Source organism: Anastrepha obliqua, chromosome 4 (genome assembly GCF_027943255.1).
Source record: "Anastrepha obliqua isolate idAnaObli1 chromosome 4, idAnaObli1_1.0, whole genome shotgun sequence".
NCBI classification, from domain to species: Eukaryota; Metazoa; Arthropoda; class Insecta; order Diptera; family Tephritidae; genus Anastrepha; species Anastrepha obliqua.
Window position 1 is genome coordinate 125,311,086 of NC_072895.1, and position 144,179 is coordinate 125,455,264.

At 36.4% G+C, this 144,179-nt stretch overlaps 2 protein-coding genes across 2 annotated transcripts in view; both read right to left on the reverse strand.

Annotated features, from left to right (window-relative positions):
* Positions 1 to 2,525: 2,525 nt before the first annotated feature.
* On the reverse strand, positions 2,526 to 77,458 carry LOC129244412 (mitogen-activated protein kinase kinase kinase kinase 5). Its single transcript, XM_054882033.1, has 14 exons — positions 77,366 to 77,458; positions 53,750 to 54,170; positions 36,345 to 36,443; positions 29,005 to 29,303; positions 24,846 to 24,933; positions 24,372 to 24,435; positions 17,231 to 17,269; positions 6,907 to 8,020; positions 6,697 to 6,820; positions 6,274 to 6,627; positions 5,750 to 6,193; positions 5,461 to 5,682; positions 4,819 to 4,945; positions 2,526 to 4,746 (listed from the first exon to the last, which is right to left on the reverse strand). Exons 1-14 carry the CDS (start codon positions 77,456 to 77,458, stop codon positions 4,647 to 4,649), a joined length of 3,588 nt encoding a protein of 1,195 aa, XP_054738008.1. The 3' UTR covers positions 2,526 to 4,646.
* Positions 77,459 to 101,441: 23,983 nt separating this feature from the next.
* LOC129246145 (mitogen-activated protein kinase kinase kinase kinase 1-like) overlaps positions 101,442 to 144,179 on the reverse strand; it is a 61,891-nt gene continuing 19,153 nt past the window's right edge. Inside the window, exon 2 of the mRNA XM_054884715.1 lies at positions 101,442 to 101,519. Coding sequence (XP_054740690.1) covers positions 101,442 to 101,519 — 78 coding nt within the window. The remainder of the gene's footprint in view (positions 101,520 to 144,179) is intronic.

Sequence of the window (144,179 nt, forward strand, 5' to 3'; positions counted from 1 at the left end):
CCGTTACAAAACTGGTATCATTGCAGTTCACGTTGAGGTGTTTCCTCACTTAACTATTCATGATGGGCTGAACGAGAGATATTGTAATTTTGGACTCAGAACACAAAACAGTTGTTGCATTTTCTAATGGCTTGAGCAAATTTGAAACCTCACTTAACTTAAGCCACTCGTCCTCGAAATTTTCTATTTTTTGGGCCGTACGACCATCAAAAATTTCTCGATCTGCGAGCACTGCCACCAATGAGGGTCTCAGCCTTAATAGACGCTCGACCATATAAAAACTGGAGTTCCATCTTGTCGTGCAACTTTGTATCAGCGACAGTATGGGTTTTTCAAGTTGCTGAAGGTGTTTCTCCAGTGCTGTTGTTCTTTTTGCGGAATGATTGAAGGAACTTACTACATTTGATGACTTTTTTAATAAATATCTGCAGTCTTCCACCTCCATGCCCTTTTTTATGCTTAATTGCAGTGTATGTGCTGCACAAGCAACGCTGTCTATGTTGTCCAAATTCCTAACGGCGTTTGTAATATTTTTTGCATTATCGTGGACTATAGCTGAAGCTCTTGCGGAAATTGCCCACTCCTCTATAGAGTCCAGAATGAAGCTTTGCAAGTTTTCCGAAGTGTGGCTTGTACTCAATTCTTCTGTTTTCAGGTTCATTGAATGAAGGGCCGAGTCGGAATCAAAATAATGCGCTGCAAAGAAATTTGTTAGCAAAAAAGTACTTGTGTAATACAATTTTTTATTTTTATGTAATGGTAAATAAAGGCGATATTTCGGCTGTGTAAGAAACGAAACTTTTTTCGCCTTAACTCTTACAAAATATCGCCCGAAAACTGGTCGCAATCAAACTATAAATATATTTTATGTAAACAACTTACCTGTTATTGTGACATAGGAATCCAATGCCCTTGAAGTCCAACCATCTGTGGTCAGAACTATATGTGCCTCAACCTTCCCAATGATACTTAACGCCTGGGTAATTAGTTCTTGGCGGTCTTGGGTAATACTTGTGGAACTGCTGGTTGAAGTACTAACCCGTGACTGCCGCTTCCGGTTTGGAGGCAAAATTTCTCCTGAATCATCTGTAGCACGGCTGCTCGAAGGTTCCGGTTGATTATCAACTCCATAATTGAGTTTATGCTTAAAGTTATAATGTTTCCATAAACAAGTGGTGGATCCCATACGTTTCAGCATATCACCACAATAATTGCAGGAGGCCTCACCGGTATTTTCCACGATTGTAAAATGTTGCCAAACTTTGCTTCTGGGCATTATTATTATTTTTTTTATTTGTCTTGATTGATGATTAGATTGGCTGAACGTTCTTGCTTGAGGTTCTTGATTGTTAATGAGTGATCTAAGCGCGGGATTTAAACAAATACAAAGGAAATATGTATACATAAGCGATCGAAATTCCCCCAACTAAACTCAACCCAAAGGAAAGTTTGCCTGAAATGTCCATCTATATATTTCTCATTGCCAGTTACCTAAGAAAAAAGAAAATAATTTCACGCCTCAAGCAAGAGTAGTCCGCTAATCTAAGTAAATATTTACCAAAATATGAAACAAAAACAAAGCGCCGACACAATAAAAAGTAGGTAGTTTTTTCATTTAATATAAGCCTTTGCGTGGGTTTTGAATTTGCATACATAGGTACATGCACTTGTACAGAAACCGATTAGTAGTCCGCTAATCTAAGTAAATATTTACCAAAAATATTCGAATAGTGAAGTATTCGAATAGTAAGGTATTTGAATAGTGAGGTGGTATTCGAATAGTAAGGTATTCGAATAGTAAGGTATTCGAATAGTGAGTAATAGCATTATTCGAATAAACGAATAAAATTTAATAAATATTATTCGAATTACGAATACCTCTCGAATAAAAGATTTTATTATTCGAATAATTTTTATTCGAATAGTCCCACCACTAATACAAATTAAAAATCAGCATTTTATCTTTTTCTCAATTGTATTTTATTTTTCACTTTTTCTTTCTCGTGCGTTGTAACCAACTTTGACTGTTCCATTACTTATGCATTGCATTTCCTCATACTGCGGCTACGAAAGTATTTTTTATTTTTATTTTTATTTTATACATACACATAATTAGTATTTTATTTCTTTTCAACGAACTATAGTGTTTTTATTCTTCATACTAGTTTTTAAATTATTTTATGTCTAATACCCCATAGAAATCGCTGCTCTCCTTATACACACATACTCGTGCATATCTTTACAGTCTACGCTACCTTACGTTACATTACTTGTTTACCAAAAAATTCTCTATTTGCTTGTGTACAAATTTCTGAATTAAACTTCAACTTCAGTACTTCGCCGTTTACGTCTAACATCGCACTTCAGTTTGATTTTCGAATTTACCATTTTATTTTATTGTTGTCCATTTTTTTCTTCTTCAAAATACATTTCTTTCTCAACATTAAAATCTAACATTTTCAATAGCGTATAGTAACTCTATTTTAATAATTGTATTTTTGCTTAAAATAATGAGAAAATTAATATACATGTATATATATATATTTATATTTTTTTTTTTATTAAATCGTTCGCTTGCTGTACTTCTACAACTACATTCCTGCTAATTTCAGCTTAAAATATTGATTCATGTATTTTTCCTTTCGTCAAAATAAATATCTAATTATCGATTTCTAATTGTATCACTAAAATTCACTAAAATTCACTACGATTCCTTCATTGTCTTCGCCTATCGGCACTCTGACATTCCGCGACCGCTTTAATTTTTGAATCCATGTAGTTGTTGTAAGTCTTCTCTGTTTAAACCAACTTTTTAATTTAATATATACGTTTTTATCCATATATATAACAATACCATATTTTCATACATATTTTCCTACTATGAAAATTAATTTTACATTTTTCATTTTTCTTCATTAATTAAAGTTGTATTTAATAAATTTGTTAATTTATTGTACGGGGGTGTGGGAGGATCGAAGTGGGGTTTCGTTTGTTCGTTAAATATATGAAATATATTTTCAAGGTGGTGCGATCTATCGGGTTTCCGAAACCACCAAAATTGCAATAAAAGTTATAAAAAATATATATAAAAAAGTGGCGTTTCATGTTATTGCTGCTGTTACCGAGGAGTTTAGACGAGCAGTATTGGAGCGCACCACTACGGAAGGCCTACCTCACCGAACGACTGCCGCATTCGGCCGTGGACTGCCATTCCAGCAGCATACGTCCAAAAACTGTTTATGAATTATTTTAGGCAATTACAACAACGACATTATTTGAAGAAAAACCTAGCTAAATCGCACACACCTTCCATTGTTTTATGTGTTTTAATACATCATTCGCGGATTACAGTGGAGTGTATGCGCCCATATATGTATATATATATTTAAAAATATACTTTCTTAAGCTTAACATTCACATTTATCATTCTACTTAATTTAATCTAAAATCCAATCATCTACTTTATCAAATAACATGTTCGGGGTTTATTTGTTGACTATTTATTTAATTTTAGTTTTAAATAGTTTTTTGTTTTTGTTTGTAATTTCGTGTCCATTTTTTCAATATTCTATTAATGTGCTCTGGAAAATGGGGCTAAGCGCATAATTTATGTAAACGTTTTAAAATTAGTGGATCACAATGTGAATATAAATTTATTGTGATTTTGAAACTGTTTTGAACGATGACTGATCGCACAGCCCTAGCTAAAATATATGTATTGTATTACTAAATCGGTTTGCTTGTTGTGAGTTTATTTTAAATATTTTATGTGCTTGTGTTCATAAAAATAGAAATCAGTTTTTTATCGTTTTTTATTTAGTTTTATTTACTATAATGTTCAAGCAATACGTTATTGGCTTTATAATTTTTAACCCACTTCTCGCAGTGTTTTATTTTTCATACTTTCATAATATTCCAATCACTTTGTTGTTTACATAATCATTTGCCCTTTTTCGTTTCTAATACATACCTTGTATTCAAATAGCGTGAAAAGTTACAAAATAGATTCTTAAATTAAGTTTATATGTATATGTAGTATTTATAGTAGATAGTATCGACCGAACAGAGCATTTATCGCAGCTAAGAAATGCTATTAAACTAAAATTTTTTGCAAACATGTCAAAGTAACTATGCGATTGCAGTATAAACGTTTACATTTTAACAATTCTTTTGCTCCTTATTCTATTTTTAATAGACCTTGCTTAATTTCCATTGCTCGAACTATACTGTACAATAAAAAAATGCATGCCAACAAAATTCAATGTTGGACTGCTTCCATTTAATCTCAAAATGCTTTGGCATTAGCGCAGCGTAACATTTCATAATTTCTGGAAATGTAAAAACTCTAAAAATTATGTGTGCAATTTTACAACGAAAAAGGACGCTAGAGAATACTTATAAATTATTTGTTATGTTTTTACTAGAAATTTAATAATTTTTGCTTTATAATTTTAATGATACCGTGCTTTTATATTTTCCGATCATCATTTACTTAATTTCACATTCTCATTTTCCTTTTATATTTACTCGTATATGTAAGTCATTTTGTTCAATTTCTTTGAGTGGTAAGAATAATATTTTGTTTCACTTGCTTTACATAGTTAATTGCATTTTTACAGCTACAACTATAGTTATTTACTAGTTAATTAATAACTGGCCTCATGACCAGCTAGAATGTAAAGATCATGTCCCTCCTCGCTGCCCAGCGAACCGGTGCGCAGCAATTGACTTTCCAAAGCGACGACTCTGTAATATAAGAATAAAAGAGTAGTGAGTATTGAAAGAAATTGGTGCAATGCCAATGACGATGCTAATTACTTATCACAGCCGAGCAGTCGATATGTCCGACTCATATCCTTGATTTCCTGCGTTATTTCTCCGTTGCGTAACGACTTGCCTTGCATGCCGTGCTTATGGAATGCTAGTACGCTGTCCGGTAGACAAACTGGTGAAAAGAAAAACGAAAGACTGAATGTAATAATTTTTCATTTATTTTTTTATATTTTGTCTATAGGAATACAACACATAAATCTTTTGACTAAACTTTATCAAAATAAAGAGCTGACGAGCACTTGCTTTCGACTTCAGTCCGATCTGTGTCACCGGAGCGGCCTGGATCCAAACACCAGCAGCATTCCTCAACAATTTCTTACAACAACAACTGGCCTTAAAAAACCATCAATACGTATCAGTAGTGACAGTCGCAAAATTTTCCACTACACTAATTGTGAGTCCATCATCAGCATAAATTCCTAGATGCGACAACGAGTGTGATCGGGAGTATTTTATAGGCTCCTATATATGTACCTCGAACCCAATCCTTGTATTGTGCTTTAACCAACCATCTCTTCTTACCTAAGCAACTTAATATTGATTTTTATTTGAAGCTTCACTACCGATTAAGCTCTGGTGAGAAGGCCACCATAAATCTGTATAATCTGACATAGTGGCCCGACTTACCTATGCTATCCACACTGAAATCGAAATTGAGTTGTGACACCATTTTCTTGTGTTGCTTCGGATTGCCTTGGAGCGTGACAACTTGTATGATGTTGCCATAGCAGACAAGTATCGCATCCTTTTCGATCTGATGCACTTTCACCACCTTCAGCAGATCGCGCCGCGGCACCATTGTTGCCATAGCATCAAAATCCAGATCGTCGGAATGGAACCAGCTTGCGCCTAGAGAGAAATAGTAACAACGTAAATATTGCAAATCCATTAATCAGCCTCAAAATCTTGGTCTCACTGTTCATATTGATCAACTCTAGCTTGAGGCATCCGTTGAGCGCTTTTCGTACGCCCGTGCACACGATTGGATACTCCAGCTCTGGGGTAATGATCATCTCGAAAACGGGTGTGTGACCATTTAGAACGCAGCCATGCCCCCCGCCCAGTATGCTCGTTGCCGGCCATTCGCACTGTTTGAGCAGCATGAATTTGTTCAGCGGATCGTACCACTGCATGAGGAAGATGCCGCTAGGCGTAGCGCCGCACAAATATTTGTAGCCATTGTAGGGATTGCGTGTGACGCAGCACTGAGTGCAGCCTTTGGTGTCGGGAACTTTGGTGGTGAGCGCGAATTTACGCGGTACCAGTCTTTCGGGTATTTTGTTCATGTGCAGCGAGAAGCGATGCGTTTGTTTGGAATGTAACGCGATCAGATCGTGTCGATACAACTGGCAGGATTTGCCTATAAAAAGGACATATTTAAAATATATTCGAAAAAAACTCTCAGGCTCCTTTGATTATTTAGTTTTGATGCTCGCTTACCTGATAGACTCATAAGCACGTCCTTGATCACATACAGCCAGGTGGTGCGCCGCGGAAACAGCTGATCGATAACCGCATCGTGAAGCTCGTTCATGTTTAGATTGAAGATGCCTTCATCGGCGCCAATAAGCAGATGCTGATCCCGTGTCTCTGGATGTATCCACGAGGCGGTGCAGTGTATGCGTAGCGGACAACCGTTGAAGATCTTGGAGAAGCAGGCGCCCATGTGCACCTTGGGCGTCGGCGGTAGACCGTTAGAAATAGGGCGTGGCGGGGTGTGACGACGACGATGGGAACGTTTAGGAGGCACGGGAGGCGTATTATTGAGCAGATCCGGCTGCGCTTCTTTCTCCACTGCAAAATCAGATTGTACGGAAATGAATAGGTTTACATTTGTATTAAATTTTATTTATTTTTTCTTACTTTCATCCTCTTGTGTGCCACCATCGCTGAGGCTACGAGTTCTCGAAGACTTTCCCATCTCATTCAGTAGGCCAATTAGTTGGTCCATTGAGCTATGGCGACGTGGTGAGTCCTCCAAACCATTCTGTGTTAAAGAAGAAAAAGTATGAAGTGTAAAACGCTTGGGTGGACTATGCGCCACAATGTAAGGTTATTCACATACACACACACCTGGTTACTTTCATGTCTATAATCACAATTTTTGTCGTTGTTGCCGCCAATCGCCTGAGTAGATGTGGGTGTGCATTCGCCAGAGGTCAATTCTGTCGAGGTGGACGTTGCCGATGACAATGCCGACGTCACTGTTGCAGCCGTTGCGCCAATGGTTGTTGCCGAATCGGTAGCTGAAGTGTTGCTATTAAAATAATTGGTGCCATTATTACGCAGCAAATTTGTGAACAAATGCGACGTAGAAGCAGAGGAATGCATGAGTACATCACGAGCAAACGCAGACGTGGATGAAGAAGGTGAGGGGGAGGCACCAATACCGCCGACACTACCACCAACATCACCAAAACCACCAGCACCACCAACACCACTAACGCCATTCCTATCAACACCTAACACACCGCCTGTTATACCACCCCTGACACCGCCACCATTAGTACCACTAACAATACCATCTAAAACACCGTCACCACCACCACTGCCATCGCAACTAAAACTATCAAATGGATTATACGATGATGACGTTAATGATGTGTGTTGCGATTGGCCATTCATTGTCGTTGTTGTTGCAATTGTTGTTTCGTTAGTCATGCTAGAGGAAGAAGCCGAGAGGCCGATGGCGCTAGTTGAGCGTGAATGCATATTGTTGCCAGCGTGGCTCCCATTGCTGTTGCTGCTACTGTTACTGTTGTTGGTGTAGTGCATGTAATGATGATGATGGCGGTGATAATGTGGCTGCTGTTGGTGTAGCTGTATCTGCTGATGCCGAGCGCCGCTTTCGTGATTGACATTATTGTCCACCGCATCAACTGAAGTTGTGCGTAAATTGGAAAAGCCAATACCTAATCCCAAGTAGGCGGACATAGAATGCCCCAAACCGACAGCTCCGCCGCCACCATTCACTGTTGTGGTTGCTGCTGATGAAGTCGCGGATGTCGTAGAGGAGCTGCTGATATCGTCTGGCGCTGATGGCGCCGAGGTTTCGTTGATACCACCACCTCCATCTCCGCTTCCACTTCCATCTCCACCTCCATTGCCGTTGCCATTTCCACCATTGAAAGAGCAGTGGCACTCGGTGCTAAGCAAATCTTTGGTATCGGTTAATGGCAGCGTGGCTCTGTAATTATGTGGTCAGTAGTCAGTAGTCAGTGATCAGCATACACGCGAATTGGAAAAAGTGATGAGCGGCGATTTGGGTTGAGCGGTGATGCAAACACAAAAGGGTGAAGAACATAAGAGTGAGAGCGAGGGAGAGAAAGAAAATAGAGAAAAGCGACAAATGAACGGCTATTATCATCGATTGCTTCGAGAACGGTATTGATTTTTTTAGCGCCTAAAAGAGTAGTACATATTTTTAGCTGTTTTTATTTTATTTTTTGGCTATAATGTTGTTGCTTATTTGCTGGAAACAGCAAACCATAACCAAACAAAATATTTTTTTAAATAAGTATGCAAAAATGACCGCCAGCCTTTATGTTACGGTGAGTAAAAATTTTATGGGGTTATCTATCTCATTGGATGCAAAGTTTTTTGTACTTTTACTTAAGGAGACAAAGAAACTTGGAAACTTTCATCGAATTCTTTGATTTTTTGGAGTTACGGCGTTCTTCCAGCAAACGAGCTTCATGCACTTGTTTATAAATATGAATTAAATGGAATGAGGCGAGTTTGATGAGGTGTGCTGAGGATGGGTGTCATTGTATGCATTTGTTTTACTAAAAATTCACTTATTTATGGTGAATCTCTATATATTGTTGGTGTTGTTGTTTTTTTATTTGTTTTTAGTTCGGTTAGTGGGCAATGAAATTGTGGTAATGCACTCTACTAATTTAATTAATTGTATTTATTAGTACACTAATGAGCGCAAAATATTAGTAATGTTATTCTTCTTGTTCTTGTTAATTAAAACTAGTTTATTAAACGAAATAACAACTTATTCAATTATGAAATTATGCTCCGACAACAATGCGAAATTATTAGCATACGTTAATTAAAAATATTATATAATTACGTAAGGAACAAGCACACATAGACACAAATGTTGAGAAGACATGCGAAGGCTTTCAAACTATTCCGACGATGAATATTGTTGGTTGCTGTGTGGAGTTTGGTGATTTTGGTTGTGTCGTTTGGTTGTTACTGTACCGATTTTAAAATCCTCTTTTATTTGTTTTATCAATATGCAGATAAACTTATTTCATGAAAATATGTATGTATGTATTCCGGCAAAATTTAAAAAAAATTAGGAAAAAACTAAACAAAGGCAAGCGTATGAAAATAAATATTGATAAGCCCTTTGATATGTTGCCCAAAATTCAGATAGTCCGAGAAGTATGTATACTAAGTTTCAAAAAATTTGAGATTTTTTTTAACATACTCGTACATATGTATGCACACCGAAAGCATTATTTTCGAACAGAAATAATGGAAAAGTTTGCAAAAAATAGATTGACTTGCCATTTCAATTCCCAGAGGGAAATTAACAAACACTACATGAATATGTGTGTGTAGGTAAATGAGAGTGGTGAGTTAATAAGATTCCCCCCAGCACTCACATTGCTTTTATTTGCCATTTAATATTCTGATTGCACACATGGCAAACAAATTTTCATATTTTACACATTGTTGCTTGTGGCGTAAAGTGCAATGAATAATAAAACAAGAATAAAAAACAAATAAATGTCATCTTGAAGTGAAAAAATTAGACGGAACGTTTTGATAAAAAAACAAGCGGTTTACATGCAAATTTTAAGTCAGACTGCAAAGCTTACACTTACACACATCTACATAGTGTGATAAATAATGCATACATATGCATGTGTAAATATATGTACGGGCACACACACATCCATACATACTGCGTTCGCTCCGCTAGATTTGGTCATAGCCAACGATGGAAGAACAGCCACCTTTCAAAGAGATAGTAAGGAGTCCATAATAGACATCACTTTTACTAGTGGCTCCTTGGCTAGATGCGTCAAATGGAAGGTCAGCGAGCATTATACCCACAGCGACCATCAAGCCCTAATTATAGACATCCCGGAAGGAAAAGAAGACAACAAGTATATCTCTGCTAGTAATTCTCTGCACCAAGCATGGAGGCTGACAACTCTGGATAAACCTCTATTCAACCTTGTATTAAACGAGGTCATAGAGCGCGTACAAGAAGAGAATTCAGCAGCAAGGGCAGCAAATAGGCTTGTGCAAGACATTATAGTAGCCTGCGAAGCATCGATGGCCCGGAAAGTAAAAGGCTGTCATCGGAAGCAAGTATACTGGTGGAATGACACAATCAAAGAACTAAGGGCGAAATGCTTCAGAGAGAGAAGGATCTGCCAAAGACTACGGAATACTGCGGAGCATCAAATTAGGCTGGCAAATTTTAAAAATTTTCGAAAGCAGCTAAAAAATGAGATCCGGCGAAGTAAAGCAGCCTCATTTAATCAGCTATGCAACGAGGCAGACAAAAACATATGGGGTAATGCATACAGAGTAGTAATGTCTAAAATTGTTAAAGCGCCGCAAGTAAAATGCCCTAACTTGCTAAATAATATAGTTCGGACCCTGTTTCCTCACCGCAAAACAGATCCAATGTCATACATTTCATCATCTATAAATGACATTGATGATATAACACCTGAAGAAGTTGTACAAGCAGCAAAAATGATTGGAGATCGCAAAGCTCCCGGCCCGGATGGTATTCCGAACATGGCATTAAAAACAGCCATCCTGGAAAATCCCCAGACATTTGCTAGGGTGATGCAATTGTGTCTCGAGCAAGGCGTGTTCCCGAATGTCTGGAAGAGGCAAAGACTAGTGCTGCTCCCGAAGCCAGGGAAGCCACCAGGTATACCAGGATCCTACCGTCCCCTATGCCTCCTTGACACGATGGGCAAGCTTTTAGAGCGGCTTATTAGCAACAGAATACAGCCGTACACTGAATGCGAGGCGGGACTATCCCCGTACCAGTATGGTTTCCGAAAGCGAAGGTCTACTACAGCGGCAATACAAAAGGTGGTCACGATTGCTACAGACGCGATCGCAGGCAAACGATGGAGAGGCGGTGATAAGCAATACTGCGCAGTAGTGACTTTAGATGTGAAAAACGCCTTCAACTCAGCAGACTGGGGGCACCTTCTGAAGGCACTTAAAAAGCTATCTGTCCCGGCATACATATATAATATTGTCAGAAACTATCTGAGCGACCGAGTTTTAGAATACGACACAGAAGGTGGAATAAAAAAGTATAAGATTACAGCAGGTGTGCCACAGGGCTCAGTGCTAGGCCCCACGCTTGGAATATTATGTATGATGAAGTGTTCCGACTCCCATTTCCAACAGATGTACACATCGTTGGCTTTGCGGATGACATAGCTCTCGTAATTGTAGCTAAACTGGTGAGCGATATCGAAGTCAAAGCAAACACTGCAATTGCTACCGTAACAAACTGGCTGGATAGCGTAGGTTTATCCATTGCAGCGGAGAAAACGGAAGCGGTCCTCATCAGTACCCGCAAGAAACCAGAGATAGCCTCTTTCAGCATAGGCACACATAAATTTAAATCGTCTCGTCAGCTTAAATATTTGGGTGTTATAATTGACGACCGGCTCAGTTTTGGCCCACATGCGGAATATGTAACCCACAAAGCATCAAGAATGTTCAGTGCGCTCTCTAGAATGCTCCCGAATGTGGGTGGGCCGAGAAGCAGCAAACGCAGGCTATTATCTAGCGTCATCACATGCACCCTGCTATATGCAGCACCAGTATGGGCAAAATCCCTGAAGGTAAAAGCATATAGAAGACCGTACGAAGCCATTTACAGACTTTGCGCACTGAGGGTGATAAGCGCATATAAAACCACCTCTGACGAAGCGGCAATGGTGATCGCAGGCATGATTCCGATAGATATATTGGCGGAAGAAAGAGCGAGAGTGTTCGTGCAGAAAGAACAGGACCACAGTAACATATCCGCGATCATAAAAAGAGAGAAGGCTACATCCATGCTGAAATGGCAGGAGCGTTGGGAAAACGCGACAAAGGGAAGGTGGACTTATACACTAATCCCAAAAATCGAAAAATGGCTAAATAGAAGCTATGGTGAGCCTAATTTCCAGCTAACGCAATTTTTGACAGGCCATGGTTGCTACCAGAAGTATCTACATCGCCTTAGGATACGTGATTCGCCTTTATGTCGAATATGCCATGAAGAGGAAGATGCAAGACATGTATTTTTTGTATGCCCGCGATTTGTGACTATCAGAGAGGATTTAGATTCACTATCAGATGATCCGATAGTACCAGGAAACATAGTGGACATCATGATGTCTTCAAAGTATGCGTGGGATAAGATCTCGGCCGCAATTAGCCAAATAATCTATGCATTGAAGCTCGCAGACATATCTGAGGTCAGCGGCAGATAAACAGACGATACTTGACAAAGAAACGAACTCTTAAGTCGTCGTGTGACAAGTATGGTGGGAGGGGGTGGACAGGCCCAACTGGGGTGGTTTGCTTCGGTAACAAACAAAACTGGGGGAGGATTAAAGTACATGCAACTTTTTGACGGACTGCATGTGAAGTGTAACTGACGTAGAGCCTAGAGTTCAACCGCCTTCCCGACGAATTACTTAACGGTTGTACCGGGAGGGGATCGGTACATGGACGGTAGGAGGTTTAGTTTGGGTTAAAGTCCTACACTGACGGGGTACAGGCTTTCGATGCTTCCTCCTCGTAAAAAAAAAAAAAAAAAAAAAAAAAAAAAAAAAAAAAAAAAAAAAAACATACTGCTATTGTATATGTATGTTTTTATATTCGTACACGCATGCATGGATATGAGCAAACAGGGCAGTCTGAGACATACAACAACAAAAATGCGATGGATCTAAATGAACATTATAACAATGATGGATGAGCCGAGATGATGAAGATGCAAACAAACAAATAGACAAATAAAACAGCAATATACAAAATGGGTCATAAAATATGTATGTATAAAACATCGTAGTTTGGCGTGCGCTTGTGTGCTAATGCATACATACATAAATATATATATGAATAAACAAGAGATAACTAAATTCACTAAATACTAAAAGAACAAAAACAATAAAAATATCGTATGCAAAAAAAGCAAAGATGAGAAAGTTTGAAGGAGTGCGGGAATTAGAGCGCGTGGAATATTGGATCTCTGCGATGAAGTAAGGAAAACTAAAATATGCGTATGCATTCACGTACATCAATACATTTTTGCATATGTATGCATACGAGTATGTGTGAGCATGTGTGAGTAACATACATATATATGGTATATATGTATGTATACAAGTCCAAGTTGTAAAAGGTAAAGAAAAAATCCTTTCTGGTTGAAGTCATTTGAGCGGAAAAAGCGGGTTCTTCACGAATAGAGAGGGGAGTATGTCTTAGGTTTATAGCGCAACATTTACAACCCATGGACTGGCTCTCAGGTAGCCAACTCGTTTTGAGCCTAAATATAGTGTTTTTTAAGAGCTTGAGAGCTTAAAATGATAATAAACAACAGAAATATTATTGGAATGCATTTTTTCTTATAATCGATTGTTAAGTTGCGCTGTCTTGTTGACACCAAATGTCGTCGATGTTTAGCTGATTGATTTTTGGAAACACAAATTCAGCCACCATGGCTCGATAGCGCTCGCCGTTCACCGTAATGGCAGCTTCTTCTTCATTTCGAAAGAAATAAGTTCCGATGATGCCGCCAGTGCACTATGAACTTATGATTTATTAACACGTTCGCGGACGTGAATGCTATAGCATTCAGTTTTATAGTGATGCAAAATGACGCGAATGCTACAGCATTAAAATTTTAAAGCCAAGTTTTATTCATTTAATTCCATGTAACTTTAAGTTTTTGTAATTAATATACATTTCAAAGTAATGACCACTTGATTCATTAAGTACTTTCATATAACCGTTAAAATACGATGTTCTGACTACTCTTATAATATACATACATATGTATGTATAATCAGATTTTGGATATATCAACTAGTTTCAAAAATAATTGCCTGTCTATTTTTGCAGCTCCCTGAAATTTTAAGTGTCCGCGAACGTGTTAAACTTTTTTTTGAAAGTAAATTTCCATAAGTGTTGTTCTGGCATTAAACGATTCATGACGATCTGTTAAACCTTACTGAATAGAAATGTCAACACAATTTGTTATGCACAGCTGTCAAACCATAGTTATCTATATCATAGTTATCGCAACTTTTAGGCAATCAATTCCGTGGAAGGAATTTGCATAGCCTAAGTACAATTTAGGTTTGAATAATAGGAGGAAGCGCACCAGTGCAGTGTATAGTATAAGAGTACAGCTGTTATAGTGGAACAGGCTTTCCATCGGCTGTTTAACAAAATCGCTTGTAAGGCTTCAAAGAAAAATAATTCTGTAATGTGAAAAGGGTTTCTGTACAGCGCATGGTGCTGGTAAAGCCTCCATGAAGACTTGAATGCCAACGAAGCGGATTGGGTATGGCACAGATTGAATTTAAGCGGGCATTGGGGGTTTGGTAAATATTATATTTATGCTAAATACTTTTTCCAACTACAAAAACAATTTCTATTGTGATCACAGCTATGTGCTGGTTAAATTCCATATCTATCTACATATGTATGTAGTTTCCAAAATCTACATTGATGACTCCAAAACAGGCATTGGGTCTAGATTAGCGATACGCTAAAAGAATGAATAAAATAAGTCCTACTAAAAGATGTATAGGAGAAGTCGGGGAATATATCAGTTCAACTAAAATGTATACATGCATACATACATACACACGATGCAGACGCTGTCTATATTTTTAACACACTTTTATTAGCTCGGGTTGTATGTATGTATGTATGTATGTATGTAACGGAATCTTGGAGCTTCATTTTCACTGGCTTCTAAAAATCTGATCGACTTGAAATTTTGCATACCTATCAAGGACCGATGACAATGCAATAATTTGATAAAAGTTTTCCATTATCCTTATTAGGATTGCTAGGATTAATATTTTCTTTTTTTTACTGTGGGCAAAAAGTAAGGTGAATTTGGTTGCAAAATGAAAAATCTTTATTTATTCTTGTAAAACAGTTTCTCAGGCTCCCTCCACGAAATAAGTTCTTCATCCCGATTACTTCTTTATCACGGCCGATAACTGCATAGCTTTAGACTCACAGTCGATAAGAAAGGGATTAAATATAACACGAATATATCGAATCATTTATTCACTGACTGCAATGATAACAATAATTTTCATTCATAATAAAAAATAGTTAAAAAAAAAAACTAAAAAACACGCTTTTTTGCTAATCGAACTAAAAAGTAGAAAATAAAAAATAGTTTAAAAAAACTAAAAAACACGCTTTTATTGCTAATCGAACTAAAAAGTAGAAAATAAATTTACATGACAAAGAGACCTACATATAATGAAGTAATAGCAAATCGAACGATCAGTCATAGTCAACTACCTCAGAACAGAATTATAACAAAAATTAAGATACAAATAGAGTAATACAAATTAGAGTTAAAAGCGTGGGATGCTTGATATAGTAAATATAGTAAATATAATATTACAATCATTCTATTGGCAACTACCTATGTACAGAGGGTTATGAAAGTGAAGAAAAATGCATCCCACGCTTTTAACTCTAATTTGAATGACTCTATTTGTATCTTAATTTTTGTTATAATTCTGTTCTGAGGTAGTTGACTATGACTGATCGTTCGATTTGCTATTACTTCATTATAGGTCTCTTTGTCATGTAAATTTATTTTCTACTTTTTAGTTCGATTAGCAGTAAAAGCGTGTTTTTTAGTTTTTTTAAACTATTTTTTTATTATTCACTATGCAAAATATTTATTTGCATGCGGTGTTTTCTAATGTAAAAATTTAATGTAGTGAAAATTATGATACATACATATGTACCCACGAGCGCACAATACACCATCAAAGTGAGGGATAAACAACTCCTGAACTATGAAAAAACTACTAAGTATTTACGTACATACGTGTGTATTTATGTATGTGCACAGTGAATTTCCTTGATTTAAGCGATGTGGGGAAGCAATGCAAATGCGCGAAGAAATGCTTGCATGATACAAAAACAAACTCACTATTTACATACATATGTATTTATTTTGGCTATAAAATGTATGCAAAGATAGTACATTCCTACATACTTGGATAAATATTAGTACATAGAAACCAAAAATAGATAAAAATAAATAAATATAGATGGTATAATAAAAATGATGGGTGATGGGTCAAAAGGGTAATCTTGAACCAATTTATGAACTATTGCTGAATTGATGATGCGTGCATGTATGTACATACATACATATGTATGTCTGTATTGATGTGTATGTATGTTCGTGTGCTTTGTTCTGCATATGAATTTATGAAATGTGCGTGTCAGTTTTGTTGTATTCATAAACTAATTGAGCTTAATTTTGCGAAGAACCAAATCAAAATTGTGCATTTACAGGACTGGCTAAATTTAACTGTAATATACTGTTTAAAAAAAATTTAAATCGTATTCCGGCTATGAACAAATAATACAAATCTTGAACATTAAAAACAATTATTCAATAAATATTTTACGCCTGTGGTAAAAAATTACGAAGAATCTGCCGATACTTCTAGTATACCTGATTATTAACACCTCACTGAGGATTTGATGAAATTGTGTAAAAAAAATAAATAACTGCGGAAAAATGCCGGAACGAAAACTAGTTGCATATCAAACACCAAGATTATAAACTGTAATTTAATACTAAAGAAAAGAAAAGGCAGTAGTGGTTCAAAAAGTGTATAAGCTGTCGGTCATAACCACAAAAATTAATGTGTGTCTGATTGCCAGAGTCAAGTTAGTTGTTATCATTCAGTGCACAATTTTGCGGCGGTTCTTCACTGATTGTGAACTTAAATAATTTTCTTAGATCCAATAACACTTTAAGCAATGGCTTCTGAACAGTTCGTGCTGAGCTTTTCTAAAATACCAATCAATTAGCTGCATGTAATAATCAAATAATATTAAAAAAAGAAAGCGTTAAATAATGAAGAGATTAAATTGAATGAATTTGTATGTTTTCTAGTCTATGGTCAAAGCTAAACATTTTATTTCATCAATTATAAAAATTCACTATTGTGCATGAATATGAATTTTTGTAATAAGTAACCTTTCCGTTTTCTTTAGTAGTATTTATTTATTTTGCGTTTTGCAAGATGCTATGGCTACTTCGTTGGGTTTGTAAAAAATATGCATCACTTGTATACTCGTTTTAGTAGTAGTTGTTGTTGTAAGTATTTACCTTAGCTTTAGCTCCTCATCAATATACTGTAAGAGGCTCCTACAAATAACACAAACAAAATGCAAAAAATAACATAAACAGCATAAGAATGAGAATACTTCAAATACTATCAAAATTCAAATATTTTGCTGTATCAAAAATAATATGATTATAAAAAATCAAGAAAAAAATGTGCCAAACTATAAAAAGAAGGGAAAAATTAAAACACAATGCAAAAATTTCTAAAAATGGTTATTAAGAAAATTAAAATTTTATTAGTGCAGAGAAAGAAGAGAGTGTACTGGCGTAGAATTGATTCGAACAGTTTGGGAAATAGACAACTGGTTTCGAGGATTAAAAGTTCTTCTCATGGAAAATTTAAAACAGGTATATTTTTAGAATTTAAGACAAAACTATTCTAAACGACAGCGCAGTTAAAATAAATTTCTAGATTTAGATTATATGTATAATCATTATGTAAAATAACGAATATTTTTCGGCTAAAAAAATTAATTTTCATAGTAATACAAAACTCAAATCCATAAATTTTTGTCAAATTAAATTTCAAAACTGAGAAAAGGCTAGTTTTCGGTAAACAAACAAAAAAGAAAAAGCAAACAGAGCTAAAATCTCGCATCCGTTCATTGGTTTGAGAATTTTCATTAACTCAGAACTTAGCCAAATCTAACAATTCGCATTGGACGCACGCTGTGACGCTACAGGGGAACTCATGCGAAACTGCTACAGTGAGAAAATAACATTGGTGTTCATCCTATTAAAGTGGAATATTGAGTTTCAATGCAAAAAAGTGTTTGCAGAAAAGCACGTATAAGTGAAAATAAATAAGTTTTTTTGTGCATTTTTCTACACATTTATTCAATACGTGTGGGAGTTTGAGTATTGTCTTTATTGCCGAATTATTGACAACTGCTGAGCTGAAGGTGGGAGTGCGGGTGAAAATGTACACGATATTTGTAAATATATAAGTTTGTATGTGTCTCGGAATGTTTCGCCTGTACTGAGAATGAAACAGTACAATGGCGCAGGCACAGATGCACACATACATTCGCAGAAAAAGACTAAAACACAAAAATCAAAGCAGCATTTAAGGCGCTCAAATGCTGTTTGGTCTGTTATTTTGTTGTTGTTGTTTTAGAAATTAATTCTGCCAGGTTGCCTCTATGCGTCTATGCAGCAAGCATTTGAGTTCGAAGTGGTTTTGGAAGCTATTTGAAATCCGAGGCATGAAGAGCTTTCAATAACATGAATAAAATGTGAGAGGCCTATAAATTTATTTCAATTAAGTTCCAATAAAATATGCAATTTATTATTTGCCTATTATTATGCCTGTCAAATATAGATGATTTTCAGCTCAGTTAAAATAGTTGAAAAAATATTTTATTGAACTTTAAAAAAACAAACAATTATTTGACTTCGGCGGTGTTTGCTTTTAGAGCAAAAAATTGTGAACTCAAAGAGCTAAATTAAGCGGTATTTAATAAAACGCACTAATAAGTCGCAGCTATTCTTGATTTGAAGTTTAAATAAAGCCTTGGGGGCTTGACTGGTAGAAAATGCTAAGTAAATTATAGCTGATTTTTTCCAAAGTTTACAGCATCCGTTATGTTACTTTTATTTTTCATTTCATTTTTTTCCAACTGTCTGTTGGCATTTGATTGTATGTGTATGCTGCATGAAGCTTATTTCTCGCGTGTGTGTGTGGACTGGCGTGTGCCCCATGGAGGCCTACACATTTATAAATAAATCTTCGATAAGAATATTGAAAAATAATTTTGTGGCTCAATTCTTTTTAATTTGTTTGAAATATATTTTCGGGAATGTTTATTTTGGTGAAAAGCGTAAATCAAATTATTAAAGAAATTATGATTTTGCCACAAGTCTGCCATAAATTTGACAACAACAAATATAACGTAATCAATTGCTTTGCCAAGCAAACCAGTAAAGTTTTAAATTAAAACCAAATAAGTATTTTCGTTTATTAAATTCGTTTTACACTATTTAATTAAATTTGATTCAAAACTGAAAATAAATGCATACATATACGCGTATATAACTTATATTTCATAGCAAAAACTGCCCAATTTACCAGACAGCATGTAAAACAAAAAGAAAATGAGAGTGATCCAAATAAATTTAAATCACTGCAGAGAAGCGCAAGATCTTCTAACGCAAACAATGTACGAACAGCACGCTGACGTGGCGGTAATATGTGAACAATACAACAAGCCAGACGCTGGAATGGGGGTTTCGGATGCAACAAGGAAGGCAGCCATATGGGTCCTAGGAGATAAGACTATCCAAGAGGGGCAACTTGCAGACAAAACCAGTTACACTAGAGCAAAAATTTCTGGTGTACATATATATAGTATTATATATGTACCGCCGAGCCTACCTCAAGCAGTATTTGAAAAGATTCTTGACGAACTGGTTAGAGAAGCCCTGACAACAACGCCAAACTTAATAGCTGGAGACTTCAATGCATGGGCCTTAGAATGGGGAAGTAAGTGTACAAACCAACGAAGGAAAGCACTGCTCAAAGCCTTCTCCTTACTTGACGTTGTGTTATTAAATACTGGAAGAAAGAACACTTTCGAGAAGAATGGTCGTCCGTTATTGACATAGCTTTTATAAGCCCATCTCTAGTTTTAAGGAGGAAATGGCAGATTTGCGACATTTATACCCACAGCGACCACTTGGCCATAATGATCGAAATAATGGAAGATCGAAACCATGGACGAAGAGATTTTTAAGCTTATGCTAAACGCTCATCCAACTAACATAAACGACGCGAATGAGCAAGCCCAACTACTGGTAACACGCCTGACCATGCTGCAATGTGATGAGCCTGTGATGCTGCAATGATCAGGAAAAAACACACTCTCATACGGAAACCGGCATAATGGTGGAACAGCGATATAGCGGAATTCAGAGGCGCTTGGCACTAAGCTAGACGTCAATACGTCAATACCAAAGAAGCAGAGGAACAAGTGAGAAAGAAAGGCTGCGGGAAATCTTCAAAATGAAACGCAAGGGCCTCAAAAATGCGATTAAAAAAAAGCAAGGCCTCCTGCTTCAAAGAACTTTGTGCCAAAGCTGATGAAAATCCGTGGGGAGGAGCGTATAAGTTGGTGATGTCTAAGATTAGTGGTTGCAAAGGAAAAGCGCCGACTTGTCCTGTTATCTTAAAAAAGGTTGTGGAAACCATTTTTCCAAGACAAGAAGATGAGCAAAAATACCGACTACCAGCAGACGAATCATTTAGTACAGATATACCTACTGTCGCGGAAACAGAGGTAAATACAGCCTTGGGTCGTTTTGGAAACACTAAAGCTCCAGGACTAGATGGAATACCTAACGGAGCTCTTAAACTCGCACTGAAAGAAGATGCAAAACCCTTCACGGAGACATATCAAAATTGTTTTCGATATGGTGTCTTCCCAAAAATTTGGAAACAGCAACGACTTGTCCTTTTGCCGAAACCTAATAAGACGTTGGGTCAACCAAGCTCGTATCGACCCCTCTGTATGATTGATACGATGGACAAAATTTTAGAACGGCTTATTGCTGACTATTTGGAGCAGCACCTTATTGAAAAAGAAGGCTTTGCTGACAACCAATATGGTTTCCGCAGGGGGCGCTCGACCATCGATGCAATAAAAAAGCTGACATCAATAGCGGAAAATGCCATTGAAGGAACAAGATGGATGCATGGTATCAAGGAGTATTGCGCCGTCATAACATTGGACGTAAAAAATGCATTTAACTCTGCATACTGGTCCCATATTATGCAAGCTTTAGGGAACCTGGACACGCCACCATATCTATTGCGGAAGCTACCTGTCGGATAGAATACTACTCTATGACACAGACGAAGCAGTTAAGCAATATAGAGTAACTGGGGGAGTACCGCAAGGCTCTGTACTGGGCCCTCTGTTGTGGAATGTGCTCTACGACGGAATCCTCCGCATCCCAATACCAAAAGCAGTCCAATTAATCGGATACGCGGATGATATTGCGTTGGCAATAGTGGCAAAAGAGCTTCATCAAATCAATACCATATGTAGTGCGACAGTTTGCAAACTAAAAAACTGGCTTACATCGTCAAACCTACAGCTTGCGGGCCAAAAAACTGAAGCAGTTTTGATCACAAGTAGGACAAAAATTGAGAACATTACACTAAGCATAGACGGGCATAACATCAACACCCAACCGTACCTGAAATATTTGAGAGTCATGATTGACGCTTAAACTTCAAAGTGCACATCGAAAAAGCTTGTGAGAAGGCAGCACGGGTAAACACGGCGCTATCTCAAATAATGGCTAACATAGGCGGGCCAAACCAGAACAGAAGGCTACTACTGGCAAAAGTTACCCAATCCATTGTAATGTATGCTGCACCAGTATGGGGACAAGCGCTAAAATACGAAACATACGGCAAGAGTACAAAATCTCTGTTTCGAATGGCTCTGGAAAGTAAGAGAATATATGACAAAAGCCGAAGCCTTGGCAGGTCGTTAATAGCTGAGGAGCGCAAAGAAATCAGATACGAGAGTCTATCTAAATGGCAAAGACGCTGGGATATAACAACCAAAGGGAGATGGACACACCGACTCATTAGTGATGTGCAGGCATGGGTTGATAGAAAACACAGTAATGTCGACTTTTATATGACACAATTTCTGACAGGACATGGTTGTTTTAGAGAGTACGTCCATAAATATGGCCATGATGATGGATTTATATGCCCAAGGCTAATGAAAATGCGGAGCATATTTTCTTTCACTGCCAAATATATAGTAAAGAACGAGAGTTGTTGGATAACCAAGTAGCAGAAAGAATAACACCGGATAATGTTGTTCCACATATGCTACAATCTAAAGAAGTATGGGATGGCATCAAAAATTTGTTAGCATTCGTACTCAATGATTTGAGACAAATGGAGAGAAGGCGAATAAGCGAAAGCATAACAATAGCTGAGTAGTAGTAGTAGTAGCTGAGTAGTAGATTTAGTAACTTATGGTTGTGCTGTAGGACCACTTACTAGATAAATTTATTTGGATCCAGGTAAACTGACGATACCAGACATAGAAACTTACGTTTCTGTGGTATGGACAGAGACATGGTGGGTGGGGGAGTACTGTTATGACAGGGGTGGCTCTCTCATCAGATGACCTAAACAGTGGGTGGTAACAAGCAGATGCTACTTTCGACGTATTGCATCAGGACAATAATGGACATTGAGCTTAGTGCTCAAACCGCCTCCCGACGAATACTTAACGGTGGTACCGGGGGGATCGGTATTTTGACGGTAGGAGGTTTAGTTCGGGTTAAAGTTCCACACTGACGGGGTTAGGCTTTCGATGCTTCCTCCTCGTAAAAAAAAAAAATTATATTTCATAAGAAATGAACGATCGAAAACAAATTGGTCGCAATTTAAGAAATTAGAGTGGCAACAAAAAATTCATAGCAAAAATATATCCGCTTTTCAAAAAACCAAATTTTTTTATAACCAAAACCCATGTACGACATTAGTGTAATCGCGTTTCACAATTTACCAAGCACGAAACTAAATAAAAAAGAATAAGCCGTAGATAAACGCGAAACAGCCAACTGAATTAGCAAATTGCATGAAGGAAAAACTTTTTCAAACTTTCATTCAACACGCTGCCAACGGTTGGAAAGCAGCGCAGCACAGTTTATAATAACCACAGTGCAACATTAGGGCTAAACATGCAAGAACAGTATTGCAAAAAATGGAAAATAGAATAATGACAAAAAGCAAAAACACGAAAATAGGAAAATAGGAAAACAGTAAAAGCATAAATTGAAAATAAGCAACCCAAACAACGTTAAAATCGCAGCGAGTTGCAGCCATGCAACACTTTTTTTGCGCACATAACATACACATACACGCTTGCGTTTTGCATAAACATACACATGTAGGTATGTATATATATGTGTACATATATATATTCACATAAAGGTCGGTGGCAGCAACAATCAATTTGCAAAACGGAAACATAACTTTGGCTGGGAGGTGGACGACTGGAGCGGAAAATAGTTTCATTTTTCTACTTTTTTTGTGGTTCAATTCTCCCATCCATGTCGCAAAGCTCACGCCAACAAATTTTCCTTGTGACAGCGGCAATTCGATTGCATATTGACAGATTTTTTGTTAATGTGCGTGACAGTGTCGCAAAAATGAACGGGAAACAAATTAAGTACAAAAATTGCAGTTATAGCAGCAAAGTATGTGTGAAACTAAAATAGCACGCGGGCAAAAACTCAGCGTAAAGCAAAAAACTCGCAGTGAAAATTTTAAAAATTAGAACTCCAAAAATTGTACCAAATTTGTTATGCTGTATAACACACTTTGAGCATTTGTGAGTGTGTATGTGTATGTGTGTGTGAGTATGAGCTAACCTTAAGGACATGTTCATAATCAAAGTACCGCTAAGTTTTTGACGACGCGCGGCCGCTAAAGGACTAAAGAAAAAGAAACGAAAAAGTTGGGAGAAAATTTAATATAAAAAATTATTTTAATTAAATAATGATTAAAGTGAGAAAGTAAAACTAAAGCGAAGAGGAAATTGAGAAGAAAAATTAGGATTTTTATCAGCAGAAAGTAAAAGTGAAGAGCTAAGCTTTCATTGTAATCAAAGAGAAGTGTGTTGTTGCGAAATTATGCAGAATATGACATTTTGAAAAATGAGCGTTCGTGTTTGAGTTTATGTGTATATATAATGCATGAATTGAAAATTTAGCAAGTGCTTGTGTGTGTGCATGGATTAAAAAAATGCATGTGGATATGTTTGTGCAGGAGTGGCAGTGCGAGAAATTTTCTTTTTTCTTATTTTTATGATAATGCAGGCGTATGTTGTGTCAAACTCAGGATAATATAAAGAGAAAATAATGAAAATAACCAGGAAATTGAAGTATACTGTCAGGCGCTGCACAGACACGTTTCACATAAGCATAGGAACGTACATAGATATAGTTTAACAGAGAAAAGCATTTTCGCAAATTGAAATATACACATACATATACATATTAAAGAAGATACATTTACATATATAAATCTCTAGCATATAAATACGTCAATTTCCATATGTAAGAGCTGCAATGAAACAAATGTACATACATGTCACTTGGCAACGTCTCGGGACTAGATGAGCGATCATTCCACTGCGAATTCGTCGTCATGCCTGCAATAAAAATGTGATACCATTGAGGTTACCATTACAAAGCGTTAAGTTGAGTTTCTTTTTGCGAAAATCCAATCCTTCACATAAAATCGCTTTAGTGGTGATTTTAAATGCAATAAAAAGACAAGTCGCCATAAAATAGCATTTAAAGTGGAAATAATGATAAATAAAAATTGCAAATCGTATGAAAAAGATGTTCAACTATAATTGAATTAGGCATGGACCACAAAAATGCTGTGACCGCTTCCCTTTGGGAAAACAAAGTGCAGCCACCGATTTTTGTGCTACATCGCAATGTAAATATGTATCTAAAAATATGCATTTATTCACTTACACGCACTTAATTCTTAATACATACTTATGCTTGGAGTAGATGTTCATACGATTGAGGTTAGCAGTGAAACACTTACCTGTTTTCAAAGTGTGATTTTGCGGTGAAATACCATTTGGCCTTGATGTCATTTTACTTGCTATTCGTTGTGGTACGCTGGCGACAGTCTATTTTGGAATTGTATTTGTTTATTTAAAGTGGTTGTCGGTTTTTTGTTGTTGTTGTTTGCAAATAATTATGGCCAGCACGTTTGTCACATTGTAGGCGGCGTCGTCATTAGAGCATGACAAAATTCATGGAGCGCAGCATACAAGAAGGGTAGAAGAGACGAAAACAAAAAAAAAAAAAACAAATTTTATTTCAAGGAGCGATTCTGTTTCGCCATGCGACTACAGGTCAAATAAATTACAAGTGTATTAAATTAAAAAAAAAGATACTGGTAGTAATCAGAAGCAAGTTGAATTTTTCTAATTAAAAGAAAACATTGCAAAGGGATCCTAGCACAAATGAAGGAGCTGAAAATAAAAACTAAGGATCATTTTGATACATTTTCCCAACAGAGTTAATTGAAAGAGGAATCTTTTTTCGTTAATTATATTTTCATATAACGCTTTCTAGTATTTGCTATTTTTATTATTTTTACACCTTGCTAAACGAGTTCCTTACATAATTAAAAAAATCTGCATACACTAAGGGGTAAACAATTTAGATCAGTGATTGCGCACGTCTTTCAGATTTTCGAGCCACTGAGCAGAGATGTATTTGTGAGACCCATTCACATACCAACTTACAATAGATTATAAATAAAAATTAAGGATATATAACAACAATGTATATCGGTTAGTAAAAAGAATATGTCACTGCCTTAGTCCTTGAAAAAATTGTGTTGGATGTGAAATGAGGTAAGTTAGGAGTTTCTGGAATTGTTGCTAAAAGCAAGATTTTTCAGCCTCACATTCCGAAATTGCTTCTACTAACGGAATCCAGCTCTGAACCATATCGTGGTTTAAAATATTGGTAGCGTGCAGCGTCACATTCTGGGGTGAGTAGTTAAATTACGCTGTGCGAAAAGAGCTATAAAAAACATACCCATAATTAGTGACTGAAGCTCAGAATATAATTAAGTGAAGTGTGAGCTGATATTTCACTCTGTTTTTTAGTCCGAGCGAGGGAAAAATTCCAAAATGTAACATCGACTAAGCATTTACCGTATGAAAAATCTTAAGTTAGACCGCAGAAACCATCATCTACAAATATCATAATTAGGTAAGCTTTCAAAACATTTCTGCATCAAGAAATGGTGTTGTTTACCCTTATTTGCCTAAAATTGGTGTTTCCAAATAGTTTAAACTGTTACATATAGCGATATCGACGCTAAATTTCAAACATATTTCACTTATGTTTCAATTAATATTTTTATTGTTTTTTTTTACTAATCATTCCCTAGATCGTCCTTAAAATATTGGAGAGACATTTTTTTACAAACAGTCTGGAAGCCTATACCTCCTCTGCTTTGAAAAGTGCAAGTAAAGAGAAGTTGACTGCCCTTGCGTCAGTCATTGATACCAGTTTGTATGGTAGCGTTTGACAAACATTTTTAGTTTAGCCCAAAAAAAATCAAATTGTCCGCAATTTAAAAGTCTTCATCAATTAAATAAAGTCAATGAAAATGTAAGCCATTTTTGAAACTGTTGCATACTTGCACAACACCTGGCCTAAAATGGCCAGGCACAGTCAGTGATTTGCAGTGGGAAATTGCCCTGGAAATTGGATAGAATTCATTACAATAAATAAAGCAATCAATAAAAGCTCTTAGAATTTCCCTAATGAAAGGAAATACGAAAACACAGTCAAATTTTCGTTTATACTAATTGATAAAAGAGCCCAATAACTAGCCGAATATTTAAGCTGAGTAAAATAGTACCTACACATCTGCACATGTGTGTACGTACGTAAAGGTCAGTTAGTCGGAATAGAAACTGTATGAAATTCACAAAGTAATATGCATATGAATATATTTTATTTATGCGTTCAAATATTCAATCATTAATTTTAATATGATAAACATGTCGAGAATTTCACAAATGATCAAACTCAAATCGAACTATACACATATGCACATTTGATTCCTATGTGTGAGAGCCCAAAAGAACTTTAGGTCGAAGTGCAGACCTCCAATTATTAATTCTAGGGAGAAATATATACAATTTATATTACAAATCTTCTCTCTACTTTGTTTGGATGGCTGAAGCATTTTACTGACAATTCTGATCAAAAAAGTCCATAGAAGCATAGCTTTGAAATGAATTTTAGCTTCCTTATTTGTAATTTTAATATTTTTTGTTTTGGGTTTTTGGTAATTTTTTTGGAAGAAAATATATGTGGTGTGCTTTTACTTAGGCAGTCAGAGTAAAAGGAAACATTTTCAGCTGATTATATCGAATTTTTTGAGTTATACCGTTCTTCCAGCGAACGAGCGAAATGTTTCTATATACAAAAATTCGCGTTTTATAGAAAATAATACGAAATGGCGCAGCTGCATGCAACGAAGCATTCACTTGACTTTCACCAAATTTTTGCGGCAAACAGTTGAATTTAGCGAAACGGTTACGTAACTAAAATAATAATTTTACGCCGTAGTCACCACAAACAAATCCCGAACAGCTCTTGGTTTTCTAGGGCATTTTGAAATTTTAATTTTCCTTCAACCCAGTTTGCGGCATAATCAATTTAATCTTCAGCGAAACACTTGCGCTTATTTGTTAGTATGAACACTTCATACACACACAGACAAATGCCATTGTGTGCGTTCACAAGTGTGCGCTTTTACTCGGCCTCAACATGCACATAAATCTAAAATGTTTACCTAACAATCAATAAATCTACATAATTGAATGTAGAAATGACAAGAACAAAGTGATAATAACTTAATAGGGTTTGAGTGAATTCAAAAACTCCTAGACATACATATGTACTTGCAATACATACATATTTTGCAAATGTTAAGCAGCTTTTCAGGGCAAAATTCAATTCAAAAAGTCATTTAACAAATGCGCGATATTACCATGGGCGCTCGCCTGACGCAGGCAGCAAACGAGCCGTCGCGACTAAGTGGCGCGAGTGTGTATTGGTATCTAAACGCAGAACACTAGTAATATTGGTTAAATAAAGTACTCGAGGATTACTAAAATTACGATTGACAGCTTTGTATAACTTTGAAAATATATAAGACACACACGTGTACATGTGTCTGAGTAGAATTTTGCTCGCCAAAAAAAGAATAAAAAGGAAGATCTATGTTGGCTAACAAAGGTGTATCGATTCGGGGAAATCTCTGCAGTAAACTTCCCACTAACAAGCCACATTTATCTTCTTCAAGCCATGAAGAAAAGCTCATCAAAATCCCATCTGCCTCTCGGAGGCGGCATAAAACTGTAGGTTCCTCCATTTGTGGAAGACAAGAGGAGCTTAGCCAGGCACGCAAAATTAAATTAAAGTAGGCCGGCAAAAACATTTTGAGTCATTCGCATAAGTTTGATAGCGCATGGGGACATACACTTCATACACTTCATATGTACGTCCACATCTTCAAGTAAGCATTTGCTTATATGTCAGGGACGAAGGTTGAAGACTTTACACGGTACTCAAGCTGCTCAAGCATAAGTTACTATAAACGAGTCTTAAAAAAATATTCTTCGTTCATTGTTAAGCCAATGCCCTGTTCCGTCTTTAATTAATTCTGCGTGTCAGCACTGATAAGTTTTCGCTAATTACTAATAGTTAAATATAACACGGCGGAAGGGACGGATTTCGATTTAACTCATCCAGCACATGGCACCATGGCTCTATCTCTTTTTGCTTCAGAGTGTCGATGTCTTACTGACTTGAAAGATTGTTATACTAAACGAGAGCAATATTCAATAATAATTTGAACTCTTTTGAAATCGATCAAGCCCGATTCTTTTTCGGAGATTACCTCAGCAGAACAGAATATCTGGCCATCGGAGTAAATTCTTTCTAATTTTCAGACAAGGTTATGAAAATTTCAATTAAAAAAATTCAGATCTTATACTACTTTCCTTTCAAGACTATGGTAAATGTTTGACGCATTGGCGTACTCATACAAGAAGCAAGAAGCATGCGTGAATTCTGTGAGCGGGTATGTATTCTTGCTTATCGTATTGAAATGACTATCAGTGGTATGTTACAATATTACGGAATACTTCAAATTCACTTACCTCCTCCTCTCCATCCAAATAGTAGTAGAATTGCTGATTTGGACTTAAGAATTTTTGCAGCAACTCCTTGGCCACACGCACCGACATCTCGCCCTGCACAAACGGATGCTTCAGCAGACACTCGGCGGTGGGACGCTTCTTAGGATTCTTCGTTAGTGCCGTCTTCACAAAATTATGAAAGGTGGGACTCCATTTCTCTTTGTTGTTTAATGTGGGCGGTTTGAAACCACTTTTTGACATTAGGAACAAAGCACGCATCGGATGCAAGTCGAACATTGGCGGTTGGAGTTCAGCAAGTTCTGGAAATGAGAAGAATAATACCAATGAATAGTATATACAGCAATGGTCAATTTCCCTTGTTGTCTTTTTTATATGAAAGAAAATGCGCAACAATGGCAATAATGAAATTGTCAAAACTTATAGGGACTTTTAAGCCACTTAAAACAACTTTCCCAATATTATACCAAAATTTAATGGGCTATCAAATTACATACTTACAATTTTTCTACAAACTCTGCTTAAAAATTTTGAAATTTTGTTATATTATATGTTGATATTATGAACTATATTTTTATAAAAACTATAAAAAATATGAACAATTTTAAAAAAGGAAGTTAATAATGAAAAATTTGCAATATTGCAAATTATTATTTTCACCACCACTGTATGAGATACTATTTACGAAAACGCTGTTTTGAGGAATTAAGTATTTTCTTAATCCTGTTAATTATTTTTTCCGAGTGAAAAACAATGTGTGGATTTGTTCACGCACCAAGTAGAAGAGGGTGCAATGTATTTTCGCAACCTTATTTATAGTATCAAATCTGCAAAGCAGGCACTGTTAGCTTAACGAAAAATAAAGATGGAAAAACAAATATGATAACAATATTATATGTATGTACATGCTAATTTTTGGTACGGTTACAGAGATCGGATGTTTATACTGTTATTTTAGAAGGAATGCTTGTAGGAATAATACAAAGTATTTTCTATAACTTAAACTAAATGGGGGTTTATGCAGACTCCTGCTGCATACATACTCCCCCGTTGGAAGGTGTAGGCTTTCAACCAAATCTGTTTCAACCGGAAGTGCTGCAATCTTAGTTATAGCTCGTTTTACTGGCCGATTTGCTGTTTTAATGATTGCTGCTCTAACATATCCGTCAGAGCCACTGAAGGTGTGTTCAACCCGACCCAGACTCCATTTTAAAGGCGGTTGATTGTCATCTTTTAAAAGCACCATAGCACCTTGTTGTATGTTTGCCATAGGGTTTCGCCACTTAGACCTCTCTTGCAGTAATGATAGATACGCAGTGCTCCACCTTTGCCAAAAGTTTTGCTGCATCTGACAAATTCGCTGCCACCGGCTTAGACGGTTCATATTTAGATGCGTAACAATTGGTTCTTCTATGGCTGTAAATGACCCACCAATGAGAAAGTGCGCTGTAATTGGACAAAGGGGACGAGAATTTAAAATAGCAGAAATTTCACAAATGAGAGTGCGAAGCTCATCGAAGGTTAGAGACCAAATAGTGCTTGGCTTGCCTCTAATGCTGATAAATCGTTTGAGTGCAGCAATGAACGATGACGTCGATAAATCTTGGACAAGTTCAAGATGACATGCTTTCGTTGAAAAACAAACAAAGATACATACGTAGCATTTCACGGGTGGCCGGTTGCACACGGTCTGTTGGAAGTTGACCCATAATTTGCTGCAGTACCCTGGGCTTAAGGCACCTCAAGCATTTATTAATGATTTTTGAAACTGTTTTTCGCCCACCAATAGGCCAAAACTGCTGACGAATTGATGCTAATAAGCTCTGCGGTCCTGCATGCAATAGTTTACGATGATAGAATTCAATGAGTGCGGAAGTGACTGGATGCTGCTTAGGTAGCAAAAGTGGGTGTTTTGCCTCAAATTCTAAGTTCGAATTATAGAGCCGCCCTCCAACGCGTAATGAACCAAAGTCGTCGATAAATGGATTGAGTGACAGTAAATGGTTGCAGGAAGGCAACTGTTTGTTTTCTTTCAGTATTTTGTATTCTGATGCGAAGTGCACTTGCTGGATATGCCTGATTAGCAGCAGTGTACCACCTTTGATGTCGTCGACTGTGAGAAATCCAGCTGATGGTAAAGTTCGTTTTGATGTAATGTGGCAAAATTTGTAAACGTACGCAAACACACGCTGTAATTTGCTGAATGAATTTTGGAACTTGCAACCGTAAGTTTCATCGATTTGAGTTGCAGCAATTAAAACATGGCGCCGTCTTTCTGGAAGATTAGACAAGAAATCCATATTGCTTGGCCAATGCGCTGAATCAAATTGGAGGAATGAAGGTCCATTAGCCCAAAGGGTGTTATTTAGAAGCTCTTTTGGAGTGTAGCCGCGCGAAAGAATATCCGCAGGATTCAGTTCGGTTGGAACGTGATGCCAGGTCATACCTGATGTAAGCGATTGTATTTTAGCTACGCGATTTGATACGAATATGTTAAAATTACTGGGAGCAGATCGTAGCCACGACAATACAACCATTGAATCCGACCAACAATGGCAGTCATATGATAGTTGGCTATTTTCCAAAATATTTGAAACCAATTCCGCTAACAACAACGCAGCAGACAACTCGAGTTTCGGAACCGTGATCGACTTCAAAGGTGCAACTCTGGACTTGGAACATAGAAGATATATTTTGTTGACGCCGTGCTTTTCAACGCGTGTGTAAACACAAGCACCATAAGCAGATAAACTGGCATCACAAAAGGCATGAATTTGAACGCGGGCTTGCAGTGCAAGCACGTACCGTGGAAAATGGAGATTGCTAACGAATGAAAGTTGACCACACAAGTCCAACCAAATGGACTGTAGCGATTGCGGCAGGCTTTCGTCCCAAACCAGTTTTTCCTTCCATAAGGCTTGCATGAATATCTTCAGCTTTGTGATAACTGGGCATATTAAGCCAAGTGGATCGTAGAACCGCGCTATGACTGAAAGAATAGATCGCTTTGTAATTTTCTGCGAATTCAAGATTGGTGTGAAACTGAATAGAAAGTTGTCTGAGATACGTTCCCACACAAGGCCAAGTGCCTTTGTCACATCTGTACCATCATGAAACTTTATGAATTTTTCGCAATTACTTTCGTCTTCATCTTTCAAAACATCAACTTCATTAGAACACCATTTTCGAATTGGAAAGCCTCCTCGTAGAAGTAGCTGTCTGATCTCTTGCTTCATTTGTATGACCTCCTCGATTGAATCGCCACCAGATATGAAATCATCCACGTAAAAATCTCTTCGAATGATTTTAGCGCCGAGTGGAAATGATTCCTCCTCATCAAATGTAAGCTGATGCATAGCTCGAATAGCTAGGAAAGCAGCAGGCCTCGCTCCATATGTGACCGTGTTTAACTTGTATGTCTTGATTTGCTCAGATGGGTCATCGCGCCAAAGAATGCACTGCAACTGGTCATCAGGGCTACTCATTTTAATGCAGCGATACATTTTACATATGTCGCCAAGTAGTGCAACTTTGAACAGTCTAAAGCGAAGCAAGATATTAAAAAGTTTTGGCTGAATGATTGGCCCTGGTAGCAACAAATCGTTTAGCGAATACCCTAAAGTAGTTTTAGCGGGCCCATCAAAAACCACGCGCAGTTTTGTAGTGGTACTGTCTTGCTTTTTAACGCAGTGATGCGGTAAGTAGTAAACTGGTTTGTCTGCTTGAAATGATGCCAGCGACATATGACCAAGATCCTTATACTCCTGCATAAACGCCGAATACAAAAGTTTTGTGGATTCATCCTTTTGGAGTTTTCTTTCTAGCGCCCTGAATCTACGTAAAGCAAGATAATAGGATTCACCAAGAGCATCAAGATCGGATTTAGGTGGCAGTCTAACTGAGTAGTCCCCGGAAGGCAAATGACGAAAATTTTGTACGAAATACTGCTCACAAAAAGCGTCCTCTTCCGATAATGCTGGAGTAGAATCGAAACCATTTTCGATCTCCCAAAAGCGTTTAACAATGTTTGAAAGTGTATTAATGCTATCATATGGCGGTGTTAAATTTCTAAATGCCGAAAGAGTTATTAATTTATTACTGATATGTGATACGCCTCCAGAGACTACCCAGCCCAACTTAGTTTTTTGCAGTGTTGGTAGGTGATCAGCAATTCTAAATTGTCCAACGCAAATTAAGTCGTAGAATAATTCCGCACCGATCAAAACATCAATGCGATTTGCTTTAAAGAATGACGGGTCAGCTAAGTTAATGTTGTTTGGTATGTTCCACCCCTCAATGCTGATATCAAAATTCGGCTGATATTCTGTTATTTTTTGTGTTATTAAAGCTGTGAACGATGTCGAAAACCGACCATCTTGCGCTTGGGCAAATATGTCGACGCATCTGTCTGCATTGAGACTCGATTCTCCAATGTCAGATACTGAAACTGGTGAATGATGAGACCGAAGTTGAAGTTGATTTGCTAACCGGGATGTAATGAAATTTAATTGAGACGCAGAGTCTAAAATAGCGCGACAAGGAATTAATGTACCGGCACGATTTTTTACTAAAATGATGGCCGTTGCTAACAGCACACAATTGTTAGACACATTTTTCGAGGCTAAAGGTTTGGGACTTGCAGCTAATGATGTTAATAGGGCTGATTGTGATGTTGTAACCTGGCTATTTGTTACAGGCGATGTCACAATTGGTTTTGGTACACTATCTTGCTTGCCATTTAAATGCAGTAAAGTGTTATGTTTTGCTTGGCAATACCTGCAATTGCCAGATTTGCATTGCTTGATAGTATGACCCTTGCGTAGGCAATTTAAGCACAAATGGAATTTTTTTGCTTCCTTATAACGCAAATTTGGAGAAAGATTCAAAAACGAAGTGCAACCAGTAATGAAATGCTCTTTGGAATCACAAAAAATACAGAGTGGAGTGGGCTTGCCACCACCTACAGTAACGAGTACGCTTGCTTTTGATTTTGCTTGAGATACAATATTTTTCACCTGTTTGCTAGGTGCCTGTATGACCATAGCGTTTTCCGAATTCTCCATCATGCGGCATCTTCTTTCCAAAAACGTTGACATATCAGTCCATGTAGGTAATTTGTGTGCAGATAAGTTCTCTTCCCATTTTTCGTGCGTTTGTCGATCCAGTTTGCTTGTGATGAGGTAAATGAGTAAGCCATTATATATATCTTCAGTAGTTGCTAAAGTTTGCAGCGCTCGAAGATGTGCATTTACTTGATCGCTTAATTTTCGTAACCCATCTGATGCGCCCATTTCCATACCTTGTAGCCCGAAAATTGCCTTTATGTGTGCCTGGAAATGAAGTAATTTATTATCAAAACGTACTTTTAATAAATCTAAAGCTTTGTCGTAATTCTCTTCACTGGGCTCGAGTGAGCGCACAGTGTCTAAAGCTGCATCACTGAGACTGGTGATCAAGTACTGCATTTTTTCTAATTTGGACATCTCCACGTCTTTGTCTATTGCTGAAGTAAACGTGTTGAAAAACGATGGCCAGTCGAGATAGGAGCCACTAAAAACTGGAATTTTAAGCTCAGGTAGCCTGGATCGTCGTTGTAACTGCTGCGGCGTAATGTCGTCCCAAGAGAATTGTCGTAGTGTTGAAGAGTGCGCGCCAGATGACTTATGTTTTGTATTCAGCCAACGATTAATTTTTGCCTCTAACTCAATATACACTTTGGAGAAAATTTCGTCAGCATCAGACTCAAATTCCTTGCGGTCCAATCGCCTAAGTGTTGATCGTGCATTTTCGAAGTTTGCCTGCAAACGCTCAGCATGTTTAAGTCGCGCAGAAAGTTCGGCCTCATCTAAGTTTTTTAGCTGCTCGTTCGTAAGGAAGCTATTGAGATTATCTAGCTGGCGTTGAAACGCATTCACCTGCTACACCAGGATTCTCATCAGACGATTTACACTCTTTCGGCATTTTATAAATATATTTTCTTTTGTTGAGTTCTATTTACTTTTCACTGCACTAATTGTCTTTATGTTTGTACTAATCGTTAACAGTTAATAGAAAAAACATCAAATGTCTTTATTTTAAGCGAAAAACAACCTGTTTGCCTTCGATAGCTGTACTTGTGTAAATGGGTATACAAACACTCACGGCCGCGACGAAAATGTACATATGTTTTAAACTATGTGCGTACAAATATGCGTACCGAAATTATTTCTACTTGGGATACGAAAATTCTAATACGATGCGGTTAATCGAATAATTATATATGTATATTATGATTTATTCGATCACGTCGGGGTCACCAATGTTTTGAGGAATTAAGTATTTTCTTAATCCTGTTAATTATTTTTCCGAGTGAAAAACAATGTGTGGATTTGTTCACGCACCAAGTAGAAGAGGGTGCAATGTATTTTCGCAACCTTATCTATAGTATCAAATCTGCAAAGCAGGCACTGTTAGCTTAACGAAAAATACAGATGGAAAAACAAATATGATAACAATATTATATGTATGTACATGCTAATTTTTGGTACGGTTACAGAGATCGGATGTTTCTACTGTTATTTTAGAAGGAATGCTTGTAGGAATAATACAAAGTATTTTCTATAACTTAAACTAAATGGGGGTTTATGCAGACTCCTGCTGCATACAAACGCCAATAAGTAAAAATTAGTAACCATGATTTTTATTCTGAACTAATTTTTGTTAATAAAACATGCAACTTTCTTTGTTCAAAGGATTAGTGATTCGTTATGTCAACAACTTCTGTTTTGCAATAAAAAGACTCTCTCACGGGAGTCTGCGTTGGCAAATATTACCATAAAGTTCCACACAAATTTTATTAACTTTGACAGAAATTAGCCACAATCGCCATAAAAATTAAGTAGAATTAATGGTTGGGATCCCTTGGATGACGCGCAATTCATGAAATTAAATTAATGTTGCGCCATTATGGGACACTCGAGTGGCTGGTTGTATGCCTGAGCACGCATGTTTACAACAGAAACTAAGCGCGACCATCTAAAGTACATACGCACATATTCACCATGCGATATATCAAGTCAGCATAAATAGTATTCAGCAGTGAGTGAATGAACGAGTGAGATGGTTGCGGGTTTATTGAAATTCTGTGGCGAGTGACCCCATTAAAAGTGCAATAACTTAGGTATCAACTCCTGGTAAAATCAACTAAAATAACAACAACTAAAGTTAAATATGTATTCAGCCCCAGGGATATTTATGACTAATACAATTGCTTCTACGCCCTTCAAACCACCTTATTCTTGTTGTTGTAGAACTTTATGGAATTATTTATTTCAAACGTGCCATGCTAAGTGATATAAACTTACCAATTGCCGTTATGCCCACCGCCCATATATCACATAATTGATTGTAGCCCCCTTTGCGTTCCACTGCGGCCACTTCTGGCGCCATCCAATATGGTGTACCTGCAAACAGAGTGGGAGAGAGAGAGTGAATATTAGTTAAATCAGTGAAATAATTTTCAGTTAGATTAAAAATATTGTAAAGGATTTTGTTTACAAATTACTACAAACAAGTAACTTCCATTTAATTGAATTGAACTTTCATATTCTGCCGCTCTGCTGCCACTCATCACGAATGCCGTTAGCTACCCATACGTTGTGGCTTATTTACAACATTTTAATTACAAGCTGATTTAATAATTTTGTATCTGAAACAATTCACAACAAACTTACAATTAGTACGGCTGCATAAATTATAGCCGAAGGCAGCACAGCAGTCATAACAGCACCAATGGGAAGGACACAACAGACAGTGCAAAGGCACACTACATGGCGTATGAGTGACAAAACTTGTTTGGCAAATGAATGGAGTGAATTCGACAAATTCTCTAGCACGAGCAAATGCAATTATGCAAACCGTTGAATGAGACCGATGCTACAGAGATTTCAAGTTTGTTAAAAAACATATATATATTTAAATACATTTTTATTTCATTTTTATATTGTCTTTTTAGAAATCAAAAATTTTGGAAAATCAGATTTTGATATATCCAAAGGCTATCATAATTACAATTTGTAAGAGCGAAGAAGCCTAAAGCACAACCGATCTGCAAAATAAATGAATGCAATGAAAAGTTACGCGCCTAAATTTCCAAATAAATTTGGACTCAAAACCACAAATTTCAAATAATAGATTACGACTCATTCATGCCTTAAATACATCTTCACCAAAAATGTGTCGTTTGTACCCATTTAGCGACACACAGTGGGCGTGTCGTACGAATGTGAGTTTGCACAATTTATAGATTTGATTTACAACATACATATTTGGAAGGAGCATGGAATTTGGGAAACATGTAACAGTAATATTTAACTCAATTAAATAGTTGCTAGAATGCCAGAGTGATATTCTATATATATAATAATTCTACAAATTCATCTAAAATCAACAAAAAATATTACATAAAATAAATAAATGAGTGCACAAGGAATGCCAATGTTAAACCATTTAGGTTGATTTATGCAACATTAAGTTTGTCAAGCTTTGCGATTTTCGAAGATAGACTTGTTTTGGTTTTACCGGGGAATTTTTCATCCAGCTAGAAAACTCGAAATCGATTTGAAAATATATATAGATATGTGTATTTCTGCCATGAAAAAGCTCCTCATAAAAATATCTGCCGTTCGGAGTCGGCTTGAAACTGTAGGTCCCTCCATTTGTGGAACAACATCAGGACGCACAAAACAAATAGGATATATATATAATTGGCGCGTACTCCCTTTTTGGGTGTTTGGCCGAGCTTCTCCTCCTATTTGTGGTGTGCGTCTTGATGTTGTTCCACAAATGGAAGGACCTACAGTTTCAAGCCGACTCCGAACGGCAGATATTTTTATGAGGAGCTTTTTCATGGCAGAAATACACTCGGAGATTTGCCATTGCCTGCCGAGGGGCGACCGCTATTAGAAAAATGTTTTTCTTAATTTTGGTATTTCACCGAGATTCGAACCAACGTTCTCTCTGTGAATTCCGAATGGTAGTCACGCACCAACCCATTCGGCTACGGCGGCCGCCTTATAAAATACATAAATTACATTTTAACTAAAGACATTTTGGTGGGGAAAAATTAAAGTTGTGGAAAGCCCAACAAATTTCATTTTTTTAAACACCTAATCAGTTAAATGGCATGTGTCTGCTATTTGGATGAAAAAAAAAAAACACTGCTGACTCCGTTTCGCTTGTCGGTGACAAAGCAACCGACCCATTGATAATCGTCGCTATCCTGACCAGTAATGCACACAAAAATAAATTTAGAACTTATGTAGCACCTGTTCAAAGTTTCAAATTTAGCTAAAAATGGTTAACCGACATGAAAAGAAAAACAAATCAAATCACTTTCATAAAGCTTCTAGCAGTGCAAAACACACTAAAGTTCCAACGTAGTAGAATGAATCAGCGTCAATAGAACCCACATCACTCATACGCAGTGTTGCACTGCCATGTAATATAAGAGCTCAGTCTACAGACATGTGGTTATTTGGCACATGAAAATAAGGCAACGTGACCGGGGATGATAGAAGGAATGAATCAAATACTGTCAGTTTATATAGCATTGCGGCATTTGCCATCAGCAGCGTATGAATGCAATCAAATGAGGGTGCGGTGTAAGACGAAGTGGTAGGGACAATCGTACGCTAGTAAATACGCCACTAAAACTAACACTTGAAATACCACTGAACTTTTAAGCTGCCGTAGAATACCAAATTCCAAATGCTGCATGCTGAATGCCGAGTGCATAGAAAGCGGGCGAGTGTACGATTATGGGCCAGGAAGCAGCGAATAATAGAAAATAATGCAAAGGCGGGGCGAAAATAAAAGCTGAGATACCACAACGGGTTCTTTGAACTAAGATGGCATGTCAATAAAGGTACTTAAACGCAGGCAATAGTAGATAGAACAACAACCACAGTAGCAGCAAGAAATGGCACAGAAAACCATGGGAAAAAGTCAATGAAAGGATTTAATATTGAATAACATTGCATTATACTGAATGAACACGTAATAAGAAGATGCTATGTAGACAGAATGAAAACTGCCTAAAGTAAGTGGCGAGAGGATGCAGTTTTAGTCTGTAACACATACATACTTGCACTACTACCTCTATTCTATATGGGTTGTAAACTGAAACGCGGCACACTAAACTAAAGTCAGAAATGGTGTAACGAAAATTTTCGAAAAATCCGCTTAAGCGTGCTTTGTTAACGACTTAACGCCACTTATGCGCAAAAGTAGCCTATAGCTGAATACATTTTTCATGAAATAGAAATGTTAAAGGTAAAATATTACGGTTAAAAGTTCAGCAAATCAGATGTATGTGAATTGTGAACTGTTGGTATAGCCTTCAGCTGCTTAACTTTGATAAATTAAAGTGGAGCAACAGCAGCAGAGGTTAAATAAATAAAAATGTAACTTTAAGCGAGGAATGTGAAAGACAGAAGCAAACGGAAAGCGCGATTTAAAGTTCACATTGAAGTAAGTATGTTTGGCAACAACTCACGCATTCACAACTGCAATGTACACTGTAATAATCGGGAATGATAGGTAGGCCGAGTGAATTGGGGTAGGTTAGGTTAGGATAAATGGCTGCCCGAGCGAGGGCGTACTTGAACAAAGATTAACAAAAGACAAGTCTCGCCGAATGAATACTCAACGGGCAATGCCCGGTAAAGCCACCTGTCTTAAATCCCCGCAACCGCGCGCTCTGGTTTCGCTGAAACCATGCTTTTATCTTTAATAGTGATGAAAGATACATAAAATTAATTATACCTTGATACTGTTCAATTTTTCCCTCTTATAGCGAACACTTTTTATTCAAAAATAAAAGAGTATGGTTTCTAGGCACACCAGTAACAATAATAAATATAGAAATTATTTTTTTCGCAGTGCATCGTTCACATACACGGCGCGTGGCAGGTTCTAGTTACTGATAACGAATTTTCAGTGCTGTCCGTCAGCAGGCGGCAAGTCCAGCTGTCAGCTTACAAACACGAAACGAAAAACATGCTGAGCACTCACAATTGATAAGAATGCTGATGAGCATTTTCACTCGAATATTTTTGTTACAACATCAGAGGTGCGAGTGCGGGAGGTGTGGTGACCGCGAAGTTTCTTGCTGCTTATCGTACATCTCTACGCAGCATCGTGGAGAATACTTTAAAATATGCGTACACACACACACAAAGCAAAGCAAAGCAGGCGAAGAAGCAGGTGGTTGTAGCCTCTGTTACGCTGCTTCAAAGCGATGCATTTTTGCCTTGTCACAAAGCAAAGCTGAAAGGTTACTGTTTACCTAAAACATTCGCTTCTCCTCCTGCCCCTACGGAGTTTATAAGAATTCCTCGGAAAATGCTTTGTTTCTTGTAGCATCTAGTAGTTGTGTGCGAGTATATGGGTGCATATCATGTTTGTAAACCTGTACTAACGCCGCCGTAGTCGAATGGGTTTGGGCGTGACTACCATTCGGAATTCACAGAGAGAACGTTGGTTCGAATCTCGGTGAAACACCAAAATTAAAAGAAAAAGAAAAACATTTTTTTAATAGCGGTCGCCCCTCGGCAGGCAATGGCAAACCTCCGAGTGTATTTCTGCCATGAAAAAGCTCCTCATAAAAATATCTGCCGTTCGGAGTCGGCTTAAAACTGTAGGTCTCTCCATTTGTGAAACAACATCAAGACACATACCACAAATAGGAGGAGGAGCTCGGCCAAACACCCAAAAAGGGTGTACGCTGTAGAAGATGATACACGAAGTTCCTGTAGCTGTTAATATGTATGGCAAGCAACAACAACGGACAAACGAACCCACATCATTGACACCCTACAATCGTTCGTTAAAGAGGTGCAAAATGCGGCAGAGTGCGGAATGTGGACAAGATGACAACGCAGCATGAGTGTGTAAATGAGATGACTTTCTGGCATGAAAAGAAAAATATCAACCACATACGTATGTATATAGGCCAAACATCCTGCTGGAATGGAAAATTACCGAATGAGAAATTTTAACCAACCTAAAAATGCTACACGAAAGTTAAGGGGGGACCCTCATTTAGACGGTCGAAAAATGCATCATTTTTGGGAATTTTTTCTCAGGTAAAATAACTTCAAACGTTTTGTAATTCATAAAGTACTTTAATAAATGTCTTGACTGTCTACAAAAATTTTCGGAGAAGAAAAAAAACATTTTAAGTATGGAAATATACACCTCGTCCATGGCACCTCATTCTATCTGTGTACATTCTAGCGCTCTGAATTTTTTTCTGAAATAAAAAAACCAAATTTTTTTTAAAACTTTAGGATAATACCTTCGATGTGACATTTTGATTTAAAAAAAAAATGTCGAAATTGATATTTTTTACCCAGTTTTATGTTAAAAGTGATTTTTCATGCATAAAAATTGACTTTAAAATTACAAAAAAATATGAAAATCTTTTTTTTTTAAAAAACACTTAATGTCACATTGAAAACAATTTAATTATCTTTAAAATGAGCTATTGTAAAGCCTGATTGGTTCAATACAGCGTTCTCAATTGTGTACACAAAATCGAAAAATGATGTTTCGAGAAAAACGCGTTTAAAGTTTTGGATACAGGCGATCAGGCCACCCGTCGCGTCCTGTTAAAAATTTTGTCACTCCTTCAAAAATACAGATATCGACTTGAAATTTTGAAAGTATATTCCTAAATAGTTGTAGAATAGATTAAAATTATTTCCAAAAAATCGATTTTTTTGACCCGATAAATGAGGGTCCCCCCTTAAATGTCAATGTAAAGCGATAAACACAGCGTACTTACAAACACACGCACCCACAGATGCATATGCGCAACAAAAGTCCTACACAACAGACATTTATATACATACGTACATGTTTTTGTGGGCAGATTTTTGGGTAAATGCTGGAGCCTCCCATTTATGCGCATACATGCATATGTACATACATCTACTCGTATCCATAGAAAGCGCATAGCACACGAGAGCAACGTTGCAACATTATAGCGTTTTGTGCCTTTTATGCGTGTAGTAGTTTTTACCTCATCTTTGCCTTCTATCAAATTAGCCTAATAATACTCCAAAAGGTTCAAGTGAATTAGAGACAAGGTACGGTAAAATGTGTTTATTTGCTGCCATCGCATATTCAACATCCAACATACATGTGTATACATTTGCTTCTATATTTATTTTATACGCCTATTCATATCGCACACACAAACACCAACAAATGTATGAATTTATACGCACACATAAAGCTAGGCATGCAAACAGGCACCTTGCGACAGTCACGTTACATCAAATGGAGGCATTTCCCATACTCTGTCCTAGCTGCTGACGGCAGGCGGATGGCAAATGGCGGAAGCCAGTCAACCAGAATTGATGCGTTCGTGGTTGCATTAAATGAATATTTCGTTGGCGGTGCTGTTGTACACATAGGTGTATATGTAGAGGTATGCGTGCATATAGAAACATGTTGTAACATGTTAGAATTTTAAAATAGGCTGACAGTTTGACTCTGAAATTGAACTGCATGTCTTGACATTTGCCGCCACAAATGTTACTACAAATATTATAAATCTGTATTTTGCGGCAAAACATGTCAACTCTGGGATGTCGGTTTTGGTTGGTGGTCAAAAGAGGGCGAGGAGGCCCATTTTCCATGGAACACTCAGCGTCTCCCACCTACTGTCCAAACTACCGAGAGTCGTGCCTATGAAACAGAACTAAATTTATAGACTTAAAGCACTTCAAGAATGAAATAGACAGAACATCGCCAACTCGCCAGCAAATTTCAAACCACTTCAGTCACCTCTGCATTGCATTGATTTCCTCACCATCTTCGTCGTACTCCGATGCGCACAACATTTCAATTCGAACTCACTGCTATTGCATTGTTAACATTGTTGTTGGCATTGCAAGTTTATGCAACTATTTTCGGTATTGGGACTATCACGGACGAGTTTCCGAATTTTACATGAAATACTTTCGATTAACGGTTGTTCATTTCAATTTTTTTACCGTTTTACAACTCCAGCTCGCAAAAAAGTTTTTAGTAGGTGTCCCTTAACTGTGGCTAAATGAGCTTTAGCGCGGACTAAGCATCTCAGTGCCTTAAAGCTAGGGTGGTTGCATAGATTCTAGCAGGTTCTGAGCTCGAAAGATAAGCGAGGTCTTTGAATGAGAGATAAGGATAAAAACTGAGGCGAGAAACGAGAAAAACATTAGCACAGCTAACAATACTAGCTCCAAAGTACAAGCCAACCTTACTTGCAAAGGATTTCGATAACCTTAAAGGGGGCACAATAGGGAATGTGCTAATTGTTAAACTCTTTACCAATACACAAAACTCTATCTCATATTTGCTAATGTACATTTTCGAGACCGGACTGTTCTCCTTCGTTGTTACGAAGGACACTGCGTTTCATTTTTTAATTGTGTTGTAATAGTCGAAATTGATTGCAACCGGTTATTGAAAATATGCTTTCTTGAGTTGTGTCTCTTGCGGCAACGTATTTAATAATTTCATCTTACTTAATATCGAGTTGTGTCGTTTTTTGTTGTTTGTGCTGTTCACTTAATTTACAACCTTGAATCGACAAAAGAGTCAATAAGAAATGCGTATTGTAATTGTATAAAAAAATCAGCTTAACGAACAAATTTTAACAATAATCTTCATAATCATTCTCATACGTTTTAAGGACCTTTTCTTCTCAATAAAAATCGTTTCATATTTCTAAAATATTTTATAAGCGTAAAAATACTTTTTTTCGTTTAGTCACAAATCACAAATTTTGAGTTGTGTCTTTTTTGAAGAAGATGTGCGATATGTGTGTGAGTCAGCTGTGTGGTTTTAGCTGTGTGTGAAGACCATAAAAGCGAATAATCGCACGGCATATAGTTTCAGAGGAATGAAGTGAAAGTAAATTAAAAAAAAAATAATTATTCACAAGTAAAAATCTGTCCCCTAAAAAAATATTCGGCAAATTTTACATAATCTAAAATGAAAAAACTACGGAATTAATTAAAAATATAAAATTATACTTTAAATTATTCAATCAAATTATTTTCTGCCATTCAAGGTTGAAGCTGGCCACGGCGCGGAATTAATCACCTAACAACTGCATATTACAGATAGCCACGATAACCGCTCAATTTGTATTATAGTTTATTTATTTGGGTCTCATGCATCCCGACTTCACTTTACACTGAAAACGCTGCGGTCGCCGCCACCGCTATTTGCTTCTGGTTATGCTAATTTTTATTGACCCAAATACGTATCCAAGTATGTACATACATATCTATGATATGTATTTATATATATATACTAGCAAACCCGGCCCCCTTCGCTGGGCACACTAAAATAGAATAGATATGGTTTAGAACAGAAAATATATGGTTTTCATATTATTTATTTCTTTATTCTTTATTCAAGCGCTTTGGCATAAACAATATTTTTTGTTTTTCTATTTGTTTTTGAGTAAATATAAAATATAAATAAAAGAAAGAAAGATTGTTTTTAAATTTCAAATCAACGCATATGAATAAACAATCGTCTTTTTTCCTGATCATCCATGAATTTTTCGTTTCAATTTATATGTTTTATTAAGCATTGGAGCTTTTTTAACCATTATCCATTTATGTTTTTCAAAAAAAAAAAACGAAAAAAATTGTTTTTTCCACGAACACATAATTTCATTCGGATTTCACATTAAATTCTCAAATTTCGTAAGAAATTATTCACTCTTCCAAAATCCACTCCAAAAAAATTCACAAACAATTTTTACATGTTGCACTTACGTTTTTTTCTTATGGCATCCAAATCAGAAAGAAATATTGACACATTGTAACTCACACTGTCAATTTGACAGTTCAGTTCCGCCCCAAGCGTTAAAAAAGTAAGCGACATTATGGCTGGCTCAAAAGAACGCTGTACCCGTTGCCACTGCTCCGAATTACAACCAAACTTTACGAAACCCATTTTCAATACTTACTTAACAATGTGCATAAGTTTGGTTTAATTCGGTGCAAAGACACGGCGGGTCCACGTTTTGGCATATATTTCGAGACCCTAGTCATCAATAGGTATGAAAATTACCCCGTATTAAAGCACTTATCAACAGCTTTCATTTGATACCCATATTGTACATACACAACCAAAGGTTACCCGGGTCCACGTTTTGACCTATATCTCGAGACCCCAGTCACGTAGCGGCATGAAAAATACTCTGTACTAAGGCATTCACCAACAGCTTCAATTTGATATCCATATTGTACAAACACATTCTAGGCTCCACGTTTTGGTCTCTATCTCGAGACCCTAGTCACGGAGCGGATGGAAATACTCTGAACTAAAGCATTCACCAACAGCTTCCATTTGATACCCATATTGTACATACACATCCGAAGGTTACCCGGGTCCACGTTTTAACCTATATCTCGAGACCCTATCTACCAATAGGTATCCAAACTATACGGAAATCATCTTCAATACCTCCTTAACAATGTGTGTAAGTTTGGTTTAATTCGGTGCAAAGACACGGCGGGTCCACGTTTTGGCATATATTTCGAGACCCTAGTCATCAATAGGTATGAAAATTACCCCGTATTAAAGCACTTATCAACAGCTTTCATTTGATACCCATATTGTATATTACATACACAACCAAAGGTTACCCGTGTCCACGTTTTGACCTATATCTCGAGACTCCAATCACGGAGCGGCATGAAAAATACTCTGAACTAAAGCATTCACCAACAGCTTTAATTTGATACCTATACTGTACATACACCTCCGAAGGTTACCAGGGTCCACGTTTTGACCTATATCTCGAGCCCTATCCACCAATAGGTATCCAAACTATACGGAAACCATCTTCAATACCTTCTTAACAATGTGTGTAAGTTTGGTTTAATTCGGTGCAGACACGGCCGGTTAGCGAACACACACAAAAAGTTGACTTTATTTTATATATAAAATTTTTTTCAGTTTGTGTCCGAAAAAACCAAATATCTTACGGAACCCTATTTTTTTCCAAAATAAAATGTAATTCATGTTACTCGTGGATAATGTAGTTTTCGAATGGTGAAAGAATTTTTAAAATCGGTCCAGTAGTTTTTGAGCCTATTCGTTACAAACAAACAAAGTTTTCCTCTTTATAATATTAGTATAGATACATGCATATGTGAGTATATGTGCACATAAGCAAGGCATACAGCTAGGCGCCGCGCATTAATCCATGCTGTCATGCACGTGCAGTCTGTTTACAATTTTAAGTGTTTCGATATTTTTTTCCGCTTCGTTTTTATTTTGGAGAAACCAACCACGCGTTCCGAGCGCTCATCATTACTCATGTAAGCACATGCAATACTACCCACGTTCCCAAATAAAATAGGAGAAACACACACATATGTATGCCAGGTCTTGTTACCTTGCCGTGTTTTCGTAACAACGAAAACGAAACACACAAAAAAAACGGTGAAACAAAAACAAATTGCTTTGTTCTCGTGGGACTTGCGTAATATCATATGTAGGACATTAGGATGACACAAACTATTTTTTTGTATCCTAATCCTACCCCTAACTTATACTATGGCCAAATAATTAAATACATAGCTTTTTTATTACCTTCATAAATATCGAAAAAATTAAACTGAAATACTGATTTTTTAATGTATCTGTAATTGTAAACGCACGTTCCAAAGATATTTGTTTCTACACTTTTTAACTACTTTTATTTGCTTTTCGATAAGTACTCCAACATTGCGGAACTTTTCATCAAATCGGTTACGCTCCATTTCGCCGCTGCACGTATTTATCTTCGTTAAATCTAATCCTATTTTCATTCTTTAATTTTCCCAGATCTCAAGTTGTTTTTTTTTTTTTACTTTGTTTATTGCTTCATCCCTCAGCGCGTCAAGCTGAATGCTCTTCATCGATAGCAAATTTTACAGGGTTTTGATTTCATCGGCTTCTAATTCGCCGCTTTTGCTTGTCTGTATTTGCTTATTTATTTGAAAGTGTGCAACTGTTTGTTGCTTTAAGCATTAGTCTGTATTTACAAATAATTTCAAATATTTTACTTTCCTTTCCACGCCTAATTCTCGTGCAGCAGACACGGTGTACGAACAGAGTATTTTCTTAATTTAAATTGCAAACAACTTCGCGACAATTTACAGAAGCTATTGGCCAAACAAATATAAAAATTTAAGAAGAAATATATATGTATATATGTATAAATTAAGAAAATACTCTGTTCGTACATATATATATATATGAATAATAAAATTGTATTTAAAATCATTTGAAAAAATCTGACACAGACCCAAATAACATGACATGACGTTTGAGCTACATATGTATATACAGTGAGTCAATAAATGTTAAGTACACACATCAGTCAGATAAAAAAATTCATATGTTTCATTCAATTTACATAAAAATTTATTAGAGCTTGTATATTTCACATTGTAAATAAAGTAAGGAACATAAAATCATTCTTTTCAATTCACTACATACTAGTTTTAAAAAATAATAAACAAAAAACTTTGCACTATCGTGATTTCACATAAAAAAAGTTTAAGTACACTTTATAAATAATATTAAAAAAAGAACAAAAACAAAAAACGTGGAATAAATTAATATTTTGTTGGTCCTCCACCTGCATCGATAACAGCTTGTAAGCGTCTACGCATGCTTCTCACTAACCTTTTAGTGTCATTTTCTGCGATTTTGCCCCACTCCTCTGATAACGCATTTTTAAGCGATCCCTTTGAGGTTATATTATGTTTCCGAATTCTTTTTTCTAACAAATCCCAGACATGTTCAATAGGATTTAGGTCCGGTGATTGTGGGGGAGTATGCAGTTGTTTGCAGTTGTAAAGGAGCCATTCCTTAACTAAATATGACGTGTGCTTGGGGTCGTTATCCTGCTGAAAAAGAAATGTATTTTCATCGAGCCCCAATTGCGTTGCACTTTGCTTAAGGTTGCTACGTAAAATGCTTAGATATGAATGCTTATCCATAGTAGTTTCAATAAATATGGCTGCCGCCATACACCCCCAAATCATTATGTTACCGCCACCGTGTTTGACAGTTGGTATTAAATTTTTTATCTGCATCTCCTCATTAGGCTTTCTCCATATTTTTTCGCTCCATCCGGTCCATAAATATTATATTTAGATTCATCGTTAAATAATACGTTATCCCAAAAGGAATCTGGCTTTTTTAAGTGCTCCTTTGCAAAATCCAAACGTTTTTTTATTAATAGGTGATATTAGAGGTTTTCTACGTGGAACTCTTCCATTGTAACCAGCTTTATGAAGTACATTTCTAATGGTCTGAGGATTGACGCTTGTTGCAGTTCCTTGTAGCAATTCATCACGTATTTTTGGAGCAGATTTTTTGGGTTCAGCTTTGATGGCATTCAAAATATATCTCTCTTCCCGTTCGAAAATTTTTTTTGGACGACCAGAACGTGGTTTCTTTTGCACATGTCCATTGCTGTTGTGAAAGTTAATAATATTTTGTACGCTAGAATGTGTTTTTCCAACAATTCTTCCAATTTCACGCAATGATTTTTTTTCCAAATACAATTTGATGATCAGTTTTCTTATTTTCATCGATATTTCTTTACCTTTTCCCATTTCGTCCACTTTGAACTAGCGCCTGTATACAAATGTACAAATTATCAATAATAAAATGCTAAAACCCAAACAAATTTAAATCCGTTATTTTTACAAAAACAACAACGCAACAGTACATATTTGCGTGTTGTACTTAAACCTTTTTTGCGTAATTTTAGCGCTCATTGAGGGTTATTTTACGTATGCATCTAAAATGTATAACGGGAACAACAAAAAAAAACCGGTTTTCATGACAACAATGTACTTTTTTAATGATACAAAGATATTGCATGAAGTTTTTTTAACATAACTATGATAATTCTTAGTGTTTGTAAGAAATAACAAGGTGTACTTAAACTTTATTGACTCACTGTACATATGTATGTATGTATGCATGTACATTCACTGCCAGTTCTTTCGGCGTTTGCTAACTTAATTACAAGTTTTTAAACAAATATTTCATTGTATCCACAATCTTTGCCTAAAAAATAGGCAAACCGTCAGCATTAAGGGTGCGCAAATCGACTTTCCCACAGCCTTCCCTTAATTTTACATATTTCATTTGCCATTTTCTTGCCAACAGCCACTTAAATTAAAGCATACCACTGCTCTCCTCAGGGTTCTACTTTTTTTTGCTTTTAAAGTGCTTTCAGGTGTTTGCCGCCGCGGCCATTTCTCGTCACGAATTTGAAGCATGGGCTACCAAATCAAATCAAGTCAAAATTTATGCGCTTTAACCCACCAACTGACAGCTTTATACACCAACAGCAATACCTATAGAAATACACGTGTCAACACAGGGAATAAAATAATAAGAACTACAGCAGCCAAGATGGAAATGGCAGCGATAATTTGACAAAATACAGCGGCAAATATCAAATAACGCCGCCTCTCTTCCCTCGCATACCCGCCCTACGATTAGTATCAGTTTTTCCTCTGCTCAGTTCTAAATATTAACGTTTTAGCTGAGCCTCTTTCTACTGCGCTCTACTACTTGGCCGCCGCTTTTGAAAACAGTCACTGTGTTGCTACAATTGAAGATTTTGTTGCTAGTTTAAGTTAACAATTTCGAATATATTTCGTGACCGGCATTCGATTATAATGAAATTCAGTGTAAAACCCACAATTCAATGGCAATGAAAGGATGGCAGCGATAATTAAATGAAACGCTTCGTACAGCCTTTTCGCGGGCCTATGGGCTATGGTGGCCGCCGAGAAGCTCACGGCAACTATTATTTATTTGTTAGTTTTTTTTTTATTGCTTTATTTGTCGCTGGACACTTGTGCTGATTGACATTTTAATGGAGTGTATACAATTGCACGGCGACAGTGAAGGACAGTGAAGATGGCAGATAATAAAAGACAACAGGTTAAGAAGCAATAAAGCAGAGAATATAGCGTTAAACTGTGAGAAGTAGCAGTCAGGCGTCTACTTAAGGGAATAGAGCTGATAGAAGGAATGTAATGGAACGAGAAGCTGAATTTAACTGAGTTGTGATGGCGAACGTCTAAGTTATACCCAAGATGGCGCTCAACGCCACTCGCAGCCTACATATAGTACATACCTACATATTATAAGATTAGCGGCGTGAATGTGAAAACATACAATTGTCCTTGCACCCACATTCATGAGCTCTGCACAGTTGCGCTGCGGCAACAAATAAAACATATTCACTTTAAAATTAATTAATTTAATCAACAGCACGCCACTTCACAGTTGACACTCCGCACTCGGTACGGATGGGGCAAGCAACAGTGTTGTTATTGTATTCCTCTCATTTCACTGACTGTTTGCGCATACACGCATACATATATATTTGGTTGTTTGCGATTAAAATGCAATTGAAACAATTCGATTTCAGATCCGATTTAAGGGCAGAAAACTCTCACGCCATACGTACATTCATACAAGCACATTGTGTATGTAAAATGTTGCGCATTGTTATATTGGAGAAAATACGTAACACCGAGAAAGCAAAAAAAAAAAAATTATAAAAAGTTAAGACATTTTTAAAGCAGCAAAATGTTGGTGGGCCGCTGGGTTAAGTTCATTGTTCTAAATGGAGAACGTAATTGAGAAACAACCTGCTCAGGCTTGGTACATATTATGTATTTAGTACAGACACGACCAAAAAAAATTTTCTATTCAGTTAAGAGGCTTTCAATTATATTAAATTCCACCGCGTATGTTGGTATGTTGAAAACTGAACTGGCTGAACATTCTTTCTTAACCCAAGTCATACTCCGGGTTTTGTTGATAAGTAAGTAGATATATATATATATATACATACGAATCTTCATTTATAAGTTATCTCATTTAAAAAACGTTGCCGATGCTCACATACACTAAGATAATTATTTGGCAAGAAATCAATAGCTAAATGAGCAAAGACTATTAGGGAATTTTTATTAACGATTTGTTCTATAGATAGTTCTTTCGCAACAAAATTCTTTGAAATTGTTAACTCAAATTTTGTCAACCTGTCGTGTCTACACCAGACCTGCTTGTTTGTCATTCCCAGAAGTGGATGCCCCATTCTTTAAGCGTATAAGTGAAACATTATTTTTTTCCTCTACAAAACCTTTAACTTAGTTGGCAAACAAACGGTTTTTAATTCCTACATGAAACAATTAAAGGAGGGAAATAACAACACACACTTTTACACCTTACACAATATCTCATTAAATATTGGAGAAACTTTCATAGCCCACACATTTACTGCAAGATGTGATGACGTTAATGAAATGTAAAACTATTGTTGTAAAATAGTATTTTCGGGAACTTGCGGCTCACAATACACAAGGACATGCAGGAGCTGCAGAAATGCAATATGAAGGAGAAGTGAACGCTTCTTAAATGTAATTAATTTTCATGTTAGAAAAGGTAAGCCGCAAAATCATTCAATTTTTATTTCATTATACTAAAATTTTGGTAAATGGCGGCAGAAGGGCCGCAAGGACACAGCTGTTGCTACACAAATTACTAAAGAAATAGGAAATTTCGTTTTTGTTTATTAAAAAATTTTGGAATTGGAGAAACTATTGAAATAAAAAAGAAAAAGTTAGTGAATGTAAGTGAAATAAAGAATTAAATAAAAATATGTATGTATATATATTTATATGAAGTATATAGAAGAAAACGCTATACCACAGACGGAAAGCAAAGGAAAATGCTTGGGCAAATTACGTAGATATACCATAGAAACGAGAAAGTAATCCACGGACTGTCGCCTCGTTTTCAATTTAGTGGCAAGCTTATGACAAGAAAAAATAAAATAAAATAAAGAACATTAGCAAATTGAGAAACACAAAAGAAGCAAAAACTAATAGGGAGCATAGTGAACTGCAAACGAGCCTTGAAAACAGGCTAAACCCATTTAAAGACGAAGCAATAGCAATAATAGCCTCCCGCATGGCATTTTAAAAATATTTACACTCACACAAGCTCTAACAAGCACACATACCCACTCGCATGCATGTTCTTACATGTATAGGCCAACAGAGAAACTAGTAAACAAGCAAATAGTAACGAAGCGAAAGAAATTGACAACAATAGTAACAGCAAGGCATGAAAGGAATGTAGAACAAATCCTGAACAGCAGCAGAAAAAACATAGAAAACTAAAGAGGAAAACCACAATAGAAGTTGACCAATTGAGGAAGTAGAATGTGCAAAGACATTTGCTCGCCCATGGAGGGGCAGCGCAGGACGGCAAGAGGCAGCAATGTGGGCATTCCGACTGTGGGTGTTACATGACATTTTGCTCAGTTCTTGTTTTTTCCTTTTTTTCTTGTTATTCTTCGTTTTCTATTCGCATATGATTCAGTGAATCGAAAAAAACAGAAACAATGGCTACTTTTCTCACCAACATTCGTTGCTTTCTTTCGCTTTCATTTGGCTTTCATTTCCTTTCAAATGTCATTAGACACGCGTTGATACATTTTTAGTAGCATTTTTTTACTGGTGCATTTCTCCAAGAATTGAAATGAAATGTCCTGTAGCAAGTTTTTCTTAATAAGATTTTTTTCTTATTTCTAGTCGTTCTTTGTTCTCCATAAATTTTGTTTTCTTTCTTTAATATTTTCACATGCTTAATTTAAAAAGTTTACTTATCTCTCTCGCTATCCTGTGGACGTTCATTCGCTTTTGTTTTTCTTTACTCTATCTTGGCCATCGCACGGACTTCTGTAGCAAATATTGATGCAATTTTCTTCAATTAATGGCGATCGCTATAAAAAAATGGTCTTAGGGCGTGACTATCAGTCAATTGGTCCTGGATTCGTGGCTATTACAGAGTATTTTTTAAAAGCTGTCGGCTGTCACCGAGCAATGGCCAATGGCCGTTCTTGCCGTGAAAAAATTTTCTTATAAAAGCCGAGAACGTGAAGTTGTAAAACAACATCATTCGCACATACGAATTTGGAAAAGAGCCTACCTATAAGAGCCTCTAAAATGATAAAACAGCACTTTTTTTAAACAAGATGAATGGGCACCATTAATTGTAGCTTTTTAGTAATTAAATTTGTTGTGGGAAAATATGTATAACTTTCTTGTTTTGAAGGTTATAAAAAAATTTTGATTATATTTTTTTTATTGCTTTTAATTCTATTTTTTTTTCTTCTAAAAGTTGTTCTTACTATAGCAGCGGAAATTACAGGCCTTATGCTGTTGGCATTCAAAAAATCCAATTTCGGGAGATAGTCCTTTATTGTGCTGTCATAAGCTGTAAAAAATACATGTCCAACTAATTGCCTCAATCTATAAATCTCTTGCGTGGCGCAAACGGAATGAAGAAAAGCTCCACTAGTTCAGTTATCGACTTCGGACGTCACGTCCACTCAAGTAAATTAACTAAATTTATATTTGACAGCTGAAATATTGTGATTTTATTTGAGTTTTGCAAAAACTTGGAGCAATTCAGTTTTGAAAGAAGTTTGCAATTTTACGTGCACCTCCTAGTTTACGTTTCCTCCAAGATACTTTCAGAAATTCATACTATGTCTTGCCCATGGGTGTACACAAGAGTTGAATTGTGTCGGACGGAGTAATACATATACATGTATTTCACTACATTCATACACTTATTCCAGTTTCCTACTCACCGATAAAGCTTTTCCGCTTGTTGATCGTGGCGGTTATCTGTGCCGACACCCCGAAATCCGCCAACTTGACGTCGCCCTGTTCGGTCAGCAGAATGTTGGCGCCTTTGATATCACGATGCATTTTTCCCATCGTATGCAGGTACTCGAGTCCTTTCAATGTTTCGCGGCACATATAGGCGATTTGTTGTTCGGCCAGCGGCCCAGTCACTTGGTAAATATCCTGTAGACTTCCACCACCACAATACTCCATACAGATCCATAATTTATCGCGTCGCAAATACGAACCATAGTAGGTGATAATATTTTTGTGTCGACAATCGCGCATCATAATAATCTCCTGTTGGATGATTTGTATGTCATCGGTGGGCTCGAGTTTGATGACTTTAATGGCAGCCAGTTCATTGCTCTGTATACGCTTCGCCTATGGCAGAGAGAGAGAGAGAGAGAACAAAAGAAGAAAATAGAATATTAGAACATTATTTTTTGCGGCTACGGTGATGATGTGTAGGTTATAAATGCCGAAGATAATGAATGCAAATTGCGCTTATTATTACTCAAATGATTTTTCAAACAAGGCAAAGTGACAATTGTGTTGGGCAAACACTTTCAACCGAAGAATAACACTGTGAAGCGCACACGAATGGTGGGAAGATTGCCATTTACACGCTTGATCGCCAAAGAGTTTCATTAGCTGATGGGTGGCTGATGGGTGCGCCAATTGAAAATTTCAATTCATTTCGCTTTCACTTGGCGCATAATAAGTGCAAACCGATAGAGTTTCGATGGAGGCCAAAAAAATTGATTTCCATTTTACTATAATATTATATTATGGCTCTAGCACAGGAGCCAACGTCACCCGCACACGGGCACACGCACACATACACATGCGTAGAAGAGCAAATTTACTAACTCCTTTACAATTTTCTTATATTTTTTCACAGTGCAACACCCACTACCAGCCCATATGCAGACCATGTGGCACTCACGACCCACACCCCTACTCTCTAAACTTTTCGTGTCTACTGCCATTTCATGTTGTATGCAAATATTTGAATTTTCAATAAATTTCACTGCTGCACTTGATGTTTTTTCTTTGCTGCTTCTCCCTTTATTTGTTGAAAATGGAAATGGAAAACTTGGCTAAAAAGCACGCGACGGGGACGGATTGTGGAGGACCGGCGATAGGGATCGGTGAATTCAATCTAGAAACGACACAGATGGAAGAAGGAATTGCTAAAAGCGGTAAGCAGTTAGTTTTGTTGATTGCTCTTTGGTTGAAGATAGTTGAAGTTTAAGTAAATCCATTAAATGCCATTCTGTTGGCTATTTGACTGGTATATCGAAAAGCGGGTATCGTTACCTTGGTGGCGACGTGCAGCGAAAGGAGGGGCGATACAGTTAATAAAGGGAGTAAATGGGATGGAAAATAAATTTGTTAAAAAAGCTAAAGCAGTCGCGGTAAATTGCATTTTCGAATTTTTTTGAAAAGAGCTTTTAAATGTAGGTGAAAAATAGATAACAATTGTTTCAATGAATTAACATTCTTGAAAATTATTATTTTATACTGCAATGCCCCGTACATAAAGTAAAATTGGCTCTCTCTAACATTCTTCAAAATTAATTTATAATGCGCCTAAAAATATAAATTATTTGCAGAATGATATTAAAACTGTGATTGCTAAAATATAATATTTATAGTCATAAAACATCGTGCAGCTATTTTTTGCAGTGACAATTTTTTGGTTACTTCATCGATATTTAAACCCTTTTTTTTGTCACCATGAAATTTCACCATATTATACTGACATTGAATACCTCACAAAACAACATACCAAAAAAGTCTAAAAATCTGTTTCCATTGTTGCTGATTTTTCTCAAATTTTGTAAAACATTTAAGACTTTGATTTAGACTGGTTTTGTTAAAAAATGCTTTTTTGCTTAAATCTGATTGAAGCTGTTTTTGTTAAAATGTACTCGTCATTTTTTTTAAACTGTTTAAAATCTTTTAAATTTTGTTTATTTTTCGCAAGATGTTTAAGATCTTTGATTTAAACTGTTTCTGTTAAAATACGAATTTTTTTCTTAAATCTGATTTAAACTTTTGAAAACTTGTTTGTTTTTCGTAAATGTTGTAAAAGCTTTAGGATATCGTTTTTTACTGCTTTCCTCAGAATAAGAATTTTGTTTTCAAATTCATACTGTTTTTATTAGAATAGGATTGTTTTGTATCTTTTTTTATTAGAATTTAAATTCCGTTGATTTTCCTCAAATTTTCGAAAAAAGTTTGGAGTTTCTTAGAATAAAATAATTTTGTTAAAAACAAAATTATAATTTTTTAAAATTTTGGCGTTGTTTTTTTTTTGTAAATTTTTCAAAAAATTTGAGACTTTGATTTTTATTGTTTTTGTTGGAATATGAACTAAGGTTTGTAATAAATTCTCAAAAAAGTAATCATTGCAAAACTTATAGTTGCACGATGTTTAGTGGTATTCATGTTAAGGATATTGGCGATGAAAGTAAAGTTTTACTTGACATCAAATTTGAAACAAACCTTCAAAAACAGAAGAATTCTTGCTTTAATTTATTTATAATGCCATCGACGCAAAAAAATCTTCTACTTTTAGTCTATTTCGACTGTTTTTTGCAAAAGTACCCAATGTGTTATTTTCAGATTTGTGTAAATTTCTACTTCAGACATGAACCACCAAATTTGTAGCAGCGAACAAAAAAAGAAAAGTGACTAAAACATGTGGCGCTATCTAAACAAATCTTCCAATCTTCAAATGATCACTTGAACTCCAACGCCAATTTATGGCCCATTTGCACTGATAGTATTGGCCACATCACAGAATAAGTTCGTCACCAAAATAGTTTGCCTTTCGCCAAGCAAAATTCAATAAATTTAACACTGCTGTTTATAACAGGCGAGCACCTCGACCATCCTCTTAACGAAAGTCACCTTTCATCTCCATTGAAAACAGCGCACAAACTGCAGAGATGGAAACAAGTAAACAAGTGCAATGAGGCGCCATGAAAGGATGCAAGTACTTTTCAACAACTGCGGAATTCTTGTGCAGGGCCCTGCATTAAATCCGAGTTTACAGCAAATGAGAAAAACATGAAGCTGATCAGCACCAGGTGAAACAGAAAGGAGGAGAGGATGAAGTTTTGCGGTTGCTAGATGAAATTGGATTGTTGATGTAGATAAGTATTGCAGTCGTATTTGTCATGTTTACAGGTCAGTGCATTTTTCAATTTGCATTTGGCTGCATTTTTCGCTAGATTTATAATCGAATGCATTTATTTCGCCCAAACTGTGGTTATATCAAAATCAATCTTGTTTTTTTTAACGTGCAATGCGTTCTGAATGTAGCAGATGAAAACTCAAAATCAAATGAAACGCTATTAAATTCTTTTCTTTGCCTTTTAAACGAAATTCTTCGAATCCTTTTGTTTGCCTGTTTGCATTCTCAATTTTCAGCAATGATTTGGGTGCATTTGAATAATTTATAAGGTTTGCAGGTGGAGGTGGCAAGGTTTACGATTTATTTTTAACGCGCTACCATAAAATGCGGAAGAGTGCTTATTTTCGCTTCCACTATTAATATTTTTTTTTTACTTTTTGGAATGCCAACGAAAATTTGCAATTCTTCCCTTTATCTGAAACTAGCAAACCCGGCCCCCTTCGCTGGGCACACTAAAATAGAATAGATATGGTTTAGAACAGAAAATATATGGTTTTCATATTATTTATTTCTTTATTCTTTATTCAAGCGCTTTGGCATAAACAATATTTTTTGTTTTTCTATTTGTTTTTGAGTAAATATAAAATATAAATTGAAAATCAGGAAAAAAGGAGATTGTTTTTAAATTTCAAATCAACGCATATGAATAAACAATCGTCTTTTTTCCTGATCATCCATGAATTTTTCGTTTCAATTTATATGTTTTATTAAGCATTGGAGCTTTTTTAACCATTATCCATTTATATTTTTCAAAAAAAAAAACGAAAAAAATTGTTTTTTCCACGAACACATAATTTCATTCGGATTTCACATTAAATTCTCAAATTTCGTAAGAAATTATTCACTCTTCCAAAATCCACTCCAAAAAAATTCACAAAAAATTTTTACATGTTGCACTTACGTTTTTTTCTTATGGCATCCAAATCAGAAAGAAGTATTGACACATTGTAACTCACACTGTCAATTTGACAGTTCAGTTCCGCCCCAAGCGTTAAAAAAGTAAGCGACATTATGGCTGGCTCAAAAGAACGCTGTACCCGTTGCCACTGCTCCGAATTACAACCAAACTTTACGAAACCCATTTTCAATACTTACTTAACAATGTGCATAAGTTTGGTTTAATTCGGTGCAAAGACACGGCGGGTCCACGTTTTGGCATATATTTCGAGACCCTAGTCATCAATAGGTATGAAAATTACCCCGTATTAAAGCACTTATCAACAGCTTTTATTTGATATCCATATTGTACAAACACATTCTAGGGTCCACGTTTTGGTCTCTATCTCGAGACCCTAGTCACGGAGCGGCATGAAAAATACTCTGAACTAAAGCATTCACCAACAGCTTCCATTTGATACCCATGTTGTACATACACATCCGAAGGTTACCAGGGTCCACGTTTTGACCTATATCTCGAGCCCTATCCACCAGTAGGTATCCAAACTATACGGAAACCATCTTCAATACCTTCTTAGCAATGTGTGTAAGTTTGGTTTAATTCGGTGCAGACACGGCCGGTTAGCGAACACACACAAAAAGTTGACTTTATTTTATATATAAGATTTTTTTCAGTTTGTGTCCGAAAAATCCAAATATCTTACGGAACCCTATTTTTTCCAAAATAAAATGTAATCCATGTTACTCTTGGATAATGTAGTTTTCGAATGGTGAAAGAATGTTTAAAATCGGTCCAGTAGTTTTTGAGCCTATTCGTTACAAACAAACAAACAAAGTTTTCCTCTTTATAATATTAGTATAAGTATATGTAGATAAAAATACTTATTTATTTGATTTGAAGAATTCAAACGGAATCGACGCTTTGTCATTAAGAGAAAATGGATTTAAGATAAAAAATTTTATAGTTAAAGCTGCAAATTTGTGAAAGAGATACGTGATTTTAAAACACGATCTTCACGGTGCAAGAAGTGATGGGAAAGTAAAAGTTCCGGTAAATAAAAAACAATAGACTTTATGTCCACACAACTTTTTTCTGATACTCTTAGGTGTGCTAGGTGTGTACTATTAGGACTCATTTCGAACGCATTTCTTGGAATAATTAAAAAAAAAAAAATCTGAACATGAAATTAAGCTCATCGAAATTAAAGTTCGAAAATTAAATGAAAACAAAAACTGTATATGAAATATTATAAGTGTTTTGAAAGAGTTTTGCCGTTTTGTCCATTCGTAAGTCTAAATAATTTGCTACGTTGGTAAGTTATTAAGCGGCATTGGTGGTAGTGCTCTCGAACAGTTCTCTTTGTTAAGGGGACAGATACCTTTAAACGGTCATATTTTCCTTGATTTTTCTTAAAATTATTTTAAATGAAGAAGTCAATATATATTTTTTAAAATTGGCATACAGTTTTTTTTTTTTTTTTTTTTTTTTTTTATTTCAATCATTTAAAATGGCGGATGCACATTCAATTCTTCCAGGAAGGTCGCAGCGAGGCTTCTCAATCGGCGGGCATTGGAACATCGGCGTCAGTGACCTGAATACAAAACACTAAAAATTTGTTTCTTTATTAATGACATAATTTCTATATGAATTAAAAACAAATGGAAAAAAAACTTCGCGGAACAAAATGCTTCCGGCGAATTTTCCCACTGAGTAAAGCCATGTCAAGTGATCCTCGAAAATTTCACTAAGTCACGGATTTTAGGGCAAGATGTCTCGTTGTGTAGTCAAGGTCATGTTAACGCTGTTCTATAAATATTTCGCGCAAATTCCAATTTTAGCAATTGTTATTAACAATCAAAGTTTTAAGCAAGATTAAATTGACAAATTAATTACTCCAAAACTACAATAGATAATGACGTGAAATTTTGCATACCATTCAAGTATTGTCTGTACTATTTTTCAAGTGGTAATAACTCTTTTTGTTGTGACAAATAGATAAATAAATAATAACTTTTTGTAATCAGTTGCATTTTTTCATGTTTTCTTCACGCTGTTAAACAATCGGACTTACGCATAATTGTGCGGAAAACGCTTACCTTCAATAATCTGAAAATAGAATTTTGTACTTTTACTCCATTTCTGAGATATTGACTGTTTTGTAACTTGATGCGGTCGACGGTGGCATTGCTGTTTGAGGGACCGCGCAAGCTGAAGCAGCGTACAACTAATTTCATTAAAATAATTATATTGTATTAAAAGCCCGAAAGATTCCAACTATAGTACATTTTAACCATAATATGACAGTTGTCTTAACTTTTTTTACATTTATTTGCTGATAGTATTTTCAAACAAAGAATCGTCTTTTGAAAAAATTCGACTTTGAATTTTTTTTCCAATCGTAGGTTGAAACTGGTGATATTGCCGCGTGTTTTTTATCGCGGTTTTGATATTTTTTGTCATGAGCATCATGCTCAAGTTGAGAGCAAAAATCAAAATCGATTGCTTTGAAAGCACTTTTCGCCCATTCATAGAGAGCTTCAGGGTTGCTTGTATGATCACCGCTTACACGTTGCATACTTGCTTTATGTGCTAATCTCTTCACAGCTCTTACAACTCCATCGCACGCTCCTTTTCCATGAGACGTTGCGAAAAAATTCCATTCAGCGTCGATAGCAAAATCATTCTTATGATGATATAAATTTAAAAAATTAAATTTGTTTTTGTATTGTGAACCTGCCCCATCGGAGAAGTAAACATTTTTTTTTACATTTCTACATCCACATTTTTTTTTCAAATACTTCGCAAGTCGTGCATTGAATAAATGGACAGAATTCGCGTCATGAGTCAATTTTCCAGATATTATCACAAAACTAAGATGATAAGCTACTCCATCTTTGCGATAATATATAACATAAGGATGGAGAGTAGCTTGAGTATTAGACCAATGATGGGATTGGATTGCATCTTGAATCTGGAAAGTGTAATTTTCGGCAAAATCTAAGCTGACAACATATTCTCCATCGGATACAGTATTTTTTTCTCAACAAAATATGCTGCTTGAATTTTCGATAAAAAATCATGTTTAAGGACTGCAGATAAATAGGCACCAAGCGTTTCTACAAACTTTGCTGCTTTCTCTGTTTCTTGCACAATATCGCATCTGTAACGGAAATATTCTTAATCATGCGTGATGTACTATAATGAAAATGCACATTTTTTTAGTAAGCCACTTCCCACAAAGTGCTTTTGAACGCCTCATAAAGGTTTACAAAACACCTTCATGGGCACGTGGAATTTTTTGAATTACGCAGTTACGGGTCAGTGTTCACCCATTGACTGTATGTGATTTGTTTTACTTCATTTTCGGTCAAAGTTTGTTTAATGTGTTCCATGACTGCTGATACTCCGGGACATGCTTTGCAATCACGTAAAAAACAATGGGGCGTCGAATAATTAATTTAATTCATGTCTGATTCCATACATTTTCAAAGACACATTCTGATGCGTTTTACACACGCAAACATTGTGCGTCCCACTTTGCCCAGCGACAATGCATTCGCGAGGCCGAAGTTCTTTGAATTTTGATAGACCAATTAATGCTTCAGGGTATTCTATTCTAAATTGTTCGTGTAGATCATTCAGATTAAAAAGTAACAACCTTTTTTGTTCTTTTGTTTTTTTACCGTTATTAAAAACAGTTTTGCAGTCTTTTATTCCAGGTAACAGTCTACTTGAATAATCAGACAAGTAGAAATTACGCACTTTTTCGAAAGTCAATTCTGAAATTTTTTTTCCACGTTTTTTAGGTGGCACAGATGCAAAGCCATTTTTTCTTCTCAATTTTTTAGATTTCGATGCCATTCTTTTAGAAACAGAAAATGTATCGCACATTTTTTTCACGGTCCAATTATCTGGAATTGTTGTGAGAATTTGAATTTTATGGTTGATAATGTTCTTTTTAAGCAAAGCGTCTTTAATATTTTTCACAAAAGCTGAGTATGGATTTTCCGTTTTTTTCTGATTTTTTAACTCTGCATTTTTTACAATAATATTGAAATATGCAAATATGCTCTGTCACCAGTCACCACTTAAAGCGAACTAACACAAAGCAGTGTCGAATTAAGTCAATAGGCAATAAATCCTGTGCGAGCATGTTCAAACGTGCACGCTGCTTCAGTTTGCGCGGTCCCTCAAGCCGCCGCGCGACCGATCAGCCGATGGCAGCATGCCACCGTCGACCGCATCAAGTTACAAAACAGTCAATATCTCAGAAATGGAGTAAAAGTACAAAATTCTATTTTCAGATTATTGAAGGTAAGCGTTTTCCGCACAATTATGCGTAAGTCCGATTGTTTAACAGCGTGGAGAAAAAAAAGAGTTATTACCACTTGAAAAATAGTACAGACAATACTTGAATGGTATGCGAAATTTCACGTCATTATCTATTGTAGTTTTGGAGTAATTAATTTTTCAATTTAATCTTGCTTAAAACTTTGATTGTTAATAACAATTGCTAAAATTGGAATTTGCGCGAAATATTTATAGAACAGCGTTAACATGACCTTGACTACACAACGAGACATCTTGCCCTAAAATCCGTGACTTAGTGAAATTTTCGAGGATCACTTGACATGGCTTTATTCCACTATTAATTAACTAAAAAAATATTTTTTCGAAAACTTAAATTCACATGGAAAGTAATATCATAAAAAAGATGTGTGCAAAATTTCAGGGATATCGGTCAATATATTTTCGAGTTATCGTGTACGCCAATTCGAAAAATATAGTTTTGAGAAAAACGAGTCTAAAGCCGGCAACGTAACTATACCTCCCCCAGCGCTCGAACGCAAAGTATAGAGTCGTTACGGTTGACGATCTATAATATAAGAAATACTTAAATTTACGTTCTCTTTTGACGTATTCTTATAGGATTATATTAACATTTTATGAAAAAACAAAAATTTGTTTCTTTTTCAGAATTTTACAGGTATCTGTCCCCTTAACTTACAGAGGTCGACAGCCTGTAGTGCGCGTTTTTAGAACCACAGCGCTAGTAACGGGTGAGTCCAAGGATGACAAAAATACCAGTAACTCTTGTTAAAATAGGTATCCCCATATGTTGCACCGGATTTCATCGGAATGACGCTATTTGTAGTAATTTTCCTTAAGCGAATAACTTTAAATAAGGAAATAATTGCTTTCCAATGTGGCACATGTATGAATTACGAGGATCCGAAGAAGAGACTTTCGAAAAAGTTAAAAACTGGAAATATATTCAAACAAATCGCGAGCATCGAATTTGTTGCACAAATATAGAACCTAAGAACAAAACTGGTTGTTCCTACACCGCAAAATGCTGGCTGCATTAATGACTTTATGGGTCAGAAAAAATAGTACGCCTCAACAGCCGCCTACTTTCATGAACTGAAAGTTTATTGCGGTCGGAAGGATAATCTCGTAATGGTCAAAATTGAACTCCTTTGTAGTGTAAACACAATTTGAATATTGCAAACTACAACTAAACATTTGCATATTTTATTAACAACAGTAGATAGGTTCAATATCACTGAATAGTGTTATTCAGCACAGGTGAGCACAAGTTCATAATGAGTTACATAACGTAAGTCCGATTACACACACACACACACACACACACACACACGTCTATTTATACACAAACGCATGAATACTCAACGGATAATCATAGTTTCATAGAACCAAGGATAGGTCAACTGATCTGTAGTACTCTGTGCTGTGAATTATGTTTCACAACACCTCAGCATGTTCCCGTAACTGTAACTAAGTGTGTAAGAATAACGAATCTGGAAGGCAACAAGCAATCACCATTGAACACTTCGTATACCCATCAGACTCTCCACTCTCTCCCACACAGGTTATGCTAACAAAGTGGCGCTGGTTTATTCGACATTTAAGCCCAGAGCGATTGCAACGATAACTGAGGAATATCTCACACACACTCTAACACAACCGTTAGTCTATTGAATTACATAGGGTGCATCAAAATTAGCTGCAATCAGAATGGGTGGTAGATGTCCTGTGGAGAGTTTGCACTGCCGAGCAGGTTACGCCCTGCTCACCCGGCCATGCACAAGAATACTATATTGTCAGCCGAGTAGGAGCAAAATTATACGGTCAATTGGATCAACGTCGTTACCTATAGCTCGTCGGATGGTAATGAGATTGGTGAGTGGACATGCCAAAGTGGGCAGGGGAGAGAAGGATAGAGCGTCAATATTCCCTCAAGGCATATTGGGTGTGATGCAACTAGCAAGTGAGTAAGCATGCATGTAAATGGCAATTCATGTCAGGGTTTGTTCGGCCACATAACATCGGGATACAGGGCAAACCTTTTAGCTCACTGAGGCACGCATTAAAGAAAAATCGTATAAAAAAGTTAGATCTACAGTCTGACTAGTGAGTTTTTGCTGAAATTAAAGACGACCGTTCAATTTTCTCATTTATTGCTTGTTGCAAAATAAATTCTGTTTCGAGCTCATACATTTTTAATAATTAAACTTTTATGTACTTATTGTATATGCTCGCCTACTTTGAACCAACGACAACAATCAATGCGTTCGCATTGCCATTTTTCCTTATCCCCTTAAAGCATTTCCTGCAATCTCCTTCCGCAGTAATGATGTGATTTTGCAAATTATGCTGTGCATTGATGTTTCGCTTGGAGAAATGTCAGTATCGGAGCTTTATATATTTTTTATATTTTTATTTTCTTTCATCTTCCTTCAGATGCTATATAATCCGCAGTAATGGCAAAGAGTGGTCGGCACAAATGAGTGGGTGACAGTACGCCAACCCAATGATGCGTCAGCCGTTTTCAACGTGTGATAAAACGTCGGTAGCCTTCTCCTCCACTATATAGAATTACATTCACGTACTTACTTGCCACACATATCTCCACCACTTAACCATCACTTTTTGTCCTTTGTTGACTGATTTCGTGATGGCTGTTTTCTGTCAATATTTTCCATTGTTTATAACTATGTATGTATGTATGTGTAACAACTTCCCCCTTTCTTTAGCTATTTTCTTTTCTTTTTCTATTATCTGATTTCCCTGGTAACAGTTCGATTGGTTCGATTACGCCCCTCTCTCCGACTTGCCGCTCTAGCTCTCTTCAAGTTTCATATTCAATTTTTCACATTTTATTGTTGGAATAAATAAACTTTTATTCCCTCTACGCAAATCCATCGCCATATTAGAGATTTTTTCCGGATGACGCGCAGTGTTATTTCCTATGAGTGTATTATTAAAAACCTCCCGGAACCATAGGTAGCACAAGAGTGAAGCTTATTTGAGTAAATTTGCAGTCCTAGAAGAAACCAGACGGAAACCAGTTCTCTCGAGAAACTGCTATGTTTTAGTCAAAAACTCCTCAATCAACTTCATCCCCAATTCTTCAACTGAATAAAAAATAAAAAGTGATTAGTCATGATGCAGATGGGACGCAGGCAACTCTATAAAAGTGATAAGCTTCGAGTTCTTCATAAGAAACATCTGTAGTAGGTGCCTATGCCAAGAAATGAAAGCTGGTTTTCATGGAAAGGATGCCTGTCAAGGAACTGTTTTAAATATAATAACAGTATATTATTCAACCTTTTTTAATTAGCTTTTTCCCCGAATTTGTGTTCTGAGGTTGAAATAGGGAGACCTTCGAACGGCAGATGTGTGTGTTTTTGTGTGAAACTTTTTCATGGCAGAAATGCTTTCGGTTGGTTTGCAGTTCTCAGCACAGTAGCGAAAACATTAGAAGCAATTGTTATTTTCATTTCATATTACTAAAGAACGACCGTACCTTGCCATCGGCATCAGTATGTTCGATCACAAAAGTCGATTCGGTTTCGGTTCGATTCGGCCTTAAAAATCGATGTCCCATCATTCTCTAGATATTTCATTTTTACAGCTGGCATCGAAGCTCTGCACATAACTGCTTATCCTATGCATCTAGTGAGTATTTCCAACAAATTCACTATCCAAGTAGTTTTCTCTTTTGGAAGCTTCACTTCTTACGAATTCCTCCTTTATTATCACTTGCCTCTGGCAGATAATGATGATAAAGTATTTTCTTTAACGGTCTTCTTTCAGCTATTTGGCTCCATGTAAGGCGATTCTTTTTACTGTTAATATCCATTTAAAAATGTGTATTTGTGTATGTATGCCGCGTCCTTTGGTTACCCTAGAATGCTGTTTTGTATTGTTGTCAGCCTGCAATTTTGCTGTATATGCACTTCTCAGAGATAAATTGCCAAACTAGTTAGTGTAAATATTGCACAATTTTTCAAATAAAAAGGAAGTAAAAGCAAATGATAAAAACACTATGGCCAATTGCCCTGTTTGGTTATTTCCTATTTTCCGAAGCCAACCCAAGCGTTTAGTCATACTCACACACCCAGCCAACGCCCTTTCACACATAAAATGGCGTAAATTCCCTTGTACAAAAAAAAAAAAAACTAGCAAAAAGCAAGTCGTTGCACAATGCGAAAATATTTTGCAATTTATCGTTTGGTTCACAATAAATTTGCCACTAGCAAAAATGACCTGTCACACCGACAGCTATGCGTGCGAGTGCCAGTGTATGTGTGCAATTCCAGTACATTGGACACAAGACAACTAACTTTTTGTTTTGCTTTATTTTTCTGATGGAAAATGCCAATTGAAATTCTATAACTTTCCGCATAGCCTTTAAGAAAACCTGTTAATAATTCTGATTGATATATATTAGAAGGCACTTCAAAGGTAGGAAGGGGGTTTTATGAAGAACTGTGTGGTGAAATATATGTAGACACAGTTGCACGAGTACATACATTATTGCTGCAGGATAAAGGTTCTCCAGAGAATTTATAGACTACTGGAATTGCGCAAGCGATAAAGTAAACACTCTAGACAAGGGAAATTAATTATGATCCGTCGGCTAGCGCATATCTTTCTTTTCTGTTCGAATATTAATAAACCCAAGTATTACCCAACTCTCGCTCACCAGACACAACGAGCGCAGTAAGCATCACACAATAACCGAAGCTACACATAGCACTGCATAACAAAAATCTTTCTAGACACTCTTAACTAAAAACCATGGAATTAGGATGAAAAGTTCGGAGGATATTTTTTTTTAATTTTCGTATGAAATTAGAAAATTGAGTTTATATGGTTTTGTTAGGCAATGAGTTGTGCTTTTATAAAACAAAAAAAAAACAACAAATAGTCAAAAGTGGTGAAAATATTGATTTGCTATAGTTTTGTTGCGAGGTATACTCTTTTTTCTGACCTTAGTGTGTAGAGCTTTGTTGCTCGCTTTTCCCACCGATTAAACCTTACAATATTTATAATTGCCGTCTGTGATGCTTTAAAACTCCGTTGGGCATTCGAGTCTGGCCAGACTTTTCAGACTTCCTAGCTTCCTAAAATTTAACTTTCTATCGATTTATGGATATAACATTTTAAAAAGGATCCTCGAACAGGACAAAAAAAAGCCAGACCCTGGTGCCCAATCGAAGGTTTTAAAAAAGATGTCCAACGGAGGGATAATATTATATTAAGGAAGTTTGTGAAAAACTCAACAAATAGGGCTCAAAGAGTGTATGATTTATTTCGAGTAAAAGATTACACTTTAGAAAAATATAAAAACAAAAATCTACGAACATTTTTCCTTATTTTCATGACATTTTAGCACGCATTCTTATATGTTTTATATTTCACTAAAATGTAAAAAAGAAAAAACAAAAAAACAATTTTTGGAAATTAGATCAATATTCACGTTATCATCTTGTGCTAAAAGTCCAATTCTTCTTTATATTCCTTTCGCTCCTGTTGAGATCGGTTTTCAACTCAACTTATTCACTTGACGACCTACCAACTCCCTCCCTCTCCTTCTATTAGTTGTTCATGGCACAATTTTTCTCATTCCCTCCATTTTATATGTTTGATTCATTATTGTTGCTTTTTGACATTGTTTTTCTTGTAACTGACATAAAATTCAATTTGTATTCTAAATGAATTGGAATTGGCATTGACCCAGACCGGTGTTACTGCCCGTCACGTACACTCTTTCCTTGCTTTTCCTTACTACCTCTCTGCTGAGCACAAAATGCTACAATTTTATGCCATGCAACAGCAATAGCAATAAAGTCAATTGTAACATAGTTAACCGCCTTCGAACAGAGACCGCTTCCCAAAGGCCACTTCAATGTTAGAGCTGCAGTAGCAAACGAAAGTTCAAATACTTTTTTTTTGTTTTACATAAAATATTCATTGTATTATTGGCACAATTTTTATGGGAACATTTAACGAACTTTGACTGTAAATCAGACTGGCATTGTTGCGGGGGAAATACTGACACCAGGGATACTAGAAAATGAATGAAGTTTTTTTTTACGAAATTCAATTTATGTTCTTTTTTCATATGGCAAAATAATTAAAATTAAAAAGTGTTGAAATATTGAAGGAGATATGTAGAGAAAACCCCGTTCTATTCACACGCTGACATGCGTCTTTGTCACTGTATTCATTAAATGGCGCGGCATTCAATTAATTTAATACAATCCATTAATTTCGTGTAGCCAGCAGAATGAAAATTATGCTATTATTGTTTTGTTAAATTAATAAGCGTCATAAATGTGTGAATGTAAACCGGAATGAATGTAAGCCGTTCCAGGTAAGCAATAATCATTATTCAATTGCCAACACACACACACACGAAATTACAATGACCTACACATATGTACATATCATCCTTTTCGCAATTAATTGAACGCTGAACGAAAAGTCAGCTTGCAATATAAAATGTTTCAATTATAAATTAATCAAATTAACGAAGGCACAGCAAAAAGTTAACAAAAACGCAGGGAAAATGAGACATAAGTACATACATAGAAGAATTAAAAAAATTCACTAGGATTTCAATTACTAAAAGGCGTTCGGAAATGAGCAGCAGGGCCGACTACCCTCTCGCTGTTGCTGGTGATGCTTCAACGAGAACTTATAGCAAATATTGTATGTGTATACGTGTGCATACATGTATGTGTGTATGTATTTGTGTATATTCATATAACATATTTTACTTATACTTATAGTAGTTAAAAGATTTTCAAATTTAACCGACTTACTTACTAAGTGTGTGTATGCGTGTGTGCACAAGTAAAGCACTCTTCAACTTGTAACATTTCAAAGTGAATTTTGAAAAGTTTCTGTTTTTGAAATTGCGTTCAACGCCTCCGAGAGCGAGCGTCGTCTTGTTGCTTGCACATGCAGCGATTTTGTTGCTGACATGCAGCCATTCATGCTGCACGAATTCGATGTACGAAAAGAAGAAGGCTAACAAAACGCTTGGGGATATCTTTAAGTCCATGACAAAAGTTTGCCACTAAATAAAAGAAATCTCACATTATTTACACTTTTACATGCTTCTCACCGATGAGTGCCTCTACGCTGTTCTACAAATATAAGTTATTCATATTAAACCTGTCGTAAGTTGGTACTGATTGCGAATGATTTATCCTAAGGAATACGTGCATGTCTTTCTCAAATAAATACTGAAGTAGTAGTACAACTATAGTTATTCAGCGAAGTGATAAATAACAATAGATTTTTTTAGAGACTCTTTACAGATCACTTCAGAATTAATTTCTACATGTTTTGAACGGCTTACGAATTTAAGCACTTTTAAGAATTCAAGGACTTCAAAAAAGTTTGAAACTTTTTAATAAATATCATTTAGTCTGCTTTTAGGAGCCACTATTTTTGTACGCAAAGTTGATTGAATCTAATTTGTTGTATTTGTATGCATGATTTTGAACATCTTGAGGGGAAATTTAAGCGGTATATTTTAAATGAAAGACATTTAGTGACAAAGCAAACTCATTATATAAACATACATACATACATATAAAGCACGCGACCACACAAAGCACGACAATAGCTTACTGAAACTCGCTTTATTGTCGAGGGTTCACAACTGAGACACAAAAAACACAAAGTAAAAACGCACCAAAAAAAGAACTAAGTAAACAAAGAAAAACAAAAAATGCTCTAAAGAAATAAAAATTCAAGAAGAAGAAATAAAAAGAAAAAATCAAAACCATGCATGCCCAGCTACATGTTTTTGTTGGCAAACCCATAAGCGCATCCACATAAGCGTCATCACAGAAGGACACTGCCACTTGCATGCGTGGAAGTGGACTGGCAGCCAGCTTGGCAGCCCGCGGCATGATTGCATTCTTGGCAATTAATCATTTTTCGTTTCATAAAAGTGCTAGTCTAGATTCTTTTTTAATTTTTGCTTTCCATTTATTGCGCTTACAACATTAAATTGAGCAATCGATTAAATGACACGTTTCTTTGTTGTCCTCATTTTTGTCGTTATTGTTGCTGCGGGTTTTCTTGATGTAAGACTTTGTGATACAATTCGTACACTAGTCAAGTTCTACACTGTGTAACAAAATCATCTATTATTATAATGATTTTCTTCCTTATTCATAACTCGTTTGCGGAAACATTACTTTAGTTTAGAAAAATAGACATTTTCCATCAGCTGAGTCCAAGAGCGAACAGAAATTTACAACAAACTTATCAGATTTTTCATGTCTGATAGCTCCCACACTTGAAAATTATAATAGTAATGGCAACTCTTGGTGATATGGAAAGCCGAGTTCAGCGCACAAATAAAATAACCAAATACATATGTACCTATATACGCACTCAGCGTCAAAAGAAATTTCTATTATTTTTTTATATAAAATAATATAGTTCATACCAAAAACGAAGCGGAATTTCATATAAAGCAAAGTTTCGAGCCTTGAATAAAATTTGTGAAAACTCGGCAAATTTTCATCAAAGTTTCAAACTTTTTACTCGGAATATTCAGAAAAATGTTGGGTATGCAATTGATCATTAAATTTTGGTATAGTACAGAGCAAGTTTGAAATAGACAAAAAATCACACAGATTTTTGCAAATTTGTTTCGGTCTTCTGCATTATCTCTCATTTAACACCTACTCCACATTTTTTTATTTGGAAGCAAAGACCTAACACCGTCAGGAAAAAAAATCAAGGCGATTTTTAAACCACTTGAAACTTGGACTTTATTATACCAAAATCCAGTGACAAATATCATTGCAATATGTCGTGTATACTTTTTTGACCTTGACGTTTATACGAGTTTATATTGAAGATGTTTTGCAAAACCGATTTAATAACTTTTTTACATACTTTAATGTGATCTGCCGCATGCATCTGAATATCTTTTAAGAGCAACCTTTTGGAAAGTAACAGATGTTTTTTTTTTACTAATTTTCAAATATTTATATTAGTTTTCTATTAACATTATGATTATTTGAAAGAAGGTATTTAACACAAAAATGTTTAATTTTAAGTGATGTAGTTATTAGGAAAAAATTACTTGTAGCTAAAGGTATTTTTGAAAGATTTTCAGCGAGTGGATCAAAATGGTTCCAAATCTTGAGCATTCCTGTTTTTCTCAAATTATTTAACTTTAATTAAGGCTTTTCAATGCATGAGAAATAGGAAAAATATTCAGTCTTATTGCTGCTATCATATCTAAGCTTTTAATTATTTACCTCAATACAACAATAATTGCAAAGCCAACCAGAAGACTGAAGAATAAGTTAATAAACCGGTGGGGCAAAAGGAAAATGTGCGAAACATTTGCTTAACCCCAGCTTACTCAACATTCCATCCGACGAGAGTTAGCAAATATTTTAATCCGAACACTACAACCAATATTGGAGATGTGCTTCGGTCAAAGTTTATAATTAGCAACCTTCGGCTGAACCGTGCGAGTCACAGCAAACGGTTACAACACATAAAGAAAGACAGAATGAAAGAAAAGTTCTTCGAAAATAATACCAATCTCTCTGCGTGCCAAAGAGTATAATTCGAAGCAGTTTACTACATTCAGCAGATAAAAAACTTATTCGCCAATCCGAATGATTACACAGAAGCGTGCACAGCAATCGAATATGTGCCCCGCCCCGCCCACATATACCTATTCTCCTCCTGATCCAACTGCATGGCATTACTATAGCATTTGTAGACAATAGCACATCGTTGGAACTCCAGCAACAAATTCAAATACCTACTCGCTCAATATGCTGGATATGCTGGTTTATGTCTATGGGAGAAGTCGCGCATTTCAATGTTAATGCCGTCGATTCAGAGAAGCGGGAAAAGCATAAATCGATTTGCGCATATGTACGCCTGTGTGTTCTAGAGTTTATATATATGTACATATATGCAACAACAACGTTAGAACAACTTCGTATGTGCCACAAGAATGTAAATGAAAATTGTGGCCTTATTATCATCATTACGTACATGTATGGGAGTTTGTATGCATTGTATGCGTTTTGTATGGGTTAATAAGGTGTTTACATTTTTTTTGCGTTTTCAGTTAATGAGCGCGTTACGCTCAAGTCTGGTGTTCCTTGTGCAGGTTTTTTATATAATTTTACTTTCGCCATAATATTCTGACCACCTATGTAGAAGGCATTCTCTGTGTTACTGCTGCAGGTTAGGAGATTTTGTTGTTGTGTTTTAAGAACATCAACTCAGTTAATGTTGTAAGTGTTTAACTCATAACCACCAAGTATTATAAGACTTTTGTGAAAAGCCACGATAACCTTCAGAGTTTAATGAGGCGTTCAAGCGGCGAATGAATTAAGGGAAAGAATGGAAACAGTAGAGCAAAAGAGGCAATATTACATTAACGGTTTTTTAGGTATTAAAAGTGTAGTAATTACGAGAGCTTTGAGGAGAATTAGCGATATGCGATTAAATTATACTATATTTGCGGTATTAAAGTTATTAAATTTAAGAAAGTACATTTTTAGTAAGAACTTTTAAGCTCCCGACTCTCTTTGATTTCTCTTCAAGATAAATACATAAGAAACTAGCAAACCCCGCCCGCTTCGCTGGGCACACTAAAATAGAATAGATATGGTTTAGAACAGAAAAGATGTGGTTTTCATATTATTTATTTCTTTATTCTTTATTCCAGCGCTTTGGCATACACAATATTTTTTGTTTTTCTATTTGTTTTTGAGTAAATATATAATGCTGTTGGCTTCCCAACACGTGAACAGCCAACGTATAGTTGACCATGGGTGAATACTGGTTCTTCTAAATTCATCCCGCATATTTCTTAAGTTTGCCCTTGTGATTTATTGATAGTTATTGCAAATGTTAAGCGAATGGGCAGTTGCAAACGCTTGAATTCAAATGGCAATTCAGGTGGAATCATTGGAATTCTCGGTATTAGAACGTCTTCATTTGATGCCCATATTGTACATACACAACCAAAGGTTACCCGGGTCCACGTTTTGACCTATATCTCGAGACCCCAGTCACGGAGCGTCATGAAAAATACTCTGAACTAAAGCATTCACCAACAGCTTCCATTTGATACCCATATTGTACATACACATTCTAGGCTCCACGTTTTGGTCTCTATCTCGAGACCCTAGTCACGGAGCGGCATGAAAAATACTCTGAACTAAAGCATTCACCAACAGCTTCCATTTGATACCCATATTGTACATACACATTCTAGGCTCCACGTTTTGGTCTCTATCTCGAGACCCTAGTCACGGAGCGGCATGAAAAATACTCTGAACTAAAGCATTCACCAACAGCTTCTATTTGATACCCATATTGTACATACACATTCTAGGCTCCACGTTTTGGTCTCTATCTCGAGACCCTAGTCACGGAGCGGCATGAAAAATACTCTGAACTAAAGCATTCACCAACAGCTTCCATTTGATACCCAGATTGTACATACACATCCGAAGGTTACCAGGGTCCACGTTTTGACCTATATCTCGAGCCCTATCCACCAATAGGCATCCAAACTATACGTAAACCATCTTCAATACCTACTTAACAATGTGTGTAAGTTTGGTTTAATTCGGTGCAAAGACACGGCCGGTTAGCGAACACACACAAAAAGTTGACTTTATTTTATATATAAGATATAGCAACACGTACAAAAAAAAATAAGTTTTGCATTTAATATTGTAAAATTTGCACGATGATTTAATTTATAATTTATCCTAGTAGGTGGTCCAATGACCGACACTGCGACCTAAAAGATCTTTTGTGTCAAGCTACCTAATTTAATATGGATGATCCTTCTGATCATCCGCGAAAGTTACCCGACCACTACATCAGGTTCTAGTTTGCCTAGTTGTTCTCTGCCTTTGGAAAGGAGTTGGTTGAAAGCCATGTTCTTCCAACAATTTTTCTGCTATACGTATAAACCTTAGTATATCTGTAATAGGAGCTTTCTTTATTTCTTCCGGATCCAGTTGATCACGGTGGAAAATTTGCATTCTGGTTCTAGCCAGTGCAACGCACTCGCACAATAAGTGCTCCGTTGTTTCATCATCTTCAAAACAGAGTCTACACTCAGTGTCCCTGAGGAGTTGAATTCTGTTAAGATGATAGTTTAGATAGTAGTGGCCCGTAAGAAAGCCTACTATTTTCCTGATATCTACTTTCCGTAAGTTAATCAGTTCCTTTTTGTAGGTAAAAGGTCTAACCAACCTCTTGGCTTGACGAAGTTTCAGATTATCTTCCCAGTAAGCTATTCTGAGAGTATGTTCCCATTGGTCTACCCTGGATTTAGCTTCCGCCCAGTTGATACCACAATATGGTTCTGGTCCTATAAGGTCTGATGTCGATCCAGCCCTTGCCAGTTCATCAGCAATTTCGTTACCCTCGATTCCAGAGTGACCTGGAACCCAGCAAAGTACAACCGTATTTTTTGTACATAATTTTTGAAGATTGTTTACACATTCTTCCACTAGTCTCGACTCCAAAGAATGAGACATTAGTGCTTTCAGTGCCGCTTGGCTGTCCGAATATATAGTTATGTGGGCCCCTTTGATACCCCTTTTTAGATCTGTCAGTGCACAGATCGAAATCGCTTGGATTTCGGCCTGGAAGACACTGGGCCATTTGCCCATGGGTTCTGAAATTTTTGTGTTGGGTCCAAAGATCCCGGCACCAACTCCAGTATTTGTTTTTGAACCATCAGTGAACCATATTCGACTTTTTGGGTTAACCCAAGGTCCTCCAATTTCCCATTCATCACGGTCTGAGATAATTATCTCATAATTTCTATTGAAGACCCGTTTCGGAATCATGTAGTCTGTTACTGAACAGCTAATATCCCTATCCGGTATTTTTCTTAGAATACTCATATGACCAAAGTCACTGTATTCCTTATTTGACAAGATTTGCATTTTTAGTGCATTTCTAGCTGCACATTTCCATATGAATATATGCAGTGGGGATAATCCTACTATCGCTTCAATTGCAGTTGTGGGACAACTTCGCATGGCACCTGTTATAGACAAACAGGCCTGCCTTTGAAGACTTGCCAGTAATTTCTTGGCTGTTTCTTGTGTGGTTTTGGGCCACCAAACAAGGGACGCATAGGTAATGATTGGTCGAATCATCATTGTATACATCCAATGAATCATTTTGAAGTCAATACCCCATGTTCTCCCCAGGAGACTGCGACATGCCCACATGGCTCTGGTGGCTTTATCTATTACCGATTTAAGGTGAGAGTTCCAATTTAATCTTTTATCCAGAACAACTCCTAAATATTTGACCTCATTGGAATAGTTTATATTTGTTCCTTCGACAGTAATTGAACCAAGGTCCAACTTATATCTGTTTGTGAAAGGTACAATAATAGTCTTGCTGGGATTTATAGAAAATCCTTCTGCACGACACCAGTTTAGAATGAAATTTAATGTTTGATTCATAATGCTGGATATTGTTCTGTCGAATTTGCACGATGATATGTACACATAATAAAAATTTCACTCTAGCATGCAATCAAAAAATTCATAAATGCGCTTTTGTGTTGGTGTTTACGTACTCTGCGAGAAGTCATTTTACAGAATGGTGGTAAGAAGAATGTACACATATAAAATATTATATAAAGGAGGGCGGGAGGGAGGCAGAGCGTGTGCCTTTATGGAAAATATTTCGCTGGTTTAGCGCTAAGGTCACAATCACGCTAATGTTATAAGAGTATTTTTTTTAATTTATGTGTGATTTACATTCATTTAGTGATGTTAATACAGCGAAAAAACACTATGATTTAAACACTATGAAACAATATGATTTTTGCTTCATTAACAGAGTGCTTTCCAGCGCCCATTTTCTTGTAAAGATACTAAATTCTGAAATATTGTATTATAACAAAATTGGGCTCGACTGCAGGCGTCAGATTAAGCGATTACATTGCTATTCGAGAATTCAAATTGTGTACAAACATTAACAATAACAATCTTGCCGGCTTCAACATATCCCGATTCGGTATTAAAAACCCGTTCAAAAAGATCCATTAATTTCCGCCAGTAACGGTTACGACGTTTCCACTATCGTATTCAATAAAGTATGTCCCATCCAGCAAACAGCATAGTTGATATCACTTTTTGTGGATGGACTGGTGTCTGGAGGAGGTTTGTCGATTGCCCAAAAGTGGGTATTTGTTTCGATCTCATTGAGAAAATCTGACATTAAGTTGTTCAATTGCAACATCCTCCAACTGTAAGTCATACGGCAATGATGGTCGATTAGTACCAGTTATCGCACATCTTCAAACTCCAAAAATTCAAATTAGCTAACAGAACCTTTCCACCTTTGTGCAATTATTATGCCATCTAACCAAAGTAAACAAATAAATCGCATTCAAGCGAGGAGCAGCCTTGCAATGGAAAAATTGTACACGAGAGCGAGATAAAGGTAAAGAAAGTAATCAAGAGAAAGATTATTTCCATCTGACTTCCATGACATCAACAACAACAACATGCACAAGAGCAAGAACAACAGCAAATACCCTCAAGGCTAGAACAAATACAGAGAAAGTAACAGTAACAGTGGCAAAATAGTTATTAGCAGGGGAAAGCGACGGAAAGAAGAAGAACCCTCAAGAAAAACAAATTAGTTAAGGAAATGAATAATAAAACACTGCCGCGGAAAATAAATGAACTTTTGCAAAGAGCCAACAAAAGCGACAGGGCTGGTGGTACCGAAGACTATGTACAACAAAAAAGGGTAATGTGGAAAGACTGATGAGGTGCAAAACAGTTAAGGTAAAAGGAAGGCGATTGATTAGCTAGGGAAGCATACCTGGGCAACGAACTGAGCGCGGAAGAGGGCAAGAACTGTTAGATTTTTATTCTGTACTAGTAATAGTTAAAACTAGAAATTATTGTGCGGTATAAATATATATACATATATTATATGCATGAATAAGAGCTAAGTGCCACAAGCCATTACATGCTCAAAGACAAAGCAGGGCAAGTGAAATGGTAGTAAAGAAAATTGTGTTCTTAGTTAAAGCGGAAGAGCAACTATTTAATATGAAAAGACGAACAGCGAAAGCGGATAGCGGCCATTTGCCCTCCGCAATGGGTGATTGTGCTTGTAATTTTGCAACTCTGCTGTGCCCGCAGCTGCTGTTGTAAGTTCTTCTTCTTCCGACTCATTTGCCATGCTGTCAAGCGAGGCACTCTTATATTCTACCAGCCTAAGCTGTGTTGCACATTACCTCATGCGAGACTCTGTTTACCTCTTAACTGGCTGTCTTCTCTCCCACCACGCGCCAAATTCAATGAATGTAAAGAATTTGTTCTTGGGGTTATCGCTGTCAGTTGCCCAGCTTTTGTTACGGAATAAAGTTTATTAGGCAGTAGGGCAGTAGGATGGCTTCATTCTATACTAGCCTGCCAATCAATTAGTTGAGAGCCTCCAGCAGCTTGCCAGCCGAAACGAGCTGCCACTTCTTTACTGTTTTTCTTAGTTTCTCTCACACTTTTGGTTATTCATTACACGTCTTTAATAAGCCCCTTTTTGATCGCCCTAACGTTTTTCATTGCACTTCAGCGTTTTAGGTTAGCACCAAACCACACCGCTTAATTTATTCATTATTTCTAAGATGGACATGCCTTTTCGACTCCTTGCAACTGCTTGTCCGCATCATTTCCGCATAACAGAACTTCACAGAAAAAATCTTACATTAAGTTGTTCAATTGCAACAACCTCCAGCTGTACGTTATACGGCAATGATGGTCGACTAGTACCAGTTATCGCACATCTTCAAACAGAAATTGGAAATAAAAAGGCAATTGTTTTAAATAATTTCCAGCCTTCAAGGCCACACATAATTGCTACCCACCAGAAAGGAAGAAGTGGCCAATGTGAAATCTGTAGTAGTTAGAAGCGGCAAAAGTAAAATGCATAGCACCAATTTCATGTCATGCCATTAATTAAAAAACAAAGAAAAAAAGTGGTAGCTAAGCTTGCGGATGACAACGACAATCGTAATGATCCATGTTTGTTGGCCGCCATCACGCGAGTATTGCGACATTAACAAATTTCAGTGCAACATCTTTCCATTGACTTGAAGCAGTTGAACCGCCCAACAGACTTAGTAGTTAGCAGGCAACACCCACGCCTTTTGTGCTTGTAAAATTTGTTAACAACTTAACGCTAAGTTAAAAATCAAGTACAGCAAAGAAATTTGCGCAAAACCCCAGGGCACAATGAACAAATTCAAAAGCAGGCGACAATGCTGACAATAAGCTCAATTGAAAAATTTGGCAAGCCCACATAATAACATTTTTTAAATAAGCAAATTGAAGCACAAATAAAATAAAACAACTAAACGAACAATTTTAAATCAGAAAGGCGGCTGTGAGCTTACACAAATTGGATGGTGGACGATTTAAGTCGCTGGTATTCAAAAGAAAAGATAATATCAAAAATTACGATGGAATTTCTAAAGGGTCAAAATAATTTAAAATGCAATAAAATGTCTATATATTTGGAGCACCAGCTGATTTCAACGATTGCGTTAGCGTATTGACTTTGGGTTTTGCTTAACTTAATCTATTATAATACAGTATTCCCGATAGCCAAAACAGCTTGATTGGATTCGGCATTAATAAGAGGGATAAGCTGGGGTTGAGAGCACATAGCGAAACATCCTAGTCGCCATATACCTGCTAACCCACGAAGTGAAGCTGACCAAAAATCTTTAAAGCTTGAGTTATGGATATTCAGTCCAATGCCAACTGCGGCATGAAGAGGAAAACTGCCCTTTTACTTTTAGAATCACACCTCGAACGCAAGGCTGACTAATTTGTTGGTTTTTTGATTTATCGGTTTCATGGATATTAAATTTTTTTTTCAGTGTATAAGACAAACTGGTTTTGAACGCAATAGAGTATACTTTGCGTCATTGTAAAGGATCTAAAATATATTGTCGCAGCTTAGACGAAACTTTTCTTTGAAACAAGTTCAACAACTGTTGAAAATACTTCTTTGTTGTGGCGTACCTTGATAAGCCGTTTACGGGTCACTTGGAAGAGATTTTTTTTGAAGCTACAATGAACAATAGTCGTAAGTTCTTCTTTCATTGAATAGAAAAATATATAAAAACGCTCTTATACTAAAAGGAAACTATTTCTCTATGTTCAATGTTTTTAATTTTTCAATTTGATTTATAATCTATAATCTATATATATAAAAATGAAATGATGTTCGTTTTTCCGCATTTTTTTGGGCCGATACGAGGCCAATTTTATTCGTTCTTTTTTCATATTATAGGGATCCAGTAGGGGAAGGTTTTTAGCAAAAAAAAATTTCTTTTAAATATTTTCTTCATATAAAAAAAAGAAAAAATCAAAATATTGTCCAAAACAAAACTTGCTCGATTGTTAGATTAAAGTAAGTTTCGAATCGACATTCATTTTATGTGTAATTTTATGTGTACAAATTTTTTTGAATTTTTTGTATTTGTATTGTGATACAGAAATGTATTGTATACAGAAATTTCAAATGATTCGAATGAAAATTTTTTTTAACCTGTCGTTAGACAATAAGTAATTTGATTTACAAAAAGATGGAATGAGAGTGATATTGAAGGGCCAATGCCCCCAAGCTCATTTAGAAGAAATATATACATATTATTTAAAAACAAGTGGTTAACAAACAATGATATATACGATTAGTTGACAATTGATTACAAGGATTTTGCAAGATCTGTTGGTGTTTGACGGTTAAGCCGACTTTGGGTAGATTTTTCTTTATTTGGTAGTCTTCTCATCATAGGATTTGTATGCCTTAATAGTCTATTTATGTGTTGTTATGTATTGTTTCATCAATAGTATCGATGTCAAGGTCGCGATGAATATCTGCGTTAGGTATGTACCAAGGTGCATTAGTTAAGGTCCTAAGTATTTATGAAAATAATGTTTCAATTCAATTGAGCAATGCTTTCTTTGACCAATTCTATATGGAAATGAATGCGTTTGCAAACGATGTTTTCGGCTAGGAACAAATGTTGGAATCGAATGAAAAAGGAAAGAAACGCGAAATGATAAAAAAAATTCTTGGAAAATTTAAAATGAATGGTGCTTCATTGGAAAAATTCAAAGGTAATAAGAACATACACAAGATAAAGTTAGAATTCGAATTTTTAGATTTATTTTGTTTATTTCTCATTTTTTTCAGAAGTACACCACACAACAACTCATTCCAACTCTGATTTTGAAATCCTGTTGGAATTGGTGATCGATAATTTTGTCACTATAATGGTCAATGGAAATTTGCGTGTATCAGACCCAGATTATTTACCATATCAACTTTTTATGGAACATATGGACCAAATGAACACAAAAAAATAATTTAGTTTTGTTTTGATTTTTTGCAACATTTTGGTTTTCAGTTAATACAATAAAAACAATACTGTTTTTTCCTGAACACAAAATTCTAAATTTATTACGTTGTTTGTTTAGAATTTTTTTAGAAAAAAAGTAAATTTTTTGGTTTTGAGGAAATTTGTTTATTGTTGCTATTTGTGAAAGCGTAGATATTTGTAAGTATTTGACTATAATCCTAAAAGTTAATGGAATACCACTATGACACAAAGAAAACATTTTTTCAAAGGGGTGTTTTTCGAAAATTATAAAAAAATTGTTTTCAAAAATTGTGAAGAAATAAAGTAAAATAAAAAAATTTCGAAAGCATGAAATTTTTTCAAAACCAAATTGTCCTCAAAAAGATAAAAGAAATTTCTTCGAAGAGGTGTTTTTCTAAAATTACAAAAAAACAAATTTCAAAAATTTTAAACAAATAAAATAAAATAAAACTTTTTCAAGGGTATGAAATTTTTTCAAAACAAAATTTTCTGAAAACCAAACAAAATTAAAAAAAAAATGGTGTTTTCAAAGCATTTCATATTCCACTATTAATAGAGAATACATTTTTTCGAGGGGGTGTTTTTCAAAGCGGAAAAAAATCTTTTTTAACAAATCAATTTAAACTTTTTTCAAGAACAAAATTTTCTCAAAAACGTTAAATTAAAAAAAAATACAATAGTTTTTTCAAAATATTTAATTTTCAGCAATTAACTGAGAAGAAATTTGTTAGAGCGAAGTGTTTTTCAAAACTTCAAAAAACACTTTTTAACCAAAAAAAATAAACCTTTTTTCAAAAACAACAGGAATGATAACATTGCCTAACAATTTCTGCACTTTTGCACAGTCTAAAGAGGCATTGATACAGAGTGTATTTCCAAACATAGTTCAACATTACAAAAACCATGATTGACTCAGCGAAAGAGCAATTTTAGCTGGGAAAAATAAGGACGTCAATGATATAAATTAAGCTCTTTTAGATCAAATACCTGGTGACATAGTTGCGTATAAGTCAATGGACACTATTACTGATCAAGATGAGGGCGTAAATTATCCAACTGAATTTTTAAACTCACTCGATTTGCCAGGCTTACCACCTCATAATTTACGATTAAAAATTGGAGCACCGATTATTATGCTGCGCAATAGTAATGTGCCCCGACTTTGCAACGGTACCAGACTCGCTGTGAAGAAGCTAATGGGTAACGTTATCGAAGCAACAATTTTGAAAGGGAAGTACAAAGGAGAAGACATTTTGATACCCTGAATTCCACTGATTCCGGCGGATTTACCATTCGATTTCAAACGTTTGCAGTTCCCTATTCGCCTTGCCTTCGCTATGAGAATTAATAAGGCGCAAGGACAGTCTCTACAAATGTGCGGTATTAATTTAAAATACCCAATTTTTTCTCATGGACAATTGTATGTAGCTTGCTTACGAGTTGGGAAACCATCGTCATTATTCACGCGAAAGATGAAAAAACCAAAAACGTTGTCTACCAAAAAGTGTTACAATAAAGTTCGAATGAAATTGTATCAAAGAATTTGCTTTGTTTCGTATTAATTTTATTCTCTTTCAGCAAATCATTGAATTTATCGTCTAGCGAAGCGGGCGAGGGTACGCTAGTATAATATATTTTTTTATTTCAAATTTGCTTGTTTTTTTCAAATTTTTTAAATACATATTATTTCATTTTTTTTTTTTTTTTATTTCAATTTTATATATACATATTAAATTTTTATATATTTTTTTAATTTCTAATTTCTTTTTTCCACATTTTTCTAAATTCCATTTAGATGTTTTTAATTTCGTATTTTTATTTAATTCTTAGTTTTCAAATTTCATTTTTCATATACATATTTTATAATTTCTAATTTTTTTTATTTTTCAAATTTTCTAAATTCCATTTCATTTTTTTTTTTTTAATTTTTCATGTTTACATTTCATTTTTCATATATTCTTAACTTCTAATTTTTTTAGTTTGCAACTTCTTAATTTTTTATAACTTCACAAACAATATGTACATATTTAAATACTGCAAACTTTAAGGTCGTTTCCTTATTTGTGTCCGAATCTTCAGGTTTACCTCTACCTTTTTTGCCCATCATTGTCTTAATCACATCCTTAATCTTCATACTCATATCAAGCATCTTTATCCTTAACTTTACCTTCATCTTCATCTTTTTCTTTCATATCTCTTCCGCGCTGCACCACATCACAGACGATTTCTCAAATTCCACACAAACTGCAGCGCATACTCGTAAACTATTTTAGTATAAACAAAATAGCCGCAGAAGAACAAAGAACGGAATGCAATAAAACAGACAAGTCGCGAGTGGCAAATCATATTTAAATGACAGACAACAAAGGCAGCAGATAGCGAAAGTGCAATTTGCAAACTTTATTTTTAATTTTGTTTATTTACTTGTTTGTGGATGAGTGCATATCTTTGTAGGTTGTATCTATGTATGTGCTTGCGCCAGCTGATGACCGCTTTAGTGCATGACTTTAATTAAGCTACACACTTGCGAATACAAACAAGGCAGACATATAAACGAGAAATACAAAGATATTTGCAAACAACTCAAAACCTAAATCAAACAAACATAACACAAAGATATTAATTAAATTTGCATTAGAATTCAAATTGCAGTAATGGCGCAAAAGGAAGAATGGGTCAGTTGAGTAGGAGAGCGGTGCACGAAGGGTGACGCACTGTTTTATGGCAAATGAAAAATAGTTCGGTGCACTAGAAAATTGCAGCAGTGTAGGAATTTTAATGCGAATAACAAAATAGCATACAGAGTAGTGGAGAAGTGAAACGAAATGAAAAACAAAACAACATAAAAATAAATGAAAATTGCAAAAATGGGTTTCGGCAAAGTCGTCTAGCATACAGCTTGTCACGCAGAAGAGTTTTCTGCGCAAAAAAAGATGCACGAAAAGATAATGCAAACAATTTCGGGAAATGAAATTTTCGAATTAAAATTTGAAAAATACCTAGACCTTATATTATACCCAACTCAACTAGAGGCAATGCGATATTTGTTTACAAATGTTCTTAAAGCGCGCGTCGAAGGTAACTAAAAGCGAATGGAAAGCATTTCAACAAATAGGAAATTTTGATCGAAATATTACATATTTGCTCTCAGGGGAAAGTTTGGTGCTGACGCCTAGCAATTTATGAGAAAATTTATTAACTTTTCAATGTAGATTTATATGCACGCATACATACATATATGCACATACAGGATTGTCAATTTAACATTTCGAATTTCAACTATCGATTTTTTTATATTTGACAGCTAAAAACCTCGTATTTCGTAAGGGATTTAGTTTATGGTTAGAGAACAAAGAAAGTTGGAAAAATCAAACGATCAGCCGATGTTTGTGGGGCGTCGATAAGGATAAATATGACACCACCATCCAGAGACGATGCAAGATTAAATATAAAATCGAAGTAGCCATTTGTAGACGTATCCTACAAAGGAGACTCACCAAATTGTACTGAAAAATTATGTTGACAGAGGAAGTTATTACACCCGGCCGCCGTGAAAGTCGCTGGCAAAGTTTACTCTCTCCAATGAAACAAACAATAATTGAAAAATATGAATGCGTACTTTATTTATAGCCGAATGGAATTGAATAACAAACGCTGTATACATGCACATATATACAGTGAGTGTCACTGAAAATCGTACAACTATTTTCTGGTCATGTTAAAAATATAAATTAAATTGTAAGTGCTGGATGGACTACCCTGTCCACGTATATTAAGTACAGTGAGTAGTTCTTTTCTATTTTCTATTTCTTCTTTATCAATTTACTATACAAATTTAGTTCTTTTCATTCTTACACAAAAATTCCAAATCTAAAAAAATGGTCCCATAACTCGACAAAGTTTCCTAAACATTTCAAGTACAATAATGCCCGCCGCAGCTATGAGTTAAATGGTCCATTCGAGCAGTCCAGTTTTTGACTATTTTCTCCAATTTAGCCGTATGGCGTCAATGGTGGCTTGAATATATCAATAAATCGATTGTTAAGCGAACTGTATGGGAAGTTGCGCCGTCTAGTTGACACCAAATGTCGCCGATGTTTAGCTGATTAATTTTTGGAAACAAAAATTCCCATATGTAGCGCTCGCCAATAATCGTAACGGCAGCTTCTTCCTCATTTCGAAAGCAGTAAGGACCGATGATGCCGCAATGAACGCCATGACCGCCATGACGCCTATGAACTTCACGAACAGATTAATTTTTTTCAAAGTAAATTTCCACAATTTGGAAGCGTTATTCCAGCGTTACACGATGACGACTTGCCTAACTAAGCCTCACTGAACAGAAATGTTAATATAGATTTCCATTATCAAGTGTCCAACCATAGTTATCGTTATCGATAATTCTCATTCGGCTAAAAAGCACCCGATGTTATAATTTTAGCGAGAGGACAGCTGATGCAGTCATCTTTACTTCGGGAAAAATATAATAAAATAAATTTTTTAAAAATTGGAATCTTCAAATAAGCAACATATTTTAATAAAATTGATTGACCGCCAAACTCCATACCCAAAAAAATTCTAAATTTGTCCTTTTTTTTGAAGTTTTCAAAAAAATTTTGGATTTTTAATTATACTGATTTTGTTAAAAAAAGAAATATATTTTAACGATAAACTAACATAACGAAAAAAAAGATTTAGTGACGCACACTGTACATACGCTGTATGTGCAAGTATGAGTACTTAATGCAGACACATTTCTGTGTGCCAATTTAGCCGTTCATTCAACTTTAGTTCAAACTAAAAACGAATGGAAAAAAATTTTTAAATAAACAATTTATATATTTTCATATAAATTGTAATTAAAGGCAATAGAAAAAAAACAAGAAGCCGTGCACAGAAAATTTAACCAAAGCTCGAGAGTAGCCGGCAGCAAAAAACACAAATGTGGAGGAAAAAGAAATAAGCCGTAAATTTTTAAAATTTCATGGCGCTTACTATCATACATTCATGAGGGCTCGGTGAAATATAACGTTAGGCATTGTTTTTGCCTTTTCTGGATTTTTTCGCCTGCAAACTTGTAAATGTTTGCGCGCGTAAGAGAGATTCTGAGGTATTTGGTTTACTCATTTAGTTTCTGAGTGCTACAGTACAGAAATGCATGCACATGACACGTACACAAGTGCAAAAGCACGTGCATACTATAATTTTCTATGCATTTTTTTAATATACGCAATTCAATTTTAATTAAAAAACATAAGCTGCAGCTCAACCATTTATTTGATACGAGTATCTGCAACAATGCATTGCTATGTAGTTCGCAAAATTCGTTACGTACTTCATTGAAAAAATCAAAATATTTTATGCTACACGAGAGCAAGCCAGCAAATGACAAACAGAGAAAATCCCAAAACGAAAGTGAAAACTTAAGCAAAACGTATACGTGTTGTACTTAGCGATTTAAGCATGCAATTGTGGCAGCCAATGGGGCCATCGCTGATTCCCGGGAATATTACTTGCAATATATTTGCTGCGCATGCCGCGCGGTGGTGATATGTTACATATAGACAAAGATCAACCATAGCCACAGCCAAACGCAAAAATTAACCGCTCCAAAGTCGTGGCAACCAAACGAACAAGCAGCTAACAATGCACAGACACAAAAGTCATCAAATCAAATGGGTCCAAACGACCGACAATCGTTCCATTTATCCCAGTCAGCGCCATTACTCATGCCGGTTTTAGCGCTCAGCCCAGCCAGTGCAAACTATTACCCCAGTCCAATGCGATATGCTAATGTTGTTGTTTCCTATTATGTTAATGTTGCAAGCAGATGGGTGAGCTCATTTCGCTTTCGTATGCGCATTTGCATTTGTATTTGTATTATTTTAAAAATATTCATCTCTGCGCCAATTTTGCATTTCGTTTTGTTGCTTCTGCTTTAGCGCCTTGTGGTCTCTATAGAAATTCCAATGCTGGCAATAAAGTTGCATGTCACAATTGTTTCCAATACGCATTATAAAAATGCCAAAGAGCGATTCATGTTTTGTGATATTTTCAAATGGAAATGAAATTGAAACTTCGTTATCAATTTTCAGTTTTTCTCATCTGATGTCCGATGTGGTACCGATTGTAGTTCTCTAGCGATTGTATACCCGTTACCAAAAACATACTAGCTATAAATCATGAAAAGCATGACGGGATTAATTATGCACGAAAGCGACGAGTTTTGAATGATAGCTGCTTTTAGAGAGTGAAGTATAATGTGTTTAAATTAGCAGGTGCTATTCAGTCGTTCAATCAATACAACTTTCGAACTTTTTTCGTGGATTTAAATAAGCAGACAAATGCTATTGTGAATTAACCACTGAAATCGTGCAACTGACCTCATTGTGCTCTGTCTTGTGGGGTTTTCTGAAGTCGTATGTGCATGCCAATAAACCGCAATCGAAAATCTCTGGGGTCTGTGCCACCCTGCCAAGCCACGGAGGGATTTTTAAATAAAAACGAAATCGTTACTCTCACACCCGAATTCAAGGATTGAGTCCTTGTTTGTTTTGCCAAAAACAAATTAAGGATTTGACTGAGGTTCACAGAGCTTACTTAGCCAGATTAATTTGGGCAGCCGATATGAAAATAACAACCAGAGTAAAAACCATTTTACCTCTAGTGGAATACCAAAACTTAAATTTACCATAAATTCAAACACTTTTATACCTGCGAACCCGTAGCCACCAACCCCGGGCCAGTAACCAAACTCTATGCACTAACATACAATTCAATAAATACACGCAAATTGTTGGCAAAGGAAATATCGTTGGATGTGTTGGTGATGGTGGATTATGTTCTTTACTTAATTCTCTCTGATTTATTGCACAACATTCAAGTATTGAACCTTATTAAACCATATGTGCGTCCGCATTGTATCGTCGTTATAGTCGTCGTCCCCGTAGGCGTGCGAAACATCAGAAATTGAAATTCACAAAAATTAAAGCATTTCAATAACCTGCCGCACACAAACACACTTTTACTCACTCACATAATGTATGGGGCGCGGGGCGTACAGGCCATTCGCCACACTCCACATGTTTGTGCGTGTACGTGTGCCCCAAATCACTAGTTTCAGTTTTTCTTACTTTTCCGACTGTCCGGGAACTTCCACGTGTTTCATTTTTTTTGTTTGAATCTATCGCAACACTGGCAACCATTTTGGCTTTCACTTTCCGACCACTTGAGTGGCGATTTATCATCTTAGGCTAGGTCGCTGTTGTTGCATTATATTGTTTTGTTTCTCCCGAACAAGCGAAAAAAATTGACGTGAAATTCAGTGACAAGCTTATCTAGCCTATCTGTTGGCCTCTGGTGTGTGTCTGGCAAGGGTTTCGTTGTGTTGCACGCACACATGTGTAGTTTTGAACGGTATGGCTCTCATCTCTCGAGCTGTCTTATTCGCTTCATGCTGAAAGAATTCAAATGTTGGACAGAACACGTTCAAGATTTCGATTTCCTCACAGATGTGGCTTCAAGTAAAGATTTGCGGAAATTCTCGCTAATATTCACGATATACACACTCATACACTTCATTTTATTGTTGTTTTTCTCTTTGTAAAGCTTATGCCAATATGAAGTATTTGATCCTTGTTTCTACTAAATGTATGAGGGAATAAATAGTATGTACGTATGTGCGTCCTTGGCGCGAAGTTAGCTCTTATCTAGAATCATAGGTGGGCACTTTGCAGTAACAGTAAAAATGCAGTAAATATAATATTTTACTGATATTGCAATTTAATTTTCATTACCAGTAAAGTTTTACTGATTACTGAAAAAAATTTGCAGTAAAAATATTTTTTACTGATTACTGAAAAAAATTTGCAGTAAAAATATTTTTTTACTGATTACTGAAAAAAATTGCAGTAAAAATATTTTTTTACTGATTACTGAAAAAAATTGCAGTAAAAATATTTTTTTACTGATTACTGAAAAAAATTGCAGTAATAATACTGTTAATATAATTTGATTTACTATTAGCTATTAGCCTTTCTTAACACAAGCATTTCAAAATTTGCATCGCTAAGTTTTTGCCTTCTGGACCGATTTACAATTCCAGCGAATGAAAACAACCGTTCAACAGGTGCAGATGACGGTAATGGGGTATTATATTTTAAAAATACGTTTTTAATAGCCTGATATTTATTTAGGCAACTTGTTGTTTCTTCTCGTTCGGCCAGGTATAAGAGCGTTTCTTGAAAATAATTTTCCGAGTCAGTGGAACCACATTGTATGCTAATATCTATTTAAGTAAATATATGCGTAAAACAAATATTTAATTGAAAATCAAGTGTAAAAAGTTTACCATTACTTCATCCCCGAAGCCAAACAATGTTTTTTGAGGGGGTTGAGGTAGAATACGAGTTTTGGCACAGGCTACTTTTCCATACTTGACCACATAAGTGTTCAACATTTTTTTAACTTCCTGTTTGCGTTTTAGCTGTTTCTAAAAGAGCTTTCACAAATCGCAACTTAATGTCAGGGACAGAAATAGCGGCAATAACAGCATCCCAAACTTTTAGGCTCCAAACGACGCATTTTTATTCTTAAGGACACTATAGTGGGTATGAAATAACCAAAATACATGGTCTTTTCACCCTGAAGGAAGTCGATTGCTTCTGCAATAGGTCTCATAAGCTTTACGTATTCCTCTAAGCACTCAAGCTCACCACTGAGAATGGTAGGAATTTTTAAACGGAAACACAATTCCGCTAAATTGGTTTTGTGCTCCAGTAACTTATTTACGGAATCATAAAGCGAGTTCCACCTTGTTATGCATGGAGTTATTAAATTCGCATTTATCACTCCATTAACTACTTCTGCAGATTTCGGTCTATTGCATTTATTCCAAAGTTGTGTGCATCTGTGCAGTAAGAAAATATGTAAATATAAAAAATTTCAATTAAATTGAAGGAGTTTTTACCTTTGCAAAGAAAGAAAATAAGCGAAACCAAAAAAAAGAAAGAATTATTGAGTACATAAATGATTGAATTTCGTGATGAGAGTGTATTACATTTTGACTTCCCATAAACAGTAAATATTATACTGATAATGCAAATCAAATTATATTATCAGTAATTTTACTGTTTATCAGTAATTTTATTGTTTGGAGGATGGTTCCATGTGTAGAAGTCCACGCAAGTGTGGAAAGTTACTGATCGCCATTCACTTGGGAACGGCCAGGACGATTCTTCTGCATATGGTTCAAGCAGCTCACAACGGCCGGGATTAGCCCACGTATCCTCTGGGTAGCTTCCGAACACCCGTTCGGGAGTGAGCTAAAGTGAGAAGGCGAAACATTCCAGGATAGCTGGTTGTGCGTTGGGTTTGGGACCCGCCACTTAAAAATCCTCCCCAATGAAAACTTTAAAAAAGCCTCGGATGAGACCTCCCTATACTGATGACGACCCCTGCAAACGAACTAAGGAATATGATTTGAGGGCATGCACCTGGAATGTCCGGTTCCTTAATGGGGAAGGTGCCTCTGCCCGGCTGGTTGATGTCCTCGTGAGATTAAAGGCTGACATCACTGCCATCCAAGAGATGCGATGGACGGGGCAAGGAAAGAAAACCATAGGACCTTGCGACGTCTACTACAGCTGCCATGTAAAGGAGCGCAAATTCGGTGTCGGATTTGTTGTGGGAGAGAGACTTCGTCGCCAAGTACTGTCGTTCACTCCGCTGGACGAGCGTCTCGCAACAATCCGCATCAAAGCACGTTTTTTAACATATCGCTAATTTGCGCCCACGCCCCGACGGAAGAGAAGGACGATGCGACCAAAGATTCTTTCTATGAGCGCCTGGAACGTTCCTATTAGCGCTGCCCCCGCCACGACATAAAAATCGTTCTTGGCGACTTCAACGCCAGGGTGGGCAAGGAGGAAATTTTTGGTCCCACAGTCGGAAAATTCAGCCTGCACAACGAAACATCCGGTAACGGACAGAGGCTGATCGACTTCGCCGGGGCCCGAATCATGGTAGTCTGCAGCACCAGATTCCAGCATAAGAAGATTCACCAAGCCACCTGGCTGTCTCCTGATCGAAAAACACGAAACCAGATCGATCATGTTGTGATAGATGGAAGACACGCTTCTAGTGTATTAGATGTACGTACGATCCGAGGACCCAACATTGACTCGGATCACTACCTTGTTGCAGCCAAACTGCGCACACGCCTCTGTGCAGCAAAAAACGTGCATCTACCTGCGCAAAGAATGTTCGACATCGAAAAGCTGCAATCACAACAGACAGCCAGAAGATTCGCCACTCGACTCTCACTCCTGCTCTCGGAGAGCACTGCCCAACAAACCGGCATCCACGAACAATGGAGCAACATTTCTCGTTCTCTACGTACCGCCGCCGAAGAAGAAATCGGATTCCGGCGAGCCCGAAAAAACAATTGGTACGACGAGGAATGTCATGCTGCCGCAGAAAGAAAGGATGCCGCCTATAGAGCCACGCTGCGATCGGGCGCAACGCGAGCCATGTGGGATCGCTATAGAGAGCTGAAAAAGGAAGAGAGACGTATTATCCGAAAGAAGAAACGAGAGGCCGAAATACGTGAGTGCGAAGAGCTTGAGATGCTGGCCAACAGGAACAACGCCCGAAAATTTTACCAGAAAGTTCGGCGGCTTACAGAAGGTTTTAAGACCGGGGCGTTTTCCTGTAAGAACAAAGACGGCGATCTGATGACTGACGTACAGAGCAATCTTAAATTATGGAGGGAACACTTCTCGAACCTGTTAAACAGTGACAGCTGCGCATGTCATAGAGAATGTGAAGATCCCGATACCCCAATCGATGACGACGGAATTGTAGTTCCGTTACCCGACCATGACGAGGTGAGAATAGCAATAGCACGGCTAAAGAACAACAAAGCCGCGGGCGCCGACGGACTGCCGGCTGAGCTATTCAAACATGGCGGCGAGGAGCTGGTAAGGTGCATGCATCAGCTTCTATGCAAAATATGGTCGGATGAAAGCATGCCTGCCGATTGGAATTTAAGTATGCTCTGCCCAATCCATAAGAAGGGCGATCCTGCAATTTGTGCCAATTACCGCGGGATTAGTCTTCTAAATATCGCCTATAAGGTTCTAGCGAGCGTATTGTGTGAAAGGCTGAAGCCCACCGTCAACCAACTGATTGGACCTTATCAGTGTGGCTTCAGACCTGGAAAGTCTACCATCGACCAAATATTCTCAATACGCCAAATCTTGGAAAAGACCCATGAAAGGAGAATCGACACACACCACCTTTTCGTCGATTTCAAAGCTGCATTCGACAGTACGGAAAGGAGTTACCTGTATGCCGCGATGTCTGAATTTGGTATCCCCGCAAAACTAATACGGCTATGTAAGATGACGTTGCTCAACACCAGTAGCGGCGTCAGAATTGGGAAGGACCTCTCCGAGCCGTTTGATACCAAACGAGGTTTCAGACAGGGTGACTCGCTGTCGTGTGACTTCTTTAACCTGATGTTGGAGAGCATCGTACGAGCCGCGGAACTTAATCGCTCAGGCACAATTTTTTATAAGAGCGTACAATTGCTGGCGTATGCCGATGATATTGACATCATCGGCCTTAACAACCGCGCTGTTAGTTCTGCCTTCTCCAAACTGGATAAGGAGGCAAAGCGAATGGGTCTGGTGGTGAACGAGGACAAAACGAAGTACCTCCTGTCTTCAAACAAACGGTCGGCGCACTCGCGTATCGGCACCCACGTCACTGTAGACAGTTGTAATTTCGAGGTTGTAAAAGACTTCGTCTATTTAGGAACCAGCATTAACACCGATAACAATGTCAGCCTTGAAATCCAACGTAGAATCTCTCTTGCCAACAAGTGCTACTTTGGACTAAGTAGGCAACTGAGTAGTAAAGTCCTCTCTCGACGAACAAAACTAACACTCTACAAGACTCTCATCATGCCCGTCCTGACGTATGGCGCAGAAGCTTGGACGATGACAACATCCGATGAAGCGACGCTTGGAGTGTTCGAGAGAAAGATTCTGCGTAAGATTTTTGGACCTTTGCACGTTGGCAACGGCGAATATCGCAGACGATGGAACGATGAGCTGTATGAGCTTTACGACGACATAGACATAGCGCAGCGAATAAAGATCCAGCGGCTACGTTGGCTGGGTCATGTCGTCCGAATGGATACAAACGCTCCGGCTTTGAAAGTATTCGATGCGGTACCAGCTGGTGGTAGCAGAGGAAGAGGAAGGCCTCCACTGCGTTGGAAAGATCAGGTGGAGAAGGACTTGGCTTCACTTGGTGTGACCAACTGGCGCCGGTTAGCACGAGAAAGAAACGACTGGCGCGCTTTGTTAAACTCGGCCAAAATCGCGTAAGCGGTTATAGCGCCAATTAAGAAGAAGAATTTTACTGCAATTTTTTTCAGTAATCAGTAAAAAAATATTTTTACTGCAATTTTTTTCAGTAATCAGTAAAAAAATATTTTTACTGCAAATTTTTTTCAGTAATCAGTAAAAAAATATTTTTACTGCAAATTTTTTTCAGTAATCAGTAAAAAAATATTTTTACTGCAATTTTTTTCAGTAATCAGTAAAAGTTTACTGGTAATGCAAATTAAACTTCATTATCAGTAAAATTTTACTGATTACTGCTATTTGTAATGCAGTAAGTTTATAATGTAGTGTGCCCACCTATGTCTAGAATGACTAGATACCTGCTTCGCTCCCCAACGCAAACACAAGCACAGGACATGCAAGCGTATATATAATATAAGTACATTTGTATTTCGCATAGATTTGTATGCAAGCTTCGTTCTCTTTTGGTCTAATGAGATTAAGTCGATTTGTACGCATTGTTGTAGTTATTTTAAGTATAATAGCTTTCTACTATAACTTCCTGTTTGTACTTTTCCACTCTGACCTTAGTCGCTAGTTTCCACTATGCAATATTTATGGCATCAAACTCGCGCTATAAAGGTTTTGGATGTCGGTTGCTGTTGCTACAGGTATTATTGTTGAATTTTCATTTTTGCTTTTCTAAGCTTACCTTCATTAAAACAGTATTTATCTCAATTCACTGTGAGCGGTTTAAGTGATTTACATAAACATATAAAATTATGTGTTTCGAGGTTAGAAATTAACTGGATAGGTTGAAAGCCCTGACTATAAGCGGATTTTCGACAGGACATAAAAGTGGATGATATAATAATGAAAAGGTAAAGTCTTGACTATTTCCTCATTTATTTTCTTAATTTAATTATCTGTTTATAAAAACATAGTCCATTGCAAATTGTGAATCACCAAAAACTCATTTATATATTTAATTTATAATACATATATTCAAAGCTTTAATCAAATATTTATCGCAAATACCCCATTACACTACTAGCTAACCAAACCACGATAGACCTGTCGATGATATAGGTACGATAAGAAGCGTGGAAAAAGCTTTTATTAGCTACTAAACACCTTTTAAAATGCATGTATTCTTATCTATAAACATACATACATACATGCATATATACATATACATATATGCATGCATAAATATATGTGCATAACGCACACACAATAAAAATGGACTTTGCTTAGTAGAAATGAGTACTTCGTTCCCAATAAAATTTAAAGGCGAATAAGTCCACATGCATATATAAAACTGAAGTACTACTCAATACAGAAGGTTATAAAAAGAAATGTTAGAACGTAAAGTACAAGTGCAAGTAATGCGAGTTTGATAAAAATGCCATGACACTTGATTATCACAAATAAAAATTGCTGACTACTAACACACAAATCCGTACACAAACAACCAACAAAAGCACAATTGAGTATCTGATCTATGTATATGTATGTGTGTATTGCACGTGTAAGGTATGACCAACCAACCAGCTCAAGTGGCCACCCCTTGCGTGTAATATTTGCGTGCATAACTAGGTGAAAACACACACATACTCAGAAATGGCACTTGGCAGGGCACGGAAAGGCGCAGCCTATAAATAAAAAAATACGAGCATGCGAAACAATTGAATGGCGCACATAATGCACAATAGTAAAGTATATCCATATGACGATGGAAAAAAAAAAATCAATATCTTGCTGACTAACTGATTGATGGTAAGGTACTGCCAGGCAGCTAAGTTCGCTGATACCACTCAAATTTATTGCAAACAAATAAACGAAACTGCGAAATTAGTCTGGCATAAAAACAATAAATATTAATGGAAAGAAACTGAAAAAGAGGTGCTCATAAGCAAAATGATGGGCCAAAGCAAGTACACTCGATATTAAAAGTTTAGGTACGAGCAATTTAAAAGTTTGGGTCTCAGTTAGTGTAAATGCAAGCGAAAAAAATACTAAAACCGTTAAAAACATTTTATATGAATTAAAATTGTAAAATATTTCACACTGTAAAGCGAAGGAATCATCTCAAACATTCTCGATTGATATTTTCAAAATTATAAAACAAAAATTATTGTGATCTAATTCCATTGGTTATTGAGCTGGGGTTAAGGATAAGTAAAGTTCTTTTTTTTTAATAAGCACTCTGATCATTTTCCCATGCCTCCTCTTTTAATTTCCCTTCATAAACTTTCAAGATGTTTAGGATAGTCTGTGCCTTGATTTATTTTTTAGTCAACTTTTCGCCACAGCTCTGCTTTTATCTCTGAGCTTTACTCACTTGATGAAAAAGTAACAACAAAGTTATCGAGCAAGATTCGCCGCTATTGAGTATGGTTATACCTTGTAAAACTGATATAACTCAATATTTTCAATGCTTTCAAATCCCCTGTTTTCTGATTTTAGACAAGTTTCATTAGATCGTGTTCATACAGGGACATTTTGGTTGCTTCCACTTTGGGATTTCTCCTTTGGGATTCCCATCGTGTTCATACACCTTTCAATTGTTAGTTTAAATTCTAGGTCAACAACAGCATTGAAAAAAAAAAATATATATATAATTGGCGCGTACACTCTTTTTGGGTGTTTGGCCGAGCTCCTCCTCGTATTTGTGGTGTGCCCCTTAATATTGTTCCACAGTTTCCAGCCGGAGCTTTTTCATGGCAGAAATACACTCGGAAGTTTGCCATTGCCTGCCGAGGGGCGACCGCTATTAGAAAAATGTTTTTCTTAATTTTGGCGTTTTCACCGAGATTCGAACCGACGTTCTCTCTGTGAATTCCGAATGGTAGTCGCGCACCAACCCATTCGGCTACGGCAGCCGAAAAATACGAGAACAAAATGGATATTGACAGAGCATACCATGCAACGAGTTGAAGCATCAAATGTTTCTCTGTATAAACGCGATCTTGCTAAAACTCATTGAGTGCTCCGAAATAAATTTATTTTTGGTAGGTCTTTTTCAGTGGTGCCAAGATATGCAACTAGTATAAATAGTTGTTTCACCTATTCGTCACTCGATTACGCTTGGCGGATCGAAGGCGCCTAGTATCGACCTGTCAATCAATGGTAATTTTCAAAGCGTTGGAGGAAAGTTTAAGTATAAAATAAAAAATATGTGTGTAATTTTGTTTTGCCAAAGAACAAAACTAGGGGGGTAGCCTCAATAAAAACGTTTTTTTGTGACCATCTCAGTCGAAATTTGTATATATGTATGTCCATATACAGTACAATCGGGGTTGAATAAACCTCTGCTTAACCAGACTCCACGATCGACGGAACACCAATTTCGTCTTTCTTTTCTTATTAATTTCTTCTGCACTGACCAGAGTGAACAAACATTAATAACCTGCCACAACCTTTGACAAACGGAAAAAGAAACCCACCAATATTTAAAGACTATTTTGGAAAAAATTAATCTTAAATTATAAAAATTTTTTTAACTAAATATATGTTATTTCTAATAAAATTTGACAATTTAACGAATTATTTATTTATTTGATTGTTCTGTATTAAGTAATACCTGGATTATGCTGTGCATAGTCTGAGGTGCCAAGTGCCTCAGTAAGCTGTCACTTTGTCAGTACGAGTAGACAAATTTTATTGTTCAGCTCTTGTTGTTTAGTGTCCTGACTATCTCTAATAATAAGGCAATCGAATTTATTACTTCAATAAGGTTTAAAATGAATTCATATATTATTAATATTTATAACCTCTCGAAAAATATGATTATAAGCAGGGAGTAACCAATAGTTTATTAGTTTGTGATAAGAACCGAAAACGTGATTTTCATATCACCCGTTAAGTGTTTTATTTTAGTTCTTTTGTGTTTTATTCTACTTTAGACGAAATTCTTTGTTTAACTAACAATTTGCGAAAAAAAAATTATAAATTGGTATAAGTTTGCTGTGATAAATTCTTACAGTTAATTTTACTAATCCTCGGTAGGTTGAATTTTGTTGCTAAATGTATCGAAAAATCTGTAATTCGAGTATATGGCGTATGATAAATTACCAGACATCCTTAGTTTTTACATCCCCACACATATAAATAAGCACGTTCGTTCATACACATATGGTGTATGTATGTGCATATGTAACTAGGTATTACATGCCCATTAGCATAGCATTGAACTTAGCATTTGCAAAGATTACATAACGCAAAATATATAAACTTCTTCATAAATTTCATAAGCAAGTATTTTTTGCAGTAATACTCTAAACATTTCTAGATTTCGTCGACATAACTCCCGCAGAGGCAGTAGAGCAGATCTACAAATTCGCGCATTAATCGCTTTGAGGCAAGGACATGACTTGCAGCTTGCAATACTTTAAGAATTACGAGCCATTGCACTGCCCTATGGCCCATATAGTCGTATAATAGTATATATATTTTTCGACTATACCCAATGACAAAAAACCGAAGTAAAAACGAGCCAAGAGAAAGCCAGCGAGACTCATGGAGGTACTGTAGGAGAGAAAGTGAGCAGATTAGAGGAATGTGGAAGTTTCCCATATGCCAAAGGGAAAACTAAGTATGCATAAGTAAAAATATGCACGAGAGCGGCATCACATAAATTTAAATGAAATATTTTCCTTCTTACAGAATTGAAGGCGCATTTTAGGCGCTTCGTCCAACCACTGCCAACCAAGGCAGCCCGGATAAGCGCACGGAAAACTTTTTGTAAAGCGACCATATGTGGCAGCTATAGGCTGATGAGTAGATTACTAAGCGAGATGAACCACCATTTCTGCTGTTCAATTCGCCTGTGTTGCTCGCGTATGACCTGCCAATTTCAATATTTGCTTGTAATAAAAATTCAATTTAGCAAAAGTTTAAATAACTTCGACAAAATGTGGGCGAAAGAATGCAAAAAAGATAAAACTAAAACACTAAATGGAATGCCAAAGGAAAAGCACAAACTTTCTTGCATAGTCATCAGCAGCGTTGGAATATTACTGAAGGTTGCGGCTTTGAAGTTTACGATTGCCAGCTCACTGGCTCGCATTATTCCTCCTTCTCAGCTTCTTTCTAAGCGTTCAAGTGTGTCTGACGAGCATGCCAGCTTCGACTTGGAACTGGTTTTTGCTGCATTCTATTTGCACTGCTTCTAACAGACCAACCAAGGATTTTAGTTGCAGCCGGGTAGAGCATCCAAAAACTTCACACATAGAAATATGTCTACAAATAAATGTTAGCATGCAACAACAAGCATGGGTGTATGGTGCATGCATAAATGTGTGTACTTTCGAGATATTTCACTCGTTTGTCGGTAACAGCGCCAAAAAGCACAGCTAACAATTTTTCGAGTATGCGATTGCTTTTTAAACGAGCGATAGGATGACGGGAGAGTCGTAAAGGAAATGGACAAAGCATTGCTTTATGGCAATGCTGCCATTGCTAGGCAAATTACAAGGCTATTTTCCGCTGGCGTGTGTCTCAATTGGCTCATAAAGATGTGTAGGCACAGACAGATTAGTGTAAAGTGTATGAGATTAGTAGACACGCCCGGGAATATACGACTAAATGGATTGTATGTGCTGTAAGCGGATTGAGGCAAATTAAAGGACGAGGGAAGCTACGTTTTGAAGAAAAGGAAGAAATTATTTGAATGAAGCAAACATGTAATGTTGAAAAGCACAGTGGATTATAACGTAATTATATAACATATTTGCGTATTTCCGTTCTCTTCATAACCACTGAGACCTTTTTCGACACAACTGAAAAGGTATTCAAACAAATCTGAACCATATAATCTCTATACATTTCCATAAAACGTCTGAAAATTAAAATATCTTCAATGAATTTAAATAGAATTTCATTAAACATTTTAACCAACCTCAGCTGGCAGACAAAGCAAGCTCCTGCCGCATATTAACACCAGCGCAATTTTCTTAGCACACAAAAAGCTCTAAGAATGTATTCTTCGCTTCATTCGTGCATTCTATTACTTCTTCTGATTGTTATACCCACTTTCCGAAAAATAAAGGAAACAATTTTATTATCTTTAAAATTTATGCATATTTTAATTTTTACTCTAGCACCGCTTTTGTATTCCATGTATAGAAAAAAAAATTAGTAATTTAACCAACATCGAAATGGACCAAGAGTTTTCTGCGCTGAATGACTCCAAGGCGAGTCTGAAGAATAAAAAAACGAATTATTTAGGAGGTGGAAGCACTCGCATTTGTATAAACCGCATTTCCGCATTTAATTGGAGAATATAACGGCACAACAAGTGAGAGAAGAAGAAGAAAAGAGTGGAGTGGAGAGTGTGCGGAAAAAAGCCAAGCCAGCGCCCCAACAATGTAGAAGCAGCTCGAAAAGCGAATTTAAATTACATAAATCTGACTGCAACATATAAAAACTCAAATGCAAACCAAAAGTGGAGGAATATGAAAAAACGCATATGAAAACCTACAGATCAAATCGTAAAAAACATACTAAGTAAAAATGTGTAGAGTACTTTGTAGCAGTTGTAAGAGCGTTTGAAAACCGGATAGTTCCTGAAGATCTTACAAGTTATCTGTTGGATAATAAATGAAGATTTGCATACCAAAATCAACAGCAATAACACACAAAAGCAGTTGCAGGAGTGCGGCATACCCAAAGTACTTCGGGTTGTGTCCCAGTGAGTTGTTGTACTTGAGATGCAGTTAAAGTGGACCACCTTCTGCTACTCTACGCACCTCCAAGCGCCCACTGCATGTTTGCCATCGTACAAAAAATATTTATAAATTTTTGCAGCTGATGAAATGAAATTGGAAACGCGTTTTTTAGTTTCTTATTCCTATGCCTTTTACGGTTTTCTCTCAAACGTTAAGCTACAAATTTAAGCTGCACTCAATTATTGTTTTCCAGCAGCGCCGCCAGCGCAGATATCCTTGTTGAACCATGAGTCCGGCGACCACGATGAGCACTATCACTAACTTGGAAATTCCTCAGCAGCTTTCTAACAGCGCAACGCCACCCATCCATCTATGCTGGCTAGAGCGTTGCGCTGCTTTGGAGTGGCTGACTGATTTTATTTATGTGAAAAATTTGCACAAATTCGCCACATTCCCGTGGCCGTAATGGCATATTGCATGTTGTATCAACTCCTAGAGCAGTGCCTACTTGGCGGTGCAGGGATGAAGCGGTGAAGTGCTGAGGCGTGCGCTTTAGCATAGATGCGTCGGCGATGATACCTGCTAGGTTTCTAATAATGCGAATGCGAACATGGAACAAGTTAAATGAGTGGAAACAACAGGCAAGTGCATAGAGCATAATTGAAGTGATGTTAAATAGACGATAGTACACAGCACCGGAGGATGTGAAATGTAGTTCCTATGTATGCAGATGAAGTGAAGCAGGAGTAGAAAACAGTAGCTAGCCATTATTATTATTATTATTATTATTATTATTCCACGCCACTCTCCCCCCCGCATACCGCGCGAGGCGGGGTCCATTTTCACCGAGCACGACGGCAGTTTCGTGTTGCAAGTCGTGTCGGCACTTTTTTTTTTTTTTTTTTTTTTTTTTTGTGTTATATTTTGTATTATTTTATTAATATTTATGTCAGTGTTTATATATTTATGTCAATGTTTTTCTAATAATGTTGCATGTTTTTAAAATGACTGCTTTTTGTATCTTATGATGTATAATTGGGTTGATGTTGAGTTCTTTTAAGTTTTTAATAAATGTTTTGTGGAGTATTCCAGTTGCTGAAATCACAAATGGAATTGTTTTTACAGTTTTTTGTTTCCATATTCGTTTTATTTCTTGCGTTAGTTCACTATATTTTTCAATTTTTTCTACATATTTTCTGTGTATGTTGGTATCATTTGGGGTGCTGATTTCTATGAAGTATGTTATTTTGTTTATTTTATTTATTAAAGTAATATCCGGTCTATTGCTTATTACAGTTTTATCGGTGTGTATTGTAGTGTCCCAGTATAGGGTATGTTCTTCATTGTCTAAGATGTTTCGCAAATTAAGGACTTCGGAGGCATTGGCGATGCACTGAAATCTAAAAATTTATTTAAAGGGGGAAACTAATGAGTGAATGCGCATTAACTTGGCTTCAGAGTTTACTAACTTTGAGTTAAAGGCAGTGTACTACTATTTTTATCATTACGTCCCCAAAATCGGAAATTGGGTTAATACCGACAACAAAAGGTGCTTGCAAATAATTCTATTTTTAAGCTGATTTTTACTCTATGATTTGTATGTGAAAAGTAATTTAAATGTATTCCCATTTCATTCATTTCATTAAGAATTTATTAAGCTCAAACTCGCATTGATTGCATAAGGTATACAGTTCGCTATAAATCATCGACTTATATCAACAGCTATCGCAGACTTAATTATGTTTTGGAGTTTACCTTATTTGCGTTTTAAATGGAGTATAAGTATGATTTTTCAATGCCCAATTGAGTGGACGAGCGCGATTTTTTACCTGAAAAAAGAACAGACATTTTAATTATTTCCTAGGATAAAAGTGTTAAGTGTAAGTGGAAAATTAATAATTGGGCTTAAAAATAGTAAAAAAAGATTAGTTCAACTTATGTTGCTGTTGTTATTGTAGCAGCATAAACATTCCTCATACATGTACGGCGAATGCGGTTAGAGTGGCAGGTCTTGGTCGTATATAAATCCGCATCGTCCCGGTAACGTAGAACCGAGTGTCGCTGGAACGAGTCCAACTTATGTCACACATCCTCTCTCACAGTTGATAAGCTGTGTGGCTTGAGTGGCTCTTATACAAAATACGAACCAGCAATATTTTAATTTCTTATTCATTTAGCAAAGGTTTAAAGTTGAAATCAAATGTTTTTCTAATAAAAGTGCCTGTAAACAAACTTTTTTCAAAATTGGTGAGCAAGTCAAAAAATTTAAATTATTATAATTTACACAATTATTATTAATTTTGTTTATTATAAATGCAGTAAAATTAAATTAGGTAGTTCTTTCTTATGATTCGCTAAAAACATATTTTGTAAAAGTTCGAAGTAAATTAAAATTACCACAATTTTTTTATTATTTTCTTTTGACCACATTTTTTATTATAAACGCAGCAAAATTAAATTAAAGCTTTTTTTGGTTTTCTTTAAAGACTTTTTTCAAAACGGGTATTGCTCATGCAAATATTTAAATTATAATAATTTTACCAGATCAGTTCGTTCTGAAGGTAGAAAAATTAGATTAAACATTTTTAGTTTTCTGTTCTTTTTTTCCTTACAACTTTCTGTATAAAAACTTTTTTTTTTCAAAATAAACAGAAAATTTAAATTATGACATGTTTTTTAAATTCAGAAAATTAATTTACAATTATTTTTTTTTTTCTTTTAGTTTTTTGTATTTCTGTAAAAAAAATGTTGAACTAAATTAAATGGTATAAAATTCACATTTTTCTGAGAGTCTAAGAGTTAAGGATCCATTATGTAGGTAATCCAGAAATGATCCCGATTCTTCAAGTGAATCTCGTTCGAAGCATTTTTGAGATAGAGCTGAAAAACGTGAAAAAGTCTTGAAACAATTAGGTGATATTTCGCATATCTTATCTTCGGAATATTTAATTCGGAGTTAAAGTAAACTAAAAACCACATATTCTAATTTTCGCAAATAGTGTTCCCAATATAACTTAGATAATTAAGAAAATCGTCGGCTCTCATTTGAATCAATACGCACAAGTAACAAAGTCAAATTAAGACGAAACAAAAGCGCCAAAAACAAAATAACCAGACTTGGGCAAACAACAAACTCAATCACATAGCCAAATGATATTTACACTTAACACGTTGGCTGATGCTCGCGTCGAAAAGCAACAAAGCTAGTAAAACAGAAACCAACTGCGGTAAAGCCGGCTTTGGCTGCGTTTGAGATAACGGTTGTAGTGATGAATGCAGACGACGCGTATAAGCGCGCCCAGGAAGAGATGGCAATATTAGTGGTAACCAACGCAATGCCAGGCCCAACGGCGAATCGAAGCTACGGGCACAACGCCTTCGGTAAACGGTTGCAAGCACTCAATAGGCCGAGTTCTGGGTGCCTTTGAAAATAGACTCTCACACAGGCAAATTCGCGAACTGTCTGACAAAGTGCTAGCAGCGGCAGCAACTGTTTGTTGTTAATGGAGGCCACTGTATGGTGATTACGACGACAAAGCGTTGGACCAATGAAGGAAGCCAACGAAGTAAAGAAGAAAAAATTCAGCGAAAAAGAACGAAATTGAATTCCATGCACCTACAAATAGGACGTCGGAATTTTTTTACATCGCCAATCCAACCTCAGCTATATATGTATGTATATGCACATACACACGTCCACTTACATGTGTATACATATCCATATAATGAGTAAATATTGTATGTGTGTGCGCCTGGATATGGCAAATGTCATTAAACGTTCGTCCGGTTCAACTGCCAGAAGGGACTTTCCCAGAAGAGGTATATCAACACATATTTTTTTTATATTTCGATGTATTCGATGGCAGTTGTTGGACGTCCTGTTGGCTACACATTCTGCTCATAGGCCATTGACTGTTATTGATATTTTACAAGACGGATATTTGTAGAAAAAAACATAAAAAATAAAGCACACATTGAAGGGGTAAAGCGAAAAAAATTTTCAATCAAAATTGAGTTAAAATGGCCAACAAAATTTATTGAAAAGCCCAAGAAAAGAAAAAAAGAGTAATGAAATATTGGCTATAGCAGTAAATGGCTATGGGGAAAATGCATGCATTGTGTTTGTATTGCCTGGGGATAAACGCAATGAAAAGCCCTTTTAGAGTTTTTTAAAGCGAAAGGTTTAAATGCGTAAACTATAAATTTTGCATGTGTATGCGTGAGTAGGGTAGAGTAAATAAACTAAATAAAATTGCCAGATTTTTCTACAGTACACACAAGTATGACAAATGAGAGTTGAAGAAGATTGCGATAGTGAGGGCATATTGGGAATATCAGTTAGTATCTAAATATATCTGCAGGTGTCTCAAGAAACGGCTATTTAAGTAGAGTGGAGTTAAATTTTTTAAAAATTTTAAATGTTTTGCATAAAAATTTCGTAATATGCACTTACAAGGCCAATTGATTCAGAAAGTAAAGGTAAACGGCCATCTATTTACGTTTCAGTTTGGACTTTAGAACAGATTGAATTGGACGTCTAATTTCACTTGAACGACATTTAGTTTCAGCAGTAAACTGCCACGTGTCATATGTACATCATCCCTGTGTCATTAAAGCAAAGCAATATAGCCCATCAATTTATGTAGCTTCATTTGTTTTCTAAATATCTAAAGAACAGAGTAAAAACCTTGCCCCAAAGGCAAACGTTACCCATCATTTCCCGACTAGAATTACAGTGAGGCATGCCGAAGCATCAGTTAGGCCCGAATTTGGCAGGCCTTACTGAGGCACGCCTCACTATTACTCGTACCTTACCAGTCTCACGTTAGGCAAGGCAAAGATTGGCATGCCAGAACAATACCAAATCTGGTTGTGGTCACGAAAATCTGTGGCAGTGTCTTAAGGGGTTAGGGGTAGTCAGAATTTTCAAAAAATTGATTTTGAAAGTATAATGTTTTAAAAATATTGTGTAAAAATTTGAAGTGAATCCGACAAATACTTTTCAAGTTATTCAACAATTAACAAAGGGCGCTCGGCCGCTCCGGAGCCGATAGCAAAACTTTAAATGCGTTTTTCTCAAAACTATGTTTTTCAAACTGGTGAACACTGTAACTTAAAAACCGCTACGTAGATTTCAATTAAATTTATACAGCTTTTGAAAAACATAAAAAACTTGTGCCTGATCGAAGGATTTTTTTTTTTCAAAAATTTCGATTTTTTTTTAACAAATAACTGTTGGTTTTTTGCTCTAAAATCTGGAAAAAATTTTCTGAGGCCGCCATTTTGTTCATTTTGAAAAAAAAAGCTTCGATCAGGCACAAGATTATCTATTAATAAAACTAATTTTTCTTGGCCGATTGGTTTTAGATGAATCTGCAAGGACTTGTGATGTTCACCGCAAGGGACTTCTGGAGAAACGGGCTTCACACAAACAGCGATAACTTTTGCAATTATTAATTTTTTTTTTGAAATTTTGGTGAAGTCAAGTTAAAACATGATGTTTTTATGCTATGTTTTTATTTTTGTTAAATAAATTAATTAAGTAGCAAAAAAAAATTCGTGAAAATCATCATTTTTTCGGGCCTCTGACTACCCCTAACCCCTTAAAAAAACAAAAAATAAATAATTGGCGCGTACACTTCTGTTAGGTGTTTGGCCGAGCTCCTCCTCCTATTTGTGGTGTGCGTCTTAGTGTTGTTCCACAAATGGAGGGACCAACAGTTTCAAGCCGACTCCGAACGGCAGATATTTTTATGAGGAGCTTTTTTTCATGGCAGAAATACACTCGGAGGTTTGACATTGCCTGACGAGGGGCGACCGCTATTAGAAAAATGTTTTTATTAATTTTGCTTTCACCGAGATTCGAACCAACGACCTCTCAGTGAATTCCGAATGGTAATCACGCACCAACCCATTCGGCTACGGCGGCCGCCTGTCTTACTTAGGCATAAATTGGAATCCCTAACTTATTTGTAGAAGGGCATCGAGAGTATTACCGAAGTTCGGTTTTTTGAACCTGCGCCTAATGAGGCAGATGTGTGGCGATAACGTACTTAGGCGCAAGTTTGAAACTCCTAACTAAATGGTAGAATGACATCTGGGGTATTACCGAAGATCGGTTTTCCAAATCTGCGCCTAATGAGGGAGATGTGTGGCAACGCCGGACTTAAATTTTTTTTTTTGCTTCAACAGACAACCGGCATAGAGTGGCACTTTTCCGCCTTAACATCCGAGAATCGGGTAATTTCTTTTTAACCCGTTGAATTGAGTATGAGTCGATCTCAATAGGTATTTATTCAGTGGACTTCGTATTTGTTTTGTTCGGACTAGTTTTATTTTCTCTCACTCTTATCTTAATATATTCGATGAAAGATATCGATTTTATTAAACATTTTTTTTACTATTTAAGGTACAACTGACTGTTTTTATTTCATAACGATTTAGACATTTAATACATAAAAATGTATACCATAAAAAGTAAAGCATTACGGAAACGTGAACTCTGTCGTTTAAGAGCGGAACATTTTCGTAATGCATGACGTAAATTATCTTGCGTTTCAGAACATTCCGCTTTACTTGACAGCGAAAACAGTACATCTTCAATTTTATTTAATTCTGAGATGGCGGGTGATTTATTATCAATGAATAATAGTGATCATAGTACTGATTCAAATTTTATTCATGAAGAAGTCAGTGAAAATGTGTCATTTACTCAAGACAGCATTCATAGTATCGAAAAAAAAAACATTTGAATTTACATCACTGTGAATTGTGCGCATTATCCATCGACAGTGTGCAAGCTAGAAATCATTGTGGATAATTATTTTTATCAGATGACATTTTACTAAATAAGTGCAGAAGTAAGTGGCAAGCTTGCAAGAATTATCGTGAACTCAGTGTTAATAAATTGTGTTGATATTATTATTCTAAAAAAATTTGTGATTCTTCTAAAAAATGTCACAATTAGGAAAAGACGATCAAAAATATCGGTTAGTGGTTTTTTCAAACTCTGGTAAAGAAGATGAAAAAGAAGCGATCGACATTGTACCCAGCACGTGGATATATTACGATGAAAAATGTGATGAACTAAAATCTAAATTTTTGCCTGAAACGAATTTGAAAATGTTAACCGACATGGTTAGGCGTTGTACTGAGGCTTGTACTGATTGGCCATCTTACACAGTACAAATTCGTGGACGAGCAAGTAAGTTTTATTATTCAAATAATATTAAAATAAGTACAGGGTTGGCCATATTAAACTGACCCATTGAGTAACCCTATAACTTTTTACTGTAATTTGAAATCTAAGGTTTACGTCAACAAGCCAAAGACACTAGGCGCACTTAAGGCCAATATCCGACGGGAAATAGCCGCCATATCGGCCGAGACGCTGGCCAAAACTATGGAAAACGCCGAAAAACGGGCACATTACGCTATACGAGCTAAGGGCGACTACTTGCGCGATATCATATTCATGTAAACGAATCTCCTTGAACTAAATTAAATGTTTTTCACAATGAAACACAAAAAAATGTTTCTTTTTCCATATTTTTTTAATAATCACATGGGTCAGTTTAAGATGGCCAACCCTGTACATATCCAAATACGTGCTAAGGGCGACCACTTGCGCGATATCATATTCAAAAAGTGATGTAAACGAATCTCCTTGAACTAAATTAAATGTTTTTCACAATGAAACACAAAAAAATGTTTCTTTTTCCATATTTTTTTAATAATCCCATGGGTCAGTTTAATATGGCCAACCCTGTAAATATTCAATTAATAATTCATTATTTCGATTTTAAAGATTTGTGTGTAGAATATTCTTAAAAATCTATTTTTTTTTAATTTCTGGACTATTTAATCAATTGTTTTGTAGATTCTTATGAGGATGCTGAAAAATTAATCGAAAAATTAAAGTATGAAGCATACGCTTACTCGACAGAAAATGAAGCATCCGCAAAAACAAGTCGAAAACGATGAAGCAGCCTACATTATAATTAATTACAATATTTATCATTAACTTTTTGTTTTTTCTGAACTTCATTTTAAGTACTAAAGTTTGATCTCTAAACCTAAATTTAAAAAGTATAATATAAATTTTATTTCAATTTTATTTTAAGAAAATATTACAAGATTTGAAAATTTTGAAAATTGTTCATATTGTCAATTGACTAAGTTGTTCTTTTTTGAACTAGTAAACTTAGCTCTTAAATAAATTAACTTTCATTATTTTAATGTAATCTTCTGGTGTACGTATAAAATTGTCAACCGATTAGTTTTTTAAATCGGTGTATCTTGAGTCTAAACCTTATTCTACAACGTCTTGGATTCCAGGTATGGTTCCATGCCATAACATAAATAAGAAGTTGGATTTGAGGCATATTATCTTTAACTACTGTCATTAAATGTGGCTCCCAAGCCACTACCTAATTAGAGAGCCGAATTTGGACCACATTAGGTTTTAGTTACCACTGCCAAGTGTGGTTTCCATACCACTGCCAAGTGTGGCTTCCATACCACTGCCAAGTTTGGATTTTAAATTACCGCCAACTGAGGCTTCCAAACCACCGCCTTATCAAAAAGCCAAGTTCGGGCTACATTAGGTTTTGGTTATCACCGCCAAGTATGGCTTCCGAACTACTGCCTAATCAGGAAGCCAAATTAGGCACGAATAGTCAACTGCGTTACTTTCGGGACTTGGGCCTAGTTTGGCTGCCTTATGAGGTACAAATTTGGAATGCGGTATGCCCTATTTGCGCCTAATCACCGCCTTACCAAAATTTCTAGTTGGGTTGGGGAATATGAACGGAAGCACTTGGAAGAGTACAAGCACTTGAAATATTTGGAAAATCGATAGACGTTTGTTGTTGAACTTTGCACTCATTCAAACTTATGTTTTCTTCGATGCGAATGACCGAAAAATCAAATAAACCTGCATGAAGTGCAGAGACCATTCCCACGTAAATAACTAAATGTCATACAATAAGTTTCCTTGATATTCTGTCACCGCATTTGTCACATACATATGTATAAAGAAATCTCGTATTTCAAAAGAAAATAAACAGACAAATTGCAATAAATTTATTTCATTTTATTACAACTGCGAAACTCAGTTGTCACACCAAGTTAGTTGGATCTGCAATATAAAGTGTCCCTCTTAATTACATTTGCACCGCAGCATAACACTCTTCGTTCACTTGCATGTGTGTAGCAGGAGCAAAACAAGAAGCAACACGACAATAGCAACGAAAGAATGAAATGCGGGTAGTTCGAAAGGATTTGAGGATACAATGTGTTTGTCTGGCATCAACGCCGCCAGACAACAAAGGAATAAAGAAGACACAACGATACGGACAAACAGGCAAGCAAGCGGTGAGTAGACAGATGAACAGACGGCAAGCCTTATACCAGCACTTGGAGCGAAATAAACAACGAAATTGGTAAAGCAACAAAAAAGGGCTGACGGTTTTTAACCTTTTTTTGTATTTTTGCTTTGCCGCGTGTCGAGAGTTCATCATCCTTGCGCTGCCACCAACGGAGCCACTGGGTGCAGTGATTTTCCTACTTCTGCTTGCCCGCACAATCCTTTCCTTTTTTTGTCTTACAATTTTAGCGCATTTTCACCGCCTATGCAAAAAAATGCAAGAATGTGAGCGCAAAAAATTCAAAAGAAATACTCAGAGTCAGAAAATGGACCACCGTCCGCTGCAAATACGATTCAAGTCTCCTGAAGGGTAGGCAGGTGTAGCGGTTCGTAATTTTGACTCCTGTGCATTTTAATTAAAAACGGCAACGTCCAGTTCCGGTTCAAATGCATAAGCAGTTACAAGTGATCGGGGATGTATGCAGAGGACAAGAGTTGAGTTAGAGATAAGAGTGGGCCATTATAAGAGATTGGCACATACATCCTGATAGGTTTTCTGGCCAAGCTCCTTCTCAAATGTGTGGTGTCCGTTTTGTTGTTGCTACAAAAATAGGTATGGTTGCTGTTTCACTTATGTCGACTCCAAATGACAGGCGGTTTATAACTATTTTTTTTTTTTTTTGTATTTCGTGACCACAGGGACCACTGCCGGCAAAACCTATCACCGAGCGTGAAGTTTGCGTTATCCCATTTGATTGCACATTTTTATAGAAACGAACTGTGGAAGCAATATTACAACTTTATGCATATAAATCACATACTATATAAGACACTGTGCTAACAAGTTAATCGTTTCTTTATTTTCTCAGGCGCACTGACAAACTAGACTTCAAACTAAGTATTTTATGCCAACATCATCTACTCAAGCGGATCTAAACAACCACTATTGAGGCACCTCGCGCTTAATTGCAATATATTTTAATTGCATTGCTCAGTTCCACAGTATCAAACCATAATACATATAATAGCTGGGAAGCGACTACAATATGACCTAACAAAATAAGGATCCTGTAGATTTTCCACTTGTTGCCAGTTTGATCCGCAGCGGCCCCTTTTACAAAAAACGAACGATGCCGCTGATCTACGACATTGATATCATTGTTGTCAGCCAACGAGAGCCAATGCGTAGGTAAGTGAAAAGCAAAATCGCACTCCGCGAGTCTCTCATTATGTTTCTCTTATTATATAGCGCAGACATGAACGATGACAACGTGGACGACGGTTGCCAAGGCAGATGCCAAGATGTACCAGCAGATGTATGATGAACTGTAACAGCTTTCAATGAACTGTAACAGCTTTCAATTCATCACACATAAGGACGATGGTACTAAAAAATTCAGAGATTCTTCTTTTCGGCATCATTGGTTAAACAAGGGCGGCCGCGAACATAAGGGAAGAGCTAGAATCAGAAGGAACATCTCAAAAGTCATAGGCAATTATCGAAAATATAGAATCACATTTCTAAGTACACGTAAATTCAAAATTAACGTTTTCAGGTGAAATATCTGCTTGGAAAAAATTTAAGACAACTTTACTAAGTTTTTATGCAAAATTCATGGATAAATTCAAGTTTCGGAATATTTAGGGAGCGGGATTTTTTAGAAGCCTCACCGTTTCTGGCCGTTTTCAAACTGTTTAGTTAGATGTGCCATGCCATCGCTGACTTGAACATTCTACACTTTAGCTTTACTGAGTTATTGTTGTTTTTGCGTTAATTAGATATAGAGAAAAGTTACTGCAATAGGAAGAAGAAAAAAAAATGAATTTGCAACGCAGCGGGGACTAGTTCGTTACAAGCGGTGGTAAGAAGGGATGAAGGAAACGATGACTGGGCAGCGTTTTAGGTTTTGAACTGAAAGAAACGAGCGAAGTTTCAGTTCACAAAGTGAATAAAGTAAATTAGCAGCACCAGGCGATGGGCGTGCAAATATTCGGTGAATGTAGGTGTTTGTTACAGTGTAATTTAATTATGGAAATGGACCCGCAAGAAAGCGCCAACTATTTAAGTAAAGGCTAAGCAGCAAAAAAGAACAGAAAGAGACAAATTACGGGTTATAGATGTATGGCAAATAATAACCACCCCAAAATTTTAACCACTTAAAATGCGCTGATCTAAATTCATAATATCTTGAATTGAATAATTTAACTTAAAAAAAAAGAAGTAGAAATCGATATTGATTTATGGGAAATGGAACTGTTATTTATTTCACGAAATTTTGCAATAAAACACAAGGTTTCTCAAACGGAAGTAAAGTCGGATGAATAAAGCAGATAAATAACAAAGGGACACATAATAAATGAGCCGCCAAAAATGATAACTTTCCATGGTACGCCATGACGGCGGAAAGCAGCTTGTGAAGCCTTTAACAGATTAATCAGAAATCAATGTCCGCCGCTGAAAAGGACCAAATAAATTGCATTTAGTTTAGCGAGTATGAAGGGTGTGAAGGCCGTCGAAGAGACTGAACCATCAATTTTCATGAAGCGTAAAAGAAAGAGAAGAAAAAATGTAAAAAACGGTTATTCATTTGAGCATTACAAAATCAAGCAATGGCAGCTTAGTCCAGTCAAAAGAAGATTTAAGTAAGTAATTTTAGGAGTATGCGAGTTTATGGTTTTATTATGTAAAGCCCATCACTGTGAACTTAAGTTTGAGTTTTCGGGGTCGGGGGTTGTGTCCCGCGGCCGCCATCTTAGAAATAAGGGTGCAACAGATTTTTTGCGTTTATCTCGTGAATTCCGAAAGTTACGAACATTTTGTAAGACACTTTTTTGTAGACATTAATATTATTTACAACTTTTATTCAAAACTTTTTATTGTATATTAAAATTAATAATAAAAAAGTTATAAACAAAATTACGCGAAAAATTAAGGGATGTCGGATGCAGCTAAAGGTTGTTGCCTATTAAAGGCAAACCATTAATAGGGTTTTATGTAATTTGAGTGCTTTGCGAAACTGAATTGCAATGGAATACTGGATGACATAGTCATGCGGACTTTAATTAATTCTCAATGAGCAAATTTGAATTATTTGATGTTTATTACAAAAAATATTATTTGACCATATAATGCCATTTCATATATAATATTTAACCCTTTCAATACTAACGGGACACATATGTCCCAATGAGTGTTTTCGTTTTACTAAATGCCAAATATTTCTTTGCATCAGTGTGTATTTTCTTCCCATCAGTTTTTTACGAGATATACCATCAATTAGTTAAATCGTAGCACGTGCTAGGTCAGTAAGTGGAAAAACGACAATTATAGATCTACTGAGTGTTCATTACGGGTGGGACAATGTTTTCCCAGGACATTTTCTCACTTCCTAGAAATAATTTCTTTATTTATACAAGAGGACATACTATTAAGATCACTAGTAATAACTTTTCATGGTTAAATATTTTTCCCCTTAAAACAAAATCCGTAAAATGAATGGGTTAAATGAAAAAAAAAAAATTTACAATGATTTAATTTAAACTTAATTTTTTCCATGAAGTGAAAGATGACGACAACGTGGCCAAACATATGCTACGGCCGAATCCGTTCCAGCAAATTAGGTATGCAGTTGGAAGACCATGTAATGGTTTATTAAATAGGTGCGCTTCAACTTTTTTCCGATAGGGAGGGCGAACGACGCAATATTTTTTATTTTTCGCTTGTCATTTGTAAACTTCATTAGTATACATTTCATCATGGAACGCTACACACTTGAGCAACGATTGCAAATCATTGAATTTTATTACAAAAATGCGTGTTCTGTTAAGAAAGCTTAAAGACGAAAAATCATCTTCAGTGATGAAGCTCACTTTTGGCTCAATGGATTTGTCAACAAGCAAAATCGAAATGCGTTACTGGGCAGAAAGCAATCCACACGTGATTCATGAGGCACCGTTGCATCCCGAAAAAATCACTGTTTGGTGCGGTTTACATGCCGGCGGCGTAATTGGCCCATAGTTTTTCGTTGACGAGAACGATCGCCACGTTACTGTGAATGGAAATCGGTACCGCGACATGATAAACGATTATTTTTGGCCGCAATTGAATGGTATGGACTTAGACGACATGTGGTTTCAACAGGACGGGGCCACAAGCCACACAGCACACGCTACAATTGATTTGTTGAAGAGTAAGTTCGATGAGCGCATTATTTCCAGAAATGGACCGGTCGAATGGCCGCCGCGCTCGTGTGATTTGACGCCTCTAGACTATTTTCTTTGGGGTAATGTGAAGTCATTGGTCTACAGTAACAAGCCGGCGACGATTTGTGAGCTCAGAGCCAATATTGAACGCGAAATTGTTGGAATTTCGGCCGATTTATGCAAAAGAGTGGTCGAAAATTGGGTTCAACGAGTGGACTTCGTAAAACGTGCACGCGGTGGTCATGCAAAAAAAACAAAACGAATTTCATACTTAAATGTATATGTTCAAACTCGATAATAAAAAAAAAATAGTTAAAAAAGTCAAACCGTTTGTGTTTTATTCAAAAAAAAAACGTTGAAGCGCTCTTACTTAAAAACGCTATATATAATTGGCGCGTACACCCTTTTTGGGTGTTTGGCCGAGCTCCTCCTCCTATTTGTGGTGTGCGTCTTGAGGTTATTCCACAAATGGAGGGACTTACAGTTTCAAGTCGACTCCGAACGGCAGATTTTTTTATGAGGAACTTTTTTTCATGGCAGAAATACACTCGGAGGTTTGCCATTGCCTGCCGAGGGGCGACCGCTATTAGAAAAATGTTTTTTTTTTATTTTGGAGTTTCAGCGAGATTCGAACCAACGTTCTCTCTGTGAATTCCGAATGGTAGTCGCGTACCAACCCTTTCGGCTACGGCGGCCGCCGTATATATACATATATATATAGTAGGTAGGTGGTATGCAGACTGAATAATCTCGTACAAAATAAGAACGAATGATAATCATGTACGCGCTTCGCTAATGTATTGGTTGCTCCGCTTAGCAGCTCAAAATCATAAGACTAAATAAAGATAGCGGAAAAAACTTATTGACAAAAATGTTCACAAAAGAATGCTCTATAAAAAAGCTCTGATGTATATTTTCCATAAAATCAATAAAAAAAGTTATTACGCCTTAAAACAATTCATCCCTTAATTTTTCGCGTAATTTTGTTTATAACTTTTTTATTATTAATTTTACAATAAAAACTTTTGAATGAAAGTTGTAGATAATATTATTGTCTACAAAAAAGTATCTTACAAAATGTTCGTAACTTTCGGAATTCACGAGATAAACGCAAAAAACCAGTTGCACCCTTATTTCTAAGATGGCGGCCGCGGGACACAACCCCCGACCCCGAAAACTCAAACATATGTTCACAGTGATGGGTTTTACATAATAAAGCCATAAACTCGCATACTCCTAAAATTACTTACTAGGCTATTTTTTTTGTCTCTTTTGACTGGACTAGCTGCCTGAGCCGGCCGCAAAACCCAGAGAGTGGTATGAAATCATTAACGGTCATAAAAGCCAGCGCAACAAATATGTATGTACATAAAAAATGATATAATCGACGATGAAAAGCTCTTATAAGGTATATTATAAAAGCTAGAGGCTTATTGAAAGTAAGTACGGAAAGAGTCAAAGTGAAGAGTATAGAATATTCGCACTCACACCACTGTGACGCGAACGCTTGAACGACCACCACACAAAACCGACTCTATATGAGGTCATCACAGAAAAAGGGGTCGAAAATCATAATTAGTCGAACACAAAGTGTATTATTGAGAGCATTGTGTAATTATACACACTCACACACACTTAGAAAAAGAGAGGCATGCAAGTTGAAGTGAGCGGATGGCCGTTACACAATGAGTGAGTTAAGCTAAGTAGAAATAAGCAATGACAATAAACACACCCACACGTGAGTAGGCTAATATATACCCTACAGGGAAAAGCCAAACTAGTATGAAAACATTCTGGTTCAAATAGTCGCATAGAATAGAAGAAATCATACTAGTTCGTCATTGACTGGCATAATGCCAGTAGTAAAATGATTAATTTCTTTGCAAATTAGTAGATTTTTTCGGATAAGAAAATTTAAGAAAGTTTAAGTTTAGATAAGAAAGTAAATACTGATAAATGCATTTACTTCAAAAATACTTGATCCAAATCTATTATATAAAGGCAAAGATAATTAATATTTGCATCAAGTTTATCTTCTTAAATGTAGCCTTACATCACAAGTAAGATTAGGAGAGGATTTATATTGTTGCACTAGCTTTGCTTAAGCTTTAAAACGTGGAAAGAATTAAAATATTAATCCGAAATCAGCCATAAAATATTAATCCGAAATTTACGACGCATTAAGTCTATTGATATTCCTAAACAGAATACCTCATATTTTATTTCTTCATTAGTTTTTTTTTTTTAATTTGGTGACATTTTTTAAATTTATTTATACGACAAGTTTTAACCAATTTTTGACTGTCTAAGGGGTAACACCACTGTACACGCGTAAAATAAACACGATTTTTAAAGAATTTTTTTGTATAGAAGGAAAGGGGAAACAATCACTCTGATTTGGGAAGTTATTACTTATGTAGTAAAATACAAAACTACAAAGTTTGATCGAAAAATTTTACAAAATGGCGGCATTGGAGACATTTTTGTAATGTGGTTTCTCTTGAAGGAGCTCCGCGGCACGCAGCACAGAGGGTGCAAATTTTAATCTGGAACAAAGAAACATTTTTTTCTTAATCTAGATAAGAATAGCTAGAGAAACACGTAGGGGATTTAAAAAAAATTTATTTTTGTGGAATTAGCAAGCATTTGAAGGAAAAAACTCTATTTTGGACTAAAAAAACGGCACTTAAATAATTATAACAATCGTTTAAATTAATCTATCGAAAATCTCCTACGCTCTTCTCTTAAGAAGGTTGTTATACAGACGTAGTGAAAAACCTGATTAAAAATATTTAAAATTGTTTGAGTTATGCTGCGTGCCAATTTCAGAAAACGTGTTTTGAGAAAAACGCGTTTAAAGTTTGGAAATTTGGAGAAGTCGTTAGGTAGCAGTCACTAACGCTTGGTTAAAAGCTTAAAATATTTATGAAATAGACTTCGGTAACGTATAAAACTTTTTGTTCTGTATTTTAAAAGGTTCAAAGAATTTTTTAAGCTTATAAAAAAAAAATCAATTTTTTGAAATTTCTACAGTGGCGTTACCCCTTAACCAATTACTGTATCTGAAGCAAGCTTCATTTAATTTTACGAATTAAACAAACTATGTAAACTCTTTGAAAATGAAATGAAATGTTTGAAAATTAGAAACAATTTGAACGAATGTTTTTTTCTGATTATTTTTGAAACATATTGGGCTACAATTTCTTTTTTGGCTATTATGAACTGGTATTTTGCTGATGCATTGGCATTTCATAGCGCATCGCCACTTGCTAACATGAAAAAAAAAATAGGACACGAACTGGTTGGGCTGCAAAATGAACTGGTAGTATTCTCCCTGCAGGGTACTACATACTATATATGCATGTATGTGTAATATATACATACACTAAGAGCAAAAGAGTGAGTAGGTGAAGGAGATTGGCAAGTTTGAGCTGCTAATTGCAAGGTAACTATACAGAAAACTAAGAACAAGTGTAAAATTAAAAAGAAAGGGTGAGGAAGAGGGTAAGACGAAAGCGAAATTGGCGGAAGGAAAATGGAAAATTAGCATAATAAAAGCAAAAAAATCAGACTACCCTCAAAACAGACAATGAAACTCATTAGCCACAATGAGAGTAAGTATTTATGTCATTTCATAGGTTGATTATGGAATAGTCAACTGGAGGGGATCTACAAGTATTTTGCTTGATTATTCAGGTGCGACTACACAGAAAGCTGAAAAATATTTTATCAATGTAGTACCAAAATAACGGTAATTTAAGGTTTGAGCAAAAGTCCCCGCTAAAAGAGGCAACAATAGAATAGGGTAAGTGACCAACCCAGAAGAAAATATACATATACAAACATACAGGGTGAACGATATGAAGTGTTACCTATTCAAAACACCATAACTTTTTTGTGTGAAATTAGTTTTTATTGATTTCAAAGACAAAATTGTCCAAAAATGATTACAACAACATATATTCACTTTAGCTCGATATGCCCACCTTTTGTCTTTCACTATAGCCTTCAAACGGTCAAAAAATGAGTTGCATGCTGCACGAATGTGATCTTGAGGTATTTTGGCCCATTCTCGTATAATCGCTTTTTTCAGCGCATCTACTGGTATATTTTTTAGTCCTCACCTTGCTCTCCAAAATGGACCAGATGGAATAGTCCATCGGATTTGCGTCTGGCGAATTCGAAAGCCATTGTGTGGACGAAATGAAGTGTGGAACATGATTTTTTAACCATTCTTGGTTCACACGAGCTTTATGAGACGGTGCCGAGTCCTGTTGGAACGTCCATGGTCTACGACCGAAATGTTTGCGTGTCCACGGCTCTAAAGCAGCTTCTAAAACATTTTCCCGATAATAAGTCGCATTCACTTTGACACCAGGCTCGATAAAAACGATTGGAGAGCGTCCATCAGCGGTCACTGCGGCCCAAACCATTACTTGCGATGGGAAATTACTTCGAGTGGTCACACGTAGGTTCAAATTCTCGTATGTCAAGTAAACACGATCGTTTTAAGTGTTAATGAACTGCTCAATTGGAAAATTGTTTTCATCAGAAATCACAATGTAAGGAAATTCGCCACGTTCGTGCAAGCGCAACAACTCCTTTGCTCTCTCGCCCCGAGCTTTTTTTGCTGGGGTGAAAGATCGTGTGCTTTTTGGAACTTGTAAGCCTTGACCTTGAGCTCATTTTTCAATATGCGTCGAATGCTGTCTTGCGATATTTTCAGTTCTTTGGCCATTTTTCTTCCACTTCGACGTGGATTTCGTTCGAGTCGAGCCTTCACTTTCCGAACCATTTCTGGCGTTGTTGCGGTTTTTTTTCGTCCACCTCCATAGCGTTTTGCAATGCTACCAGTATCATTGTAACGTTATATTGTGCGATACACTAACATTTTATTCACTTTGAGGTGACTGAGCTTACGAACAATGCCAGCCAAATACAACGCAATCACACTATAACGTTTGAATTCCATCACAGAAAAAAAATTCAACAAAACTGAGACGCAAATGCTTAAGATGGCTTATAAACAATATATTGAGCTGTCATTAGAACAATTTTGACGTTGATGTCATGAACTGTTTTACAGATACAAGCAGTGTTAAGTTGGTAACACTTCATATCGTTCACCCTGTATATACATATATAATATAATAGGTGCTTACACCCTTTATTGGGTGTTTGACCGATCTCCCCTCCTGCGTGCATCTTGATATTCTCCCACAAATTTAGAGACCTACAGTTTTATGCCGTCTCCGAACAGGAAATGCTTTCTTATGGGGATGTTTGTCATGGCAGAAAGAAATTCGGAGGTCCCCCATTGTCTGTCGAGAATTGCATTACATAATTTAAAATTAGGTAGAATGGAAATACGAAAAAGCCATTAAAGTCAAATGCATGCATGTAATAGGATTTGAATAAAAATGAATTTAAGAATAAAAACTTCGAGAATCAATTTTTTCCAAAAAAATGAGAACACAAGAAGTAGGCAAGCGAACTACACAGCAACTGTTTATTTTACGTTTTGTTATTGAAACTAAAAATGTTGCAGGTGTCTCTATATTATATGCAGTAGATCAAAAAGTTGAGGCTGTTAAATATATGTTGAGTTCTAAAGAATTAAGAAGAACTTGGAAAGTAAAAATGCAGAGGATTTTTTAATTCATGTGCTTGTGCATATCAGCAAATGGAGATTTCTAGCGCCAGAAAGTATTCAATGTTCTCCGCAAATACACTCTTGAGCACACCGCGAAGCAAAATTTTGAGAATAACTTCGGCGGTCACATCACCAGGTACTCGGCAGCAGAATTCTGCCCGCTCGTTTCACATGTTCAGAGGGCACAAAGTAACATGGCCGATGACTCTGGTGTTTTTTTCCTAAATTACTAACACAATCGCACTTTTTTCGTTAACAAACCACTTCATGAGCCCGGTTACGCGAGCCAATCAGGTGATTCTTTCAAAATCGCTGAAGGTCGATTAAAAGTCTGATGTTGGCCACACCTCTGCATTCACCTCATGAGCAGACTGAGAATTGCTTCGGTGAATTGAAGAGAATCATTTTATGCTTTTGAAATGTTTATAACATGAGGGAAGCATGATAAAATAACGGGTAATTTTTTAGCTATTATCTTTTTAAACAGTTGGTTTAAACAGCTGACGCACGTTTCGTGTTTTGTTTCACTGTCAAACATCTTCAGTTTGGTCTATAATTTAACCATGAATCGTCGTACAAACGAACAACGCTTGCAAATCATTGAATTTTATTATAAAAATGCGTGTTCTGTTAAGAAAGTTTATCGCGCGCTTCTTCCATTTTATGGTCAGTTTAATCGACCCACTGAAGCGGCTATTTGAGCTAATGTGACTAAATTTAGAACCAAATTTACATTATTGGACATCAAACCACGAACACGCTTACGTAGAGTGCGAACTGAAGAAAATATAGCAGCTGTATCGGTCAGTGTTAATGATGACCATCAATTATCGATTCGTCGCCGTTCGCAGCAATTGGGCCTCTGTTACTCAACAACGTGGAAAATTTTGCGAAAGGATTTAGGTGTGAAGCCTTTCGAAATAAAGCAGGTGCAAGAATTGAAGCCGAACGACCTACCGCAACGCAGAATTTTTTCTGAATGGGCTCTTGGAAAGTTGGCCGAAGATCCACTTTTTTATCGAAAAATTGTGTTCAGCGACGAAGCTCATTTTTGGATCAATGGGTACGGAAATAAGTTCAATTGTCGATTTTGGAGTGAACATCAGCCAGAAGAATTGCAAAGGCTACCAATGCATCCAGAAAAGGTCACAGTTTGGTGCGGTTTATGGGCTGGAGGTATCATTGGACCGTACTTCTTCAAAGATGCTGCGAATCGTAACGTAACTGTGAATGGTGAGCGCTACCGTGAAATGATATCTAACTTTTTTTTGCCCAAAATGCAAGAGCTTGACTTGCATGACATGTGGTTTCAGCAAGACGGTGCCACATGCCACACAGCACGCGTAACAATGGACTTGTTGAGAGACGAGTTCGGTGAACATTTTATTTCACGTTCGGGACCTGTCAATTGGCCACCCAGATCGTGCGATATAACGCTGTTAGATAAATTTTTGTGGGGCTATGTTAAAGCTCATGTCTATGCAGACAAGCCTGCTTCAATTAACGCATTGGAAGACAACATTAAAGCATTTATATGTGAGATACCGGCCGAAACATTGGAAAGAGTATGCCAAAATTGGACTAAGCGGATGGACCATTTGAATCGCAGTCGGGGTCAACATTTGCATGAAATCTTCAAGCATTAAATTATATGATCTGTACTATCGATTTAAATAAAAATTTTATGCATTTTTCTGAATTTTACGTGTGTTTTTTTGAAAATCTTTCCTATAGCTCTTAAAAAATCACCCTTTAGAGCATAAAGTGCGCTCTTATGATTTCTCTTACTTTTCTTCTGAAAGGAGCAATGAAGGCATCTTTCAACAGAACAAGAATTCTAATTCCAGCTTAAAAAATGTAGATTTAAAGAAAATATTGTGCCTCCGCTCAATCAATTTGAAATTGCTACAGTACCCTATTGTATTGTATTATGAGACACAAAACCGCACCAAAATGTTTTGCAAAAGTATCTGTAATGCGTCTTGTCTGTATGTTGAACTTAATTGAATGACCTCTGAATTGCACCACTCACCAGCAGGTTCACAGACACTTTAACCTCTTTGCTTGTTGCTTTTCACCATCAGCTGTTGGGGTAGTAAAGAGAAGCCAAAGAGAACATCAAGAAAAAGTTTTAGATTTTCACAGAAATCAAAAGAAAAAACAAAAAACAAAAAACAGAAATAAATGGAAACATTGAAGAATATTTCATAGAAATTGGAAGCCCAAAAATTCGAGGAAATACAGCATGAAGATTTGCATAAAAACGCGAATAAATGGTATGAAGTACAATTTTCGTTTATATTTTATTTTATTTTGCTATTTTTCTATTTATAGCAGAAAATGAATAAAAAACCTGCTATTTTTTTCTTTCTTTTGTTCGTCAACAGCACCAAAGTTTTCGCAGCTAGTGTTTATTTATTTTCTCTTCAAGAGTATTGGCTGTTTTCATGATAAATTTACACTATTGAGAATTAAGTGTTGAATAGTTTGCCAAGTTAAATTGAATTTCATGTAAGTAAGTCAATTTCGCGGAAAGATTTTTTTCTGAGCTTGTGAAAAGGGCACAGCCCAAAGTACTATAGCCCAATGCTCCTAAACACCATATAATCAAAATATTCATTTGGCAATTTTTAGCAATGAGTCGTAGTGCACGAAATTTGAAATTATTATAAATTTTACTCTTACCTACTTTTAATTTTTGAGGAACTGAATAGTTTGAGCTAATATTTCGATTCCTTGGCACACTTGCGGCACAACATCGCAAAATGCGGAATGGAACAGCAGCGGCAAGAATAGACAACCCAGCCCAACTAAAGGAAATTAAAAAGTATTGTGGCTTGACGAGCACAGACTCATGCTAAGCTCTTGTAAAGCATTAAGTGTAAACATATATGTAGATGGTGAAAAATTCATAAGCGACACTCTTCCGTCTCCATCTACATATACTTCCTTTCTTGGACGGCAATGCCAAGTGCGAGGTATCTAGTGGCTGCGTATAGTATGTAGCTGTAGTAACTTGCAAGCAAAATCTAATATGCAAAATTTCAATTTGTAAAATCACAGAATATGAAGAAGTTGCAGAATCAGGCGTAGTAATGAAAAATAATAAAAGTGAAAGCAAAAAATGTCGGGATTTCCTGGCAATCTCCGGATAGAGCGAACATACATACATAGGTACATAGCATATATGATACATGGGGCATATTAGAAGAATGATTCGAAAAACGGCCAAAAGTCAAAACAGGCAGGCGAACAGAAAAATAGTGTATTAAATTTTAATCGCTCAAACGGAGCGAAAATGTAAAGAATATAAACGAAATTGGCATATTTCTATGCTTAAATAAAAATTTAAAAACAAAAAAAGAAATGCTCATGCGAGCAAAACTGTGTAGAAAACTTTCAAGTAGACATAATGCACCCACCCCGAGGAATTAAGCATTAAGCGGCTTTATTGGCCAACAGCAACTCAGATGTTGTTGGTAATTGGAAAATATTTGCAATAAATATAAATGGAATATGAAAACACTTTTGCGAAAATAACACATCAATAAGCTCATGTGAAAATTTTTATTGAATTTTTTTGTTTTGTTTCCGTAGTTTCACTCTGCTATTAAAACCTTAAATATTTTAAATATTGTCAAAAGCGTCTACGAAGCCAATAGCAAAAAAAAAACCAATAAATACAAATGTTATGTCTTTTTACCTATGCCGCAAAGAAAATTTTAATCCATAGCCATTCAAAAGTGGACGAACGAGCGAATTTTAATATTCGAAAACTGTCTCTATACGCTCCTAGATTGATCGCACTCTTCTTGGAGCATCTGTTCATTCACAGATTTCCATCATTCAGCAGGACTTCCTCTTTGGCATACAAACAACCAGCGGTGAGTGACAATGTACATTTACTTGTTAACATCAAATGTAAAACTAGTCCCTTTTAAGAAATTGCAAGTTAAAGACACAAAAACAATTTCCAATAAAAAAACCTTAGTAACATGTAAACATGTAAGGACAGTGGTGGCAAAAAACACGTAAGAAAAATTAGACAGTAAATATAAAAACGTACACATATGTAGATATGTATGTATATACTTTTTCGTGGACGTGCATAATGCGAACTAATGTTTAGAGGCCAACTCTTCGACCGACACAACACCGGTCGAATGCACATTAAGCCCAGAAACCAAACGCAAAAGAGCGACGCCAAGTCGACTACTTTGTCAGCTGGAGAACAAACAAGCGCAGGCTGGATGACTACTTGACCTTGACCTACTTTAGTGTATGAGGTTGGGCCCAGATTGCCGAGTACGGTGTTTGTTTGTATGTTGCACGTTGTTGTTGTTGTGGCTCGTCGTCATTCAACAGAGTGCTAGCGGGTGGTTTGGTTTTTAATTTACCCCATATCTATGTATGTATGTATTGCACATGTTTTCAAAATTGTATTTATGCGCCTTTGTGTGTGTGCGCCATCAATTTAAGGGAATGTGAAATGCGCTTGTACATGTTTACAAAAATGAGTTGCGATTGCATTGTGTAGTTTCAATGAACACAAACGCACACATACTGACGTACAAACACATGCAAAGATTGTGAGCTCAGTGAGACATCTACTTACATATGCACATATTAACATTATAATAGACGTAAAAGCCAGTGTGTGTGAAAATACAACAGACAATGGTCGTTTTCGATGATAAGAGTAAAGTGTGAAACGCACTGGAATTAGAAGGAAGGAAAAATGCATCAAAAAAGAATTGCTAAAAATCAATATATTGGAGTATTAACTGTTCTTGCTTCTCTTTTCCTCCCAACACCTTTGCTTTTCTTTTTCTCTCACAGTTCTATAAGCATTCATGCCTATAAGCCTGCCATACATTACATTAGGCATCACCATCATTGAAAATGCTTAGCACACTTCTGGTATTGGTTCAATTCAATTGGCTTGCGAACAAAAAACCGCAATGACAATAGACAGCCCGCCGTCGATCGACAACAGCAATGGTAATGCCTACTTTGGAATTGAGTCCCTTATTTGTTGGCAATAAGTTGTTTATGGTTGTTTTTGCAGCTGCCTTTCTGCCCTCATTAGAGTTCATTACCACTTTTTATGAGTCAATCGAGAACAAGTGACTACACTTACAAGTCAGGTCGACGAAACGACTACAATTTGCTATCAATTTTGCACTCCAATGGAGGGTATTAAGTTTGGTCTCAAATTATTGCAGTTCTTTTTATGTCAGTATAATGTTAAAGCGATTTAATGACTTTCTATAAAGCAAAAACATATGCGGGGTATAACACAGAAGAACGGAAACAAAGGCAATTGTACTATGTTGTTTCGCAAACCTCATTACTGCCGCAACGAAATGGCTTGTTTTATGATCAAGGTTTGTTGCCAAAGTAAAAATCTCTGTGTAGAAATACATATGTATACGTACTTAAGAGGTATGGCTATTATATAATGAGGTTGAAGAAGTATTTTGAAATTATCACTTCTATATTCACAATGCTTCCTGGAAATCTTCCATTGCTCGAGGCAGTATTGGAAACCTTCTTCTGTCAACTACTTCAGTACAGACTCAAAGTACATAGATCTTGTTGTTTATGAAACTCCTGTACAATTTTAAAAAAGCTGTTAACAGAAGCGCGAGTACTGCATTCACTGCTAACGGTCGATGGCGTTTGACGCAACTATGCTATTTTTGCAGTCAGTCAGTCACGTTGTAGAATTTCCACACCTCGCACATAGAACCACCCATATGCGTGTATATGTACACACGACATGTACATGCCGACAACATTTGGATATAAAGTGAATTGCCGTAATAATAACAATAACAAGGGCAACTGTGAAAATAGCAGCAAAACTAAATATTATTTATAATACAACACAACCGCGTTGGAATTACCTACTCGCCATGCGCAAGCTCATAACTAACGGTTGAATATTTCATTGTTGATTCTGCAGTCAAGAAATTGTTGGGCCACAAGTGTTGAATTTTAGGTCGACGGCACATAGTTCCCACCCATGTAAACATAACAAGTACCGTTGCAATATGAGTACTACGTGGCCTTACCGAAAAGGTGCATGAGCTGTGGGATTAGCCGAGGCTAATTAAATTGTTCCCGTTGCCGAATGGCCACACGGTGGAAGAGAAGGAACAGTAAACGGGGAAAACCTGCGGGTGCCAGGTAGGAAATTTGCCAACAACTATGAAAAACACTTTTTGTGAATAGAAATGATAATTGAGCCCCTAAGTCGAGTTAAGTAAAATAGTGAAACAGAACCTTTCAGAATAGAACCTACGTGAGTGGAAAGAAATGAGTTTTTCTATTGTAACTGGTATACGTTGCATGTCAAGACGTAGGTATTTTAACTTTAAACGTGTTTCACCCTTTTGACCCGGTATGTAGGCGATGTTAGTCAAAACGACTAACTCCAACTTTGAGTCTAGGTAAAAACCAAATAACAGTTAAAAAGGAAAATACATCTGATGATTTTGAGTTTATTATACTAAATACGTGCTCTTTTCCATATCTCATATAATAAGCAAAAAGGTAAATGAGTTCGAAGCGTAACACGATTGTTAATCGATACAAAATTTCATTAGAGCTTTCAAGATTTAACCAGAATTTTTAGAACTTTTTTAGGTGTGTACTTTTATAGTCCATTGAATTTTAGTTGGGCAGATAGAACGGCGGCCGCTGGAGCCGAATGGGTTGTTGCCCGACTACCATTCGGAATTCACAGAGAGAACGTTGGTTCGAATCTCGGTGAACCACCAACATTAAAAAATAACATTTTTCTAATAGCCGTCGCCCCTCGGCAGGCAATTGCAAACCTCCGAGTGTATTTCTGCCATGAAAAAAGCTCCTCATAAAAATATCTGCCGTTCGGAGTCGGCTTGAAACTGTAGGCTCCTCCATTTGTGGAACAACATCAGGACGCACACCACAAATAGGAGGAGGAGCTCGGCCAAACACCCAAAAAAGGGTGTACGCGCCAATTATACATATATAGAGATAGAACGTATGATTATCAGTGCTCATATTAGATGAAATCAATTAGGTAAAAGGTTAAAAGAGAATATCTAATAACTTGCCAGACACTTGGATGAGATTGAGGGAATTCTTACTTTTTAAAAGCGGCCATGAAATATAAATTATGCGTATACAATTTTATTGATTTGGAAGACTTTCATCTTTGTGAAATTGCATCGGGTCATCGATGATGCCCGAGCATTTTGCGAGCAAGCAAACCCAAGAAATGTCATGGCAAAGTCGAGTTTACTCGGATAGCTGCAAACTTAGAGCCACTTAAAGAGTGAGCATAAAGCTAATTTTAATAATTAAGTATTTCGATTGAGACAGAAAAATATCCACACAAATACATATGTATATTTCTTGTGTCTATTAAAGCGCGCATCAATGAAAATGAACTCAACCGACGCGGCGAAAACTTAGGACAAAAGAGATAAAAAACAATGACAATCTTTCCGTGATGTGGAGTGAATATTTTTGTATGTACATACGTGTGTGTGTGTTCATACAATTAGTAAAAAGTAATATGTTCCGCGCTCCAAACAATACGATAGCAACTAATGACGCCAACAACAACTATACTTCTACGACAACGTATCACTCCGTCAATTTGTTTAACATTTGTGATGTCGTTGAATGCGTCTGATGGCTATACTACTCGAAAGTCAGTCAAGCGAAGACTGATATGTAGTTCTTTCGTTGTAACAATGAGGCTGACTAGCAGCCGTTGTTTCTAAAACTTAGTGCCATATGTCGCTTTTCACTGTATTCACAGTATGACTTGTATGATTGCTGTTTGTACACGTGACCAAAAATATTCAACTATTGCTAGAGGAGAATTGAGCTAACCTCTCTAAGCGATCGGTCATCAAATCTCAGGGCCTCGCTGACTAAATATATGCCTAGAGCTTTTAAACACGCGAATGGGTAGCGACTCCATTGTCATTCGAACATTTTACACACTTACTAAAAGCTATATACATGGCATATATGTATATATGTATTCTCTGTTCTCTCAGGTAGGAATACATAGTACTGAGAGTATTGGCGTATACTGTTGGTTTTTAGAAAATGGTCTGTCTGATTCGAGACTGCTTCAAATTCAATATTCCACTTCTGAAATTTGCGAAGTCTATCATATATTTTTGTTTTGGACTTTCATCAAAAGTGTATTTATAAAAGAACAAAATTTGTTAACACTAGATTCACACATGTATACATATGTATGCATACAATGCAATGTAAATCAAAATTCCTGCTTGCTGCTCACTCATTCGTGTAAGAAGAATAATATGTATATACAAAAATAAGCAAATTTTTCATTTTTTTTATAGTGAGTGTTTTGTTATACCATTGGCATTGAGTGCTTCCTTTAACGGGCTTGTTTGTATGTATGTATGTATATATGAAAAATCGTATTTCTATATTTTCTTATTTCGAAAATCTTTGAAAACTACAGTTGAGCCATAAAATTCAGAACTATCAGGGGGCAAAAGTGCTTTGTAGGTAATGTCCAACCATGGCACAGCGAAATTGTGATTGGCATAATAAAAAGTAATTAAAAATGCAAAATACATTCAAGTTTTATTTATTTTTTATTAATAGTTGAAGTTATACTATAAGTAACGCACATAAATGTATCAGAGTATGGATAACAATGGACAAAAGTGTATGTCACAAATGACGAAAGCTAATATGTCAATTTATTTACACACTGACTAGCAGAATACGTACCATATACTGTCATTAAATACATAGCAACCATGTTGACAACAATAGCAACAAACAAATAATAACTTCGAATGGATTATAAAGTTAAAGCAAAAGAGATAAGTCAAATAGCACCGATATGAAGTTACTAGCGAAAACCCGCCCGTCGTCTTTAAAAAAATCTAGATTAATTAATTAAATTAAGCCGAAAAATACTGGGTGTATTTTATAAAAAATCTCGCGCATGAATAGTAATGAAAGAAGTCTTAAATAATAGTAGCAATTAAAAAACGTTTGATGTGATTTACTTTATTACTTTTTTTATTGTAATGCTCTTTGGTATACAATATTCTTCGTTTTTCCATGCGTTGTTGAATAAATGAACAATACCGATGGCTTACCAACTCTTGAGCATGAAACATAAAGTTGGCCATGAGAAAAACATGGGTATTCTAAATCAATACCACAAAATGATAAAGTTTGGCCTTGTGACTTATTAATAGTAATCGCGAATGCAAGGCGAACAGGAAATTGAAGACGTTTGAATTCAAACGGCATATCCGATAGTATCATTGGTATTCGCGGTATTAAAACGTCTTCACCAGAGTATTTTCCATTCAAAATTGTTGCTTCAATGACGTTATTCATCAATCTCTTAACTGTTAATCGAGTGCTATTACATAGTCGTGGTTGATTTATGTTTCTCAACATAATAATCGGTGCTCCTATTTTCAAGTTTAGCATGTGTGGCGGTAATCCAGGTAAATCAAGGGAATTCAAAAATTCAGTGGTATAATTTACAATATCATCTTGATTTGTAACAGCGTCAACGGATTGATATGTTTGTTCTGGACTTGGTATGTTAGCCAAAATAGCCGCATTCATTTCATTCACATCTTTTTTTTTGCCAGCCATGATGGCTCGTTCACTAAGCCAATCATGATTTTTGTAATTTTGAGGCAAATTTTAGAAAATACTTTGAATTAACTGTTCTTTCGTTTGACTTATTTGATAAAAGTTTGGTTGTAAAGTTATTAAGCCAGTTAAATTATCGACAGGAACTTTGCCATTTCCAATATCCAATAATTGCTGTGAAAATTCAGCAGCTGATGGATAATTTTGCATAAGAACACGTACATTTGTAGTTCGTTTGAGTGTTTGAACATGTCTCCACAAATATGATGATTTCAAACATGCAGCCAATTCATCTGCTACAGTTGCTCGAGGAATAACAGGCAGTGTTTGTCTAAAATCACCTGCCAGTGCTGCCAGCAGCACTAAGGCACGACCAAATATTTCATTTTTACTACGTAAGTCTCGTAATGTCCTATCAAGCGCTTCCAGTGACTTTTATGTGCCATCGTGCACTCATCCCATACCATTACGTGTGCGAAAAAACGGAGAAGGAGAAGAGAACTGTTCTATTCTCCCCCCCCGCTTTAACCCAGCTATGTGTTCAAGTGCAAATGCCTTTTTTGCGTGAAGTCTGATATAAAATAAGTTCTATTTACTCTTCTTAAATTTATATAAACTTTTCCAAGCGAAGTAAAAAAACTGGCATATATTTGCTTCAACCGTATATTTGTGAGTACACAGGTAATACGTTAATATATGAATGATATAGGTAATATCTCATATTAGCATAACCTTTCTGCAAAAAATTAAGGAAACGATCACCAATCACGTCGGCAATGATACAATGAATTTTTCACTATAACTGACTTCAGATTAACGTTTATACAGGGTAGGCCATTTAAAGCGGGCCCATTTGTTTCTGAAAAAAAACATTGAAAAAAACATTTTTTTTTGTGTTGATATGAAAAATCATTTATTTTGATTCAAGGAGATTTGTTCCAGCTAGTTTTTGAAAATGATATCCTTCAAATGTTTGCCTCTGGCCTTGATGGCCAAATGTGTCCTTTTTTCGGCGTTTTCCATCGTTTTGGCCAATATTTCGGCCGGTATGGCGGCGATTTCGCGTTGGATATTGTTTTTAAGTTGAGTTAGAGTCCTTGGCTTGTTGATGTATACCTTGGATTTCAGATAACCCCACAAATAAAAGTCCGGTGGCGTCAAATCTGGTGATCTCGGTGGCCACGGAAAATCACCATTTTTCGAAATCAACCTTCCAGGGAACAATGGCTTCAAAAAATCGATTGTAGCGCGTGAAGTGTGGCATGTAGCCCCGTCCTGTTGGAACCCGTAGCCTTCCATGTCATTTTCTTCGATGATTGGCATAACAAAATCGCGTATCATGGCACGATAACGCTCTCCATTGATGGTGACAGAGGCTCCATTTTCATTTTCGAAAAAGAACGGTCCGATGACCATTCCCGCACAAACACCGCACCACACAGTCACTTTTTGATCGAAGAGAGGCTGTTCTTCAACTAATTGAGGATTTTCGGCAGCGTAGAAGCGACAATTTTGCTTGTTTACGCCTCCATTCAACTGAAAATGAGCCTCGTCTGACATGATGATTTTTTGCCAAAAGTCGGGTTCATTTCGAACGGTTTCGACGGCCCATTTGGCATAATCAAGCCGTTTCGGGTAATCAGCCGGGTTTAATTTTTGTGCCATTTGAATTTTGTACGGAAACATTTTCAAATCGATGCGAATTATGCGCCTGAGTGTTGTCCTGGCGATGCCTAATTCCTGAGAACGACGATAACTCGATGTTCGCGGAGCCTCCTCAACACTGGCTCGTACAGCCTCGATATTTTCAGCAGAACGTCGTGTACGTTGTCTGGATGCGTGGCTGGTATTGCTGAGACTACCGTGGTTAATAAATTTTGCGTATAAACGCTGTAAAGTGCTTTTGGATGGCGCACTTTTAACTTTATTTTTTTTTTTAAACGCACGTTGAGTTTTCACAATTGAGAAGTTATTTTGGATGTAAAGCTGAATTATTTCAGCGCGTTCTTTTGGAGTGTACTGCTCCATGGTAAAAATTGTCTTGGACTGACGCTTCCAACGCGCTATGTCATTAGTCGATCTGACGTTCCTGTCAAAAGTTATAGGGTTGCCAGATGGGCCCGCTTTAAATGGCCTACCCTGTATAAGGTTGTCAAAAAAGTCTTGCGGTATTTTTATTGAATTTTCAATTGTTCATAAAATTGGTTATAATAATGCGATTTAAGTCAAATATGCGCCGTTTTGTTCGATGACGAGTTCCCAACGAGATGCCAACTTCATAATGCCCCTCTTATAGAAGCTCGCTTCCCTATTGTCAAAAAACTCGGAGAGCCAATTTTCACAGGGCTCTCTTGTGGACAACTTCCGACTACCAAGCTCGTTCGCCATGGACAGAAATAGGTGGTAATCACTTGGTGCGAGATCCGGACTATACGGTGGATGCAAAAGAACCTCCCATCCGAGCTCCCGGATCTTCTGGCGCGTCACCAAAGATGTGTGTGGCCTGGCGTTGTCCTGATGGAAGACAATTCGGCCTCTGTTGATCAAAGATGGCCTCTTCTGCATGAGTGCTGCATTCAAGCGGTCCAGTTGTTGGCAGTACAGGTCCGAATTGAGCGTTTGGCCATAGGGGAGCAGCTCATAGTGGATGATTCCCTGCCAATCCCACCAAACACACAGAAGAACCTTCCTGGCCGTCAATCCAGGCTTGGCCACCATCTGGGTAGCTTCACCGCTTTTCGACCACGACCGTTTGCGCTTCACGTTGTCGTAAGTGACCCACTTTTCATCGCCAGGCACCATCCGCTTCAAAAACGGGTCGATTTTGTTGGGATTCAGAAGCGATTCGCATGCATCCAAACGGGCAAAAATGTTTTTTTGCGTCAAGTCGTGTGGCACCCATACATCGAGCTTCTTTTTGAATCCAAGCTTCTTCAAATGGTTTATAACGGTTTGATGACTCATGCCCAGCTCTTGGCCGATGCTACGGCTGCTACTATGCCGGTCTCTTTCGATCAATTCAGAGATTTTATCGCAATTTTTGACGACAGGCCTTCCGGACCGTGGCGCATCTTCGATCACCTCTGCACCAGAACGAAAACGTTGAAACCATCGTTGTGCGGTGGAAATGGAAACTGTATCGGGTCCATAAACTGCACAAATTTTATTGGCAGCATGACATGCATTTTTGCCTTTATCGTAGTAGTACTGTAAAATATGCCGTATTTTCTCTTTATTTTGCTCCATGTTTGCGACGCTATAACTCACGAACGACTAAAAGCAAACAACAATTAATCAAACACGTGATTAGAGCACGTTAAAAGAGCTTTCCAAAAAGCTCTAGCGTGAACCGATGCGACGAATACAACTAGAACTACGCGCTTGCAAAGACAAGCTTGCGGAAATACCGCAAGACTTTTTTGCCAACCTTATATAATAAGCGTATATGTAACATTTTAAAATTTTTTTAGATTTTTTTTTTAATTTTTAATAATAAGTGGTCTTCCTCTTCGTCTTCCTATAGTTATTCCTTTTCCATCTCCAGCTCCATCTCCTCCCTTTATCCCGGAAACGGGCAGTAAAAATTACTTCACTTAAAAGCTTTCATCAACAGCTTCCATCTGATAACCATATTGTACAAACATATCCAAGGGTACCTTGGTCCACCTTTTCGGCTATATCTCGAGACCCTGGTCACTCAGAGATCTAAAAAATACTCTGTATTAAAGCACTCATCAGTAGCTTTGATTTGATACCCACATTGTAAAAACACATCCTAGGGTTACCCGGGTCCTCGTTTTGGCCTTCGGCAGCGCCACCTGGTGGCGAGTGGAATCACTAAGCATATTATACTAACCTTCACCCTGGAAAAAAAATATATATATACCAAATTTCATAATAATCGGCCCAGACACACACGACCAAAATGTATTTAATTCTAATGAATGCTATGTGCGGTACAAAAAAGACGTGCGGCAAATAGCAAAAACACACTCACTTAACCGACGCACCGCACACACACGCGTTATCGGATTTCAACCAAACTTCACAGAAACCTTTGCCAAAGCAGCACCAACAATGTGTGAAACTTTCATTGTTTCCAAGCCATTCACTGAATTTTCACAAACATGTATTTAATTTCTGCTACTTTTGCTTGTTTTGTATTGTGAAATGAGCTGACGTCAGACTTGTCAAAATCGCGAAAAAAGTAACTGTAACCGCAGATACTCAATTCGTCTTGGGCAAACCGTTATGACATCGAAACCAAAGCCCAATCGTTCCAATGGAAAAGTCCAGCAGAGCCAAGAGTCGATAGCAGAAAATCGCCGAACACGCAAAACACTTGTCTTATTTATGCCTCTCACAACCAAACTAAGCATGCTATATTACTAAAACCGTGAACCTATCTTCGAGACGAGTGTAACAACATAAAAATAATAATAATCGAAAGTCGAATGTACTTAGCCCGCGAAATTAGAAAATTCGCTTTATTTTTTGGACAAACCTCGTATTGATACGAAACAACCCAGAACAGATGAAAATAAATATACGTGGTTAAGAAACCGTTCGTATTTATGTGTATTTAACTACTTCTCTCCTCTCTTTATCAACTGACCCGAAAACGAATCAATCAAAAGCAACCAGCCAAGAAACACAGCGAAAAAGTGATCGTTTGCACCTGACAATCTTCATTTCATTCGTCGATTTTATTATTGGTAATTTGAATGTGGTCGCGTGTAGATATGTATTTGAATATCGCGCACAGTCGAGCACTAAGTAAATGCTTAGCAAAAATCCGTTTGAAATTGGTAAATTTCAGGAAACTTTTGGAGGAAGGTTTATATTCATTTTGAGTTGACTGGAGTTCCTGGTGTACGATTTACAAAATTACAAAAGAAAGTGTTTTCTATTGCAATGACGGTCGCCTTTTCGGCAGGCAATGGCTGATTGCAGAATGTATTTGCAACATAAATAAAGCTTACTTTAAAGCCAGCTGAAGTTCGGTGGCGATGCATTAAAAATTGGAGAAGAAAACCACCCAAATATCTAACAAAAGATGTATGAGACAATTATACAAAATAATTCATCTTTGTGTGAGCAAAAATAATGTTTTTCGTGTTGGTTATATCCTCCCTGAAATCTGCTATAAATACTACTTGACACAATTACATACGTAAGCATACGATCATAAGTAAAGGGTTTTCCAATAACAGGTATTATTTTGAACTGCCCACTATTTCGGTAGATGTTACTTTTGAAGCTGCCATTTTTTGACACGCTTAAACAACGCACTGAAATTATTAAAATTCACTATAATGTGAAATGGTGAAAATTTGGCAGAGACGGTTCGTAAAACTCGAATATTTTTGAGTCATCCTGAAGCACATTCCACAAACGTCATTGCACCGTATTTTGCATAAAGATTTGGGTCTTAAGGCTTATAAAGTGCAGTTAACACAAGAACTCAAGCCGGCCGATCATCAACTGATTGGGTCGTTGAAATGGATGAAAATTATCCGGAATTCTATCGAAATTTCCACCTCGGTGGCTTCGTCAACAAGCAAAATTGTCGAATCTGGGGCTCAGAAAATCCAAGAGTTATTGTTGAAAAGCCTCTCTATCCTCAACGTGTGACTGTTTGGTCCGGCGGAGTCATTGGACCTTACTTTTTCGAAAATGAAGCTGGAGCAACAGTTACGGTGAATGGGTTGCGCTATCGAAAGATACTTAACGATTTTTTATGGCCGGAATTGGATGGAATTGATCTGGACAACGTTTATTTTCAACAAGACGGTGCTACGTGCCACACAAGCAACGAAACAATTGACATTTTATCAAAATAACACCCTTTATTTCTATGTTCATTAGGTGACTAATAAATAGAACTCGTACGCATTCGACAAGCGCGTAAAAACTGAGCTCTCCATATATACATACAATAGGTATTTAAGTAAAAAATGCTTATGCGCATAAGCAGATGCGTTAAGTGACTATGTGTACGACTCTCGCAAGTAAATTCCTCCAATAGAATGCCCACGATTAATGGCCGTTGCTGCAAATCGTAAACAGTTGAGCACACACGCGCATGTAAACTACGCATTTGTACTCACACTAGCGTCACAATGTCCATAGAATGACGGTACACACTTTTATTTTCTTTACGAATATTTTTTATGTCAAGTTTGAAGTATTGCACAATTGCCGTTGTTGCCACCTCTATGTTTGTGACTCAGTTGTAGTTATTGTTCTTTATTTTTTGTTGCGAATTTGAACCGTCCCCTTTAATTTTTTGTGTTGCCTTTGCTTTTCAAACTATTTAGAAATATTTCAACTGTTTATTCTCCCATTTGTCAATTTTTTTTTGTTCACTCGCAAGCTTTCTACTGTGGATTTGCGGCAGCAGTTGAAAACCTTTTTGTTATTTGCTAAGCATTAAATATGTATGTATGTATATACTGGAATTAGAATGGAATAGCGAATATTTAATAATCATATTTTTTATACACAATGATTTGTGTATTTCATTGGCTGTTGCTGCTGCTTCTGTTTGGTGAATTTTCGCATGAAAACCACCGACGCAGCGCAAGAATGTTGAAATCTAAATTCAAAACATTCCCAGAATGCCTATAATGCACTGCATTTTTCGGTCATACAAATCCTTACTCTAGTCGTCATCATGCAGCTGCAGCTGCAACGTTTGTTAGTTTTTTAATACCTTTCAGATTTTTATGTGAAAAGTGGCGATCATAAACAGCGAGAGTGGCGCTATAAGTACTTTACTGTTACTATTTTTATAATAGTCATACGAACGCAGTAAAGCACTTTGTTCTAGTACTGGAATGTGTTGTTGTTGCAGTTCCATTTTCACAAACATGTTCATACTTTGTTCCTAATTTGAAATAGCTCAAATTTGACCACGGCCACAACGCCGCCGGCCCACCGGTCGTTCAATGCTTACGGTATAATCGGAGTATAGGTAGGAAGGTTGAGTGCGACGTGCAGCGAGAGTTGGGCTCAAATCAGATTAAATTTGATTTACCTATTGAGGCTTGGACTTATCTCTGAACCTGCGAAAAACGGAAACTTCAAATTAACGCACATGAAAGTTGAAAAATGTAAATATTTTAATGTAGGCAAATGCCTAACGGTTGGTTGAATTCCCTATTACCACCTTGTTTTCACGAGACATTCTTGAAGGCTGTTCAGATATTAATTTTTTGGTTCGACTTGCATTTTGTTATGTATGTAAGTGGACACTTGTTGTCGTATTGATTGCTAAAAAATTAAGAAGGATATTTTTTGGCAAAACGAGCAAGATTGCTACTCTTAACAATTTTTAATATTAGAATTTTCGAAATGAGACAAACTAACTGCATCAATAACTATAATTTTTTGATAGTATACTTGTATTTGTTGTTGAAAAATAGTACAATAGATTTCATATTTTTGTATTAATTTTTTCCCCTCTTGCATAAATAAATTTGTGAAATTTAACGTACTTTGTCGGAAATTTTGTATTTAATACTAATTTCGCAATAAATTAAAATCGTATGGTTGTCTCACCATTTTGTCAAAGTAAAGTTTCATTTTACGTGTTAAAGAAAACGTCTGAAATAAAGCGCGAGAAAGAACAAAACGCATTTCTTGAGGCACCGAAGATAAGAATAAATTTGAACTCAATAGTAGAAATGGGTGGTCCTCACTTATCACATCTGTCTTAAAAAGAAATAAAAAATTACAGCATAAGCGAATTCAGCCCAGCAGAATTAATATTAATTAAATAGAATTAAAAAATAAGTATTGTAATAATTTAATTTATTGAAATCGCCATAGAGTATAATTGAGTGCAAAGTTTGCAAAAGTGGCATTTTCCCTTTTAATTGCAATTAGCAAATTAAATTAAACAACTTAAGGGGGGGGTAGGGTCACAAAATCGAAATTTTTTTTCTTCACTCATCTTATAGTAAATCATTTCAAGAATGTTGTGTCAAAATTTTAAGTGGATCGGAGCAGAACTCTCAAAGTTATAGCCTTTGTAGGCACTCTACCTCGAATGCGGAGCATCGATAATTTCTCAGAGTCATTTTTTCAAACGCGTTTTTCCCGAAACGACTTCTTAAAAGTCGGTGCCAATCACAACTCCGAAACTATTCAACCGATTCTTTTCAAATTTGGCACACGTTTTCTAAATCAAAAATACCTCCCCCCTACACTGTTTTTTTTTTATTTTTTGTTTTTTAAGGTTGTTTTTCACTTACAAATATGGCGAAATTTTTCGCCAAAAATGCTCGTTTTACGTTTTTTTGCCACCAAAACTACAAAAATGAAAAAAAAAAATTTTATTAATGTAGGGGGGAGCATTACGTCATACTTTAACTGAAAAATTCGACTTTTTTAGTTTCAGATGATTCTACGACGAATGCCGATTGGCACCGCAGAGCACCTCTCGAAAAACATATCTCCAAAAAAACTCTGTCATGGGCTTATTTGTCAATATTTTATTATTAATATTTTTTAAAAACTTATTGAAGAGATGTACAATAACATGCAACTGATTTTATTAAAGTATCTTAAGCCATATTTCTGTAAAAAATTCACAAAAAAAGTGTTTTTTTTTTTAGCGCTAAACCCTACCTCCCCCTTAAACTAGCGGCACAACGTGGCCTATACGTTACTGGTCACATCTTAAAATTCGCTTTCATCGAATTTTATTCTGAATATAATTTGCTTTATTTACATTGCATATTTATTGCATAATTGGTTTTGTTTTAACGTAGCACTCAGTTTAGTTTCCCGTTGAACTGATTTAATAGACCGGCAGCAGCTGTAAAAACAAAAGTCATTCAAATATTTGCTACATTTGTGTTTATACACAAGGTGACGCAAAATGAATCATTAAGTTTATTTTTGAACGACTTTTTTACTAAATAAAAAAAATGATTTTGAGTGATGGAAATTTGTATTTTGACCCTTACGAGCTCTATTGCTTCTTTTTGAGCAACTTTTTTACTAAATAAAAAAATTATTTTCAGTGATGGATTATCTTTATTTTGAGCTTTACGCGCCATTTCTAATACAAATGACGGACGGCGCCATTTGCCAAAATTATAAATCTCCAGCTAGCGTTATTAATTTTGCGCCACCTTGTATATACCTACATATATATATGTATGTATATTTACAGCAATCACTAGACATTTTACACGTTATTGTGAATTAATTAAAACCGCAATAATTGCCCCAAGGATGCTCCAGACAACCAACCTATAAACATCAAAAACATTTTATGGTACCACCACGACCAACAGCATTACTATCTCCATATCCATCTCCACCAGCACCATCAGCACCACCAAAACTACCATAAAACAATTTACTTCTAGCTGTAAGTGAGAAGTTTCATACAACAACTGTAAATGTGAACACTTTAATTCCATTAAGTCGGGCTTCCATACAGGGAATCAGTTACCACTTGGAAGCACCATAGCACATAGTTTTAGTTCCCCCATTTTTTATTCTTTCCATCCTTATTGTTCACGCTAACAATGAGTAAAACTTTTGATTATATGCAAATTCATACAACTACATGATGTAATGTTATTTCCCTGCCGGGGCGTGTGTGCACGTGAGGGAACGGGCATTCGTTGATGGATAAAATTGTTTCAAATTCTGCTAGGAAAATTAAAAACTGGCTGTGAGTTGCAAAGGGTAAGAGGAAATAAATTTAAAAAAATAAAGTTAACTTCAATTTAAATACATTGTTGCCACCAATTAAACTATTTGCAGGCAGTGGAAGAGTTGAGTAACTTCAATGACCTAATAAATGAGCTATTACAGGAGAGTAAGAGGGATATGCGGAATTGGCGATTACTGCCGCGATTAGATGTAATTGTGGCTGTGATATCAAGACCGGTAAAAAACTTTTCATCTTTTCATGTCAGGCCATTTTTAGGAAATGGTAGAGCTGAAGCTTCGCTTTGCTAATATCAGAAATTGAAGGATGGACTTTTGCTCTTTAAAATAGTTAAGTCAAAGGCAATGTAAGGGCAAAAGTTCTTCGATATTAAACCTTTTAAAAGCGTAAAACTGTGAGGGCTTACACATGTTTAGCTCAAAGAACCGTGGGCATGAATAGTCCTATTCTTAGCTGATAGGAGTATCACAATTAACCGTCATCTAATTTTGAGATATTTCTTGGCTTGATTGTTGAGACAAAATGTGCAGGAAAAGAAGAGTAGATCGAATAGTACACACTTTTGGGTGTCAAACTGTTAGAATTTCTCGGATAGCTCCAACCATTTTGTGAAAATAGAAGTTTTAACTTGATAAAGACACTCTCAGGAATAGCAAACGAAACGCTGTCGTTGTACAATTCTCTAAAAGTAACGCCAGCAATTTATTTGATTTTTTATTTGTTTGAGAATATGAAAAAAGGCCAATTTTATAATTTCTGTTGTGTTTTTGAACAGTTGTTTTTACAAGTCGTAAGACACTCACATTTTTTTCGCATGTTTGGTAGTTTAAGCTTTTAAATAATTGTAAGAGTATCAAAACATACTAATTATAGTCGAAAGCTCAATTGTGACCGCGATGAATTTTGTCTATATATATAAAAATTAAGCCGAAAAAAAGTGTGCGTTTGTCCGGGGTAATCTCAGCAACGCGTGTAAGGAAAACAATGAAAGTTTCACAAATTGTTGGTGTTGCTTTGGCAAAGGTTTCTGTGAAGTTTGGTTGAAATCCGATAACGCGTGTGTGTACGATGCGTCGGTTAAGTGAGTGTGTTTTTGCTATTTACCGCACGTATTTTTTGTACCGCACATAGCATTCATTAGAATTGAATACATTTTGGTCGTGTGTGTCTGGGCCGATTATTATGAAATTTGGTAAATATATATTTTTTTCCACGGTGACGGTTAATATAATATGCTTATTGATTCCACTCGCCACCAGGTGGCGCTGCCGAAGGCCAAAACGAGGACCCGGGTAACCCTAGGATGTGTTTTTACATTGTGGGTATCAAATCAAAGCTACTGATGAGTGCTTTAATACAGAGTATTTTTTAGATCTCTGAGTGACCAGGGTCTCGAGATATAGCCGAAAAGGTGGGCCAAGGTACCCTTGGATGTGTTTGTACAATATGGGTATCAGATGGAAGCTGTTGATGAAAGCTTTTAAGTGAAGTAATTTTTACTGCCCGTTTCCGGGATAAAGGAAGGAGATGGAGCTGGAGATGGAAAAGGAAAAGGAATAACTACAGGAAGACGAAGAGGAAGACCACTTATTATTAAAAATTAAAAAAAAAATCTAAAAAAATTTTAAATTGTTACAAATACGCTTATTATATAAACGTTAATCTGAAGTCAGTTATAGTGAAAAATTCATTGTATCATTGCCGACGTGATTGGTGATCGTTTCCTTAATTTTTGCAGAAAGGTTATGCTATTAATAAGTCACAAAGCCAAACTTTATAAATTTGTGGTATTGATTTAGAATACCCATGTTTTTCTCATGGCCAACTTTATGTTTCATGCTCAAGAGTTGGTAAGCCATCGGTATTGTTCATTTATTCAACAACGCATGGAAAAACGAAGAATATTGTATACCAAAGAGCATTACAATAAAAAAGTAATAAAGTAAATCACATCAAACGTTTTTTAATTGCTACTACTATTCAACACTTTTTCATTACTATTCATGCGCGAGATTTTTTATAAAAAACACACAGTATTTTTCGGCTTAATTTAATTAATTAATTTAGATTTTTTTTAAAGACGACCAGCGGAACGGGCGGGTTTTCGCTAGTTACTTCATAAAAATATGATTGCAGGGCTAAAAAAATTTTAAGATGACAGCATACAACTTTGTTACATTCATCTAACTTCGGAATTTTTGGAAACGCAGTTTTATAGCCCACTTAATTTTAGTACAAAGGGTAAGTTTGAAGTGATTTGATTATTTTTTTCTGGATGGTGTTGCGAATATTCCTCGTCAGAGAAAAAAATTATTAAAAATCAGCGAGAATTTTTACTCACTTTAAACTTGACCATCTTTGTACTGTATAGGGGCTATAAAACTGCATAACCATTTTTTTCGTAATTCTGATTAAAGAAATTGAAATCTTTATGAAAATTTGTATATTTTTTATAAATCGTATCCCATATTTAAAACATGTTATATATATTATATGAAATAAATTGTTGAATTAACAAAAACTTCCTACTACTTTGTTCACTCCTTCCTGTGTAATTGCTCATTGAAAATAAAAATTTAATAAAATGTAAACACCAGTACAGATACCCTGGTCCCATACCCCACTGTGAAGACGAATCACGAAAATACCTCACAGGCAATAACGCCACTTGGCAACGTTTTTCACAATTGGTATAATTTCATCGATTACAAGCATTCGAGAATCCATAGAAAGGTGCGTGAGTGTGGCGGGGTAAAGCAAGAACCAAACAAGTGGGTAAGTAGCACAAAGCGTCAGTGATTCAATGCTTGTATGCAAATTCTGCACACAAAAAGAAAAACAACAAAAAATAAAATTAAATAAATAAAAAATCAACATAAGCGGCGAACTCACAAACTCCACCCCCACCCTTCATATTATATATGTGTGTTCAAGTGTTTCCATTTTCTCTTAATGGTGTGTTGGATTGTCATCAGCACTTTGTCGCCAACAAATCGCTCGGCTCATGTCGATGTTTGAGCAATATGCGTTCAAAGTTAAGTGGCGCCATCAGTTTGGCCATTCGGTTAATAATGAACGAGTGCTTTATTGGCGTCGCACAAACACACCAATTTTTTGTGCACAGAAAAAAATCAAGCTTACTGCTAATGCAAAGTTTTTCAGCAGTGAATGTAAATTTCAATTATAAACTTGCCATTCTCATTAGTGAAGTTCCATTTGTGAGGTTGGAATAATAACTTTAATTGTTCCACAAGGCGAACGCCAACAAACTTTACTCGAACAAGCTGGCAACATTGGCACACATGACAGAACAGAAGTGCTCTTTCTAGAAGGTGACATAGAAAGGGTGAGGTTGAGGGATTGTGAATTTCATGTGCCTAAGCGGATTATAACATTTTTTTGTGGAGCGTCGACGAAAGGCGGATGCGAAACGTCTACACGAAAAAACCCAAAAGGAGAAATTAGAATTGGAGTAAAAGTAAGAGTAAAGCAAAAGCATAGAAAATAGCATGACTGTGTATGTGTAAAAGCGCAACTGGAAAATTATTAGATAACTTTGCGTAACTTCTCTGCACATGGCTCTATACATATACAAATACACACACATACACACACATATACGCACACACAGGGTGTATTAAAATTCACACAAATTTTCGACAAAAAAAGTTTGGGCTTCTCTGTGCTGCTCGAATACCAAATCCGCTACACAAAAACTTTTGTAATTTCCGTTTTTGGCAGCAGACGCAGCAACAGCGGCCTGAACGGATGGATATTTAGTAACTGCCTGCGGGGAACTGAATTTAACAATAGCCCTTTTTAAGTAACGTCTTCCTTCGAAGTGGAGAAAACTCGCTCACGAAAATTATAGAGTGTAATGGAAGAGATTTTCTTACTTTATCCACGATCCAAAGAATAACATTTAAAAAGGGAGTGGAAACTAGATTTCTGGCCTGCAATATGCACATCTTTCCCTATCATTGTTGCTTGGAAGCACCAATATTGGTTACTCTACAAAATGGTTGCATCGATACAGGAAACTGGCGGATAAATGTTCGTTAATTTCGAGTAATAGTCCAAAGTAATAGAGATGGGTAGGGCTTCTTTTAAATCAATTCTACTTACCTATACGTTCACTGATTTCTTTACTGAAGAATGAATGAACACTCTTAACCCTCGCTAATCTTCAAATCGAAATCCATCATATTTCATGCGTAGATTTTGGAAAACATTTTTCATTCGCGTTAACACATTTGCAATCAAAGCTCCATTTTTTTATTTCATTTTTTGAAACCAGTCTTGAATTTGGTAACAAAAATGGAGAAGTTGCTTAAGATTCTTTGTAAACTTATATGCAACAAGCTTTTCAAAACTAAATTCCTCCGGTTCACAAAAGTTCTGCCTTGCCTAAGGATGCTAGCATTTTTGCAACGTGAAACTTTGCGCAGCACAAATTTTGTTAGAAGGTAGTTTTCGTGGAAGGAAAACCGTCCATCCTAATTAGCTCCTCTACGCCAACAACTAGCAAGATGTCATGAAATTGTACAGACCAAAGCGGAACCAATACCAAATCAAACCAGACGACAGTGGCAAATGGAAAATTGCATAATTGAAGAATTTGTTGTGCTCGGGGAATTTATCTATTCGTTTACGGTGTCAACAGGAACAGCTGCTGTCATAGGGGTTTCATGTTATTACTTACAGATACTGCACCACACCGCAACACAAAACAAAATATTTGCATCTTTTAAGACTTTTTTTCATATTTTGCGGGAGAATTGTGTGCAGGAGAAATATGAAGCCAAAAGAAAGCGAGTTGGACAGTTTGCGTTGTGGGTTGGAGGGTTGGAGCGCGACGAAATAGTATGAAACAGAATGAAATAATGTGATGGTAGCAATTGCGATATTGGCACTGGAATAAAAAATGCGAATGAACAATAGTTTTTTGCTGCTGCTGATGCGTTTTTTAAGGTTGCATTGGTTTTCGTTTTTTTTTTTTTGTTACATTTTGGCAGTGGTTTTGATATTCTACGCCTAGTATGTGTAATTTTCGGGAAAAAAGTGTGTAGCATTGTTATGAGTTGTGGGTCTTTTTTTTTTTGGTGTTTTTTGCTACTTTGAAATTCCACCTTTTATAAACAATGTGCTTCTGCTGCCATACAAATTCACAGTCAAATATTGATTGGTACGAATGAAAAGAAAACTTGCGAGTGAATTGCGTGTCATTGCAATGAGGAAGAAAGTTGAATATATTTTTCTGATATTTCGAAAAAAATGTTGCTTTAAAAAACAATTGGCGCCCAAATAGAAAGAGAGACTCAATGGAAAAGTGCAAAATGCACGCGGAAAAGCGAAATGTACTCTATGATAACATTTCCAGGCAACAATTTTTAGCTGGCAATAAATAGCGAACCGACGGCGAATAAATCAATACGAAAATATATAAACCACATAAAACACACTTTGACAAACCAGAGAACAAATGATTTCCAAAAGTTATTAGCAGTACACAATTTTAAAATAAACAAATAACACAGGCCTACAAAATCTCGCTTTTTTACAGCTTTTAAAACCGCTATATGTGTTTCTTGAAGGTTTTTTTATGCTGAAAACGAATTTGACCTTGAAAATGCTCCAGCACGTCAGGATTTTTGGCAATTTGACGTTAAATAGTCAAAAAATGCAGGTTTTGGCCATTTTTTTAATTTTTGTTTGAGCAGGGTAAAGTTTTTTTTTAATTTTTCACAACGGCATCGCAAAGTACTACTCTTTAGCTTTAAGGTCCTTTTTTAAAAATATTTTTACGATTAATATAAAAAAAGTTATTTTATTTTGAATTGGAGGCTTCTAGATATGCAAATTCAACCTTTCCAACTCTCTAGCGTCCCTGTAAAGGGCGAATTCAA

Bases quoted from the DNA above. Each gene is read 5' to 3' on its own strand.
- LOC129244412 (XM_054882033.1), bottom strand. From the start codon at position 77,458: ATGGCAAATGAGTCGGAAGAAGAAGAACTTACAACAGCAGCTGCGGGC. The intron at 29,304-36,344 runs GTAAGTTTATAT...TCTCATTTCCAG, and splicing joins GGTGGGCATAACGGCAATTG to AACTTGCTGAACTCCAACCG. The intron at 24,436-24,845 runs GTAAGTGTTTCA...TTTTTATTGCAG, and splicing joins AAATCACACTTTGAAAACAG to GCATGACGACGAATTCGCAG.